This window comes from Artemia sp. Qi Xiang Cuo, chromosome 21 (assembly GCF_049724085.1).
Source record: "Artemia sp. Qi Xiang Cuo chromosome 21, ASM4972408v1, whole genome shotgun sequence".
In the NCBI taxonomy this organism is placed as follows: Eukaryota; Metazoa; Arthropoda; class Branchiopoda; order Anostraca; family Artemiidae; genus Artemia; species Artemia sp. Qi Xiang Cuo.
Window position 1 is genome coordinate 1,651,390 of NC_142814.1, and position 144,179 is coordinate 1,795,568.

Here is a 144,179-nt window from a genome sequence, read left to right on the forward strand (position 1 = left end):
AAGAAAAATATACGAATATAGAAGTTAGTTACGTAAGTTAATTTGTAAAGACATCCATTTATCAAAAGAAAAGTAAAACTTTTGTACAAATAAAAGCTGCATTAACTAAAAAACGATCAGAAATTAAATAAAAAAAGTTTTTTAAACTGAAAGTAAGGAGCGACGTTAAAACTTAAAACGAACAGAAATTATTCCGTATATGAAAGAGGCTGTCCCCTCCTCAACGCCTCACTCTTTATGGTAAAGTTTGACTCTGTCTCACAACTTTATTTTTTAAAACAGTAAAAAACTTTAGCGTAAAGAGCAAGGCATTGAGGAGGGGACAGCCCCTTTCATATACGGAATAATTTCTGTTCGTTTTAAGTTTTAATGTCGCTCCTTACTTTCAGTTTAAAAAAATTGTTTTTTTATATTTAATATCAACTAAGCTCACTCCCACCCCTAAGAAAATCCGACTACATTACTCTACTTGTCCAGCTGAACCTGAATCAAACGAAACCACAGTACCATAACAGAAAGGAATTCAGAAAGGTTAATAAATCAAAGCTTAAAGAAACAGTTAGCCAAGTGGATTGGAGATACTTGCAGACGGAAGAGACATGTGACCAGAAATATGAACTATTCCAAGACATCATGATTCGCAGGGCCGAAAACTCAACCAAAACGAAGAAAAGCTGTCAGCCGCGAACACTACCACATATTAACTCTCAGCTGAGGGACATTGAGAGCCAAAAATTTACAAAAATCAGAAAACTGGAATCTCTAAACTTGGACACACAAAGAGCTAAGATGCAGTACAACAGAGGCAGAAGCAAACTCCGTGATGCAACAAGATACGCTGAAAGAGACCATGAAAAAAAGACAGCAAGTGAAGCAAAAACAGCCCCTAAAAAGTTCTGGAAATACATCAACTCCACGCTGACATCGAGGAGACAAATATCAACCCTGGTCAATAAAGATGGATCAACGCCCACAACACTGTCAAAAAAGGCAAATGCCTTCAACTTCTTCTTCAGCTCAGTTTTTAAACCAAAAAAAGAAGACCCAGATGTCACAAAAGAGAGACAAACCCCTGAAATGACGCTCACAAAAGAGGAAGTAATAAACCAACTTAAGAAACTTCAGACAGACAAGTCAAAAGACCCAGATGGAATTTAGGCAGTATGGCTAAATGAATGTGCTGAGTACATTGTTGAGCCACTGCTAGAGACTTTCCATACTTCTATAGTCGAAGGGCACCTGCCAAAAACTTGGCATGAAGCGATTGTTGTGCCCATCCATAAGAAAGAGGAAAGAGTAAATGCGGAAAATAACAGACCAGTATGTCTCATGTAACTGGTCTGTAAACTAATGGAAGGGTATATCGGAGACCGCATACTGCACCATGTCTTAGGAAACGAACCGATAAACCCAGGTCAGAACATGTTCCCTCCAAACAGAAGTTGTACCACGCAACTATTTATATTCATATATACTAAATAGTCTGTGAAGCAATAATTTTTGTCCGTTTTACGTTTCAACTGCGCTCTTTATTTCCCTCGAAAAAACTTTATTTATTTAAATTAATCTTTGTTCGTTTTTTATGAAAATTTAGTGCAGAAACAACGCTGCCATGATCTTTTTATTTATACGGAATAATGTATGTTGGTTTTAAGTTTTAATGTCACTTCTTAGTTTCAGTTGAAAACTTATTTTTAATATAATTTCCAATTATCACCGATCTAGCGGAGATAAGACAGCTCTAAAAATACTGCAAAAAATCTTGACAGCTAAGACAAACTTTCAGTCTATAACATAATGTTCATTATCCATACTCCACAAAACAATATATTTGTTTCAGGAACCTTTGTTTTTCGATGAGCAAAAAGCTGTTTTTACTCGGCCGACTTCACCTGAAAAAGCCATAATGAAGACAGGGCTTTATAAATCACCTACTGACTAGCAGAAACTAGAAGGCTACTGTAACAAAAGAAAGCTGTTTAAGGCCTCATTTAAAAGTTTATTTTATGCTTAATCGCTTTTTATAAATTTGACTTGATAGTACATTCCCACAAAGTGCACTTTCGGTTGTTTCCCCGGCTTGTTTAAACGAAACAAGTGCCTTTTCCAATGAAATGATCTGGAGGGGGAGCATATGTGAGGGAGTCTTATGAATCTTTAGTTAAGGGCTTTTGACCATAATTATTGCAATGGTACCATTTTATGCTTCCAAACTCTTCGATTAAAGAAGTGGTACCAAAAGTGTAGTTTTTCGTGATATATTGCACATTTTGATGGTAAAATTGATAAAAAGCACATAGATATGAGCAGTAGGTTTAAAATATGTCTTCCCGGGATATGCCTTAAAAAATGAGTGCATCACGCTTACAGAAGTAGTGGATTATCAGAAAGGTAAGCATAAGGACTTTAATTGTGTAACTTATTAAGGGGGACTAGAGGAGGAAGTTGCAGGAGACGTTCTTGCAAACCTCCAGTTAAGGGTTTTGGACCAAAATTATTACAATGATACCGTTTTATGCTTCCAAAATTTTCCACTTAAGAAGTGGCACCAAAATTGTTGTTTTCAGTGCTATATGTCACTTACGAATAGTAGAGTTGATAAAAAGCACGTAGATATGAGGAAAAGTTTTCAAATCAGCCATTAAACATCACTTTAAAAAGTTCTAGTAGCCCACTCGCCCTAGCTTTTCCACTTGAGACATGGCACCGAAAGTGTCAATTTTAGTGCTATTTGAAACTTGCAGATGGTGGAATTTATAGGAAAAACGTAAATGTGAGCAATATTTTTTATATGAGCTATCAAAAATCTATTTAAGATGTTCTAGTAGCCCGCTAGCCCCATTCCTCGAGAAAGGGCATAAAAAGTGCCTTTTTTCGTGCCATATGGCACTTGCACACGGCGGACATTATTTAAACCAAGTACATATGAGAAATAGCTTTTGAATAAGCTCTTAAGCATCTCTCTATGATGTTCCAGTAACCCGCTAGATCTGGAATAAAGAAGAAAAAATGACCGTTTTAACATTTTTTAACTTTTAGTTAATATGAACTGTGGTTCGGTCTCTACTCTGTTGTAGCTAATGTTTCAACCATGACAAAGAGTTCATTGCGAACTTTCCTCAGAAACTAGTTAACATTAAAATCTGTAAAATCTAATACATGGTAGGATTTTTATAAACCTAGTAAATAGAAGCAATCGCTTATAATTGAGCCATTAAACATCTATCTAAGACGGTGTGGTAGCCTGCTAATGTTTCAATAGCTTATTGATGAGCAGATGATTTAAGAAACTTACTAAGGGGGCTTGGAGGGCAGTGTACGGAAGGAGTTCTTGTGAACCTCCAGTTAAGCGTTCTGGAACATAAATATTACAATGATGCCTGTTTTGTACCTCAGAGCTTTTCCACTTAAGAAGTGGCAGCATAAGTTTTGTCTTCAGTGCTATTTCTCACTTACGAATTTAAATTGAAAAAAAGCACGTACATAAGAGCAATAGCTTTCAAATGAGTCATTAAACATCGCTTTTATAAGTTCTGCTAGCCCAATAGCCCCACACTGTATAGAAATTGTTTGAGATTCAACAAAAATTGTTTGTTATGTTTATAAAGAACAAAATTAGAATTTTAAAAACTTAAATTGAATATTGGAGATCTTTTTAGAATTCCATGGTCATTATTGAAGCAGACCTACAGTAGACACTTCAGTAAGAAATATCTTCCAATCAGGAAAACAGTGACACACGGACCTGAAATGAAGATAAAATAAAATCGAGGCACAAATAAAAGAAAGACTTTTCCCCTTTTTCTACCTTCTGAGCTGAACGGTTGCAATAATAATGCCACGAAATCCGTTTTTTCTGAATACCTTTGACTATCTCGTAAGATCTCATCAAATGTTTTGTTTGCTGCCTCATCAAATATGTGTGTTACAAAATTGAAACCTTGGAAAATAGATCTTCTGCTTAGATGAAGTACAACAAAAGTGTTTTCAGCTTTACAACTTTGCTCAATTCCAATTTATAAGGTTTTAAAGATATGCAAATACATTTCCTAAATTTTGAAGAAACAAAACATTGATATGGCTTAAAATTCTACTCAAATAACACGAATTGCATTTTCGGAACTAAACCTTGAGAAAAAGAAGCTAATAAGCGAAAATTAAGGTAAAATGTTGTTTCGTCAAAATTTCTATAAGTATAGACCAGCCATGTAGGTGAATTTAAGGACCCTCTAGGGGGACAAGGAGTGGAAGTAGGTACTTCAAAATACCTTCCCGGGACATACTTTGGTACTTCTGTACTATCTGGAACACATACGCTATATTATATAGGGAAGATGTGGGTTTCTTTTAATAGAGAAATAGATTGTAAAGCGTGGTTTGTTATTGGGTTTACAATATTTAAACTATTGTTTTTTGGGGTTTAAGGGGAAAAAAAACACCTAGGCTTGGTTAGGCATTAAATATATGCTACGCTCTATCCCCCCTCCTAATGTGTAAATATATAGCCGAAATTTGTTTCTAAACTACTATAATTTTCATCCTATTTTGTTCTACTTCATTAGAATCAAACAAACTTCACTTTTCGCGTGTGTTTCATATAGTACATAAATACCCATACTTTAGCCTGTAGACCCATCCCTGAAAGTTTAATTTTCCTAACCAAACCCCTTTCCAAGATAGTCGAAAATAGCTAAAGTATAATTGGTACCGCTTTATTAGATGTAAGCCATGCAAGATAGATAATAAAAAAAAACTAGTCAAACATGTTCTTTCAACGGAGAATTGGATTGCAAACAGAAGTTTCAAACTGCGTTTACAATATTTAAACTTTAGTTTTTGGGGTTTAGGGAAAAAAAAGTACCTAGGTCAGCTTACGTATTTAACATATGCTACGCTTTACCCCCGTCCTCCCTAATGTGAAAATATATAACCAAATTTTGTTTCTAAACTATTATATTTTTATTCTATTTTGTTTTATTTCATTCGCATTAACCAAACTTTACTTCTTGCATGGTTTACAGCTAATAGAACAGAACCGTAGAATTATACGGAACTTTTTTTATTTATAAAAATATACTATCTTAAACATTTTCTGAAACATAAGACACAAGTTATCAATATTAATAAACTAAACTGAATACTTACCATCACAATCAGACTGTCTTCTCTCTCTGATCTCTCAGAATCAGAATGTCTTCTCTCTCTGATCTGAATGCCCCCTTGGCAAAATCGTCACTTCGTCGTTTAAAGGTCTTAACATTATATCTACTTCGATATTATACGTTTGTATATAGTTGAAGGAGGTGATTTTTTTTTTATCAAATTGATCTAAAATTAGGTCTTGGGAGGAGGTTTAGTTGCCCTCCAATCTTTAAGGTCTCTTAAAAAGGGGACTAGAACAAAAAAACAACAAACAGAAACGCATCCATGATCAGTCTTCTGACAAAAACATACAATTCCACATTTGTGCAGATAGGAGATCATAACCACAGCAATAACATTATTTGAGACGCTGAATCTGAAGGTATGATTTACATTAAGATTTATTGACTTTTTTGGGGGTGTTTCTTCCTTTTTCGAAAATCAGGCCCCCTGTTTTCAAAATCCCTTAAACCATCAAAATCACTTTATCTTCTGAGGCTTGGAGCCTTTGGTGGGTAGATTTTAAACGTACTGAAATTTATATATTTGCAATCTGCACAAAAACCTAATTCTGATTAATTTTTTTTTTAATTCCATTTTTGGGTTTCGGTTAAAATTGAGCTGAATCACTCCTTAATTACAGTTTAACACTATGAACTGTTTGATAAAATCTATTCGGCAAACGTCCAATTTTTTAATTAATCCTATAGCAAACTGGAGTTCTTGAAGCACGATTCATGTTATTAAAGTGTAGTATTTCTGAGTCCAGTTGAAATGTGCACTATTTTAGGAAATTCTCTTTTTGGGGAAAGCGTTTGGTTCATTTATGTGTAAGTAAAGAACTGAGATACCCTTACAGGCTTCTTTTCTTCGATATATTTGCTTACTCGGTTGTTCATTGTAAGCAGCAAATTTATGGTAAATCCATGGAAGAACTTTTTTTTAACAGTTTTTGGGTCTCATTAAAAAAATACATTCATCGTAAAAACATAAGTTGTTCCTACAAAAGGATTTTCGTTATTAATTAGAAAAAATTGAATTCAGAAAGCAATATATTTTCCCCATTAGTACTGTTAAGATTAGGGTAGCATCTTAAGAAATTTTCTACATACAGAAACTCACAAAAAATGTATTTAAAAAAAGCGATTGTAAAAGTTAAAAGATAATTTTTGTTAATAAATTTCTGCGTGTTCATTTTGCAGACAAGAAAGCTCAACTTATTTCAAAGTAAAAATATATTTCCTTATTTGTATAATTATCTTTTTATACTCAAAATTCAATTAGCATTCCCCTTTTTCTGCTCTAATTCAAATATTTGAATTGAACTTATACTGAATATAATACTTTCAGTGGTCCTATAGTCAAATTTAAAATGACATTCAAGAAACTTCAAACTACTGTTGAAGTTCAAACAGTGCAGCTTTTCCACTTGAGGCACGACACCAAAAGTGCCGTTTATAATGCCATTTGATTTTGATGATGGTGGAATTTATATGAAAGACGCATATATGTGCAATATCTTCTATGAGCTATGAGTTATATGAGTTATAAAAGATCTGTCAACGGTGTTCTGGAAGCCTGCTAGTGCCACCCTTTGAGAAATAGCACAAAAAGTGCCATTTTAGCGCCATATGGCGCTTGCAGACGGCAAAATTGATGAAAAGCACGTAGATATGAGAAATAGCTTTTGAATGGGCCATTAAGAATTTCTCTACGATGTTCTGGTAGCCCGCTAGACCTGTTAAAAAAAAGGGAGACAAATCCGTGCTACCGATGCAAAACAAGTGATTTTCCTTGTTGTTCAGGAAGAGGGACTGTAAATTCCTTGTAAAAGGTTTTGGCCATGTTGATTCCAATGGTAGACTTTTCATTTTGATCTGACGCCATTTTCGAGTGGTTTGAGGCTTTTTTTTAAATCAACATAAATTTCTTTTCGCAATAAACTTTTTCTTTTAAGACGAACCGAAACAATAGTTACTTTTCCTGAGTCAGTGACAAATGGAAATTTTTTTTCACTCGGCAGTTTTTTTTTCAAAAATCGATTTTTTAACTTTTTATTACTATGGACTTTGGTTACTCATTACTAGGTTGCAGCTACCGCTACAACCGTGATACCTTGCTGGGACATGCTTTAAAAAATTAGCCTCGAAAATGACTAAAAAAAAACCAACAGTGGATACCAATACGGATATTCTCGATACGATAAATGCGTTACCAATACGCCTGACACCAATACGTACGATATCGATACGCCCGACACCACATATAACCCTTCCCCTGGGACTATGGAGGGCTATATCTTCATCAAAACCATATATATTGGACCTTTCAACTATGTTAAACAAAATGGCTATCTCAAAATTTTTATGGGACTAGTTTGGGGACAGGGGCGTGTAGGGAGGGGGCACTATTTGCCCTCCAATCTTTTTGGTCACTCAAAAAGGGCACTTGCAAATTTAATTCCCTTTTTAATGAGCTATTACACACCTTTCTATGATGCTCTGGCCACCCGCTAGCCCTGTTAGAAAAAAAAGAAAGAAAAAAAGGGGAGACAGATCAGTGCTAACCATGCAAAAAAGTCAATATCCTTGGTGTTCAATGTGGGAGACTGTAATTATCCTACAAAAGGTTTTGGACAATTCTGATTACAATAGTGCACTTTTTATTTCCATTTGACGCCATTTTCAAGAAGTTTCAGGCTCTTTTTTGAAATCACAATAAATTTATTTTTGTACTAAACTTTTACTTCTTAGAATATCCGAAACAATAGTTACCAATCCTGATTCAGTGTCAGATGGCAATTTTTTCTCACTAGACTTTGAAAACATGTTTTTGAACTTTTGATTACTATGGGCTGTGATTAGCTCTTTACTAGGTTGCAGCTGCCGCTGCAACCATGACTACAAATTTAGTTTCAAATTATCATTTCTAGCCAATCAAGAGAGCTTATGTGGGCAAAACTTTCATTGTGTAATTCCTATTTTTTACTGTCACAAGATAATGGATGAGATGAGCAAAATAATTGCCTTAGTGGGTGCTCCACTATTATGTCAGGTGTTGCATATATGCCTAAAATGAAAAAAAAAACAATTAATGAGAAAAAAAAAATTCAGTTTACAAATGTAAACATAAATCATGATAATAGTGGAACTTGACACATTCTGATTGGCTGTAATTGAAAATCTTATACATTTAGCTCTAGAGTCTAAAAACTCAATGTCTAGCCAAGTGCTTTGTCTATCATGTATAGCTAAGCGCCACATTTAACTTGTGAACAGTCATTGCCTAGACATTGAATTCTGGCTAGACATATATCTAGAGATGAGATTCTAGCTTGACACTTTTCTGAACACTGCTTTACAACAATTATTTGCTATGTATATTTCCTTTCTTTCTCCTATTTGTTCTTGAATATGATTTAGTCAATTAATGTATAATTTAATTGAATATCCGATAAAATTCTATTTTAGCTCCTTTTGTCTATCTTCGAAAGGGGTTTGGTTAGGAAAATGAAACTTTCAGGGATGGGTCTAAAGGCTAAAGTATGTCCAGGGAAGTTATTTTTAAGTACATACCTCAACTCCTTCTACCCTCGCAAAAAAAATGTCCAAGGGGAAATCTTATGTGGAGTATTTTTCTGGGTTATTTTCGAGGGGGGCAGGGAATTGCCACACTGGGGTAAACTCTTTTGTCTCTTGTCTCTCTTCTACTCCAAATTGTCATGTTTTTCATTGTTTGTTCATTTTCCCCTTATTCTTTGTTTTATTTTAATTGCGTCTATTGGTGGACATAAAATTTACTTTCATCTTCATTTAACCTGGGATTGAAGCTCAGCTTTCTGTTGTCTGTATTTGAGAATTTTATATTTGTCTTTATTTTGTTTTAATAAAAAATCGTGAATTTAGACAAAAACGTGAATTTACACATATAATTGTTTGCATACATAATTTTTTTTTTTCTTTCAGGGATCTAAGAACTAAAATGTCGAGAGGATTAAAGGAAACAAATACTTATCTACTATGTGGTAACAAATTTCATTGACCAAAAATATACGGTTTTATGGCAAAGACTACAACAACACCTATGACCCTGATAAAATAACGAAGCACTTGAACAACCGTCACAGTAACTATCAATTTATATATTTATATAAATTCACTATTGCTTCCAAACTAATGACGAATTAGATCGAAAAATGGAATTTTCGCTCCACTAGTAGGGATGCATATTTATTTACTAAACTAACAAGATTCAGCCAATCAGAGAGCTACAATCCTTGTACGTACAAGACCACACCTCTTTCAAGAACAATCAGAGATGTTTCTAAGCCTAATGGATACAGACGGGAGTTTACAACATTGCCAGATAAGAGCGAGTCTAACGGGACATTATCATTGACATCTATTTCTAAGTCAATCAATGGACTTAGAAAAACTGAGGGGAAAATGCACATGCGCACTGAATACAAACGGGAAAATGTTATTGATCCACTAACGGAACAAGATCGCTGTGAATATAAGGAAGAATTTTTGCTATAGTTGCTATTTCGAGAAAGATGAAAATCTGACACGGAATTCTAATGTATCATGAGGAGAATTAAGAAACAATATGGCTTCTCTACTTTAGTGTCAGAGATACATTCTGGAATTAAAATTCTTTCGAAGCCTTAATAGTGTAACTAGGAACACTTAAGATAATTTTTCAGAAATTCAAACGAGATCAAGACAGATTGAATATATTGAACGCAGGAATGGTTTCCTGGGAATTTTATGTGACAGCGCAGGGATGCCAAAACAAAGGAACATTCAGAAATTACGTTTAGGGGATTATTTGGGCGAACAAATTAATCGATATTTTAGGGATTATTTAGGCGAAACAAATTAATCGACATTTTTGAGGATGATTTGGGGTGAAGCTCTGTGGTCGCTATAATTCACAAGTTCCAATTTTCATTATAGAGGCTCCACTAAGACTTATAAATGTGTAAGAAAAAAGTTATCAGAACGTGGTTCTCGATCATGTTCTGTAAAATACACAAGAAGCATTTGAAATGTTTTAAGGTCCCCTACCCTAACCTCGAAGGCCCCCCACCCCCCAGCTTTTTGCCCAACACCCCCTATTTTTTATACTTTTTTTGAATTTTTTTTAATTTTTTCATTTTTTAACATATTTTTTCAACTTTTTTTAAATCTCTTAGAATAACATAAAACATACTTAAAACATAAAAATTCACGTTTAATATTTTCCAACCTAGCAAAGGAAGCAAGAAACAACAGATATTCACAAAAGTAAAATCAAGAACCAGCATAAGTAAAAATAACAAATCATAAGTTTCAAACAACACACACACGACATAAGAAGAAACCTAGTAAAGGAAGCAAGAAACAAAAGAATTTCCCAAAAGTAAAATAATGAACCAGCATAAGTAAAAATACCAAATCATAAGTTTCCAAACAACACACAGACGAAATGAGAAGAAACCTAGAAAAGAACGCACGAAACTTAAGACAACTAAAATCATGAACCAGGATAAGTAAAATTACCAAATCATAAGTTTCCAACAACAAACAGACGTAATGAGAAGAAACCTAGCACAGGAAGCAAGAAACGAAGACTTTTACTCAAGTAAAATCAAGAATCAGCATAAGTAAAAATAGCAAATCCAAAAGTTTTCAACAAAACACAGACGACATGAGAAAAAACCTAGCAGAGAAAGCAAGAAACAGCAGACTTTCACACAAGTGAAATCTTGAACCATCATAAATAAAAATACCAAATCATAAGTTTCCAACAACACACAGACGACATTAGAAGAAACCTAGAACAGGAATCAAGAAACAGCATACTTTCACACAAATAGAATCTTGAACCATCATAAATAAAAATACCAAATCATAAGTTTCCAACAACACACACATGACATGAGAAGAAACCTAGCAAAGGAAGCAAGAAACAACAGACTTTCACTCAAGTAAAATCATGAACCAGCACAATTAAAAATACCACATCTAAAGTTTCCAACAACACACACACGACTTGATAAGAAACATAGTACAGGAAGCAAGAAACGAAGACTTTCACACAAGTAAAATCATGAACCGGCATATTTAAAAATATCAAATCATAAGTTTCCAACAACACAAAGACGAAGTGAGAAGAAACATCGCACAGAAAGCAAGAAACGAAGACTTTCACACAAGTAAAATCATGAACCAGCATAAGTAAAAATATTAAATCATAAGTTTCCAACAACACACTTACACGACACGAGAAGAAACCTAGCAAAGGAAGCAAGAAACAACAGACATTCACACAAGTAAAATCATGAACCGGCACAAGTAAAAATACCAAATCATAAGTTTCCAACAACACACACACGACATGAGAAGAAACATAGAAGAGGAAGCAAGAAAAAACAGATTTTCACACAAGTAAAATCACGAACCAGCATGAGTAAAAACACCAATTCATAAGTTTCCAACAACACATACACGACATGAGAAGAAACCTAGCAAAGGGAGCAAGAAAAAACAGACATTCACACAAGTAAAATCATGAACCAGCATAAGTAAAAATACCAGATCATAAGTTTCCAACAACACACACACGACATGAGAAGAAATATAGCACAGGAAGCAAGAAACAGCAGACTTTCACACAAATAAAATCTTGAATTATCATAAATAAAAATACCGAGATGCTTCGTTTTAGGAGTAGAGATGCTTTGAAAATATGGCATCTTACGACGTAATTAGCAATAGAATTACCTTTGTTAAACCTAACAAATACTAGGTTAGTTATGTAGTTTCACAAGCAAAGGGAAGGAGAATATATATAAATATATAATTATAGTACTTGAAGAAAGAAATGGAAAAAAACGAGAAAAGTAACCTTATAAGTAAGAAAACAAATGTGGAAGCTTAGCAAAAGTTGCCGAAGGAAGCAAAAAAAAGGGTTGTTACCCAGCTGGTCCTAGAGGTCCTAGAGGTCTAGAGGTCCTAGTGAAGCCCTGTGGACTGCCAAATCGCTTGGGACCAAACGCAGAAGAGGAGAGAACCTGCCGGAAGCGCCGTATTGGTACCTGCCGGTTAATTAGCCTTAAATTGCAGGGAATCCAGGCAGGTCTGTGTAACCCTTGCTCCCGGTGATCGACGTACGCTCGAGCATTCATTCCTTGTACATCTGACAAAAATACTGTCAGTAAATGGCTGGTGACCCTTGTCCCAGATGCAAAAAGAACGTAACACGAGCTCAGGGCGGACTCCAATGCCATGCCTGCACGAAATGGTTTCACTTTCCCTGTGTATCAGGCACGTACAGCAAAGAAGCCAGAAAAATCGTCTGGAAAGTGGCAATGTAATCGATGCAAGGAAGCTGCCAACACACCCAAAACAGAAGCAGTGGGAACACCGAACAGCCAAAAACAACAAAACCTAGAGAAAGTCAAAAGCCAGAGGAGAAAACTGCAACGCCCCGTCTTCGGACCAAACCCCGCCTCCAGTCAACGACGAACCCCTGATTATCAGGGAAAGTAGGCCCGCAAGTTCGAGGAACTCTCAATGCACCTTCCTACGGCCTCTGCCCCAAATGCTACTCCTAACGGAACTGAGTCACACAGCGAAACTTGCAACTATTGTCATACCCAGGCCGAAGCCAGTACATCCTTTTGCTGTTTTCTGCAATGTGCTCCGCTATCACCTCCTGCCGCGGGATCCACTCCGATATTGTCCTGGCGATAAAACTTTCCATGACCCACAGTTAAGCCTCTTCAGATACGAGTGTTCGTCTGCTCCAAGCAGAAAATGACTCAACTGCAACTGCAAGTCAGACTCCTAACGGATTGCAGAATACCTGAACAACTGAAATCAAAATCCATTCCCAGGCGATCAAGCACTGTACTCCCGTGTAGCACAACATGGAACCACAGACTCTAGACCAAAATACACCCAGCCCAGCGCCTTCCGCAAACACTACCGTTGGAAACCCTCCTACGAGCAGAAAAAGAAAAACAGCTGCGAGAAGCAAAGCGATTCAATCTAGTTATATCAGGGGGTCCCAGAGTCTGAAACTCCAGACGCACAGATAGCTCTTGGCCTTTGCCGAACCAACGATTTGGGAGCTACTCCTGGAAACGGGGGATATAGTGGAGACTAGGCGCCTTGGAAGACCAAGCGACGTAACGGCAGACCGAGAAACTACTCGTCAAGCTCAGAGAAGACACTTCAACCTTTGTGAAACGAAATAACATCCTGGAAAAACGCTCGGAACCTGAGAACCTGCTGATGACGCCTTCACCCGCCACCGAAAAAAAAAATCTACATAGGCCCTGATCTCACCCCACTACAGCTCCAGTCTCAGGCCGAGAAAAGAAGGCTCAAGAGAGCCAAAAGCTCTGCCTCCATAACCGGAATGAGGAGGCCTCCTCAGGTCAAGGGCAACAATAGCAACAAAAGACCATACCAACTCGACCTCCTAAAACTCAGCAAAGCAACCCTTTTGACCTCCCAAGAGTCATACTTGTTAACATGATCACTCTGCAACAAAATCACAGGAACTTAGCGTTCGACTGAAATGTGAGAGGGTTGAGGTATGCTGTGTCACAGAAACTTGGTCCGCTACCCCATCGACTGCTAGTATTCCAGGCTATGACCTTTACACAAAAAATCGCAAGGATAAAGATGGCAACGTTATAACACATGGCGGTGGAGTGGGTCTTTACATAAATGCAGATATCGAACACGAAGTTTGACATTCGCTGAACACACAGATACCTATGAGCTGCTCTACGGTGAAAATCAAACTAAGTACTGCCAAGAGCGATTTCGTCAATAACTTTCGGAGTCCTCTATTTTCCACCGCGAGCCGCTTACCGCAAAACCTAATCAACCACCTCCAAAGAGTCTATCGACGATATTCGATGCATGTATCCTAATAGCGGTATAGTATTGCTTGGCGAAAACTTTAATGATCTGGACAGGCGCTGGATCAGTCGTCTCTTGATCTGAAGCAGGTAGTAAAAATTCTTACTACGGAAAAGTCAACTATCGACCTCATCTTCACAGATGTGGGAGAATTCTACCACGATCCCGAATCGAGCCCCAGCCTCGGAAGGAGCGCACATTTCTCTGTACTGTGGAAACCCAAAGGAACCAAGCCAGCGGCAGCTGCAAGGAAACATTCGTCTGCGCACGACCTCTGACTACACCAGGAAGAATTCTCTAAATGGTGCATGTTCGTAAATAAAAACTGGTACCAACTGTACAGATTATCTGACGTTAACCAGATGGTTGGACTCTTAAATTCCGAGATAACCAGCGCTTACCACTCATGCTTCCCAGAGAAACGTGTCAAACGCTCTTCTACGGACAAACCATGGGTCACACAAGAGATCAAGAAACTCATCAGGAAGCGTAATAAACTGCACGCCTCAGGCAACAGAGAGCGCTGGAAAAAAATGAGGAACACCGTGGTGTACGAATGTAGGAAAGCTGAGAAAGCATATGGGGAAAAGCTCTCTAAAACAGTAAACTCCGACTCCCGCTCTTTCCACAAGACAGTTAGAGATTTAATAAGCCCCCAGCGCCCGACGACCTTTCACATACAAAAAAGATAAAGGTGAACAGGTCACTGCAAATGATCTCAATGAGTGGTTTGCCAAAATCTGCAGATCCAACCCTCCAGCCGAAACGAGTGCATTCAACGCCAAGATATCTGAGATTCCAGTCGTTCTGCCTATTGAAGTGTGCGGGGTCCTAGAAAAGATTCCTGCCCATGGAAAGCCACTCACCCAGCGGATCCACCACCAATTTTGTTCAAAGAAAACGCTCCTTACTACTCAAAGGCCTATAGCTTCTGCTCGTCAACCAGTCACTGATAACAGGGACGTTTCCTGAGCCGCTCAAGGAGGCAGTCGTAATCCCTGTTCCCAAAGTCACAAACCCCAAAGAACTTGAGACCTCCGATGATCTCGCTCACGCCGCTACTCTCGAAAGTATTCAAAAACTTTCATAAACAGATAGCTAGGAGGAACTCAGCGAAGTAATAGACTCCAGCAGTATGGCTTCCAAAGAGGGTGCAGTACAAGTCACTACCTTATCCAGATCGTCGAGACCTCCTAGAGGTATACTAGAAGTTGACGACGTTGGCAAGCCTCCTTCAAAGGGGACGTCAGGAAAGCGTTCCACGTCGTCTAGCCATGAGGAGATTCTACAGTCCATGACCAATTTTCACGAACCACCAGAAGATAGTAGAAAGCTTCCTTTCAAAACAGGAAGCAAAAAACAAAGTACAAGAGCGAACTGTCAGACTCTACAGACCTTACATGTGGAATTCCTCGAGGAACAAAAATAGGTCCGACCCTTTTCCTGTTGCTTTGCAACACGATAGCTAAATAACAGAGACAGAGCGAAGTTCGCAGACGACCTAACAATGATGCTGCTACAAAGACTGTGTGAAATCCTTAACCTAGAAGAAATGGTCGTGAAGCTCGGATGGGACTACCTAGAGAGAAAACTCAGCATCAACAGGACCAAGTCGGCAATAATGAGAATTTCCTTCTTAAAGCACAGCGTACCGGCCTTGCCTGACGTCGGCATACCGGCAGTTCCAAATGAAGATCTGGGTGTTATCTTCAATGATAAACTGACTTGGGAGGACCATACGTCGCTTGCTGTCCCAGGCTATGCCTCTGCTTAGGTCACTGACAAAGCTACGTCGCTTTCAACTCAGCAAAAATGCCCTGGTCACCTACTATAGGAGCCACATGCGACCGATCCTAGAATATGCCTGCCTGTCTGGCATCCTGGTCACAAAAGAGCAGAGCAATAAGCTCGAAACAATTCAAAAGAGAGTATTGCATGCTTCAGAGACAGCCAATTGCCCTATCAGGAATGTCTGGCGAAGCTAGAACTCACAACACTTGAACAAAGAAGACACGAGCTCCTCATGAGCTTTGGCCAGTCCATCTTGACTTCCCCCAAACACCGCGACCTTCTCCCACCTGATATCAGACAGATATCGACAAGACCCGCCACACAAACCAACTACAACCAAGCAATCCAAGTGCCATGAAACGCTACAAAAATTCATTCCGACAATACTTCACTGAAAATTACAACAAATAGTTTTCATAACTTTTTTGTAAATGCGACTATTTATCCGTTTTGTGATATTTCGTATTAAATTATCTATCTATAAGTAAAAAATACCAAATCATAAGTTTCCAACAACACACACACGACATGGGAAGAAACCTAGCAAAGACAGCAAGAAAAAACAAACTTTCACACAAGTAAAATCATGATTCAGCACAAGTAAAAATACCAAATCATAAGTTTCTAACAACATACACACGACCCCTTCCCCTGGGAACTGTGGGGGATTAAGTCATCGTAAAAGACATATTTATTAGATTTTCGACTATGCTAAACAAAATGGCTATCTCGAAATTTTAATTGGGTGACTTTGGGAAAAAAAATAGCGTGGGAGGGGGCATAGTTGCCCTCCATTTTTTTTTTCACTTAAAAAAGGCACTAGAACTTTTAATTTCTGTTCCACTGAGTCCTCTTACGATATTCTAGGACCACTGGGTCAATACGATTACCCCTGGGGGAAAAAAAAAAACAAATAAACACGCACCCGTGATCTTTCTTCTGGCAAAAAATGCAAAATTCCACATTTTTGTAGATAGGAGCTTGAAACCTCTACAGTAGGGTTCTCTGATACACTGAATATGTTGCTGTGAATTTCATTAAGGTGCTATAATTTTTAGGGGGTCTTTCCCCCTCTGCTCGAAAATCAGCCAAATTTTCTCAGGCGCGTAACTTTTGATAGGTAATATTAAACTTGATGAAACTTATATATTTGAAATCAAAATTAAAATCTGATTCTTTTGATGTATCTATTGGTATCAAAGTTCCATTTTTTAGAGTTTCGGTTACCATTGAGCCGGGTCGCTCCTTACTTACAGTTCGTTACCATGAACTGTTTGATGAAACCCAAATCGAGCAGAAATTACAATAAACAACCGAGTCAAACTCAAAACGAGCAGAAATTAACATAAGTTGGGCGCAAAACCCCTATGCCTTCCCAAGGCTAGAACATAATTTGCACTTTACTGAAAAAATACAAATTAATGTTAATTATCAGTTTAATATACACATAATGATATTTAGTAATCAAAATGTTAATATTATTTGATTGATTAAAGTTATAAAAGTAAAAACATTTAAATTTTTTTCAGTAAAGTGCAAATTATGTTCTGGCCTTGGGAAGGCATAGGGGTTTTGAGCCCTACTCGTGTTAACTTCTGCTTGTTTTCAGTTTGACTCAGTTATTTGTTGTAATTTCTGTTCGTTTTGGGTTTCATTTATTTATCGATGCTGATTTGTGGTAGTTTCACGCTTGGTACTTTGATTTTATTTTTTCTCATTTTTTTTTTAAGGAGTTCTTTAATGGAGTTCTTTGAAAAACCTATATTGTGGAAAAAGTTTTTTTTAATTAATAACCAATAAGGTGAATATGATACTGCAGTTGGGGCATCCTCTCTTTTTTTTTGCTTAAAAAGCGAACACAGACGACATGAGAAGAAACCTAGGACAGAAAGCAAGAAACAGCAGACTTTCACACAAATAAAATCATGAACCAGCACAAGTAAAAATAGCAAATCATAAGTTTCCAACCACACACACAACATGAGAAGAAACCTAGCAAGGGAAGCAAGAAACAACAGACTTTCACAGAAGTAAAATCATGGACCAGCATAAGTAAAAATACCAAATTATAAGTTTCCAAGAACACACACACAACATGAGAAGAAACCTAGCAAGGCAAGCAAGAAACAATAGACTTTCACACAATTAAAATCATGAACCAGCACAATTAAAAATAGCAACTCATAAGTTTCCAACCACACACACAACATGAGAAGAAACCTAGCAAGGGAAGCACGAAACAACAGACTTTCACAGAAGTAAAATCATGGACCAGCATAAGTAAAAATACCAAATTATAAGTTTCCAAGAACACACACACAACATGAGAAGAAACCTAGCAAGGCAAGCAAGAAACAATAGACTTTCACACAATTAAAATCATGAACCAGCACAAGTAAAAATAGCAAATCATAAGTTTCCAACCACACACACAACATGAGAAGAAACCTAGCAAGGGAAGCACGAAACAACAGACTTTCACAGAAGTAAAATCATGGACCAGCATAAGTAAAAATACCAAATTATAAGTTTCCAAGAACACACACACAACATGAGAAGAAACCTAGCAAGGCAAGCAAGAAACAATAGACTTTCACACAATTAAAATCATGAACCAGCACAAGTAAAAATAGCAAATCATAAGTTTTCAACAACACACACACAACATGAGAAGAAACCTAGCAAAGGAAGCACAGTAAAAATTCAGCTTAATCCATATCGCAGACTGGTACATCCCAGGTTGCCACTGAAGGAGCTGAAACGGAACTCGAATTTTATCCAATATGCGGTCACACTCCGCTTGGAAGATATCCTTATCAATCTTATCCCAACATTTAAGATGAAAAATTTTGACTTTCTTTTACCAAGTTCAGAAGAATGAATACCACTTCTGGGAATCGAGAGGGACAGTGGAATATGATCATTATATTCACCTTCCAGACCGACTTCAACCATTAGATCTGAATTGGGAGGATGGAGAAATACCGCATGGTCAAGGTTAGACGTACTTTCAGAAAAGGAGATAAACGTATTATTTTTGTTTTTCAGACTGACCGTGTAGCCGGTGGGCAAAATAGAAAGAAAAGTTTCATTTCTTACACTTGTATTCTGGAGTAAGTCACAATTAAAGTCTCCAATAAGCATACCCTTTCTATTCATCTTTTTTATCTTTTTTAACAATTTGACTACTTTTATGCGAGCAATAGCAAATTTTCTTTCAGAAGCTACATCTCTGTAATTTGATGGAAGATCGAGATTAACTATAACAAGATCATCAACTGTTATGGCAAGATAGCAATCACACATTTCAAGCAGTCCTGATTGGCAAGTTGTCAAGACGGCTAGACCGCCGCTTGGCTTTCCTTTTGCTTTAAGTCTTCTAGCTGGGGATAAATGTACTGTTACACTAGAAGAAAGGCACAAAAGCTGAGAGTTCATATCTGTCAAAAAGTGCTCCTGTAAACAAATCACGTTGTAAGATTCACATAGTTTCTCCAAATCTGGTAGTTTATCCAGAACCCCACCATTAATATTCCACGACATAACGGAGAGAAGTCTTTCAGTGGTCATTCCAAGGAGTGGGATCTGTTCTGCTCTGAGCTTTATTTCCAATTTTCTGGGCAGGATACTGAATAGCATGAGTGGCATGAAACTTTGCATACAACACAACGTTTTTTCTGCGTGCACGGCTGCTCCTTAGTACTTTTATGGTCATTACTTGCGCACTGAGAATATATTTCGGCATTAGGGCAATTGGCCGCTATATGGCCTATAAGTTGGCATTTGTAGCAACGGCGTGGTAAGAAGTGGAATTTATCAACACATAAATGTTCATAACCGTTCTTCGAGGGATCATTCCCGCTTGTTTACAAAACGTCTCTTGACTGTACGTAAAGTCTGAATGTCTGGGAATTACTTATCTGCTCAACTGTTTTCCACGCTGAGATCAAATAAATTACATATGCCTCTCCAAACTCCTCTGGAACAAATTGCACAATTTTAGAAAACTTCTTCGGTTTTACACTGGTTTCTAGTGAAATATTTCCTATTGTCATAGGATTTGCAATCTTTTCAGCCGAGTCCTTTGACTTGACCATTGCTTTCCATTCGTCTTTATTTCTCTTCAACTCAACTATATCATCACTTAGCTTTCCACATGTTGACAGAATAAAGTCCTTACGGGCATCTGGCGTTTCAAGGGACTTGGGAGGGTTTTTCACTACGACTGAGTAGGGCAAAGGAGTAGAAGGCTGCTTCAAAGTCCACTGGGGTCGGCCACTGCATCGGCCCACTGGGGTAATGTGAGGGGAGTGGGGTAATGTAAATACGTTTGAGGATAAAAGGTGGTATGACAAATACAATTCTCTGATAAAAAAAGAAAAGAACTTAAATTTTACACACCGAATGAAACAAAAATTCAAATGGTAGGAATTCCTGGAAAAAAGATCAATTCCTTCAATATACTATGCCTTCAATCATTAAGTATTAAACATTATTACAGTATGTCCAAAACCAAAAATAGCAACAAAAACACAAATTTAAACTCATGTTTCACCTTTCCAAACAATTCTCCTTCTTTCAAAACCCAAAATCCAACTGAGCGTTCTGTTAAAGAACTTCGAGTATAATTCTTGGCTAATTTTGTCAAGATTGTCTTTACCCCGAATCATGTAAATGTAAGAATCTTATAGCATTTGGAATGCTGTATTCGAAATTGTTTAATCTAAATGCAGGAAAATGATACTTTTGTGAACATATAAAGAACCGTCTATACTTAAACTGTATCTGTCTGGTTTTTATGCAAAGTAACACAGGAGACGAAAATTAACGAACAAGAGAGTAGTGAAAAATTATGGTATGTAAAGAATTGTTTGCTAGGGATAGTCACTAGGGGTGACACCGTGGTTGAGCAATTTCGGGGATTCGGGGAACCAAATTTTTTTTTCGGGGAGACACATAGATTTTCGGGGAAATCCCCCCAAATCCGGGGATAGTTGAAGCCGTGGGTTGCAAGGCCGTACCCAGGATTTTTTTCGCAGGGGGTTTTACTCAAAGATGTTTTTTCGGGGGGGGGGGGGTTTACACAAAATAACCTCAAAAAACGCATTTTTTGTTACGTTTTTACGAGTCAAAAAAAATTTCGGGAGGGGTTCAAATCCCCTTAACCCCTTCTCTGGGTACGGCCTTGGGTGGTTACTCAGGTTAACTCAATTGGCTTAAAAGAACGTATATGACGTATCAGCAGGGTTTGCAAACTGGACATATTTTATGTTCAAGCGACATAGTCCTGTGTGCCGGGTCGCAATAGTGCAAATAAGGGACACATTATGCTGAAAAATGACATAAAACAAAATATTTACCTACTGGATATATATTTTTGTAAGAAAAATGGGTACTGTTGCATAATGATGACACTTTATATACTGCTAAAGAAGTCAAGTTTGGTTAATGCTAATGAAATAAAATAGGATGTTTCTATAATAGTTTATAAACAAATTTTGGCCATATATTTACACATTAGGGGGGTGGGGTAAAGCATAGTATATTTTGAGTATTTAACCTAACCTAGGTGCCTTTTCCTCCCTTAAACCCCAAAAAACAATCGTTTAATATTGTAACTCATTGAGAAACCACGGCTTTCAGTCATTTATGTATAGCGGTCTCTTGGGAATAGCGTGCTTGACGGGTTTTTCGTGACTGGTTTCCTTGCACAATATATAAATATGTCCGCATTATGCACCAGTACCGAAAAATTTGACTTTTCACCAAAGTAGTTCTAAACTACTTATCTAGCACTAAATATACTTAACTACTTACTTTCAACTAATTTTTTACATTTTATACTATATTTTTCGGAGTTGCTTGCGCTATCCTGGAGACAACTATCTGCAAATACTCTTGAAATTTTGCAAGTTTGTATTCTTTCATCTATAAACGATTTTATTCCCCCTTGCTTTAGTGCTACAGTAAAGATAACAGGCCAGCAGGCACCTTTTTCGTTAACACTCGCTTCTGGGTTCCGATAGTCATGCAAAAACATCGATATATTTCTCAAGTATTGCCAACTAAAAATGTAAAGTTAACGAAATGACTAATTTCGATTCTTTATGATCTGGAATCAAAACGAAAGTCAAGCACCTGGGGATAAATTCGTCAGTTTGAAAATTTGTAAGGGAAGAGCGACCTGGTCACAATGTATTTTTTCTGACCATTTTTTTTTTCTCACCAAGAAACTTCGTGTAGAAATGAGTGCTCCAACAAGCTTTGAAAGGAGCTCATTCGATTGACAATTGAAAGTTCTAGTGCCTCTTTTAAGGATCAAAAGTAATTGTAGTGCAACCACCCTAACTACGCCCATCATTTCCCGAAACACATTCAATCCAAATTTTAAAATACCATTTTGTTCAGCATAGTTGAAAGGTCCAGTAATTATGTTTTTGTAGGTGACACCTCCCCCCAAAGTCCTCAGGTCAAGAGCTATTAGTTATACTAGTTGCCCACTATTAACATATAAGGTTTTTACTGAAAGGTGTGACTGGAAAACTTCAGACTGGATTGAAAATTAGAAGTTCTAGTGCGTTTTTTAAGATTCATAAGTGTTTGGAAGGCAACTAGCCATCCCCTCTTGTCCTCTTTTCCCCAAATGCATCTGATAGAAATTTTGAAATAGGCATTTGCTAAAAAAAAAAGCTCTAAGATCATATAACAAGGCCTTTGGGGTTGACACACCGGGGCAGCTATCCCGCCTCCCTTCTGAAGCTCTCGTTTTCCCAAACGCATCTGGTCAAAATTGTAAGGTAGCCATTTTATTCAAAATAGTCCAAAGAACATATATGAGTCCAAAAACAAATGTTGCAGATGAAATTTTCTATAATAATTAAAAATCAAAACGACTTTAAATCATAGGCAGCGCAATAGCACTGCTGAAGTAAAGAGCGATGTAGACACAATGTATTACTTACTCAAACGTCACTTGACTCCTGAATTGTACCCTATGACATACGCAAGAAGTGCTCTGATTGATAAAAGACTACTAAAGAAAGTGAAAATATTAACCTTTATGCCGACCATACCTGTGAAGAGGAATTCTCGTTGGAAGATGTCTTAACTCCTAAAACTTTTTTTTTTACTGTTTAAATGTTTTTATGAATTTAGTGCTTTCACACTAATTCATTCTCTATGGATGTATTAAATGCTTTTTTTCGTTTACATTATATTTGATGTTGATTGGCCCTTTGAAAGAGGTTTACAAAGTGTCTTTTGGTCAATTACAGAAGTCACAAGAAAAGAACTAGTTTTTGAGAGATCAAGATCGGTATATTACACACAATTGACACATATTTGAATACTCAGGAGCAAAGCCGTACACAGGATTTTTTTTTTTCGGAAGGGGTTTTATTCAAAGATTTTTCCTCGGGGGGGGGGTACATAAAAAAAGAAAAGAATAAGAAAAAGTTAATGTTTGAGAAGATCGATCAAGTGAATAGATTCACTTACACGAGAAATGTTATTAGTAAAGATGGTAGATGTAGTGAAGACACAAAAGTAGAATAACCACGGTGATGGGTTTTATAACGCACCTAAAAAAAAGTTTAAAAGAATAAGGGTATAAGTTTTCATACTAAGATTAGAATATTGGAAGCCATGATAATGACAGTGGTCAATTATTGCTCTGAAATTTGGGCATTTTAAATGGTTGAGGAAGATATGTTTAATGTTTTCCAGATGAAGAGTCTGTGGATAGTTTTTGGTACTCACATGACTAACTGTCTATCAAACGATAAGCTGGAAATATAGTTTAATCCTAGGGCTATCATGAAAAAAAAGGCTACGATGTCTAGATTAAATGCCATGTTTGAAGTATGATAGATTGCGAAATGAACAGCTGGAACAATAAGCTGGAAATATAGTTTAATCCTTCGGCTATGATGAAAAAAAGGGCTAAGATGGATAGATTAAATGCCATGGATGAAGTATGATAGATTGCGAAATGAACAGCTGGAACAATAAGCTGGAAATGTGGTTTAATCCTTGGGCTATCATGAAAAAAGGGCTAAGATGGCTAGATTAAATGCCATGGATGAAGTATGATGGTTTGCGAAATGAACAGCTGGAAATATGGTTTAATCTTTGGGCTATGATGAAAAAAAGGGCTAAGATGGCTAGACGAAATGCCATGGATGAAGTATGATAGATTGCGAAATATTTTATTTTCAAATAATTCATATGCGACCAAACGGAAAAATTGACACCCCCCCCCCTATAGGGAGAGAAAAAGTCAAAAGAAAGGGCTTGAAGGACATTAAAACTTCATGGGAGAGGGAATGAAGATTTGAATAAATGGGGGGGGGGGAGGAGCATACACTGCTGTTTTGGCCTCTCAAGCAGCATGTTTCTGCAGTGAATTGTTATTAGTAGTATATATATTTATTTGTTTATTTTAGATATCTTTCATAGTGGATCATGTCAATCCTTTCATCTCAGTGGCACAAATACCGCACTATTTTGACTCATGTACCTGCACGATCCATTAGAATTCAACCAAGGCCTGCAGGAAAAACCAATGGATTTCATCCCAGAAAATTAATTCAAGAAATGCCTGTTTCTCCTGAGAAGAACCAAGTTTTGAAACCTTTCCTTTTTACTGTTGGGGTTAGTTTTCTTCTCTTTTCTGGCAAGAATTATGTAGGTTACCAAGGGTATACTTGAAAGGTGCTTCATGGTATTATTCTAGGAAGAGTTCAAAGAATAGTCAAATAACACGATTTTAGGTCTAGAAACAGGTCTAAAAACAAAACAATTTAGGTCAAATGATTTCATCCCAAAAAATTAATTCAAGAAAAGCCTGTTTCTCCTGAGAAAAACCGAGCTTTGAAACCCATTCCTCTTTACTGTTTGAGTAAATTTTCTTTCTTTTTTTTTTTTTTTTTGCCGCAATTATGTAGGCCTAGGGTTAAAAACGGCAAATTTCGAAGAGGCTTCATGGTGTTACTTCAGGGAGAGTGCCTAAAATCGTCAAAAAGTACGATTTAGGCTTAACTTTTCCTGGGGTTACGGTGAGCTGGCCTTAGAGGGAATACCCCTTCACTCCTATTATTTTTATGCAGGTATTTAAACTTTGAGCCGCACTAGCCGAGTGGTTAGCACGCTATACTTGAAATCCTTAGTACAGGGGTTCGATAAAACAAAAAATCGCGAAGAAAGGAAGAAAACGAGGACAATTAACAGCCAGTGGAAAAATTGAAAAATTATGCAAATATTTCGGTCAAGACCTCCGCTTGAACGTCCTCAGTGCAGAATGAAACTGATAAAAATATAAAAAACAAACCTTAAAATAAAAACACCAAACTAAAATTGGACGACCCTTTCCTAGTAACGGTGAAAGGTTAACTGAATAAAAAACAAGTTTAAATGGCATTTCAAAATTTCATTTTGCGTAAAGCACTCTTAAAGGCTAATCGCTTTCCAGTTTGACTATTATCGGAGACTATTCGATTGCACAATATAACTTTGTGGATGTATGTAAAAACGATCATAATTAATAATTTTGTCATAAATGGGACTTAAAAAAATTTCTCCAGTGTCCCTATTGAGAGCTACCTTTTGATGAATGTGCTTTTTAATTTCAACTGCATCCCTGAAAACCTGCGTGAGACCCTTAACGGGGGCAACAATGGAGGTTTCGTCAAACAAAATGAAATGGTGTGGACTTTTCCATTTCAAAAGGTTGTCAACACTTTTTCGCCCCCTTATGCAAACGCAAACTTCATACATAAGAAATTCAGTTCACCTTGTTGAAAAATTAAAAGACATTGAAATAAAAAAAACACACAATTTTGGCCAGTTTCGATGCCATTTCCATGGATACGTCTTGCGACATTAAAAAATGTGAACTAGCTCTTCAAAGGAAATTAGAAGATAATATTGATCAAATAGACTACAAAAGACTGGATATAGAAACTATTATGCGTTTCGTTCGTCTTTGCAATAGTTCCTCCTCATATTTCCGATATAAAAATCAATTTTTCACCCAAATGAGGGGTTCACCCATGGGCACAAGTCTCACCATTTTTGGCAACTTTTTATATGGAATTCGTTGAAATCTCTGCTCTGGAAAAATTTCCAATGAAACACCGGTTCTGGGGTCGGTTTGTGGATGATGTTATTTCTGTGTGGGAGCATGGAGGGGAGTCAATTAACTCCTTAACTCATCTAAACACTTTGGACTCTAACCTTCAGTTCACTTTAGAACTAGAACATAACCACAAACTTCCTTTCCTAGATGTTTTAATTTTCAATAAGTCTCCTGGCCTTGAATTTTCTATTTATAGAAAGCCTACACATAACGATAGGTATTTGTATTTTTCCTCCAACCACTCTCCCTGCATAAAAAGAGGAGTTGTTATTTCTTTGGTTGACCGAGTAATAAGAATATGCTCAGAGCCTCACATAGACTCAGAATTGAACTATATTAAGGACATTTTATTTTGCAATGGTTACCCTATAAAATTACTTGAGACCATTATAGACAAAAGACGAAAAAAGGCTGAAAAGGATGCATCAAATCCACAAACCCCAACAGATACCGTCCCATTGGTGGATGATAAGAAACTTTTCACTGTTCTACCCTACATTCCCAAATTGAGTGACAAACTGAAAAGAATACTTAAAAAACATAAACTTAATGTTGCCTTTAAGAATTCAAATATTACACAGAACTTCTTTGACAACGGCAAAGATAAAACCAGCCCCATTCTGGGTAGTGGTGTTTATAGAATTCCTTGTTCTTATGGCTGCTTTTATGTTGTTAGAACCTATCAGCAATTGGGGGAGAGGTTATCTGAACATAAGTCCTCAATCGACAAGGCCATGAGGTTACGCCAAAGGCCTGAGGTTTTTGATTCCGCTTTGGCGCGACATGTGTACGAGAGTCCACACCATTTCATTTTGTTTGACGTCTCACGCAGGTTTTCAGGGAGGCAGTTGAAATTAAAAAGCACATTCATCAAAAGGTAGCTCTCAATAGGAACACTGGAGAAATTTTTCTAAGTCCCATTTATGACAAAATTATTAATTCTGATCGTTTTTACATACATCCACAAAGTTATATTGTGCAATCGAATAGAGTCTCCGATAATAGTCAAACTGGAAAGCGACTAGCCTTTAAGAGTGCTTTACGCAAAATGAAATTTTGAAATGCCATTTAGACTTGTGTTTTTTATTCAGTTACCCTTTCACCGTTACTAGGAAAGGGTCGTCCAATTTTAGTTTGGTATTTTTATTTTAAGCCTTGGTTTTTATATTTTTATTAGTTTTATTATGCACTGAGGACGGTCAAGCGGAGGTCTTGACCGAAATATTTGCATAAATTTTCAATTTTTTCACTGGCTGTTAATTGTCCTCGTTTTCTTCCTTTCTTCGGGAGTTTTTGTTTTATCATGATTAGCCAGTGTGGTCTCAGAAATTATTTACAGGGGTTCGAGTCCTGGTGTCACTGATTATTTGGTTTGGAACGGGAGTGAATGGTATGAATATGCTCAGCCAGAGTTGATCCAGCTCTAAATAGGTACCTGGAGAAATCTGGTGGACCAATCCTGAAGAAGCGTTTCTTTCGCAAATTGATCAATATAATTTGTCAGTCAAGTCTCATCCGCGGGCCAAGCTTTCCCAGCATTAGTCGGGATTTGTTTCTACTTGTTGTGTCTTTGTTTTGTTCGTGTCAGAAGAATTAGTGTCTAGTTTTTTTTTCTTTTTTGCTCCATTTGTTTTTTCATTTATGGGTATTAGATGCATTTATTCATTCATCCGGCCGAAGAAAAGAATCAGAAGATCGTTATCTGTGCTGCGCAGACCATTGGTCAGCATGCAAAAAAGTTGTAAGTTTTTATTTAAACTGGTACAATGTTTAATTGAACAATTTAACTTTGTTTAATTGGTCTGATTGTTTAGTTTTTAATTCAAACAACAGATATCCCTGATGATTTTTTTTCTGATTTAAAATAACTAATGAGCAATTCGTTTAAATAAAAATAAAAACCCTAAAAATAGGTCTAAAAATAAATATTAGGTGTAATTTTGTTATTTAGATACAATGTTTAGGTACAATGTTTAATTGAACAATTTAACTTTGTATAATTGGTCTAATGGTTTAGTATTTAATCCAACTGTCAGATATCCTTGGCGATTTTTTTCTCTTTTTTTTCTGATTTAAAATAACTAATGAGCAATTCGTTTAAATAAAAAACAAAAATCCTAAAAATAGGTCTAAAAATAAATATTAGGCTTAATTTTTTTTTATTTAGACCTAATTATTTTAAACCAAAAAAATAATTCATGAAATGCCATTTTCTCCTGAAAAGAACTGAGTTTTGAAGCCTTTTGATTGTTAGCGTAAGTTCTATTTTATTTTTCGCAAAAACTATATATCGTTAGTAAGGGCAAATTCTAAAGGGCTTTAATGGTTTTATTCCAAGGGTAGTGTCTAAAACTGTCAAAATTTACGATTTCAGACCTGATTTTTTCTGAGGATCCTCTGAACTGAGCTTGGGGAATACTCTTTCTGCTTGTAACCTTTTGTGCTGACATTTAAACCAGTGAAGAGGTCAATGTTGTTTAATTTTTAATGGAAACGTCAGATATTCATGGTGATCGGTAGCTGCACCTTGTGGATCATTCAAGTATTTCTGTCGATGTTGGTGCACTTGTCCAGGCGGTGCTTCCATCCTTTTCGACCATTTTGAGAAAATCTGGAGACCCGTTTATGAGCCTTTTTTTGCTGCGTTTTTTGCTTCGCCCTTTTGCTCTTTGAGTTTCGTGTATGAACGAATTTCAGATGGGGCTAGATGGATGTGGCAATAAGGTAGATATGACAGTTATTCCCTCGGACATTCTCTCAGAAGCTTTTTTTGCAACGCGTGAAGAGTGCACTAGGACGTATTTGTGATGGTATAAGACCCCACGATGGAGTTTTCCGGGACACTTTTTACCTGATTCTGCGCTCGCGTTCCTTCTAATTTCTACATGATTGGCTTCCGTGACAGTTTATCGACCTTTTAAAAAGTCTACAAGTACAACTCGTTTAGAGTTCTACGAAACAGCTGAAACGACCCTGTTGACAAAATATTCGTGTATTTTTTGCATGCCCCTTGTAGTAGTTATATCTTTACAATTTAAAATAGAAATCCCCATAAAATATTTCATTTTGAATTCCACAGGAAAAAAACTAGTTTTTTCAACTAATTTTTTGAAAATACTCTGGTCAGAAATGTTAATTATTTAAATTTGAAACAAATTAACACTGTGTCTGGTAGTAGGCAAAGCCTTGATGTATATTACTCGAGTCAATACAGCTGTCCCAGTACAATAATTTACTACAATAACTTCATTATTATCTTATTTTTTTTATTACTTATATTTTAAATAATTATAATATAATATAAATTTTTAATTTAATAATTAAAAAAATATTTTATAATAATTTTGAAATTATTGCTATAATAATTTTAAAAGCAGGCCAATGGATATCCTCAGACAGATATCAGATAAAACTGTTACTAAGAATATAGAATAAGAGTAAGAATATAACTGTTACTCAAGGTGCTAGATCTCTCTACACCAGTAAGCCAGAAATGAATCCCTTGGTCGCGAAGGCGTACTTTAAACCCACCAAAGAAATTCTGGTTCAGGAGTTTGGTGGATAGCTTATGCGCTTTCGCGCCTAGCAAGGAAGATTCTTTTTAAACAGTGTTCAAAAATCTACCAATTGGTTGGTTTTGCCAAAGCATTTGAGCTGTATGCATTAGCTTTGGTATAGGATTTTCAAACTAACTTCTTGCCAATTCAATTTTCTGCTTCGCGAACATGGTAAAAGTGGAAAATTAAAACAAATAAGAAACAGGATCATTCCGAAATTTTGACTTTTATTCAATGGCGTGACTATAGTGTGACATGTGGCACACTATCGGGTATCGGGCATAAAGATAAGCTGACCCTTCAATCAACCCTCCAGAGTCATCAATTTTAATGATTAACTTCCTTGAACCCTTCCCTGTTTTTTGTCAGTTAGTACGCACTCACCCTATCCCACTGAAATGTTGGTTAGTGCTCAGTGATGTGAATTAACGAAAAGACAGGTTTTCCACTTTGTTGTGTGTTCCACTTTTTAATTCAAGTACCAAAAAAGGTATTTTTCGGTGAAATTACCAAAAAAAGGAATTTTTTGAAATCTAGGAGAGTATCCCCGCTCATCCGGCCATTTTTCTCTGGGATTAGCTACCTTGATTTGAGAAGTCTTTCACATCCATGCTTAGTGAAAAATATGTTTTATTTAACCTAGTCTTTGGACAGTATTGACGACTGCCGACTAGTTATGGCTTTTTTTTAGATATCAAGAAATAAGGTGTGATGACTCCTTTTGGTTTATTTAAGCCAGCGCATAAATTGAATCATAAATAGCCGTTGTTCGTGTTAGTTCTTGTTTTATTTTGAAAAATCGAAGATCGAACATCGACGAACATCGAGACGGACATCTTCTCCATAAGACGAATAAATAGCAGTTAAACTTAGTAAATAACCTGTTAATTAAGGACAACATAACCTGTTAATTATGGACGTGTGCGTATTTAATGGCTCTTATGGGTGTGGACCTTATGCGTTATATTTTCCATGTCCCTTTGATTTAGTTTTATCTGTATCTGATTCGTATATGATTAAGATGTGATTTATTAGTAGTAAATAAGTCTTAACATGGTTATAACTTTTTTTGTATTCTAAAGGGTAAGTTGTAATGACTCGATAATTAACACACTCACTCTTATCACCTTTCTTATGCAGTGGTTTAATAAGGGTTTTCCTAAAATCACTAGGTACTTCCCCTTTTTCAAAAATCATTTTCAAAATCTTCAGTAACTTAATTCTAACCTCAGAGCCACCATTTTTAAGAAACTCATTTACCACAGTATTAGCACCTGGGGCCTTATTATTATTTTTTTTTTATCGTTTTAGTATTGTCGCTAATTTTTCCTTGCAAAACAAACCTTCTTTCACATCCTAGGTATCTACAAACTTTTTCATTTTCCTCTATATCTTTTCCTACAACTCTAAATCGGTTTAGCACATTTTCATAATGTTCCGACCATCTCTCTTGAACTCTTTCCTTATCACTAATTGTGGCCGTTCCTATCTTTAACTGGGACAAGTCCGGATTGACTACTCCCTCTCAGTTTCTTAACATGCCATTACAATATTTTACTATTATGCCGTCTAGCTGCATCTTCCAGATCCTCGGCAATTTTATCTATGGCCTCCGCTTCACATCTCCTTAGTTTATATTTTAATGCTTTCTCCGCTTTCTTTGCATTCCTTTTGTTTTCATATGATCTATCACTGAGATAGAGGCCCTTCTTTTCTCTATTAAACATAAAGCCTTTTTACTAATATTCCTTGCTGCGTTCCTAATTTCTTCCCCAAGACACCATCAGCAACTTCACAAATTGTTTTCCTAAATTTATTCCATCTTTCTTCTTCATTGTCAAATTTAAACTCAACAGTTTAGTATCCAACTGTTCCTGGAAAATTTATCTCAAATTTTCCTCCTGGAGTCTACCAACATCTTAACTTCGCGGGAGGTAGTTACCCTTCCAAAATTTCAGCTTTAAATTAACCCTAGACACTACTAGATGGTGATCTCTACTTTAAACATCAATAACAGCACTCCTATACTCCCTAGTATCTTGTATTGATCCTGCCTGTCTTCGGTTTACAATAACATAATAAATAAGGTTTGCTGTTTTATCATCACATGAATGCCACGTTTACCTATGGGCAATTTTATGACCAAACACTGTATTAGTTGTAACTAGATTGTTATACCTAAGAAATTGGAGCAGTCTGTAACCATTATTTTTTTCTTTCCTAAACCAAATTTACCTAGGCTGGGATACCATCTATACCTACTTCTAACGGCCCGGGCGTTAAAATTTCCTAATAAAAACACCATATTTCCACCTGGGACCCTGTCTGTTTGCTCCTGTAACTATAAGTAAGAGTATTGACAATCAGTTTTTTCCTGTTGCTTCACATCCCTTTGGAACCGACGAGAGGGTTATCGTGACAAAGAAATTTTTGATTCCTTCAAGCGAGAAGTTTCGCAAACCTTGTAAAAAAAAAGAAAGGTAAAAAATCTAATGAAATATCGACGTTGTGAAGAATGTTAAAAAAGCCTGAATAGGCCCCTCGAATCTTCTCCAATGACACCACTCCTCAAATGACCTGCTCTAAGCGGTAGGGGGCGAATTTTCTGTCTTGTTGGGTCCTGGTTTTACGTTTGTTTTCGATTTTTTTTTTTCTCGAAGGCAACGAGTTTTACGCAGTGATATCCCTCTCCTGTTTCCTCAAACTACGCCCATTTGTTCAACCCGTCATAAAACATCATATTTTCAGGTATGCTCAACAAGTTATATTGGAGCAACTCTTTGGCAGTATGAAGATTTGAGGAGTTCGGGAAAACTCTTTTTCCAGGCCAAAAGAGAATGGCTTGCTGAATTGATAGAACGCCAAAAAAGGGTATATTTGATTCTTTCTTGTAATTGTTTTACAACTTTTGAGCTATATATCTTCACCTAATTCTGCAATATGGTTTTTAAATTTACAGAAATGCTACTGCTGTTTGAAGAAATTCGTATGCATATAATGATAGGCACTTACACAAGCATACGTGACCATCACTCCGAGAAATGCGAAGGTCCAAGGATTATGAAGCATTGGTTAAAAAAAGTTATTTGCGAAGTTTTTGTCGGTGTTTGAAGTTTGAGATTTCCTGATGACAGGATTACTGAAAACCCTTTCCCTTCTCTCTGCGTGTTTGTCGGATCACGGTTGAATTTCAGTCTAGCTCTGGGCTCAAAGCTGATATCTATACGAAATTAAAAAAGTAACTGTTTAAAATTCCATAAAAAGAAAAAAAAATCAAGAATTTGAATTACAAAATCAACTTTTCCATTGTTGCTTCTGGATATTCGGAAGAGTTACAAAATTGTGATTTCAGGTTTGTGGTTTCAGATTTCAGGTTCAATGTGTTGCCAAGTTCGGCATAAAATGGTTCCTAAGACGTCTACTTTCGGAGCTAGGATAGTTTCGTTTTTTTTTTCTATCGCATACTTTTTAGTATGCTACGAAAGGTAGGGTTTTTTCTCTGAAGTCTGCTTAAATTTAGGAGTAGATTTCAGTGGTGTTAATTCACCAAAATGTAGGGGAGAGGGAGATGTAAAGTATTTTTCAAAATCGATGGGATCCGTTTTTAATATTTTTGTTTTCATTTTTTCAATGAAAATCTCCTCATTTGACGTACCTGACAGATTTGACATCTGTTTCACCATTCCCTGATAAAAAAAAAAGTGTCGAACATTATTAGACCTTTTCTAAGCTTCAAAACACCGATCAGAAGAATAAAAAAAGACTGTGAAAACCGTAGTGCTCCTGATCCAAATAGTTACATTTTATTCCATTTTTGGAGTACTTTACATATACTTGAACATTATGTAATAATCACAGCAATTACTTAAATATACAGTGTATAGTATGCATTATTATCAACTTAACTGGGGCTCCCTCACCTGGGATCATAAATGCAGGTGGAGGAGGAAGAAGGTCCCTTGAATGTACACTCAGTAGGTGTATCCAAAGTCCCATGGGTTACAAACCTTCTCCCAGTAATAGGTTAAATTGCATGGTGATCCAGAACACCGTCATGTCAGGATCCTCTATAGGAGGACAACGAATATTATTAGACCTATTCTAAGCTTAAAACACCGATCAGAAGAATAAAGAAAGACTGTGAAAACTGTAGTGCTCCTGATCCAAATAGTTACATTTTATTCCATTTTTGGAGTACTTTACATATACTTGAACATTATGTAATAATCACAGCAATTAATTAAACATACAGTTTATAGTATGCATTATTATCAACTTAACTGGGGCTCCCTCACCTGGGGTCATAAGTGCAGGCGGAGGAGGAAGAAGGTCCCTCGAATGTACACTCAGTAGGTTATCCAAAGTCCCATGAGTTACAAAACCTCTCCCAGTAATGGGTTAAATTGCATGGTGATCCAGAACACCGTCGTGGCAGGATCCTCTATAGGAGGACAACTGCGGCAGGGCGTAAGATCTAGATATTTGGACAACGGCCTCTGCGAAGGGCTGCCTCGACCCTTTCGGGGTACATGAAAGACTGGGGATCTTGTGGTCAATTCTAATCCCACTTGAGGAGTGGTACCCTTTGAGAAAAATATAGCCTAGTAAACGACACAGCATTCGCACAGGATTCTGTTCAATGGATAATTCTTCTGGGCTTTGTATGTTTTGAAGGGCGCCTTCGAGCTGAAAAATCCCTTCCTAGCTAATTTATCTACTATGTGCTGCCTCCCCGTAGTAGCATAATATTTGTAGGCATGAATATATAATGAGTCGGAGGTAATAGGCTTGAGATTGTCTGTGCAGGATTTCGACTCTTGTTGATAGAAGAGCATTGCCAAGTGCTGAAAACCATATTGTGACCAAGATGGGCCCAGGATTTCACAAAGCCTCCATTCATGGAGGTCCCAGGGACTTCTGGCTGTCCGGTTCTAAGCCGGCATAAGCACTTCGGTGTAGACTTGCGAAGATATGTGATCCCCGTCCTGCACTGGTATCCGGGATCATTGCTTTTCCTGAGGCCAAAATAATTTCAATAATTTAAAGAACATTAAAATTGGAACTTGGAATGTTACAACATTAAAAAATAACCACCGTATCAACATTTTGACTGACGAATTCATACGATTCGAACTGGACTTATGCCATTCCAAAAACTAACAAACAAGTATGTGTCCAATAGGAGAGTCATGCATACTGCCGCTATTTACCCGTGCCCCAGCCATTTAAACATTTGCCTCTCAATTACTTGGCCTGTCTGTATTGGCTTTTCTCTGTCTACAATTAGCCATGTCTTGATGCAACCTATGCAACCTACTGTAAAAAACTTGATAACTTCAATTCAAAAATTTGACCCGAAAATTTGAAAAACTTGTGAAAAAATTGAAATTTTCGATGAATGTGGGGCTGAGCTTAGGCAACGAATAGGTTGTATATGAAAGATAAAGATGTCTTTAAACGATTGTTTGCCTGTTATTTCAAGCATATTAATGGTCCTATGTCAATTCTAAATTCTTGGTCAACCTTCTTAAGACCATAAGGGGGGCGTGCCTTGTTTGCCTCTCATTACAGGCAATCTAACGGTCTTGTGTCAATTTTAAATTCTTGGTCAACATGCCTAAGACTCTAGGCCGGCATACATTTCCAAAAACTAATAAACAAGTATGTGTCCAATAAGAGAGTCATGCATACTCCCGCCATTTACCCGTGCCTCAGCCATTTAAACATTGCCTCTCAATTACTTGGACTATCTGTATTGGCTTTTCTCTGTCTACAATTAGTCATGTCTTTATGCAACCTTCTGCAAAATACTTGATAACTTCAATTCAAAATCAACGGAATTTTAGAAAAATAATTTTTGAAGTTGCTGAAGGTGTCGTAGGGAAGAAAGCTAGGACTACAGCTAAGAATATTAGTAAAAAAGCTTTATGTTTAATAGAAAGGAGAAAGTACTTGTACAAGAATTAGGCTATCTGAGTGATAGATAATATGAAAACGAAAGGGATGTAAAGAGAGTTGAGAAAGCATTGAAATATTAACTAATGAGGTGCGAAGTGGAGACCATGAGTAAAATCGCTAAAGATCTTCAAGATGGAGGCAGACGGCATAATAGTAAAATATAGTACTAGCATGTTAATAAAGCGAGTGGGGATAGTCAATCCGGACTTAGCCCAGTTAAAGATAGGAATGGGGTCGCAATTAGCGATAAGGAAAAAACTAAAGAGAGACGGGCCGAACATTTTGAGAATTTGCTTACCGAGATAGAGTTGCAGGAAAAGATATAGAGGAAAATGAAAAAGTTTGTGGTACCTTGGATGTGAGGGAAGATTTGTTTCGCGAGGAAGAATTAACGACAGCACTAAAAGGATTAAAAAATAATGAAGCTCCGGGTGCTGATAGGGTAGTAAATGAGTTTCTTAAATATGGTGGCTCTGACGTTAGCAACAAGTTACTGAAGATTATGAATATGATTTTTGAAAAAGGGGAAATACCAAATAATTTTAGGAAAACCTTAATTAAGCCACTTTATGAGATAGTCGATAAAAGTGAGTGTGGTAATTATCTAGGCATGTGTCTGGTCTCTGTAGGTAGCAAATTACTTAGTAACATGATACTTTTTAGACTGAGAGATGCCGTAGACAAAGTTTTAAGAGAAGAACAGCGTGTTTTTTACAAAAGGTAGAGGATGCGTTGACCAAATTTGCACTCTTAGGTTAATAATTGAGAACTGCCTGAGTTGTCAAACACCTTTGGTCCTTAGTTTTATAGATTATGAGCAAGCGTTCGATTCTGTGGATAGAAGGGCTTTAGTAAAGGTTTTATTCTTGTAGGGTATACCAGAAAAATACATTAAAGTGATTAGTGCTATTTACGAGAATAACACTGCAGCAGTTAAGATACGAAATAACGTTAGCAGTTGATTTTGCACTAAATGAAAAGTTAAACAGGGCTGTGTTCTATCCCCCTTCAAATGGATTATATGGATGGATTTTGTCTTAAGGAACACACGAAGGGCACTGGGAGACCACAGAATCAAATGGGGAGGAAAAATTCTCCTTGACTTAGATTTTGCTGATGATTTAAGCATCCTAGAGTAAAGTGTGAGCAAAATGAATGAATTTTTAGATTTTTTGCAAGTTCAGGGTGCTAGAATAGGTTTAAAAATTAATGTTAAGAAGACTAGGTGACTAAGGCTAGGAATAAGTGAAGATGAAAAGGTGACGTTAGGTAATGAAAAGATTGATCAAGTGGGCAGCTTCACTTACCTTGGTAGTATTATTAGTAAGGACGGTGGGAGCAGTGAAGATGTTAAAAGTGAATAGCCAAGGCTCAGGGTGCCTTCAAAGTTTTTTCACAATTGAAAAAAGTTTGGAAGAGTAGGAAGATAAGTCTGCAAACCAAGATTAGAATATTGGAATCTATAGTGATGACAGTGGTCAAATATGGCTCTGAAGCATAGGCGCTTCGAAAAGCGGATGAAGATTTGCTAGATGTGTTCCAGGGAAGTTGCTTAAGGATTGTTCTAGGTACCCGGATGACTGACCGTATTTCAAACAATAGGCTATACGGAAAATGTAGTTCAATACCGCTCTCTAGGAGTATAATTTAAGAAAGGTTTAGATGGCTAGGGCACGCTGTGCGGATGAAGGATGACAGATTGCCGAAGATATTTCTTTTTGACCAACCGTCTAGGGGTAAACGGAAAGTAGGTCACCCTCGTTTGGGGCGGGAGGACGTCATAAAGAAAGATTTAAAGGAAATGAGAACTTTGTGGGAGGGTGTAAAGAGAGAGGCTTTGAGTAGGTTGGGATGGAAGAGGAGCGTATGTAGCTCTGTTGGCCTCAGTCAGCTGGGTATTGCGGTGAGTTGTTATTATTAGTAGTAGTAGTAGTAGTAGTAGTTTTGTCGGTGTGGTTTTTGCTTTAGAATTAAGGTGTTATCTTGTTCTTTATATTTGGACTTCATTTTTCTATGGATGAGGAGAGGGGATATAATTAAAATGAATTGATTGAAAATTTCCATAAGTTTTGACCTTCTAGAGGGCTCAAACAATTCTGACCGTCATCCCCCCCCCAACATACCCTGAAAATTTCAGCTTAATACCCTAAGCCCGTCCTGAGATATTGCATTTACGTCCTTTCACAACCTGCATGCTCATTTTGTTTTTCAACATCTCCCTCAACATTCCCCGAAAGTTTCAAGTTGATATCCTTAGCCGCTTCTGCGATATTGTAGATATACTCCTTTGACAACCTAGATGTACGTAGTATCTTTTAATTTAGTTTGACAACCCCTCAACATTTCCTGAAAGTTCAAAGTTTATGTCCTCACCTGTTTTGTAGATATTGCAGATACGCTATTTTGGCCGACTGGTGCACGTAGTGTCTTCTGATTTAGTTCAATATCCCCCTTAATTTTCTTTGAAATTTTCAAATTATTACCCTTATCCGTTCCTGAGAGTAGAGATGCCATAATATCTCCTACTGGGGCTCCTTATATGGGCATAGAACCACGTGGTTTATGGACTTTGTCAGTGAGAATTTGAAAAACAGGAATTTTGTCACATTTATGGATGGTTTTATGGATTTTGTCAGTGAGAATGAAAAAACAGGAACTTTCTCACTGAGAAAACCATAAACCACGTGGTGCTGTCACGAGTCAGAACATCTGTGCTGTCAACCTCAATTCACCTATCGTGAATCAATAATTCCCCTTAGAAACAACAAATTAATTTTCCCTTTCTTGACAGATCAATCAATCAATGACATCATCTGTCAGACTTTAAAAATTTTCGCCTAGAAACATTTCTCCAGGAATAGATCCAAAATCATTAATGTCTTTGCCTCGGGAACAGTTCTACTGGTCGAACTCCAAAGGATATTAATAACCCAAGGCCATGGAAACAATTAGGCAAGAAACATCTTAACGATGAATTGTTTTAGCGCGCGAGAAGGTTTCATATTAATTTGAAATGCGTTAGCACAGAGATGCCAATAACAAAGGAACACGTTGAATTTGCGTTTAGGGATTATTTGGGCGAAACCGTTTTAGACAGGTTATGGAACTATTTCGGCGAAACAGATAGAGACATTTTAAAAGAAGATTTTTGAAGAGATTTTAGAAGAGAATTTAAAGGTGAAACTCTGTGGTCGTTATAATACACAAGTTTCATTTGAACAGTGTTGTGAGGTCCTCTAACCCAACCCCAAAGGGTTCCAATCCTCCTACCCCAACCCCGAAAGCAAAGGTATTCAACTGTCCAGGTGTATCGAGAAGTAAAAATTGAGACAGCCAAACAAAAGATCAAGGAGCGTTATCAAAATGATGAGCTTTATAGAGAAGCAACAATTGAGCAGGCTAGACAAAAGAGCAAGGAACGGTATGATAATGATGAAGATTACCGAAAAAAACATAAGAAAAAAGTTGCTACCAGAATAATGGGTAGATACTGGGGTGACAAAAGCTATAATGAAAAAAATTAAATTCTCTGCGAGGTTGTACCGAAGAACGCATAAGGACAAAGGGAAAAATTACATTCAGAAATACAAACCCCAAAGGGTTCCAATCCCCCTACCCCAACCCCGAAGGAAGCCCCCGCTACTCAAAGGTCCCCCAAGCTCCCAAAGGGCCCCCGGATCCCCAAAAGCCCTCCCCGGGCCCCCAAAGGTCCTCCCCCGGTCCTCAAAGGTCCCCCAGGCTCCTAAAGGGTCCCCGGACCCCCAAAGGCCCTCCCCGGGCCCCCAAAGGCCCTCCCCCAGCCCCCAAAGGTCCCCCAAGCTCCCAAAGGGCCATCGGCGCCCCCAAAGGCCCACCCAGACCCCCAAAGGCCATCCCCGGGCCCCCCAAAGGCCCATCGAGCTTCCAAAGGACCAACGGGGTCCCAAAGGCCCTCCCCCGGTCCCCAAATGTCCCCCTGGCCCCCCACAGCCCCCCCCCCCGGACCCCAAAGGCCCTCCCTGTGCCCCAAACGCCCTCCCTGTGCTCCAAAGGCCCTCCCCCGGCCCCCAAAGGTCCCCCGGACCCGAGAAGCGCCGCCCGGATGCGCCGTGGGCCAGGAAAGCGCCGCAGGATGCACCGCAGGGATGCGCCATGGGTCAGGAAAGTGCCGCAGGGGATGCGCCACAGGGATGCGCCGCAAAAAAAAGTAAACTAAAAAGTAAAAATTTCAAAATGTTATCCCCCAAACGCCCTCTTCGAACCCCCAAAGGCCCTCCCCTGGTCCTCAAAGGTCCCCCGGGCTCCTAAAGGGCCAACCGGCCCCCAAGGGTCCCCCGGACCCCCAAAGGTCCTCCCCCGGTCCCCAAAGGTCCAACTGGGCTTCCAAAGGCCCTCCCCGGTCCCCAAAGGCCCCCTGGGCTCCCAAAAGACCACTCAATCCTCAAGGGCCCCCGGATCCCCAAACGCCCTCCCTGGGCCCCAAAGGTCCTCCCCCGATCCCCATACATGCACACAAAAACTTACACACACACACACACACAAAACTCACACACACACACACACACAAAAACTTACACATGCACACGAAAACTTACAAGCAGACAAAAACTTACATGCACACAAAAACTTACACACACACAAAACTTACACACACACACACACACACGAAAACTCACACACACACGCAAAAAATTACACACACAAAAAAAATTACACACACACACACACACACACACACACAAAACTTACACATGAACACAAAAAAAAAACTCACACACACACACACACAAAAACTTACACACACACACACACACACACACAAAACGAACACACACACACACACAAAAAAATACACACACAAGAAAAAAAAAAACAACAAAAAAAAATACACACACACACACACACACACACACAAACTAATAAACACACACACACAAACAAAAAACTAGCAAAAAAAAAAAATAAAAAACACACAAACACAAACAAACTTACAGACACACACACAAAAAACTTACATAAAAAAACAACAGAAGACACACACAAAAAATTACACACACACACACACACAAAAACTAAGACAAACACGAACATAAAAAAAATCACACAAAAACAAAAAAAAAAGCACAAAAATACACACACACAAAAAAATACAAACACGCAACCAAAATTACACAAACCCAAACAAAAGTACACACACACACACACAATAAAAAATTAACGCAAACGCAACAACAAAAACACACACAAATACCAAAAAATACACACACACACACAAAAACTTACACACACACACACACACACACACACAAACTAACACATGCACACGAAAACTTACATGCACTCAAAAACTTACATGCACACAAAAACTTACACACACACACACACAAAAAAATTACACAAACACACACACGAAAAATCACACACACACACGCCAAAACTTACACACACACACATACAAAAACTAACACATAAACACAAGAAAAAAAAACACACACACACTCACAAAAACTAGCACACACACACACACCCACAAAAAACTTACACACACACCCAATAAAACTTACACACACACTAAAAAACTTACAAACAAAAAATAAAAAACACAAAACAACAAAAACTAAAACTTACAATAGCAATATAAATATTACAAGCACACAAAAACTAAAAAGAACACACAAAATGACACACTCACACAAACACACACAAAACATACACACACACACACGCCAACACACACACACACATTCCACAACTTACACACACACAAAAACTTACACACACACACACACACACACACACGAAAACTGACACAATAACACAAAAAAAAACACACACACACGCACAAAAACTTGCACACACACACTCACAAAAATAACACACACACACACACGAAAAATAAAACACACACGCCAAAACTAACACACACAAAAACTTACACATGCACACGAAAACTAACACACACACACACGAAAACATACACACACACTCCAAAACTTACACACACACACACACAAACTAACACACACACACACACACAAAAACTTACACAAGCACACGAAAAATGAAATGCACACAAAAACTTACATTCACAAAAAAACTAAAACACACACACACACACAAAACTTACACACACACACACACACACACGAAAACTCACACACACACACACACACAAAAACTTACACAAACACAAAAACTTACACACACACACACACACATACACAAAAACCTACACATGAACACAAGAAAAACTCACACACACACGCAAAAAAAATAACACACACACACAAAAAAACACACAAAACTTACACACACACACACTAAAAATAACACACACATAAAAAAACTAACACACACAAAAACAAAAACACACACACACATACACACACACACACACAGAAATACACACACAAAAAAATAAAACCCACAAAAACATACACACACACACACACACACACACACACAAAATAAAAAACAACAACACAAATAATATATAAAACCTATAAATATTAGACTATAAATATATTTCACACTCACACAAAATATAACCCACACTCTCATTAAATTTAATGCACAAAAATACTTACATGCACACAAAAACTTACACACCCACACAAAATTACACACACGCACACAAAATTACACACACACACAAAAAATAACACACACACACAAAAACTAACACACACACAAAAAAACTAACAGTTACACAAAAACTTACATTCACTCAAAAACTGACACACACACAAAAACTTACACACACGCACAAAAACTTAAACACACACACAAAAACTAACACACACACACAAAAACTTACACACACACACGCAAAAACATACACACAAAAACAAACACATACACACACACACACACACACACACACAAAAACTTACACATGCACACGAAAACTTACATGCACACAAAAACTATACACACACACACGAAAACTTACACACACACGTCAAAACATACACACACACACTAGACACACAAAAACTTACACACACACACACACAAAAACTGACACACACACTCAAAAACTTACACACACACACACAAAAACTTACACACACGCGCTAAAACTTACACTCACACACAAAAACTTACACACACACACACAAAAACTTACACACACGCACAAAAACTTACACACACACACACACACACACAAAAAATTACACATACACAAACAAATACACACACACACACACACACACACTTGAACATTCACTAGATCAATTAAAATAAAAAACACAATTACACACACACACACACACACACGACCACATATAAACACACAAGTACAAGAAAACAAACACAAAATATATGACACACAAAAACTTACACACACACACAGACACACACACACAAAAAAACTTACACCCACACGCAAAAACTAACATGCACACAAAAACTTACACCCACACACAAAAACTTACATGCACACAAAAACTTACATGCACACAAACACAAACACACACACACACAAAAATTACACACACACACACACACACACAAAAACTTACACATGAACACAAAAAAAAAACTCACACACACACACACGCCAAAACTTACACACACACACATACCAAAACTTACACACACACACACAAAAACTTACACACACACACACACACACACAAAAACTTACACAATCAAACGAAAACTAAAATGCACACAAAAACTAAAATGCACAAAAAAAAATACACACACACACACACACAAAAAATACACAAACACACACACGAAAAATCACACACACACACGCCAAAACTTACACACACACACACACACAAAAACTTACATATGAACACAAGAAAAAAATACACACACACACGCACAAAAACTTACACACACACACACACACAAAACAAACACACACAAACACAAAAACAAACACACACACGCCAAAAATAAAAAAAACACAAACACAAACACAAACACACACACAAAAACTAACACAAGAACACTAAAACTAACAATACCACAAAAACTAACATTAAAACAAAAACTTACAAACACACACACACACACACAAAAATAACACACACAAACACACAAAAAAAAAAACACACACGCAAAAACTAACACACACACAAACAAACAAAAACACACACACACACACACACACAAAAACTTACACATGAACAGAAAAAAACTCACACACACACGCACAAAAACTCACACACACACACACTCACAAAACTTACACACACACACACACGAAAGCTTACAAACGCCAAAACTTACACACACAAAAACTTAAACATGCACACGAAAACTTACACACACACACACGAAAGCTTACACACACACACCAAAACTTACACACACACACACACACACACACACACACACACACACACAAAAACATACACAAGAACACGAAAACTAACATGCACACAAAAACTAACATGCACACAAAAACTTACACACACACACACACACAAACTTACACACACACACACACACACTAAAACTCACACACACACACACACACCAAAACTTACACACACACAAAAAATTACACACACACACACATACACATAAACTAACACAAGAACACAAGAAAAACTCACACACACACCCACAAAAACTTACACACACACACACACACACACATAACTTACACACACACACACACGAAAACTTACACACACACACCAAAACTTACACACACAAAAACTTACACACACACACACATACACACACACACAAACAAACACACACACACAAAAACTTACACACACAAACTTACACACACACACACACACACACACACAAACTTACACAAACACACAAAAACTTATATCACACACGCAATAGACTTAGACACACAAAAACTTACACACACACACAAAAACTTACACCCACACGCAAAAACTTACATGCACACAAAAACTTACATGCACTCAAACACACACACACACACAAAGACTTACACACACGCACAAAAACTTACACACACACACAAAAACTTACACACACACACAAAACTTACACACACACACACAAAAACTTACATGCACACAAAAACTTACATGCACTCAAAAACTTACACACACACAAAAACTTACACACACTCACAAAAACTTACACGCACACACAAAAACTTACACACACACACACGAAAACTGACACACACACACGACAAAACTTACACACACACAAACACACACAAACACACACAAACACACACACAAAAAATTACACATGCACACAAAAACTTACAAGCACACAAAAACTTATACACACACACACTAAAACTTACAAACACACGTCAAAAAATACACACACAAAGCTAACACACACAAAAACTTACACACACACACACACAAAAACAAACACACACACTCAAAAACATACACACACACACACAAAAACTTACACACACGCGCGAAAACAGACACGCACACACAAAAACTTACACACACACACACAAAAACTTACACACACGCACAAAAACTTACACACAAACACACACACACACAAAAACTTACACACACACAAAAACTTACACACACACACACACACACACACTTACACATGCACACGAAAACTAACATGCACACAAAAACTTACACACACACACACACACACGAAAACTTACACACACACACTTAAAAACTTACACACACAAAAGCTTAGACACACACAAACTTACACACACACACACACACACACACACACACACAAAAACTTACACACACACGCAAAAACTTACATTCACACAAAAACTTACACACACACGCAAAAACTAACATGCACACAAAAACTAACAAGCACACACAAATTAACACACAGAAAAAAACAAAAACTAAAACTTACACACACACACACACAAAAACAAAATCTAAGTGTTAGAGTGATAATATTGTTAATGGCTTGTTAGCTCAGTTGGTTAGAGCGTCATGCTAATAACGCGAAGGTCGAGGGTTCGATCCCCTCACGAGCCATAGTTTTGACCTTCGTATGGTAACTCCATAAGTTATTTTTGGTTAATTTAGACGAGGTTCTGAATTTTCTTAAAGAAGAGAAAAAAGTTAGCTCAATTCTGAACTTTACCAAAGAAACTGAATTACAATATGAATATGATCAGGAATTGTTTACAAGTCAGGTTGGCCGAGTGGTTAAGGCGCTAGACTCAAGATCTGGTCCCCATACGGGGTCGTGGGTTCGAACCCCACACCAGACAATTTTTTTATTATGTAATTTTTTTTATTTAACCATGTCTTGTGATTTAACTAAATAACTTCTGTAAAATAATTTATTCAGAACCTAAATTGTTATGGTATTTAATAGATTAAATAAAAAAAAACTAGAAAAGTGCAAAATGTTCAAATTCTATTCTGAATTTTCTTAAAGAAGAGAAAAAAGTTAGCTCACTTCTGAACTTTAAAACTGAAACTGAATTACAATATTAATAGGATCAAGAATTGTTTACACGTCGGGTTGGCCGATTGGTTAAGGCGCTAGACTTAGGATCTGGTCCCCATATGGGGTCGTGGGTTAGAGTCCCACACCTGACAATTTTTTTCTTATTCTAAATCTTTGGAAACAGCCTCTATTTCTGACCGTTTAAGTTTTGATGTTATTGTTGTCAGTCAAAAGCTATGACCTTGAGAAAAGAGCTTGAGAAAATTGCCTGATTATCGAAAAATGGGAAACATCCTCCAAAAGTCGACAGGAATGCACCACTCCAGCGCTCTGTCGGATATGTTGAATAAAATATGCAACGTCGACATAGCTTTATTTCATTTTTAAAGGTTAATTTAGACGAGTTTCTGAATCTTCTTAAAGAAGAGAAAAAAGTTAACTCAATTCTGAACTTTACCAATGAAACTAAATTAAAATATGAATATGATCAAGAATTGCTTACAAGTCAGGTTGGCCGAGTGGTTAAGGCGCTAGACTTAAGATCTGGTCCCCATATGGGGTCGTGGGTTCGAGTCCCACACCTGACATTTTTTTTCATATTCTAAATCTTTAGAAACAGCCTCTATTTCTGACCGTTTAAGTTTTGATGTTAGTGTTGTCAGTCAAAAGCTATGACCTTGAGAAAAGAGCTTGAGAAAATCGCCGTGATTATCGAAAAATGGGGAAACATCCTCCAAATGTCGACAGGAATGTCACCCTCCAGCGCATTTGTCGGATATGTTGAATAAAATATGCAAAGTCGACATACCTTTATTTCATTTTTAAGGTCAATTTAGACGAGGTTACGTGAATGAAAATGAAAAAAGCTCACACTTCAGTTCTTAATTTCTCAAAGACAAAAAACATTCAAAGTTCTCTTCTAATTTTTCCAAGAAAATAAAAAGGTTCTACTTCAGTTCTGTTTTTTCTCAAAAAGATGAAAAATTTAAAGTTCTATTCTAATTTTAAATTAAATTTTAGCTCCTTTGTCTTATTGATTTACCCCTCAAATTTTTAAATTAGAAAATGAGGGACTCGTTCTATTATTAAAGACAATCGTTCAAGCTCGTTCATCTAACCTCCAAAACAATAGGTTAGGTTAGGTATAAATAAATATTAATAAATAAATAGAAATATTTCTACATGTTTAAGTTAGGTTAGGTTAACTTATCATGAGCGCTCATGTTAAGTTAACCTAACCTTTTCCGGCGAGTTAGGTTAGGTTAGGCTAGATTAAGTTAGGTTAAGTTAGGTTAGGTTAGCCCACGTACGCTTCACTTAGGTTAGCTTAGGTTAGGTGAGAGACAGGCAAAAGTTAGGTGTATGATTAGGTTAGGTTAGATTAGAGTTAGGTTAGGTTAGGTTAGGCTAGGTTAGCCTACGTACGCGCGCGTACGTAGGCTAACCTAGCCTAACCTAACTTAACCTAACGTAACTTAATCTAACCTAACCTAACCTAATCATACACCTAACTTTTGCCTGTCTCTCACCTAACCTAAGCTAACCTAAGTGAAGCGTACGTGGGCTAACCTAACCTAACTTAACCTAACTTAAACTAGCCTAACCTAACCTAACTCGCCGGAAAAGGTTAGGTTAACTTAACATGCGCGCTTAGGATAAGTTAACCTAACCTAACTTAAACATGTAGAAATGTTTCTATTTATTTATTAATATTTATTTATACCTAACCTAACCTATTGTTTTGGAGGTTAGATGAACGAGTTTGAACGATTGTCTTTAATAATAGAACGAGTCCCTCATTTTCTAATTAAAAAATTTGAGGGGTAAATCCATAAGACAAAGGAGCTAAAATTTAATTTAAAATTAGAATAGAACCTAAAATTTTTCATCTCTTTGAGAAAAAAACAGAACTAAAGCAGAACCTTTTTATTTTCTTGGAAAAATTAGAAGAGAACTTTGAATGTTTTATGTCTTTGAGAAATTAAGAGCTGAAGTGTGAGCTTTTTTCATTTTCATTCACGTAACCTTGTCTAAATTAACCTTAAAAATGAAATAAAGGTATGTCGACTTTGCATATTTTATTCAACATATCCGACAAATGCGCTGGAGGGTGGCAGTCCTGTCGACTTTTGGAGGATGTTTCCCCATTTTTCGATAATCATGGCGATTTTCTCAAGCTCTTTTCTCAAGGTCATAGCTTTTGGCTGACAACACTAACATAAAAACTTAAACGGTCAGAAATATTGGCTGTTTCCATAGATTTAGAATAAGAAAAAAATGTCAGGTGTGGGACTCGAACCCACGACCCCACATGGGCACCAGATCTTAAGTCTAGCGCCTTAACCACTCGGCCAACCTGACTTGTAAGCAATTCTTGATCATATTCATATTGTAATTTAGTTTCATTGGTAAAGTTCAGAATTGAGTTAACTTTTTCTCTTCTTTAAGAAAATTCAGAAACTCGTCTAATTTAACCTTTAAAAATGAAATAAAGCTATGTCGACTGTGCATATTTTATTCAACATATCCGACAGAGCGCTGCAGTGGTGCATTTCTGTCGACTTTTGGAGGATGTTTCCCCATTCTTCGATAATCAGGTAATTTTCTCAAGCTCTTTTCTCAAAGTCATAGCTTTTGACTGACAACACTAACATCAAAACTTAAACGGTCAGAAATAGAGGCCGTTTCCAAAGAATTAGAATAAGAAAAATATTGTCAGGTGTGGGACTCGAACCCACGACCTCATATGGAGAACAGATCCTAAGTCTATCGCCTGAGCCACTCGGACAACCCGACTTATAAACACTTCTTGATCATATTAAGGTTGTCCTACTATTTAAGTGCCCAATTTCAGAATTAAGCTAACTTTTTTCTCTTCTTTAAGAAAATTCAGAAGAGAATTTGAACATTTTGCACTTTTCTAGTTTTTTTTATTTAATCTATTAAAGACCCTAACAATTTAGGTTCTGCATAAATCCTTTTACAGAAGTTATTTAGTGAAATCACAAGACATGGTGAAAGAAAAAAAAGTACATAAGAAAAAAATTGTCAGGTGTGGGTTTCGAACCCACGACCCCGTATGGGGACCAGATCTTGAGTCTAGCGCCTTAACCACTCGGCCAACCTGACTTGTAAGCAATTCCTGATCATATTCATATTGTAATTCAGTTTCTTTGGTAAAGTTCAGAATTGAGCTAACTTTTTTCTCTTCTTTAAGAAAATTCAGAACCTCGTCTAAATTAACCAAAAATAACTTATGGAGTTACCATACGAAGGTCAAAACTATGGCTCGTGAGGGGATCGAACCCTCGACCTTCGCGTTATTAGCATGACGCTCTAACCAACTGAGCTAACAAGCCATTAAGAATATTATCACTCTAACACTTAGATTTTGTTTTCGTGTGTGTGTGTGTGTGTGTAATTGTTTGTGTGTGTGTGTGTGTAAGTGTTTGTGTGCATGTGAGTTTGTGTGTTATTTTAAGTTTTTGAGTGTGTGTGTAAGTTTTTTTGTGTGTGTGTGTGTGTGTGTGTGTGTAAGTTTTTGTGTGTGTAAGATTTTGTGTGTGTTATTTTTGTAGTGTATTTGTGTAAGTTTTAGTGTGTGTGTGTGTGTGTGTAAGTTTTTGTGTGAATGTAAGTTTTAGTGTGAATGTGTAAGTGTGTGTGTGTGTGTGTGTGTGTGTAAGTTTGTGTGTCTGTGTAAGTTTTTGTGTGTGTGTGCGTGTATGTGTGTAAGTTTTTGTGAGTGTGTGTTAGTTTTTGTGTGTGTGTGTGTGTAAGTTTTTGTGTGTGAGTTTCAGTTTTCGCGCGTGTGTGTCAGTTTTTGTGTGTGTGTGTGTAAGTTTTTGCGTGTGTGTGTTAGTTTTTGTGTGTGTGTGTGTTAGTTTTTGTGTGTCTAAGCTTTTGTGTGTGTATGTTTTGACGTGTGTGTGTAAGTTTTCGTGTGTGTGTGTGTAAGTTTTTGTGTGCTTGTAAGTTTTCGTGTGCATGTGTAAGTTTTTGTGTATGTGTGTGTGTGTGTGTGAGTTTTTGTGTGTGTGTGTAAGTTTTGGCGTGTGTGTGTGTGTAAGTTTTCGTGTGTGTGTGTGTGTTAGTTTTTTTGTGTGTGTGTAAGTTTTTGTGCGTGTGTGTAAGTTTTTGTGTGTGTGTTAGTTTTTGTGTGCATGTAAGTTTTTGTGTGCATGTAAGTTTTTGTGTGTGGGTGTAAGTTTTTGTGTGTGTGTGTAAGTTTTTGTGTGTGTGTGTAAGTTTTTGTGTGTGTGTGTAAGTTTTTGTGTGTGTGTAAGATATTGAGTGCATGTAAGTTTTTGTGTGAATGTAAGATTTTGCGTGTGTGTGTAAGTTTTTTTGTTTGTGTGTAAGTTTTTGTTTCTCTTAGCTTTTGAGTGTTGATATTAGTTTTTTGTGTGTTTGTGTAAGTTTGTGTGTGTGTGTGTGTGTGTGTGTGTAAGTTTTTGTGTTTGTTAGTTTTGTGTGTGTGTGTGTTTAAGTTTTTGTGTGTGTATATGTGTGTGTGTGTGTGTAAGTTTTTGTGTGTGTAAGTTTTGGTATGTGTGTGTAAGTTTTCGTGTGTGTGTGTGTGTATGTTATGTGTGTATGTGTGTGTGTGTGTAAGTTTTTGTGCGTGTGTGTGTGAGTTTTTCTTGTGTTCATGTGTAAGTTTTTGTGTATGTGTGTCTGTGTGTAAGTTTTTGTGTTTGTGTAAGTTTTTGTGTGTGTGTGTGTGTGTGTAGTTTTCGTGTGTGTGTGTGTGTGTGTAAGTTTTGTGTGTGTGTGTGTGTGTAATTTTTTGTGTGCTTGTAAGTTTTTGTGTGCTTGTTAGTTTTCGTGTGCATGTGTAAGTTTTTGTGTGTGTGTGTGTGTGTGTGTAAGTTTGTGTGTGTGTGTGTGTAAGTTTTGACGTGTGTGTTTAAGTTTTAATGTGTGTGTGTGTAAGTTTTGGTGTGAATGTGTATGTTTTTGTGTGTGTAAGTTTTGGCGTGTGTGTGTTAGTTTTCGTGTGTGTGTGTGTGTAAGTTTTGTGAGTGTGTGTGTGTGCAAGTTTTTGTGCGTGTGTGTGTGAGTTTTTTTGTGTTCATGTGTAAGTTTTTGTGTGTGTGTGTGTGTGTGTGTGTGTGTGTATGTTTTTGTGTTTGTGTTAGTTTTGGGGTGTGTGTGTGTGTTTTCGTGTGTTTGTGTGTGTTATTTTTGTGTGTGTGTGTGTGTGTGTGTGTGTAAGTTTTTTTGTGAATGTAATTTTTTGTGTGCATGTAAGATTTCGTGTGCTTGTGTAAGTTTTTTGTGTGTGTGTGTGTGTGTGTAAGTTTTGGCGTGTGTGTGTAAATTTTAGTGTTTTTGTGTGTTAGTTTTGTGTGTGTGTGTGCAAGTTTTTGTGAGTGTGTGTGTGATTTTTTTTCTTGTTTTAATGTGTTTTTTTGTGTGTTTGTGTGTGTTTTAGTTTTTGATTGTGTGTGTGTGTTTTTTCGTGTGTTTGTTTGTGTAAGTTTTGTGTGTGTGTGTGTGTGTGTGTAAGTTTTTGTGTGCCTGTAAGTTTTTTTGTTCTTGTACGTTTTCGTGTTCTTGTGTATGTTTTTGTGTGTGTGTGTGTGTGTGTTTGTTTTTGTGTGTGTGTGTGTAAGTTTTGGTTTGTGTGTGTTTGTAAGTTTTTGAGTGTGTGTGTAAGTTTTCTTGTGTGTGTGTGTGTCAGTTTTTGTGTGTGTATGTAAGTTTTTGTACGTGTGTGTAAGTTTTTGTGTGTGTGTAAGTTTTTGTGTGCATGTAAGTTTTTGTGTGAATGTAAGTTTTTGAGTGTGGGTCTAAGTTTTTGTGTGTGTGTGTGTGTAAGTTTTTGTGTGTCTTAGCTTTTGTGTGTGGATGTAAGTTTTTGTGTGTGTGTGTGTAAGTTTGTGTGTGTGTGTGTGTGTGTGTGTGTATTTTTTTGTGTGTGTAATTTTTTTTTTTGTGTGTGTTTTTTTATAAGTTTGTGTGTGTGTGTGTGTAAGTTTTAGTGTGTGTTAGTTTTGTATTGTGTGTGTGAGTTTTCTTGTGTGTGTGTGTGTTAGTTTTGTGTGTGTGTGTGTGTGTGTGTGTGTGTGAGTGTTTGTGTGAGTGTGTGTGTGAGTTTTTTTTTTTGTGATCATGTGTAAGTTTTTGTGTGTGTGTGTGTGTGTGTGTGTGTAAGTTTTTGCGTGTGTGTGTAAGTTTTGGTGTGTGTGTGTGTGTGTGTATTATTTGTGTGTGTTTGTGTGTGTGTGTTTTTGTTTTTTTGGTTTTTAGTTTTTGTGTTCATGTTTGTTTTCTTGTGCTTTTGTTAGTTTTTTTGTGTGTGTGTGTGTGTGTAAGTTTTTGTGTGTGTGTGTTTAAGTTTTGGAGTGTGTGTGTAAGTTTTCGTGTGTGTGTGTGTAAGTTTTCGTGTGTGTGTGTATGTTTTTGTGTGTGTGTGTGTAAGTTTTTGTGTGTGTGTAAGTTTTTGTGTGCATGCATGGGGATCGGGGGAGGACCTTTGGGGCCCAGGGAGGGCATTTGGGGATCCGGGGGCCATTGAGGATTGAGTGGTCTTTTGGGCGCCCAGGGGGCCTTTGGGGACGGGGGGTGGGCCTTTGGAAGCCCAGTTGGCCGTTGGGGGACGGGGGGTGGCCCTTGGGGGGGCGGGGGGACCCTTGGGGGCCGGTTGGCCCTTTGGGAGCCCGGGGGACCTTTGAGGACCCGGGGAGGGCCTTTGGGGGTTCGAAGAGGGCGTTGGGGTGATAACATTTCGAAATTTTTACTTTTTAGTTTACTTTTTTTTTGCGGCGCATCCCTGTGGCGCATCCCCTGCGGCGCTTTCCTGACCCACGGCGCATCCCTGCGGCACATCCTGCGGCGCTTTCCTGGCCCACGGCGCATCCCGGCGGCGCTTCTCTGGTCCGAGGGACCTTTGGGGGCCGGGGGAGGGCCTTTGGAGCACAGGGAGGGCGTTTAGGGCACAGGGAGGGCCTTTGGGGTCCGGGGGGGGCAGTTGGGGGCCAGGGGGACATTTGGGGACCGGTGGAGGGCCTTTGGGACCCCGTTGGTCCTTTGGGAGCTCGATGGGCCTTTGTGGGGCCCGGGGATGGCCTTTAGGGGTCTGGGTGGGCCTTTGGGGGCGCCGGTGGCCCTTTGGGAGCTTGGGGGACCTTTGGGGGCTGGGGGAGGGCCTTTGGGGGCCCGGGGAGGGCCTTTGGGGGTCCGGGGACCATTTAGGAGCCAGGGGGACCTTTGAGGACCGGGGGAGGACCTTTGGGGGCCCGGGGAGGGCGTTTGGGGATCCGGGGGCCCTTTGGGAGCTTGGGGGACCTTTGAGTAGCGGGGGCTTCCTTCGGGGTGGGGGTCGGGGGACTGGAACCCTTTGGGGTTTGTATTTCTGAATGTTATTTTTCCCTTTGTCCTTATGCGTTCTTCGGTACAACCTCGCAGAGAATTTAATTTTTTCATTATAGCTTTTGTCACCCCAGTATCTACCCATTATTCTGGTAGCAACTTTTTTCTTATGTTTTTTCGGTAATCTTCATCATTATCATACCGTTCCTTGCTCTTTTGTCTAGCCTGCTCAATTGTTGCTTCTCTATAAAGCTCATCATTTTGATAACGCTCCTTGATCTTTTGTTTGGCTGTCTCAATTTTTACTTCTCGATACACCTGGACGGTTGAATACCTTTGCTTTCGGGGTTGGGGTAGGAGGATTGGAACCCTTTGGGGTTGGGTTAGAGGACCTCACAACACTGTTCAAATGAAACTTGTGTATTATAACGACCACAGAGTTTCACCTTTAAATTCTCTTCTAAAATCTCTTCAAAAATCTTCTTTTAAAATGTCTCTATCTGTTTCGCCGAAATAGTTCCATAACCTGTCTAAAACGGTTTCGCCCAAATAATCTCTAAACGCAAATTCAACGTGTTCCTTTGTTATTGGCATCTCTGTGCTAACGCATTTCAAATTAATATGAAACCTTCTCGCGCGCTAAAACAATTCATCGCTAAGATGTTTCTTGCCTAATTGTTTCCATGGCCGTTGGTTATTAATATCCTTTGGAGTTCGACCAGTAGAACTGTTCCCGAGGCAAAGACATTAATGATTTTGGATCTATTCCTGGAGAAATGTTTCTAGGCGAAAATTTTTAAAGTCTGACAGATGATGTCATTGATTGATTGATCTGTCAAGAAAGGGAAAATTAATTTGTTGTTTCTAAGGGGAATTATTGATTCACGATAGGTGAATTGAGGTCGACAGCACAGGTGTTCTGACTCGTGATAGCATCACGTGGTTTATGGTTTTCTCAGTGAGAAAGTTCCTGTTTTTTCAAATTCTCACTGACAAAACCATAAAAACATACAAAAATGTGACAAACTTCCTGTTTTTTCATTCTCACTGACAAAATCCATAAAACCATCCATAAATGTGACAAAATTCCTGTTTTTCAAATTCTCACTGACAAAGTCAATAAACCACGTGGTTCTATGCCCATATAAGGAGCCCCAGTAGGAGATATTATGGCATCTCTACTCCTGAGATACTGCAGATACACTCTTTTGGCAGCCAGGGTGCAGATAGTACCATTTGATTTAGTTCAGCACTCCTTGAAAGTTTCAATTTGATGCACTTAGTGTTCTAGAGACATCGTAAATACGCCCTTTTGACAATCTGGATGCACATTGTATCTTTTGGATTAGTTCAAATATATTGAAAATTTCAACTTAATATCCTTGGCTGTTTGTAAGACATTGCAGATACGTCCTTTTGAAAACATGGATATACGTAGTGTCTTTTGATTTAGTTCAACATCTTCCTCAACATACCCTGAAAGTTTCAACTTAATACCCTTAGCTGTTCCTGGGATATTGCAGATACACCCTTTTGAAAACCTGACAACATATAATGTCTTATGATTTGGTCCAACACCCTCTTAAACATTGACTGTAAGTCTCAACGTACTATCCTTAGCTGTTCAAGGGGTATTGCAGATACGCCCTCTTGACAATCTAGAAGCACATAGCGTCTTTTGCATCAGTTCAATATCCCCCCTCAATATTCCCTGAAAGTTTTAACATATTACCCGTAACCATTTCTGAGATATTGCAGATATGCCGTTTTGACAACCTGCATGCACATTTTATCTTATGATTTAGTTTAACATTCCCCTGAACATTCCCTGAAAGCCTTACCTTAATATCCTTAAAATTTTGGACACCCAGGACCCCTCTCTCCCTATAATAAAACTTGTATTTATGCAATGGGCTTGCATAATTTCCAGTGCCTGCCACAGGGGCTGTGGTCAGTCATGTCATCAATGAAGGCACAGTTGTCGGACCTTCCGATTTTTTAGAACAAGTGGCTATTTCGAATCTTGGTATGATGTCTTAGGGGTTGATAGGGGAGGGGGGTAGGCAACTAAAATGGGAATGGGAAGGGAGCTGGCTACTATTCCATGTGAAGTGACCAAAAAACAATAAAAAAAAAACACTGAAGCCAAATCACTCTTTGCTAATCCCTCTGGAGGCAAGAGCACCATTTGCGCTATGCTGAAAATAAAATATATTTGAAGCTTTTTTTTTGTTTATAACGTTAATAAACCCAAAATTGCTGATACTTCTAGGAATGAATATCATTATATATTACTATGATATTCAATGAATAAATTATTATAATATATTATATATATAATCATTATAATATTCGATAAATATATAATGATGTTCAATAAATGAATATCACTACTTTCATTTACTCTTTTTAGTAATCTTGGTTATTATTATAATTTTGTTTCTGTTTTTGTTATATTTATTATTATAATTTTGTTTCGTTATAACAAGTAAAAGCACACTGCCCGAAAGATTTTTTTTTTTCAATGAATCCCAAATGACACACTTGCCTTAGACGTGCGGCGTTATCCCCGCTACTATTTGTAGTAATTTATATTCGTTTTAAGCTTGACTTGACTGTTAATTGTAATTTCTATTCGTTTGAAGTTTTAATTATGATTTTACTTTATTTCTGCTCGTCTTTGGTTTAATACACATCTCTAATTTGCTTAAAAAAACTTCAGTTTAAGAAAAGTTTTATTAAATAAATACGTATAGGGACAAATACGCCCATGGGCGCCCATAAGGGGGAGCAGGGGGGGGGTCTTGCCCCTCCCCCCTGGATGAATGATGCTGCCTTATTTTTATATTTTTGTTCTGAGATTTCTATTATATAGCATTAAAAGTAGTAATTAGACGAAGTTTGCCCCCCCCCCTGGAATTCAGCTTATGGGCGCCCATGAATACGCCACCGTGGGGCGGTTGTTCTTGGTAACTGATAGGCTGCGTAAATGGCTTTTCGATAGTTCTGGATTAGGTATCTCAGAATAATCGTTAAAAAAAGGTACTAGAATTTTAAATTTCCTTTCGATTACGCCCTCTCCTGATATTCTATGACCACTGGCTCTACAACACCACCCATGGAATGAAAAAAGAAAAAAAAACAAGAACAAAATAAAAAAGCAAAATAAATAAAAAAGCCTATCTTTTTAGGGAAAACACGAAGCTTTGTATTTTTTAAGATTAGAGCTTCGAACCTCTGCTCTAGTGTTCTCAGACATGCTATCTTTCATCATTTTCATCGCTTTTTAATTTTCCTCAAGATCACGTCCCCTTTGTCTCTTCTTGTTTTTTTAAACTTACCCACGTTTTCTTATTTTATTACCTTTGGCGTGTATTTTGAAAATCAATAAATTTTGCATAATATAGTAAATATTTGATATTAAATATTTTAGATATTATATAAAAATATTAAGATTTTGTATAAAATGTTTAAATATTCCCGTAAAATTATCCTCTATGTCTCAGTTGTTAGAGTTTCAGTTTCCATCGACTTCATATTTACCATTTATTACCATTTATTACCATGGACAGTATGATGTTTTTGCAACGCCAAAAAGCCGCGCCTGGAAAAAGATAAATTTATATACGCTATCCACCATTTTCCCAGCATTTAATGACGGCACTAATCTAACACCATATGTTTGATAAACATTGCCTATCAAATAAAATAAAACATACGCGGGGTTGCCACCAGTAACAAGAAATAAATACTGAGAAATCCCCAAATATATAAAATAATCCCGTGAATTAAGAACTCGTTTTTGTCTCTCAGATACAGAAAAGGTATCTAATCTTTGAACCTTTCAAAACTGTTGTGGGCTGTCTAAACTGCATCAAAAAATTGCTGAATTTGGTCATAAATTATTAAAACTGACAACCCTGAACAAATAATATTTGGTTGTATAATCTATTGAATAGAAGCTAACCTGAGATAAGAGACAAATTTTTTTTGTCCTACACCGAAATTTTGCCCTGCATCCAAAATTTTATTTAATATAGTTTCCTGTTTAGTGTATTTTTATACACATTAATACATATTAAATTGTGTTCTTTTTCCAAATAGCTTTCTATTTTTTAAATTAGTGGGCATTTTGCTACAGGGAAAGGGAATAATCATCTCGTCTTTTATTCGATTTATGGGGATTAATTATTCTAAAAATTATTTTAGGGACGTTTCAGAGAAGCAGTACATCAATGGTGGAACAACGTACCTGCCAATGAAAGGGTATTTTATCCCATTTTATTTTTGAATGCCGTTGTATTTTTGGCATGGAAAGTGAAGAGATGGCATATTCCTATGACTGAGTGGTTTTGTGCAAATCCTGTAGGGAGTAAGTAAGCCTCCTATCTTGAACACGCCCCTTCAATTCTTACTCTACAATTTTGTTGTTGGTGGTGAAGTGGAAAAGCCCCAACCCCCTCTCCATAGAGGAACTTAGGAGTGTCTGAAAGATGTTGTAAGCAGAAATCCAAAACACAATCCAGCGAAATATCCAACGTTATTGTCCGAAAGCTAATGTGCTGCTTCTTCTGCAAACAGTTACAGACACATTGATTGGTCTATTTTGGTTAGAGTTAAAACGCATAATAAATGGTGTGTTCATGTCTAACCTTGCGAAATAATAAATAAATTGTAAATTTACCCACTTGACAGTATATGCCAACTATTATTGAGAAACAGTTACAAAATACGTGAAACCAACAAAATTACTGAACTTTTGCCTATATGCTAGGGCTATATAGCCTATAGACAATAGAGGTGGCAGGGGGGGGGGGGGTCTGGAAAATGATGGACTATAAACTACTCTGATAATAAAAAGAAAACAAGTCTTCTGTATTTAGCGAAATAAAAACTTTGTTTTTAAGTATTTAGTTCATAAGAGGGCATTAAGAAGACTGTTAATGAGAGAGCAATAGGTATCTTTTATTTATGTATTATTGTTATTATTGATACTGTGGTATTTTTGTTATTATTATTATAATTTTTATTATGTTATTGATATATTCGCTTCTTTTTTTCAGAGATTCTTTCCCCCTTTATTAATATTTAGATTTTATTAAAAGCCTCAATTACGATTGAGGGAACGATGCGATAGAGGATTTTCAAATACTTTCCTGTTGTATTTTGTCAGAAAAATAAACTATAAGTCATAAGTTAATCAAATAGTTTCTTTTCTTCGAAAATCCAGTACAAAATCCTGCACTCATTGGTTAGCTAAATTTCTTAGATTATTTAACCAATTATCCTAGTCCGAATGAAAAATCCAACAACTCATCCAGGATAAAACAAAAGAGCAGAGCTTTTGGACACGCTCCTACACTCAAGTGGCATCGATAAATTGATTAGTTTACTTCGCTTTATCTGGTAAGAGCAGCCTAATCCATAAATTTCCATTTTAGCAAGCATTTTTGTGAAAAGGTACCATAGTACAAAATGAATATTCTAGTGAAAGATCATAAAATAAAACAATAAAGCTTATGGCTTGAGAGTCATCAATGAATTCCGTATAATACTAGGGGGATCTATAAATTGATTATTTTACTTCGCTGTATTTGGCAAGAGCAGCCTATTCCATAAATTTCCATTTTAGCAAGCATTTTTGTGAGAAGGCAATTGCACCATGGTATATAATTAAATATTGTAGTGAAAGATCATAAAATAAACAATAAAGCTTAAACTTGAGTACGATCTATAAATTCCGTATAACGTTAGGTTGTATTTCAAGCGGTGGCCGGCGTTTACCCCCCCCCCCCGGAAACTATCTCCTCCCCCCGTGGAAAATACCCCCGCGGAAAATATCCCCCGCGGAAAATACCCCCCCTCGGTAAATACCCCCTCCCCTCGTGGAAAATAACTACTATTTCTACTACTACTAACAACTCACCGCATCACCAAGCCGCCTGAGGCTAACACAGCTACGCACGCTCCTCCTCCATCCCAATCTATTCAAAGCTTCCCTCTTTACACCCTCCAAGGAAGTTCCCATTTCCCTTAAATCTTTCTTTATGACGTCCTCCCACCCCAGACCAGGACGACCTGCTTTCTGTTTAGCCCTAGACGGTTGGCCGAAAAGAACAATCTTCGGTAATCGGTCATCCTTCATCCGTACAACGTGCCCTAGCCACCTCAACCTTTCTTTCATTGTAGCCCTAGAGAGCGGTATTGAACCACATTTTTCGTATAACCTGTTGTTAGAAATACGGTCAGTCAGCCAGGTACCCAGAACAATCCTTAAAAAATTTCTCTGGAAAACATCTAGCAAATCTTCATTTGCATTTCGGAGCGTCCATGCTACAGAGCCATATTCGACCACTGCCATCCCTGTAGCTTCTAATATTCTAATCTTGGTTTGCAGATTTATCTTTCTATTCTTCCAAACTTTTTTTAACTGTGAAAAAACACCCTGAGCCTTGGCTACTTTACTTTTAACATCTTCACTGCTCCCACCATCCTTACTAATAATACTACCAAGGTAAGTGAAGCTGCAATCTTTTCATTACCCAACGTCACTTTTTCATCTTCACTTATTCCTAGCCTTAGAGACTTAGTCTCCTTGACATTAATATTCAAACCTATTCTAGCTCCCTGAACTCGCAAAACCTCTAAAACTACATTCATTTGCTCAAACTTTCATCTAGGATGCTTAAATCATCAACATAATCTAAGTCCAGGAGACTTTTTCCTCCCCATTTGATTCCGTGGTCTCCCATTGCCTTTCCTGTGTTCCTTAAAACAAAGTCCATCAAAATAATCCATATAAAGGAGGATAGAACACAACCCTGCTTAACTCCTGATTTAATACAAAACCAGCTGCTAACCTCATTTCCGACCTTAACCCCAGCAGTGTTATTCTCTTACATAGCACTAATCACTTTAATGTATTTCTCTGGTATACAATGCAAGGATAAAACCTTTACTTAAGCTTTTCTATCAATAGAATCGAACGCTTGCTCATAATATATAAAAGTGAGGACCAAAGCTGTTTGACAAATGAGGCACTTCTCAATTATTAACCTAAGAGTGAAAATTTGGTCGACATAGCCTCTACCTTTTCTAAAACAGCACTGTTCTTCTCTTAAAACTTTGTCTACGGTATCTCTCAGTCTAAAAAGTATCATATTACTAAGTAATTTACTACCTACAGAAACCAGACTAATGCCTCGATAATTACCACACTCACTTTTATCACCTTTCTTATAAAGTGGCTTAATTAAGGTTTTCCGAAAATCGTTTGGTATTCCCCTTTTTCAGAAATCATATTCATAATCTTCAGTAACTTATATCTAACCCCAGAGCCAACATATTTAAGAAACTCATTTACCACACTATCAGCACCTGGAGCCTTATTATTTTCTAATCATTTTAGTACTGTCGCTAATCCTTCCTCATAAAACAAGTCTTCTTTCACATCCAAGTTATCACAAACTTTTTCATTTTACTCTATATCCTTTTCTGCAACTCTATCTCGGTTAAGCAAATTCTCAAAATGTTCGGCCCATCTCTCTTTAGTTTTTTCCTTATCGCTAATTGCGGCTCCATTCCTATCTTTATTTGGACCAAATCCGGATTGCCTACTCCCTCTCATTTTATTAACATACCAGTACAATATTTTATTATTATGCCGTCTAGCTGCATCTTCCAGATCCTCGGCAATTTTATCCATGGCCTCCACTTCACACCTCCTTAGTTCATATTTTAATGCTTTCTCCATTTTCTTTACATTCATTTTGTTTTCATGTGATCTATCACTCAGATAATTCTTGTACAAGTACTTTCTCCTTTCTATTAAACATAAAGCTTTTTTACTAATATTCTTAGCTGTAGTCCTAGCTTTCTTCCCTACGACACCTTCAGCAACTTCAAAAATTATTTTTCTAAAATTATTCCAACCATCTTCCTAATTATCAAATTTTAAAATCTTCACTTTAGTATCCAACTGTTCCTGGAAAGTTTCTCTCAAATTCTGATCCTGGAGTCTACCAACATCACAACTTCCCGGGAGGTAGTTACCCTTCCGATGTTTCAGCTTTAAATCAACCCTAGACAATACTAGATGGTGATCTTTACTTTTAACATCAATAACGGCACTCCTATATACCCTATTCTCTTGTATTGATACTGCCAGTCTTCGGTTTACTATTACATAATCAATAAGGTTTGCTGTCTTTCTATCACGTGAATACCATGTTAACTTATGAGCTATTTTATGACTAAACACCGTTTTGGTTATAACTAGATTGTTATACCTACAAAATTGCAAAAGTCTGTATCCATTACTGTTTTCTTTTCCTACACCAAATTTACCTAGCCTTGGATACCATGTATCCCTATTTCTACCACTTGGGTATTAAAATCTCCCAGTAAAAACATCATATTTCTACCTGGGACCCTGTCTATTTGCTCCAGTAACTGTAAGCAAAATTCATCTGAGTCACTAGTATCTCCGTCAGCCGGTTCTACATGGGCCTATACTACTATAACTGATACACTGAACTTTTTAGTCATAAAATGAGCAATTAGTGTTCTATTATTAACACCTTCCCAGCCTAAACAAGACTTAGCAGTTTCTTTATTCATCAAGAGCCCTACTCCCTGTCTATGTACCCCATCCTTCCTGCCTGAGTGAACAAATTCTATATCAATAAATTTCATGCTTCCTACCCCTGAGATATGAGTTTTTGAAAATCCTAATAAATCCAGTGAGTCATTTTTTAACGTCGTAACATTCCATTTTTCATGTTCTTTAAATCATTGAAATTATTTTTGCCTCAGGAAAAGCAATAATCCCGGGTACCAGTGCAGGACGGGGATCACATATCTTCTCAAGTCTACGCCGAAGTGCTTAAGCCGGCTTAGAACCGGACAGCAAGAAGTCCCTGGAACCTTCATGAATGGAGGCTTTGTGAAAATCCTGGGCCCATGTTGGTCACAACATGGTTTTCAGCACTTGACGATGCTCTTCTATCAACAAGAGTCAAAATCCTGCACAGACAGTCTCAAGCCTATTGGAAAATATGGAAAATAAGGCTTTCAAAATTTGAGAATTTTATTTGAGTTTGATTCTTTTAATTTTCGTAGGGGGAAGGAATTTTGTTACTTGTGTATTATGCGCCACTCGGTCAAGTTTACGCTGTTTAACATTCGAGAACATACCGGTTTTTTGGTTAGTTTAGTTACTTTAGAAATAAATTTGGGCTATAGATTTGCACATTAGGGGGGGGGGGGGGGAAAGTATAGCGGGTCTGTATGCAAGTTGTGTTTGGTACAATTATTCTGCATATTAGATAGATAGATAAATAAGTGTATTTTAAAGCCAAATATACGGCCATGAACACAGTAAAACAATATAAATGAAAGGCATAAATAACATAAACTTTGATCAGCGATCATTATAAAACACTTCTGTAATTTGTTAGTGGCCATATATCTAGAAAGAATTGTTTTCTGACTTCAAACTATCCAAATACTTATCCCCCCCCCCCCTCCTTATGTGCAAATATATAGCCCAAATTATATATTTCCCGTATATTCTGTCACTTGTCTTTGTCTTGTCTCGCGTTAAGCTGAAAAAAAATAACGAAGAAACTGCTTTTGTTCTTGAGTTTTACACAGCGTAAACTTGAGTGAGTTGCCTATAATACACAAGTAACAAAAATCCTTCCCCCTACAGAAATTAAAAAAATAAGACTCAAATAGAATTTTTAAACTTGGAAAGCCTTCTTTTCCGCGGGGGGGGGGGGGGGTTGTTCTCGTGGCGGTATTTTTCTGTTGGGGGGGGGGGGGTAAACGCCAAGAACCATGTCAAGCTTATATTCAGGTTTAGACCTCCAGTGCCATCTATAAATGCTATAGAACACTACCTTATAACGTTAGATTGCGTAATTTGACTATTTTACTTCGCTTTATCTGACAAGAGTAGTCTCTTCCATGAAGTTTGATTTTATCAAGCATTTTGTATAGAAGGCAAATGCACCGTAGTACAAGATCATAAAACAAAATAATAAAGCTTAGACTTGGCTGCCATCTATAAATGCCGTATTGGGCTAGGTAATAACGCTAAAACTTGGATTGCTGTATTCCTATGAGACGGAGATTAGAAAAAAAATTATATGAATGCTTTCTAAATGCCGTATATCCCCCATACCTTTAAATGGAAAGAAGGACCTATTTTACGAAGCTGCTTGCCGGAATTTCCGAGAAGAAGACAATAACTGCAGATACACCCTTTCGACAGCCTGGGTGTTGATAGTGTCTTTAGTTCAACACTTTCTGAAAGTTTCAATTCGATCCACTTGGCTATTCCAGAAATATGGTAGATAAGCCCTTTTGATGTTATATACCGTTAGCAGGCATTGTCAAGGAGAATACAGTAACGCTATGATGCAAAAGCATGCTCAATCGAAATGTAACCAAACCCTAAGTGGACTGTGGTTATCGTATAGGCATAATGATCTCATTATTATTACTCTCCCAGGACTTTCCTATTCCTTCTAAATGGAAAGCCACTAAAAAGAACTTCAAAAAATTTGCTTCCCTTTAAAATAGCAATTTAAATATTCTCCTCAGAAATTCTTCTGCGAATTCTAAGCTGTTTTAAGAATCCAAATGATAAATCTTTTTTGGCGTTTTCAAAGCGCATATTTTAACAAAAAACCTATTCCATAAATCTTCATTTTAGCCAGCGTTTTTTAGAACAAGGGAAATTTTAGAACAATGCTGCTCGAATACAAAATTAGATATTCTAGCGAATTAACGAAAAGATAAAACAAATACTGACGTGTATACTATCTATAAATAAAGTGTTTTCCATGTGTTTTGTATGGCAAGAATAGAAAATTCCATGAATCTTCATTTCAGCCAGTGTTTTTAAGAACAAGGCAATAGTGCTCAAATGCAAACTTGGACGTTCCAGCAAAACGAAAATAAAATTAAAAATTTTGACGTGTTTATAGGCGCTATCTACAAACGCAATATTTTTCGTTCTGTGAATCTTGTAAGAATAGTTCATCCCACGAATCCTCATTTTAGCTAACGTTTTGAGAAGAAGGCAACAACGTTAGAACGCAAATAGTCCGAAGTAACTGATGTCAAATGCAAAATATTTGAAAATTGTAAGTTGGCTAAAAAAGCAAACAATGAAAGCCGAAATTGATTTCATTGTAATCTCTGCAGCAACTTTCACCGCTTTTACTAGTGTATTTCAACGACAGGAGTCGTTAATTCATGTGGTACACTTTGAGCTGACACAAAAAAGCAAACAATGAAAGCCGAAATTTTTTTCATTGTAAGCACTGCTGCAACTTTCACCGCTGTTGCTGGTGTATTTCAACGACAGGAGCCGTTAATTATGTGGTACACTTTGACACGGTTATGCACAGTTCTTTTGGGGCAGATTGTGCCGGCTGATGATATCAATCTCTCGATCCTCGGTGAGTTTGAAGACTTAGATAGTACTGCATATGTTTACCTACAGCAACCCTTGTGTAATGAAAGGGTCCTGGCTGCCCTGGATTCTTCGAAAGTTATTCTGAAAGACAGGAATTTTTTTTCTGAGAATCAAGAAGCATATCAAAGCTGCTGTACAGTACCTGCTGACAAAATGCCCTGTGAAAAACGAGTTTTTCCGAAGCCTTTCCTGTCTGAGCCCTCCCAGTCCAGATTGCCAAAGAGCGAGTTGCAGGGATATCCTCCACATCGCGATAGAACTTCCATTTGAGCCGGACATCCAGCAAATCCAGGGAGAATGGTTGTTATTACAGTCAGATCCCGTGCCGCCACCCACGGAGAGTACTCGAATCGACAGTTATTGGCAAAGGGTCCTGGAACTGAAGACATCATCTCGTGAAACCAAATATCAGGCCTTAGGTATGATCGTCTGGGCAGCTCGGTCGCTCTGTCATGGTAGTGCAGACGCATAGAGAGGATTTTCTCGGTTAGCTCTGCTGATGACTAGCCTTCAAGCTCGTACAGAAGAGCAGACACTGAATGCTAAGGCTTTTATTGTGGATGTGCTCTGCAACTATGAGAACAGACCAGAGCGTGTGCTGATTAAAAAGAAGCTACTTTGTCTGGCTAGATAAGCTAGAACCAGCTATGAACTATACCTTATTGAGCGAAGACAGGAAGAATCAGAGAGAGAAGCTTGAAGCTGAGAAGAAAGATGCTGAACAAGAAATCCAGGAGATGGCGCAGAAGAAGCAGAAAATAGCGGACCTACAGTCAGACATTGTGCGAAAAAAAGAGATGGTTAAGCAGAAGAAGGGAATAGGCGATACCCTTCTGAGAGAGACAGGGGAACGGTTGAAGAAAGCTGTGGAAGAGAAGCACTTCCTGAACATTGGTCTTGCTCAAAGTATGCTGGAAGCAGCATTAAAACTCGCTCCAAAGAAAGGCGAAGAGCAGATGATACTGAATCGGTTGAAGTACTTATTCTGAAGAGGAAATCCGAACTAATTGATCGCCTTTCGAAAAAGTCAAAGAAGTGATGACGGCTATCCAGTGATTGCTTATACCTAGTTGTGGCGGACGCTTGTTTTTCAATAGCTGAATTTTTGTCTTTACCGAAGTTCAGTTTTCGTTCCTAGTACCATAATCGAAGTCGTACATTTATCGAAGCTATCTTTTTGTATAACTAAATTAAATCAATGTAAGAAAAAAAGTATTTCAGCCTTTCTGTCCGTAACTTCTCGGGCTCTCATAGGCCAGTGACGATCCTGCGGTTGTAATGGAGTTCCTTGTAATCCATCTGCCTATGCTCTGACGGCTTATGAGTAGTCACTTTTTGTCACTTTTTTGGTGTCCTCAAGTAACTAAAGTCACTTTTTTCGGGCGCCTCGTCGCGGCCGACCCCTGCGCCTGTGAGTTCAAGCAAATTCAGCGCCCCATTTTGCATACAAGTCCAGTGGACACTGTCCATTACGCGTCCACCCAAAATCAATCTGATCTTTCATCTCTTAGTTCTATGACTATATACCTTAGTTCTGCCCTAGGAATGACGTATGGACGGATGGATGATAGACTTATCTATCAACATGAGAAGTGACATGATTTTTATACCATCTTAAAAAGGACTTATGCCAGATTTTGCCTCTCACCCGACTATCTGTCTTGGCTTTTTCTACAACTAAATCATGGCTTCGTGCCTGCGACTATTTGATTTTAATTAAAAATCTTTTTTTTTCTTAATTAGAAAATCAACTTAAGCAATTTAAAATGTTTTTTTCATTTTCTTTTTCTTCTTGAAGTTGGGCCTTAATTTTTATCTACAAATTATAGTTTTTCGAAAGTTATATTGGAATACTGGTAATATAAGGGTACATTTTTATCTTTAAATTCATATTTAATACAAAGATAATAATAAGAAAATAGTAATAATATCCTTTCTTGCTCTAGAAGCCCATGGGTCATGGCAGTGCAAAATGAAAAATTTAATTCTAATTAAATCACGCTAAATAAACAAAACACTTCGTAATTTACAAAAAAAAATTCTATGCTCCAGCCGGAGGAATCCTCTTAATCTTTCAACGCTTTTTAAAATACTCATCTCTTACTACACTCGGCAGCCATCTTTCATCAGTCTCCATGCATTTCTTTTCGTAGCTCACTCAATTTATCACGCTCACCCATCATATGACCCTCAGCTTCATCCATATCTCCACACAGGGGGTAAACGTAAAGGCTGTCCTACGCTTGCCTTCTATCTGAATATGTTTTCCTTGCCCCTAGTCGTGAATTATTCGCCGTCATTACAGTAATGTACTTTAACCCCTCCTTCCTTAAATTCACCTTAAAAAAATCAAGGCGGTGAAGTCGGTTATAAGTTATAACCGACTCCGACTCTAGGCATGTTCATTGTACCGACCCTAGCTCCGACTCCATTCAACAAAACTTCACTGAAAATCCGACACCACAACTCCGATTTTATAGCACTGTAAAAAAAATTGATCTTTCACGCCATATGGGTTACTCCCCACGACCTTATTCCATTGCATTGCAATGCAATTAAAGCTATCAGTATTTTTTTTTTCCAAGAATTACTTTAAGTCAAAATCCGAAGAAAACTTGGGGAAATATTCACAGGATGAGTAGGCTAATCGACTTTAAGATGGTAGGCCTACTGGGGACAGAATTCTGCTTTATTTACGCTCTCTTACATTTTAAAGCACCTGAAACGACGAGTATGCAACAGTTTTGGATCAAACGCAGTCATTAAATTCTAGATGGCGTTAATGAGTTTTTTTTTGACATTATCGTCTCTTAAGTTTCTTACACTCTTTGGACAGTCATTGGATGACTTATCTATGTGCAGCAAGATCAAAATGTATTCACATTAATTGAGTTCTGCTGCTTGCCCTTATCTGTTCCAAGACTTCGAGACAATTCCCACTCAATTATCATATGAACTTATCTCTGTTCAGTTTCTTTGAAGCAGGGTTTACGGTATGGTTTTAATATTGCCTATGGTTTTTTTGGAGGATTATTTTTGGGAAACGGTTTTTGAAACCAAATTGTTGATGCACAGTTCAAGTTTTTCAAAAAACATTTATTTTGAGTAATTGTTTTCAAATGTAAATATATTGTTACAAAATTGCCGCTATATTACAAATAAATTGAAATTCAGGTAAATATCAGAATCTGATTTATTTTCTTAATCATAAAATTTACATTATGATACCAGTCAAAATATAGACCGGTTCTTTATATGACCAAGTATAGACAGGGTTCACACTTATATTTGATGCTTATATATTTTTGTTTATTTATGTTAGTTTGGCCTTTATTCATTCACGTAAATTGAGTTCTCTTTTGCAGGAGCTGTTTGTTGGCCTTTATTTCTTTCAACTTTTAGCCATTATTCACTACTCCACCTAGGTCTCAATATGTATGGTCTTCGTACTTTTACTTACCGTAAGTATACTTAGTGTTTGCTATATTAAATTCGTATATTTATGTGTTTCTTAAATTATGGAGTCTCAGCTCCTAATTTAGCTTAAGTTTTCACATTATTAAGCACCCTTTCAAATGTAATAAACTCTTTGCGGTAATAAACTCTAAGCAAAGTGTGACCCATTTAAAATTTACTGAAACCGTAAAGAAATTACGTTTCTTTTACCAAATTTACCGAAACTCTAAAGAAATGACGTTTTGATACACATCTAATATCTGTATTTAAAGGATCTTTTCATGGGGATTTCAGAATTCATCCAAATTAAAGCTACCTTACAAGAATTACTAGTATGATATTCCCTGTTTTATTCAATTTGAGAACTAGTTAAACTCTAGACTGAACAGAAGCAACTCAATTATATACTTGAATAGCATATTTGTGTTTTTACTTTTTCTCTTCGTTCTGCTTTTAATTTAGATTTTCTTCTAGTTCTTCGGTATTTCTTGTTGTGTTCTTTAAGTCTGTATAATTATAGTTCTTTCGTTTTTTCTTCCTTTCACTGGCGATGTTTTGTTGCTTTAGCTAAAATCAGAATAGGTTTTTCTATGTCAGTGTCCAAACGGCAGAAAAAGAAACGGCTCCGACCTAGCCGGAATTTTTGAAAACGGACATCATGAACGCTGATCGACTTATCTAATTTTCCTTTAAAGGAAATTGCCACTCTTCACTACATCGTAGCCACACAATCGCCAGTTTTCCTTCGAAAAAAATCAAAAAAGTTGATGAGAAAAGTTTGAATTTTGGTTCATTTTTTCATGAAAATAGTTACGATGGCGAAGAAGATCGGGCGCTTATGTGTCAAATCTGTGCCTAAAAGTAGAAGAAATTATATTGAAAATCTTTGCCTGTATTTTCATAATTCTGCGTAGATTTGGTTAATCGGCGCTGATTTCACCCATGCCTGTCCAGTTCTTTAATAGCGTTGCTTTTATTTTATTTCTGCTTTGAAATTAACTGATCTATTTTCTCGTTTCCTGTTTTCTAAGTTTTCATTATGTTTTGTCAGTTCCACTTTAGATATTTTATTATTCTGAAGAATTAAGTCACTTAAATGCAATGGCACTTGGATTTTTGTAGAAAAAAATTGGATTCTTCGAAAAAGAATTTTGTTTTTGTAGAATTTTTGGTCTTTGATTTTGCACAATTATGTTAGTCATTATTAATAATTTTTGTTATATCGGTAAATATCTCATCAGGGGATTGATGCTCTGCTTGGCAGTAAGGGGTCAAGGGATGGATCCCCGCTGCCACAAGGTTGGGTGGCAGGCTTGCTTCATGTCCTTGTAAACAGACCCAGCAACTAAGACGTCGATTCGACGCCCTGTGCGCCACCAATGCCTCAGTAGGATCTTCTTCCCTTATCTTTTAGTAAACTTTTTTTTTCATACTGCCTGTTAGCACATAAAGGGGAATTAAAGGAAATTGTAGTAGATAAATAAAAGTAAATCAACAAACTAAAAAGGGAAACTAGGGGAATTAACTAAAAAAAAGTCACAGCAGCAATCATCAATTTTGATAAATCAGTACCAAGTAAATGAATGTATACAAAATCCAAAAAGGGAACTGGAGGAATTGGCAATAAATAAAAAAAAAGTACATAAACAAAGTAAAAAAGGGAAATTAGAGGAAGTAACAAAAATAAAATTCAAATCAAATAAGTCGCTGTGGCATTCATCCATTTTAACAAATCACTAAATAAAGTAAATGAATGTAGACATTAAGGCAATCATTAAATGAGGTGAAAGAAAGGGGGGCTGGAGGAATTAGTAGTAAATGAAAATAGGATATAAACAAAGTAAAAAAGTGAAATTAGAGGAAACTAGAGGAATTAACAAAACAAAATTAAAATTGAATTAGTCGCAGTAGCATTCGCCAATTTTAACAAATCAATAAATAAAGAAAATGGATGTAGACAATAAAGCAATCATTAAATATGGTGAAAGAAAAGGGGACTGGAAGAATTAGTAGTAAGTAAAAAAAAGTACATAAACAAAGTAAAAAAGGGAAATTAGAGGAATTAACAAAAAAATAAAATAAAACAAGTCGCAATAGCATTCATCAATTTTGACAAATCAATAAACAAAGTAAATGAATGTAAATGTTAAGGCCATCATTAAATCTGGTCAAAGAAAATGGAATTGGAGGAATTAGCAGTAAATAAAAAAAAGTACATAAACAAAGTAAAAAGAGAAACTAGTGGAATTAAAAAAAAAATAAAAAAAAATAAGTCGCAGAAGCATTCATCAATTTTGATAAATCAATAAATAAGGTAAACAAATGTAGACATAAGAAATCATTAAATGTAGTGAAAGAAAGGGGTATTGGAGGAATTGGCAGTAAATAAATTAAAGTACATAAACAAAGCAAAAAAGGGAAATTGGAGGAATGAACGAAAAAAGTAACAGTAGCGGTCATTGAGATTGATTTTGATAAATCAGTAAATAAATAACAAGAGTAAACGTAAATAAGTTGATAAATAAAGTAAATGGATATAGACTCAACGCAATCATAAAAGGTGTGAATAAATAAATAAAAGTTTATAACAATATAAATTAACAATGTTAAAATACTATCTTTAAACTTTGTTAATGAAATTTTGCTAGTTCCTCTCTAAGTCATATTTGTCAAATGAACTCACAAATTTGCCTACAACTGTCAAGTTCTTACGAAATTTGTATCGTTCAACTAATCGTAAGATTATTTTTTTAAATAGCATGGTTCCCAATTTAGGATTTCTTACTCTCTCTACAAGATAAATACGTAGAAACTTATTTTGGGAGGGCCCAAAATTCTAAAGCTAAGCACAAAATTAAGAAAAAATACATAAAAACTTGAGCTTTGCGACCATAATAGGGAACTGTAGAAATCAGGAGGTATCTCTTTTTGAGTGAGGCCTAAGGGTTGAAACAAAGGGTAAAAATCCTCTAATGGTTTTGATATTGATAGTTTAATCAATGTTTCAGTTGGTGAGTATTTTTTTACATGAATAGGTAGCAAGTCCATTGGCCGATCTTCCATCAGCTGGGATCCAACCCTGGGCTCCATGTTGCAAAGTAGAGATCGATCCACTGCACCACCACAGGATATTTTTTCATAAAACACTTTTAAATGTGCCCAAAACCTGTATATTTATGACCAGAAACCAAGGCCATATCCGGCAGGGGGGGGGGTAGCTGGTTTGAGCCCCCCTCCCGCCGAATTTTTTGTCCGAGTGGTCAAAAAAAGTAGCAAAAATGCAAACAAAAAGTAAAAAGTGACAAACATATAACCATATTTTTAATTCTTTTTGTAAAGTTTCTTTTGTCCCCCCCCCCACCCCTGATACGCCCTTGCCAGAAACACTTCTAAGATAAAACATCCCTCGAGTAATCTTCATATTTTCACTCCTTTTCTGGTCGTTGTCAGTCACCCCGGATTGCTCCAATAAATGGATTTTTCTTCTTTTATTTTCAGCTGCTGTGCATTCACTGGGTCAAGAACAGTTTCTAGGTCTTTATATATCTGGTGGTGTGGTAGCCTCATTTATGTCTCATCTGTATAAAGTAGCTACTAATCCAAAGGTTCTCAGTTTAGGAGCTGTAAGTCCGTTTTTTTTTTTTTTTTTTTTTTTTTTTTTTTTTTTTTTTTTTTTTTTTTTTTTTAATAACAAGCAGGTATGTTAATTTCAGTGAGCACAGTATCCGAATGAATTAACTTTTATCAATCAGTCTAAATTAATTAATATTAATCGTTTGATAAAATATTAATTTAATAACCTAACTGTTTCTCAATTATAAATTAACTACTAACCAGAAAGTTCTCCCTTTACGAGATTTAATATTAAAAGCTAACGAAAACTAAATTTCAATATTTATGTTTCAGTCAAATTACAGACCGAAATTAAAGCTTCAAAAGAACAGGAAATAAAAAAAAAATCCTAAATTCCTAGTAATTCCTGTATATTCTTGCATAAAAAAGAGCCTCTCTTGATCCCCAATTCAATCAATTTACTTAATAAAATCCCTTTCAATTGAAGTAAATACCAATTAAAATATATAAAACATATTTACTGAAATTGGATTTTTAAAATCCTAGAAGGTAGTTAAATTTTCAAATTGGCTTTCAATATATTTAAATGATATTGCTCACGCTGGGAAGGTTCTTTTTCCATATTTTTTTTTTTGCATTTTAGTGTTTGTTTTCTTGATTTATCGTGCTATTATCTGAAAATATTCCTGTTACTTTTTGTTACTCTTCAGCTATGTTTTTCGTCGCCTGAAACAAGTTTTTCCAAAAATAACAATTTTGTTGAAATTTAGTTGCAAACGCTATCTTGTGAAAAAAAAATTCTCTTTCGAAGGGTCTAATTGACGTTGCTGTGAGACGTCTCTAACTACCTGTATTTTGCAGTTCTCCTTGTCCGAATTTCATATTTTTCGATTTCTTTAAAGCGGTTTTTCCGTTTTGGCAGAAGTCGCTGATTTGCTGAACAAAAGTTCGTTACGTGGTCAGAAAGTTGGTTACATGGTCAGACTTATGTGTGCCCCAAAATCGTAATCAAATAATAAACTACATAATGCAAGACATACTGAAGAAGGATTCACCGTCCAGAGTATAACAAGAAAGTATTTTGAGCAGGGATTTTTTGGGGGGAGGGGGGGGGGGGTAAAAAAAAAGTTCAAAAGCGCATCAAAAAATTTTTTATACTCATTTTCTTGTGTATGATTCGGACAAACATTTCGGGGAAGGGGGTTCAGATCCCCTAGCTCTCTCCCTTGGATACTTTTAAATCAATCCCTTGGATTGATTTTAGCTTAGTGCCATTTTCAAAGGTGAAGTTACTACAGTTTAAACAAGGACTATGCCAAAGGGTTTTTCTATAAAACTTCGTTTGCGGATACTACTCCTTCTGTAGTACGAGTACTAATTGCGCCAGAGAGTAATGGCCTCCTTAGCCTAAGGAGGCCATTACTAAATTTGCCAGCAGTGAATGTTATGTAAAGGCTTCTGCATTCACTACCTTCTATTACAGTAGTTGATTTGCCAATAGTAAAAATAAAAGACGTAGAATTACTTTACTCTTTCATGCAAGGCCGTATCCAGAGGGTTTAGGGGGTTTAACCCCCCCCCCCTTGAAATGTTTGTCTGGCTCGTAAAAACGAAACAAAAATGCATTTAACCAAATTTTTGATGCGTTTTTTGAAGTCTTTTTGTAACCCCTCCCCCCTCCGAGAAAAATCCTGGATACGGCCATGGTTTTATGCCAACAGTAGGTGTAGCATTTGTTAAAAGTCTTCTTAGAAGTTGTAACAAAACTGAGGTACCTAGTACTTCAGCTGAAATCATAGCTTGTCCCGATGTAGCCTCTACCTCCGAAGGTTAAAACCTTAAATTCTATGGAGGTTGTTGCTAAGTGACTACCCACTATCTTGTATGTCTTCTTGACGATCTGATGAAACATCTCGAGAAGGAAGAGTCATATGCAGAAATCCTTCTCAGCGATATAGTAAAGGCGTTTGACAGCATCCAACACCTGATAGCTATTAACCGAGCTAAAGAAATGGGTGCTCGACAGTTTCTTGTGAGAATGGTTGCAAGCTTCCAGCACAAACGAAACCAATGTGTTTCACTCACGCAGGATGAAGCATCTGAATCCCAAGAAATATGGTGCGGAGCGCCCCAAGGGACAAAATTAGGACCACTGATCTTTTTGGTTGTTTTTAACCATGTCCTACCACATATACAAAGTCGCTGCAAGTTTGCTGACGACCTGTCAAGCATATCATTCCGCACCTTAGCAAGCCCAGCAGAGGAAATCACCACCTCATCAATATTTTCCCAGCTAAAGCATAATCTTGAAGATATAATGCTTACAGTTAGTGAAACCAAGAGCCATATTCTACGTGTTAGCTTTTTTAAATATGCAATTCCTTCCCAAAAAGACACTGAAGTTACAACTAAAGATGAAATAAACATTCTAGGAGTAATTTTCAAAAGAAACCTGAAATGGGATCCACATATACAGTCTATCCTCCAAAAGGCTTCCCTATACCTAAAATCCATTGCTTGCCTAACGCGGTTCAATATCCAAATTTCCATTATGCGCAGTCTATACTGTGTGTATGTCCGATGGCAAACCGAGTATGCTTGTCCCGTTTGACACCCAGGTCTAACGGCTATCCAAACCGAAAAGCTTGAAAATATTCAGAAGCGGGCGTGCCAAACAATGCTTGGGGCAAATTATACATCCTATGAGGACAGCCTGCAGAAACTGAGGCTTCAGAAACTATCTGAAAGGTGCCACGATCTCACGATGCGTTTCGGAAAAAAATGTCTAAGCTCTGATGTCCATCGCAAAATATTACCGGATTTCCAGGAATCACAGATCAATCGGCCAAAAACACGTAGAGGAGCCCTCACTTCGTCGTGCCAACTCCTTTGACCCCCACCCCAAATGGCATCAAAAAGGTACCTATCATCGTTTGTTCCATACTTCGTGAACCACTATAATGAGGAACTAGTTGAAAAGGAAAAGTTGTGAAAAAGTTTATTTATTTTTATATTTATTTATCTGATCTCATGTGTTATATTTTCTTGTTGTTTGACGTCCGCTGCTAGCTATAAGCTATTATGGAAATAAAGAGTTATTATTATTCTTATCTTTTGTTACATTTTATTGTAAAACTCCCTGTTAATTGTCGAAATTAAACTTGTCTATCAGATTAAATACGTTTTGCCGAAAGTCGCATTTCTAATTCATGCTAAGCCAATTCCCTTTTGCCATATCATACCTATGTTGCAGAATTTTCAAGCGATTTTGCCGGAATTAATATTCATTCTGTTTCATCTCAGGAATAGCTTACCTTAGGCTAATAAAAATAAGCCCAACGATATAAGCGATTTTTCTTTGAAACAAAAACCAACGCTCTAGCTATAGCCAATTCTGAGATAAAAATTTCTAAATTTTCAAACGCGTTTATCTCCCGTTTTTGGAAAAACAGCTTTGGCAAAACCCCTTTCAGGCGACGATTTGTTGATCCAGCACATTCAGCACTGCTTTCCATTGGCTTGAGTTGAAATTGTATCGTAACTGATTGTATAGATAAACTTCACTTACTTTACTTTCCAATTACAGTTAGACTTTAAAAACTTAATCCAAAGAAGCCCATACCAGACTTAAAATAGGGTGCTAAGTTTTCTTAAAACTTAGAATTCTTAGGGTTCTAATTAATTCCAGTTAGAGTTCTAAGTTATGTTTCTACGCTTAAATCAGCTTTCTGTTGGTTTTTAAATCGGCTTTCAAGTTTTAAAGAGCTAATTAAAAGCTGGTGTAGTCTATAAAGCTTTGCTTTTATAAGTCAGCTCCATGAGATACATAGTAAAATTTAATTTGCTTCTAAATCAACATTTTGATTTGTAATGTTTCGCTTTGGTGGCTTCGTCGAATTAACTCTATGAACTTGGAAGAAATTTTTGAATTGAATCTTGAAACTTTAGATTCACGAATTTTATGTTCGACCTTGCCGAATTGGCTTAAACTTCAAAACTTACATTCGTGTCGGTTTGTTCATATTCTTATGAAACTTCATATCTCATGTTTGTATGCCACGAAAACATGGCTTATCTGGATATTTTTTGCATCTCCACTTGCTGGACCCTTTGGCCCTGGCAGAAAACACGTGGCAACTCGGGCCTTTAGCTCTCGTGATCTTGTTTGGCCTTTGTAACTAATTTTAAGAAAAATATAAACAGCAAATAGGGAAGAAAAGACGTTAATGGCCTTAGATCTAGGATCAGGGGCGCCAATTAAGAGGGAGATCAATTGCCCTCCTAGATTTTGGAAATACTTTTTCTCGGCATTTTCATTGAAATAATCGGAAAAAAGTAAAATTGTTTCCTACACTAAATATATAAAAATACCTTTTTTGTGTCTTCATCAAAAAGAAAAATTCTTTGCCCCTTCCCTACATTTTTGTGAATTAACACCCCTGTCTGGGGCCTTTCTACAGTTCCACATTATTGGTTTGTTATTTCATAGTACTAAACCATCTCAAATATTAGTTTATTTGGAACCTATACTATTCCCCAGTTGACTCTACAGTTTTATGATTAAAAAAATGTTTAATTTATGGTTGTTAACTTTGATCGTTTTTTTTTTATTTTCAGTCAGGTGCTATTTTGTCCATTTTTGCGTTCATATGTTGCCAGATGCCTAATTCGAAGTTGGAGCTTGTATTTTTACCTGGATTTAGCTTCACTGCACAAACTGTAAGTCTGAATAACTCTCCTCTCTACCTCTCCTCAACTACCTCTGAATAACTACCTCTCCTCAAGGTAGAATAACTACCTTAGTTCCTCGTAGGGGTGGGGGGTGGGGGCTAAAAACGTCAGAAAGGGTGTATTTTACAAGACTAATTTTCTGTTTTTTTATGGTAGGTTTCTCTTAGATCATGACAGAGAATAACCGACTCCTTCCTCCCCGCTGTATCCAAATATGGCTGAAACCAATTTTTTGTGTAACAGTTTTTCGTACTCGGATAATTTAGCTACCCTTTTCTAATGTCAAGGCCTTTAATTATTTATATTGTATAATATAATTATTTTATTAGTTCTTATCATTTAATCATCAAATGTCTGTCTGTTTCGTCTGTTCAGTTATTCGTCTTGGGAATATTGAAGCTAGAATTTGTTGCAAGTAATCCTATAGCCACCTGCTGCAATATATATATATATATATATATATATATATATATATATATATATATATATATATATATATATATATATATATATATATAAATTCAATTTTGTGCATAAATCGGAAACATGATGTCATCATGATAAAATGCATTTGAATAAATAGTATTGCATAAATATTTTCATGTCATCGAGCTATCATATTTTCGTGTATTTTAGTACCGACAGAAGGCCCGGAGCACCAGGGTTCAATCCCCGCTGCAGCAAGGTTGGGTGACAAGCTAGTTACTTGTCCCTGTCTAAACACCCAGCAACTGAAACGTCGAATCGACACCCTATGCGCCAGCAATCGCTCAGGAGGATCTTTATCCTTTTTTTAGAAGTCCCGACCCAGAGAAGGGAGGCTAGGCTCTTTTGCTAGTATAAAATGGGGGGGGTGAGAACTTTCGGTTTTCTACCATGGTAATTCCAATGGTGACCATATCATTTAGCTCCGGAGTCATTTTGAGGGGTTACCTTTTTTTATAAAATTCTATAGATCTGTTTTCGCAATATACTTTTTAACTCGTGGTTGCCTGATCACGAATTTAGCTTAGAAGACTCCCAAGGGTTATGGTGCTTTTATACTTTTCAAAGTACTTAATAGCCCTAGTATTTGTTCGCGCTTGTATAATGCTTGTGCACCCCCCACCCCCCATTTACTAGCACTTTTACCATTTTGGCTTAGTTTTATATTATTTTTATTTATTATTTATTGATTTTATGGAGTATTCAGAGCCTAAATAAATATCTTCTATAAGCATGCGAAGTGTATTTTTGGTTTAATACCTTGGCATAAGTAATACTAGAATTGCAGTTAAACATAATTTATCTGACCGTTTTGTGATTGTTCTGGAACGACTCTGTCGATTCGTCGCTGGACCGCAAGCATGGCCATTATCAAGCTCTTAGCTAGCGTCTTTGATTTAATCATTTATTCATTTTCTGTATTTATTTTCTTTTCTTTTTGTTTTTCTTTTTGTGGTTCTTTTTTATATACCACTACGTGACATTCTATTTGTATTTGCGCTTCACCTCAAACGAGGCATCATCATAACTCTTGGGGGTCAAAAACAAGTAGAATACTCTTACTATCATTAAATGATAAACCGCTTTTAGTATATTCAGTACTAAAAATCAAGTTCGTGATAAATAAAGCTAGTGGTCTTATGTGACCACTAGCGGAGGAGTTGTCGTTTCTAACCACTAGCGGAGGAGTGGTCGTATGTGACCACTAGCGGAGGAGCGGTCGTATGTGACCACTATAAGAGGAGGAGAGGGAATATTTGTTGCACAGGCAAAACACTCATAAAATAAATTACCAGAATTTATAAATTACCAGGTACTTTAATTCTGAAGCTTTCTGTAAATACTTCTAAAACGTGTAACAATCGAATGGTCAAGACATCGACCCTGAGTTGAAACTAGCAAATGCGAATTGTACACCAGAGTCGAATCCTCTACGCACGTCCAAAAAGCACCCTCGAATTAATCAAAAAAACTTTTGCACAAAATAAGTTTATCAAAGAAAAGTAAAGAGCTCCGTTAAACCAAAAATGAGCAGAAATAAACTCAAATAGACTTCCATGCGTAAAACTACCACAAATCACCATCAATAAATAAATGAAACCCAAAACGAACAGAAATTGAAATAAATTACCGAGTCAAACTCAAAACGAGCAAAAATTAACATCAGATAGGCTGATAACCTCGACGTCTTCTCAAGAGTAAAACACAGTTTGTACTTTACTGAAAAAAATTACCATGGATTGTCAGTTTAATATATATATATTGATAATTATTCTTTAAAGTTGTAAGAATTCTTTTTTTAATAAAGTCAAAAAAGTGAAAACATTTAAAATGTATTTTGTTTTCAGTAAAGTGCAAATTATGTTCTCGTTTTGCTTTTCTTTTCTCGCTTGTCTTTACTTTTCTTATTTTTCTCGCTCTTTACTTTTCTTTGAAAAATCTATCATGTGGGAAAGGTTTTAATTAATTTCTGTTCGTTTTTTATTGACATAGTAATTTTCAAGCAAAAAAATAAGATTTTATATCTTTTCGGTTTTTCTAACAGTTCATGGTAACGAACTGTAAGTAAGAAGCGACCTGGCTCAATAGTAACCGAAACTCTAAAAACAGATTTTTGATACCAAAAGATACATCAAAATAATCAGATTTCTATGCTGATTTCAAATATATAAGTTTCATTAAGTTTAGTTTTACCTATTAAAAGTTACGAACCTGAGAAAATTTGCCTTATTTTCAAAAAAAGAGGGAAATATCCCCTAAAAATCATATAATCTTAATGAAAATCATACCATCAGATTCAGCGTATCAGAGAATCCTGCTGTAAAGGTTTCAAGCTCCTATCTGCGAAAATGTGGAATTTATATTTTTTGCCAGAAGAAAGATCACGAATGCGTGTTTGTTTGTTTTGTTTGATGTTTTTTTTTTTTTTTTACAGGGGTGATCGTATCGACCCAGTGTTCCTAGAATATCGTGAGACCGCTCATTCAAACGGAAAGTAACAGTTCTAGTGCCCTATTTAAGTGACAAAAAAATGGGAGGGTAACTAGGCCCCCTCCCACGCTCATTTTTTTCCAAAGTCACCGGATCAAAATTTTGAGATAGCCATATTGTTCAGCATAGTCGAAATATCTGATAACTTCGTCTTTGATGATGACTTAATCCCCCACAGTCCCAGGGGGAAGGGCTGCAAGCTATGAACTTTGCTCATAATTTATATCTAGCATTGGTTATTGGGAAGTATACAGACGTTTTCAGGGGGGATTTTTTCTGGTGAGGGGGGATTGGTGGAGGGTGTAAGTCGGAGGATATTTTCATGAAGGAAGGGAATTTTCCATAAAGGGTGCGCCGAATTTCCCAGCAATATTTAAAAAACGATCAGAGTTTAAATAAAACTAACAAGTTTTTTCAACTGAAAGTAAGGAGCAACATCAAAACTTAAAACGAACAGAAATTATTACGTATATGAGGGGGTTCGTCCCCTCGTCAATACCTCGCTCTTTACACTAAAGTTTTTTTTATTACTTTCAAAAGAGCTATTTATTCTAATTTGACGGCCTTTGGGATTCAAAGATCATTTTTGAAGAGTTGGAACAAAATTCGAACTTTAGCGTAAAGAGCGAGGTATTGACGAGGGGCGAACCCCCTCATATACGTAGTAATTTCTTTTCGTTTTAAGTTTTAATGTTGCTCCTCACTTTCAGTTGAAAATACTTGTTTTCCTATTTAATTTCTATAAGAATCGATATTTTGATTACTATTTATATGTTGGAGAAGGTGTTTCAACAATTTATAATCCTGACCCAAATAATATTGTTTAATTTAATTTTATACCTCCTCAAGTTGACCTGAAAATTAAAACTTAATGTCATTCCCAAAAAATTCTATCTATGCTCTTTGACAATCTGGATATACTTGCACTCTATTGATTTATTTAAATTGTAAGATCAGAAGTGGTAATAGTAATAGCTCCGAAAGTTTCAACTTAATATTCCCAGTCGTTTTCGATATATTTCTGAAGTGTCTTATTGGCAACTGAACATACTGAGCATTTTGATTTGGTTTTAAAGCATGATGCGCCAATTGCATAATTGTAGGGGTTCGACATACTCAATATCCCTAGAGATACAGTTACTGGACCCTTCTGCTCTTCTGAATAAAATGGATGTCTCAGAATTTTGACTGGATGTGTTTGGAAAATTAACGGGCATGGAGAAGGGCTGCTTGCCCTCCAATCTGTTTTTACTCTTACAAAGGGCACTAGAACTTTTAATATCCAATTGAATTAGCTCCTTAAAAGTTTTGATGATATGTTTTAGCTATTATAGAGCGGCGCTGCCCTTGATATTGCTTATATGCCCTTTTGGAAACCTGCATGGGTATAGTTTTTTCGTTTAATTGAAACTTCCCTTAAACGTTCCCTAAAAGTTTCACCTTAATCCCCTTTGCGTCATGAGTTACAGTAACTGTAGTGGTAGTATCAATGCTATACACATAGTGCATTCTGGCTAGTTCAAAATCCGCCACAACTTACCCTTAAAGACCTAACTTAATGATGAAAGCTTTTCTTGCGATATTGGTTTTTCAACTTTAAGAAAATCTGCATGCTTATATTTTGTTTTGATTTAGTTTAACATCCGCCTAAATATTCCTTAAGAGCTTCACCTTAATACTCTTAGCTTACGTTGGAGCAATAGTTATTGTAGCATTAGTAGCAGTATGCGCATAGCACCTTTGGTTTTTTCAACATCCCCTTCAACACACGCTGAAAGTTTCAGCTTAATAAGCGTGCCTGAAGTATTTCTGATACGTCCCCTTGACAACCTGCATGGGCACAGTCTGTTTCAATTTAGTTCCATACAGTTTCAATATTTCCCAAAAATTTTTGCCTTAATGCCCTTAGTTTTAGTAGCAGCAGTTATAGTAGTAGTACCAGTAGAATTAATATTAGTAGCCCTAGCTTTCAACTTCCCCCTCAAAATACCTTGAAAGTTTCACCTTCATACTTTTAAGCATGCTTGTAATAGTAGTCTCAGTAGTAGTAGGCCTACTGGTATTACTGTTAGCAGTATTAATAGTAATAGTGTTAGTGCTAGTAGCAGCAGTAATATTTACTTAATGGCTTTTGGTCAGTTGAACATTTCTCTCATCAAGTCAAGAAGTTTCAAGTTAATACAATTAGCCACGTTGCTGATATGTCCTTTTGATAACCTGTATGTTCATATACTTCTTGAGATTTTCCTCCCAATGTTCTTAGCCTTAAAGTAGTTGCAACTGAAGTAGTAGTTGAAGTAGTAGTAGTAGTAAATGTAGCAGTAATAGTAGTACTAGTAGTAACGTGCACACATTGCCTTTTGGTCAGTTGATCTTCTCCTTTAAGCATTCTCTAAAAGTTCCAACTTAATACACGATTTAATTCTTGTGCTACGTTCTTTTGACAATGTACATGCACATAGCGTTTTTTGATTTAGTCCAAAATTTCCCTCGATACTGTAAATGGAGCAGTGTAGTAGTCGTAATAGTATTGGTAGGAGCAGTAGGGGTGGTACTTGTAGTAGTAGTGGTAGCATATCAAACATTGCCCTTTTGATCATCTCCCTTATCATTTCCTGAAAGTTTCTAAATGTAGCAGTGATAGTAGTAGTTTGTGTAGTAGTAGTAGTAGTAGTAATAGCAGTAGTAGTAGTAGTAGATAGTGATAGTAGTAGTAGTGTTAGTAGTAGCGTGCAGATATTGCCTTTTGGTCAGATTAAATAAAAAAAATAAGTTTTTTTAACTGCAAGTAAGGAGCGACATTAAAACTTAAAACGAACAGAAATTAGCCCGTATATGAAAATGGATGTCCCCTCCTCAAGGCGCCGCTCTTTTCGCTCAAATTTGAATCTTTTTCACAACTCTCCTTTATAAAACAATAAAAAAACTTAACGCAAAGAGCGGGACATTGAGCAGGGGACAGCCCCTTTCATATACGGAATAAGTTCTGTTCGTTTTAAGTTTTAATGTTGCTCCTTACATTAAGTTAAAAAACTTGTTTTTTATTTGATTTCTGAAAGTTTTTGAATTAATGCAGGTTTTTCATTTGGCTCGCCTTACATGAATAATTGAACGAAATTTACATATTAATTTCACTTTTTTTAACTAATAATAACCTTATAATAACCTAAGTTTGATTTTTGTTCCAGTTGTTTAAGAATGACTCCTAAATCACAAAGGCTGTTTAATTAGAGTAACAATGTCTTTTAAAAGTTAAAAAAGAAACTTTAGTGTAAGAGCGAGCTATTGAGGAGAGGCAACCCATCTCATATACTTAATATTTTCTGTTCCTGTTGAGTTTTAATTTTGCTTCTCACTTTCAGTAAAAAAAAAACTTGTTTTTTATTTAATTACTGATCGTTTTTTTAAAAATATACGGAAATCCAGCTCCCCCTCCATGGAAGATTCCCTTCCCCCACGAGAAATTATCTCCATGGAAAGATTCTCCCACGTAACTTAAATTAGCGATATTTGCGGAACTAATTTTGTAAGGCATAGTAACAAAACGGCCAAAGAGATCGAAACTATCTTTATGAAAATGAAAATCACAAGTTGAGCAATTCTGAAATCACTGAAATGAATGGAAAAAAAATATCTTGTATACGTAATAATTTATGTTCGTTTTAAATTTTAATGTTATTCCTTACTTTCAGTTGGAAAAATCTTGTTTTTTTATTTAATGACAGCCACAAGGCGAAGACATACAATATCTCTGGTTTACTATCACATGAAAATCATAGTTATGAAGTTTCTTAAGATAAAATTAAATGCTAGGATTGGCCGGAAAATAACACAAACAAGTTATTACTGTTATCGGCCATTATTTAACAAAATTTGAACTTTAGAGTTAAGAGTGAGGTATTGACGAGGAGGGGAACTTCCTCATATAGGTAATATGAGAGGGTTCGCCCCCTCGTCAATACCTCGCTCTTTACGCTAAAGTTCAAATTTTAAATCATATCTATAAGAATGACCTTTGAATCACAAAGGCCGTTTAATTAGAATAAACAGCTCTTTTGAAATTACTAAAAAAAACTTTAGCGTAAAGAGCGAGGTGTTGAGGAGGGGAGGAACCCCCTCATATACGTAATAACTTCTGCTCGTTTTAAGTTTTAATGTTACTCCTTACTTTCAGTTGAAAAAAAACTTGTTTTTTTATTTAGTTTCTGATTGTTTTTTTAAATAATGCTGGGAAATCCTTCATGAAAATTCTCTTCCCCCGTGAAAAATGCTTCCATGGAAAAATCTTCCAACGTAACCCAATCTCCCGACCCCCCCCCCCCCGCCATCAGAAAAAAATCCTCTCCTAAAAACGTCTGTATACTTACCAATAACTAATACTATATATAAACAATGGGCAAAGCTCATAACTTGCAGCCCATCCCCCGAGAACTATGGGAGACTAAGTCGTTCTCATAGTCATAGTTATTAAATTTTTCAACTATGCTGGACAAATTGTCTAACTCAAAATTGTGATCCGGTGACTTTGGAAAAAAAGAGCGTATGGGGGGCCTAGCTGCCCTCCAATTTTTTTGGTCACTTAAAAGGCATTAGAACTTTTAATTTAGTTTGAATGAGCCCTCTCACGAAATTCTAGGACCACCGGGTCGATACGATGACCCCTGGGAAAAAACAACAAAAAAAAACAATTAAACACACATCCGTGATCTTTCTTCTGGACAAAAATACAAAATTCCACATTTGTGTATATAGGAGCTTGAAACCTCTGCAGTAGGGTCCTCTGTTACGCTGAATCTGATGGTGTGATTTTCATTACGATTCTATGACTGTTAGGGGGTGTTTCACCCTTTTTCGAAAAATAGGGCACATTTTCTCACGCTCGTAACTTTTGATGGGTCTGATGGGTGGACAGAACTTGATGAAACGTATATATTTAAAATCAGCATAAAAATCCAATTCTTTTGATGTATCTATGTGTATCAAAATTCCGTTTTTTAGAGTTTTGGTTACTATTGAGCCGGGTCGCTCCTTACTTACAGTTCGTTGCAACGAACTGTTTGATGATCTTCTCCTTTAAGCATTCTCTAAAAGTTCTAGCTTAATACCCAAATTAATTCTTGAGATTCACTCTTTTGACAATGTGCATGCACATAGCGTCTTTCGATTTAGTCCAAATTTTCCCTCAATTTTTTAAATGGAGTAGTGTGGTAGTAGTAGTAGTATTGGTAACAGTAGTAATGGTGGGAATTGTAGTAGTAGTAGTGCTAGCATGCAAATTTTGCCTTTTTGATCATCTCCCTGATCATTTACTGAAATTTCCAAATTAATATACTCATTCATTGCTGAGTTGCGACCTTTTGACAATTTGAATATATATAGCTTGTTTTGATTTAGTTCAACACTCCCCTCATCATTCTCCAAAAGGCTCACATGAATGCCCTTCGTCGTTGTGGAAAGTAAAATTGAAACATGTGTATCTTTCTAAATCAGAGGTAACGCAATAGCATTGCCTATAGTAAGGCCATAAGGCCTCAATGTTTTGTTGTTTTGTTTTTTTTCCAGAGGCACTTCATATGGAAGGGAGGGTCGTATCACCTTCAGGGGGGGGGCTCACTTTGTTGGAATCGGAAGTTTTAGTTCCCCTTTTTTAGAGTCAAAAGTGATAGTAAGGCAACTATCCCCCCCCGCCCTTTTGCCCCAAATGTATCCGATAAAAACTCCGGGGTCAACACAAAGCCCCAGGGCTCGGGGGTAAGTGTTGTAGGTTATGCCCTGGGGGGATATATGGTTTTTATGGAAGGGATGATCGTGTAAACCTCAGAGGGGGTTCATTTGATTGTAAATCGGAATTTCTAGTGCCCTTTTTAAGAGTCAAAAGTGATCAGAGGGTAAATAGTTCCCCCAATATCCTTTTTTCTCCAAATGCATCCGATTACAATTTTTAGATAGCCATTTTTTTCAAAATAGTTTAAAGTTTAAATAACAAAAACTCCAGGTCGTTACAACCCCCCAGAGCCCGGGGGCAAGTGTTTTGAGTTATGCCCAGGGGGTATACAAGGTTTGGTGTATAAACTTACATGTGGTTCATTTAATTGGGAGTTTAAAATTCTGGTTATATTTTTAAGAGTCAAAAGTGATTGGAGGGCATCTACCCCCCCCCCCCAAAGAAAAACACATACCCTCTTTTCCCCAAATGTATCCGATAAAATTTTGAGATAGGCATTTTGTTTGAAATAGTCCAACGATCAGATAACAAAAACTTCGGGGTCTACATAACTCCCTCCCAGATCCCGGGGGAAGGGTTTTAACTTATGCCTTGGGGGCTTATAAGGTTGTCATGGAAGAGGTGGTCGTTTAATGACTAGAAATTGAAAGTTCTAGGTCCCTTTTTAAGAGTCAAGAGTGATCCGAGTCAAAATTATTCCGCCCCCCCCCCACAAGCTGTCTTTTCCCCAAATGTGTCAGATCGAATTTTTGATATAGTCATTTTGTTCAAAATAGACCAAAGATCATATAATAAAAATCCGGGGCTCACACAACCCGCAGAACCTGGGAGCAAGTGTTGTAAATTATGCACAGGGAGCAAATAAGACTTTTATGGAAGGCATGGTCGAATAAACTTCGGAGGGAGCTCATTCAATTATAGATTGGAATTTTTAGTGCACTTTTTAAGAGTAAAAAAAGTGATCGGGGGCAACTATCCTCCCCCAAGGCCCTTTTTCCCAAATGTATCTGATCAAAATTTTGAGATAGCCATTTTATTTGAAATAGTCTAACGATAGATAACAGCAATATTGGGGTCAGCATCTCCCCAGAGCTCGGGGGCAGGGTTGCAACTTATGCCCCGGGGCATATAAGGTTTATATGGAAGAGTTGGTCGTATAAACTTCATTGCCTATAGTAAAGGCCCTATTGCTCCAAGGTTTTATTACTTTTTTTCCCAGAGGCACTTCATGTGGAAGGGATGGTCGTATAAAATTTGGAGGGGGATCATTCGATAGGAAATTGGAAGTTTTAAGTCTTAGTGCCCTTTATAAGAGTCAAAAGGAATCGAAGGGCAGCTAGCCCCCATGCCCTTTTTTCCCCCAAATGCATCCAATAAAAATTTTGAGATACCTTTTTTGTTAAAAATAGTTCAAAGTTCAGATAGCAAAACTCCGAGGTCGACACATACTCCCCAGTGCTCGGGGGCAAGTATGTAAGTTATCCCATGGGGCATATAGGAATTTCTTTTGTATTTATTACAACATTGAAAATAAACATTAAAATTACAGTAAAATTAAATTTTCAACTGATGATCTTTCAGCAATTAATATCATTATCAAACAAATATGCAGTTTAATATTAATTGTTCTGTCCAAGACTGTTCGAGACAAATATTGTTTCACTACAGACAAGAGTTTGATACTGCCCCCTTCCCTAACTGTAAAAGTTTAAAGCCTACTGCGTTATTGGCGCTTCACTGAACACGAATTATACTACAAATATTTTTTTCCCAGGTATTACAGCATTGAAAATAAAAATTACAGTGAAATAAAATTTTGAAATGACCAGCTTTCAACAATTAATATCACTACATCAAGTTTTCAGTTTGATTTTATTAGTTCTTTCCAAGACTGTTCAAGATGCATATAGTTTTCAGTGAAGTGCCAATGACGCTGTAGGTTTTAGACTTTTACAGTTAGGGAAGGAGGCAGTATCCAAACTCTTGTTTATATTGATTTTTGGTTGGTTTAAGCTTAATTGCATATTAAATTTAAGTTTTACTTGTTTTAAGATTTATTTATTCATTTATATTCGTACCTTTTGTATGTTTTTTGTTATCATTGTTTATTTAATTTCTTTTCGTTTTGGGTTTCAATTATTCTTTAATAGTAATTTCTGGTCGTTTTGAGTTTGAGCTATTGTAGGCTCTTATTTAATCTGAATTTAAGTTTAATATTGCCTTTAATTTTCTTTGAAAAGCTACTTTTTCAGAAAGTTTTTTTTTAATGAAATCTATATGTCACAATGTAAACATACACAATATACACAATTTATATGTAAACAATGAACGAATTGCTTAACTTACAGCCTGAGGACTCTGGGGCGGTTGACAGCCCCAAAGGCATAATTACTGGGCCTTTCAACAATACTGAACAAAGTAGCCGTCTTAAAATTTTAATCGGATGTGTTTTAGGAAATATAGCCCTGGAGAGGGGGCTGATTGCCCTCCACTCATTTGGACTCTTAAAAAAGGCACTTGAACTTCCGAATTCCAATCAATTTAGCCGCATTTGATCAGAAGCTTGTACAACCACCCGTTTTGCAAAAACCTTATACACCCCGGGGCTTAACTTACAACCCTTGCGTTAAGCTTTGGGGGGTTGTGTCCACCCTGAAGATATTATTGTTTGTTCTTTGGACGATTGTGAACAGAATGGCTACCTCACAATTTTGATCGGATGCGGTTGGGGGAAAGAGGGTGTCAGGAGGGGCGGAACTATTTGCCCTCCGCTACGTTTGATTCTTAAAAGGGAACTAGAACTTTACATCTCAAATCAAATACGCCTTCTCTAAAGTTCACACGACCACCCCTTCCATAAAAACCCTATGTGCCCCCAGAGCATAACTTACAACCCTTGCTCCCCAGATTATGGGAGGTTGCGTCTACCCTGAAGGCATTGTTATGTTATTTTGGACTATTTTTTTGAACAAATGGCTATCTCAAAACTTCAATTGGATGCATTTGGGGAAAATATGGCATGGGGGGGGGGCTAGTTGCCGTCCGATCACTTTGACTCTTAAAAAGGGCCCTAAAACTTCTTATTTTCAATCCAAAACCCCCTCCGAAATTTATACGACCACCCTTTTCATAAAAACAGTGTATGTCCTTAGGGCATAATTTACAACCCTTGCCCTGAGGGCTGTTGGGTTGTTGTCATCCTGAAAAGCATAATTACTGGACCTTTCAACTACGCTACAAAGTGCCCTGGTCTAAAAAGAAAAAAAATAAATAATGCATTGTGCCCACATCGCTCTTTACTTAAGCAACGCTATTGCGCTGCCTTTGATTTGCAATATGACTATGTATTATCCGAATCGATAAGACTCGATCTGACACTGAAAATCAAGTTCACGATAAATATAGCTAGTGGCCGTTATATTATAAAGGGCTATATTAAGGGCTATATAATCGAAAGGTCAAAACTATGAAAGCTGAAAGTAGCAAATTCGAATGTATACCCGAGTCGAATGCTTTACACATGTCCAAAAGTGCTTCCGAAGCTCCCTGGATTCAATTAAAAAATTATTGATTAGACTATAGATGTGTTCCCTGCTCACTCCTTTTTTGAATTCAAACTGCGAATTCGAGGAAGAAGAATAATATTTACTTTTCTAATTACTCTATCAGTTTACATAAGATGCGGTAATCGAGGGGAAAGAACCACATTCAGAGGAATCTTTACCCTTAGTTAGAACAGGCACCACAATACCGGCGCAAAACGAGTCGGGAACTAGGCTCGAATTTAAAGTTACCTGATTTAAATTTCTCATCGCATCAACAAAACTCTACCTCCTTACTTTAGAAGAATACCATATAACAATTGACACCACAAGTGTTTTTTTAAGCTGTAAAATTGTAGAGCATATTTAGGTGGAGACGGGCGTTTTCCCCCGGAAAATTCCCCATCACCTTTGGAAAATTCCCTCCGCAGAAAATTCCCCCATACGCAAAATTAAGGAGTCATGGAGAAAGTACAAAATATGTGCCTCAAAACATGCATCAGAAGTTCTAAGGGGTAACAAAACGACGAGGTATCAAAAATGGTTCTAGGACGAGGACTGGTTGATCACCAATCACTTTCGACTTTAAACATAGGACTATAACTCTCAAATTCCGATCAAATGAGAATACTTCGAAGTTTATACGACCACGAGGGGAAGATTGAAGATAAGGAGGGGGCAGCCCGCCTCCTATACGGAATAAATTTTGCTAGTTTTAGGTTTTAATGTTACTCTTTATTTTTATAATAACGATGCAGACCAGACATATGCCTTGAAATCAAGAGGAATTATTTATTAATTTTTACCTCTACCTCTCCTTCCTTAGAACTACTTCTGTATTTATCTGAAAGCTCAATGAGAGTGAGGAAGTTTTTGCATTAAAATGTACCATTTGAGGGAGCCGCCTCTCCCTAACTGCAAAATGATCAGAGAACCCTACTGTAGAGGTTTCAAGCTCTCATCTACAAATATTTGGAATTTTATATTTTTCTTTTCTGAAAAGATCGCAGATGTGTATTGTTTTTTTGTTTTTTTGTTTTTAAGGAATAATCGTATCGAACCAAGGGTCTAACTCGATTGGGAGAGGGCTCATTTGAACGAAAATTAAAAGCTTAAGTGTCATTTTAAGCAACCAAAACAGATTGGATTGCAATTAGCCCCATTCCCATGTCCATTTTTTCCCGAAAGACATCCGAACGAAATTTCAAAATATCCATTTGTTTCATCATAATTTAAAGGTCTAATAAATATGCTGAAGGAAGGCTGATTGAACATCGATAACTTTTGACTCTTAAAAGAGGGACTAGAACTTTCTATTTCCAATCAAATGAGCCTCCTCTAACATTTATATGACTGTCCCTTCCATATGAAGTGTGTCTGATAAAAAAATTAGTAAATAATAATAAATTGAAGGATTAGTGGATATACTAAACAGTTTGGTACTTTATATGGTACTGTGGTACTTTATATGGTACTATGGTACTTATTATGTTACTTTAGGCGGCCCTAGAGCATTACCTACTGATCTGGTTTATTTCGTTTGCACTTTTGCTCAGAAATGTGGTGAACTGATGGTTTTTTTTTTTATTTCGTTTCTGAAAAATGCTTGTTAAGTTTCATTGAAATATCAGGTGTCTGGTCACTTTGTTACCCCTTAGAATATCTGATTTACATTTCGAGATATCCACTTTGTACTACCCACTGTTGTAATTTTCCGTGGGAGGGGGAATTATCCGGGGGCGGGGTGGGCTTAGCACCATTCTTGGTACTGACGCTACAAAACCTATGCCATCTGAAGTAGACCATGTGAGCCAATACCATTTGTATCTAGCTGTGGTTCATATAACGAACTAGACCAAAGAAAAAAAATAGTAGTATTCAGTTTACAGCACAATTCCTAATCGGGGTCACAGACCTTATAGCAAGAAATTTATCAAATCAACTATTCTGTTCATATCCCGAGTGGCCATAATTACTAATCTTTTAATTTTATTTAACCCACTCCCTCCAAAATAGTCAAGTTCAAGTGTTTTCGAAAGTGAGGAAAATTTATTATAACAAAGAAACAACAACTACAGATTAATGGTCATCCCGAGAAGTATAAAACTTGTTCGAGGTGGTGGCAAAATATTCATTAGAACATCATAGGCAGCGCAATAGAGCAATGGGGGCAAAACAACATCCAGTTTACAACACAGTTCCTAATGGGCATCACAGACCTAATTGGCAGAACAAACATTTTCATCAAGAGTACTATTTGATTCATAATTTCTGAGAGGCCTAATTAATTACTTACTAATTACTAATAATACCGTAAATTACCAATTTATTGTATTATTTGTTTGTTTAATTTTCGCAAATCGAATATTTGATTCACTTTTTAGTGAATTAATTCACTTTGTGGTTTAATTCACAAATCGAATAATTCTATTTGAATTAATTTGAATTTGTTTGAATTAATTGAATCAATTAATTTATTAATTTGGTTGCAGATTTTATCAGGTGAAGAATAGCCAACTGTAGAATGTTGTACCTACTTGCCTTTACTAGGGAGTTGATAAGTAAACAGACCGTTACTAGTTACAACTTTTGATTTCACATGCAGCGCTAAGGTCATTACCAACTGATTGGCTAATCTTTTCTACTAAATCAAACTTATGTTTCTGAAGCATCCTGCGCTAAGTGGACAGACATATATAATGTGTTGAATTGATGTAGAATGAATGTCGCTGGTGAGGCTTGAGAAAGGTCTTTCTAGCACAACCCACGACTGGTGCACTAAAACGTCGAAAGAGTAGAATTTCAAAGTGAATTTAGAAGGCGACTGGGGTGCCAAAAAATGAACTTCTGAAGGATCAATTACTAAAATATAATATAACAACACCGATCCAATAAATAAATAAATAATAATAATAATAATAAAACAAAAATAAACATGGGTTATGTTTATTATTAATATTTTTTTTTTGTTTCAGGCGTTAATGGGAGCTATTGGATTAGACGTTGCGGGTATACTTTTCCGGTGGAAGTTGTTTGATCATGCTGCTCATTTAGGTGGTTTTTTATTTGGAATGTAAGTTTTTCTTTTTAATCTTTCAATAAAAGTGAATTCTAACTGGAATTCATACTTATGCATTTCTGGTCTATATGCCGGGGGCATATAGACCGTTACCACTAAGGCCATAACGCTGAGAGCGTGTAGGCCATCATTGCTGCTTAAGCCTTGTTCTGTGTAGACTGTTGTCTCTTTAGGTAGCTCTCTTTTTGGATTGTAAGCTATTTTTTTACTCTGTCTATCGCTTTCTTAAGTACGAAAGACTTTTCATTACTAACCGTTGACCGCGAAAAAAAGTTTTCTTTGTTGACAAAGTTAGAAATATTTGATTGTGTAATAATGCTGCTTACATAGATGGAGTTGAGGGCTAATGCGTCGAGTCGTTGCCAGGGAATTAGTGAAATATTTTATTGGAATTCATAAAAGTTGACACGTTCCCTGAGTCATTTATTATTTCATTTGCTGTTTTTACGTAAATAGAAAAATGGCCCGCTGTGGGCCAAAAATCGGTTTCCACTGCATCACCCACGACTCTTAAAGCAGATATATCCCTAGCCATAGCTCCATACCCACACAACTTCCCGCCCACCGTCTCGCACGTCCCTGCACTCCTCACCAGTCAAAATTATAAGTCATTTTTAATTTTTATAAAAGTTCAAATTGTCTTTCTAGAGGTTTGATGGGCTAAATTGCAATATGAACCTCTAAATCAAACAGTTCGTAGTAACGAACTGTAAGTAAGGAGCGACCCGGCTCAATGGTAACCGAAACTCTACAAAGCGGGATTTTGATACCAGTAGATACATCAAAAGAATTAGATTTTAATTCTGATTTCAAATATATAAGCTTCATTAAGTTTAAGCTTAACCATCAAAAGTTACGTGCCTGAGAAAATTTGGCTGATTTTCGAAAAAAGGGGGAAAGACCCCATAAAAGTTATAGAACCTTAATGAAAATCACACAATCATATTCAGCGTATCAGAGAACCCTACTGTAGAGGTTTCAAGCTCCTATCTACAAAAATGTGGAATTTTCCATTTTTTTCCAGAAGAAAGATCATGGATGCGTGTTTATTTGTTTGTTTGTTTTTTGTTTTTTTTTTGTTGTTTTTCTCAGGGGTAATAGCATAGATCCAGGGGTCCTAGAATATAGTGAGAGGGCTCGTTCGAGCGGAAATTAAAAGTTCTAGTGCCCTTTTTAAGTGACCAACAAAAATGGAGGGCAACTAGGCCCCCTGCCACGCTCATTTTTTCCCCAAAGTCACCCGATCAAAATTTAGAGATAGTCGTTTTGTTCAGCATGGTCAAAAATATAATAAATATGTCTTTTAGAATGACTTGATCCCCCAAAGTCCCCAGGGGGAGGGCTGAAAGTTATGAACTTTACTCAATGTTAACATATAGTATTGGTTATTGGGAAGTATACAGACTTTTTCAGAGGAGATTTTTTCTGGTAGGTGGGGGAAGGAGAGGGTCGGGGGCTATATGGAAGGATCTTTCCATGAAGGAAGTTTTCATGGGGGAAGGGACATTGCTATGAAGGGGGCGCCGGATTTCCCAGCATTATTAAAGAAAAAGATCAGGAATTAAATAAAAAAAAACAAGTTTTTCAACTGATCAACTGATTGTGCTTAAGAGGTCATTTTTGAAGTACTGGAAAAAAAATTCGAACTATAGTTTAAAGAGCAGGGTATTGACTAGGGGGCGAACCCCCTAATATACGTGTTAAAATTTTATGAATATAGAAGGTCGTTACGTAAGTTAATTCTAAGTTAAGTATATTTATTACTAATAAAAACGTTCTTAAATAAAATTAAACAAGTTTCGAGAAAGCCATTTAACCAAATATAATATTCAAAATTTGTTTTAATTATTCATATACGGTGAGACAAAATCAAAACCTTTATTAATTCAAAAACGTTCAGAAATTAAATAAAAAAAACAAGTTTTTTTAACTGAAAGTAAGGAGAGACATTAAAACTTAAAACGAACAGAAACTATTCCGTATATGAAAGGGGCTGTCCCCTCCTCAACGCCTCGCTCTTTACGCTAAAGTTTGACTTTCTCACAACTCTATTTTTCTAAACAATAAAAAAACTTTAGCGTAAAGAGCGAGGCGTTGAGGAGGGGACAGCCCCCTTCATATACGGAATAATTTCTGTTCGTTTTAAGTTTTAATGTCGCTCCTTACTTTCAGTTTAAAAAACTTGTTTTTTTTATTTAATTATTTATATAGAGCATCCCGGCTGGGGTTGGGAGAACAAGTAAGCTCCTCGGCCATGTCCCTACATATACCCGTCTCATAACTCCTTGCTCATACAACTCCCCATCCCCCAACCCACCATCTCGCAGGCCCCTGCACTCCTCATCAGTCAAAATTATAAGTAATTTCTAATTTGCAAACAAATTTAAAAAAAAGCTTCAAAGGCCTTTAAGGCTGTAATTACAATGTGAACCTCTAAATTATCTTCGTAGAGCATCCAGAACATGAGGGAAAAACGGGAGGGGAAAACAGGGCTTGCTCCTCTTCCTTATCCCTCATCCAGAACATCAGGGAGCTCCTCATCCAGAACATCAGGGAGGGGACAACAGGGCTTGCTCCTCTTCCTTATCCCTCATCCAGAACATCAGGGAGCTCCTCATCCAGAACATCAGGGAGGGGAAAACAGGGCTTGCTCCTCTTCCTTATACCTCATCAAGAACAACAGGGAGCTACTCATCCAGAACATAAGGGAGGGGAAACCAGGGCTGGCTCCTCTTCCTTATCCCTCATCCAGAACAACAGCGAGCTCCTCATCCAGAACATCAGGGAGGGGTAAACAGTGCTTGCTCCTCTTCCTTATCCCTCATCAAGAACATCAGGGAGCTCCTCATACAGAACATCTGGGAGGGGAAAACAGGGCTTGCTCCTCTTCCTTATCCATCATCCAGAACATCAGGGAGCTCCTCATCCAGAACATCAGGGCGGGGAAAACAGGGCTTGCTCCTCTTCCTTATCCCTCATCCAGAACATCAGGGAGCTCCTCATCCAGAACATCAGGGAGGGAAAACAGGGCTTGCTCCTCTTCCTTATCCCTCATCCAGAACATCAGGGAGCTCCTCATCCAGAACATCAGGGAGGGGAAAACAGGGCTTGCTCCTCTTCATTATCCCTCATCCATAACAACAGCGAGCTCCTCATCCAGAAAATCAGGGAGGGGTAAACAGGGCTTGCTCCTGTTACTTCTCCCTCCTCAAGAACTTAAGGGCGAACCTCATACCTAACATCAGGGAGGGGACCACAGGGCTGGCTCCTCTTCCTTATCCCTCATGTGTGAAGGTCTTGCTATTTAGAGTGTACTCTGGAACTGATTATCTCAAGTAAAGCATTCAAATTATATCCAAGCCAAACCTTATTTTATAACTCTGGGTATTATATTGAAATACCCAGGGACTGTCTAGACACGTATATCATGAGGAAGCTTGCTAAAGTTGAAATAGTTCATATAAAGGTCCCCGCATTGCAACTTCTCATCAGTCAAAGTAAGATTAATTTCTATTTTGTATCAAAATCTGAATTGTTGCTGTTGGGGTTTCACCCCTGTTTCTTTTCTTTTCAGATAAATGACCTGTTTTCTTTTCCGTCATTACCTTTGCTTAGGTTTGCCTACAGGATAGTTTTCAATGACAAGTTAAAGTCTCGTTGCTTAGCTATAGTAGTTTTGCAATAAGCAAGCATTCAAGCTAAATTCTATTTATGTCTTCCTGACCTAGGCCATTGAAAGATAATATTATTCAAAAGAAGCCAGGGATTTGCACTTTGATTTAGTGGATTGGTCAGAGCCAATCTAAAGTCCACCCCTACAGAAAGTGCTTTTGTACAGAAGCGTGTTTTAGTTAGTAGTCTACTTTGAGACCCCGTTTAGGGATTCTGTATTGAGAAGTTGTGGATGTGTGTTTTTGTGACCTTTTGGAAGAATACAAGTTAGCTATTTTCTATAGCCTTGTGAGATTATTTTTCCTGGAACCCAGGAAGGGTAGGAAAAAGAGTTTGCGAAAAGTACCGGCACTAGTATATCGACAGGGGTGCCATTTACCCTCCAAAGAGACAGTTAGAGATATTAGGGGTGACCCAGGTGGTGGTACCCTTGGCCTCGAAAGTTAGCTGTTTGATCACGTTACCATACCCTAGATCAGGGTATACCGTAATAAGGGTGTTAACATACTCTATAGATACGGTACAGTAGTGGTGACCACGAGACATTCCATTACAATATTTGGCGCTAGCGAGGCTTTCCCCTTCAAATAAGTGGTGTAGCACCATTTCCGCGCCAATATCTGGTGGCAACCGTTGTTACCAGCACAATATTGCCTTATTAGTTCTTGAGGCTAAAATTGCACTATAAACCTCCAAAAACAAGACAAAGTATCTAGCCTATTGTACGTAGTCACAACTATCTTCCAATTTCCATCATAGTTATTTATGTCACCTAGATTGTCAAAATAGAATAAATGGGTTATCTATATGATCATTGCTATGAAAATCATAATTAAGGTTTATGCACTTGAAATTTTTTTTTAAATTCAGATTGATTATTTGCAGCCATTTTTTTTTTTTTTTTTTTTTTTTGGCAACTCGATTTTTTTTTTTTTTTTTTTGCGAGTTCAGATTTTATGTACTTACATTTTGATGCGATTTTGCAAAGCAACCACAAAGCGAAATTCTGTCTGAATACAGGGAATCGTAATCGCAAGGGTCTGCGAGTGAAAACTTAAAGCTATTTATAAAAACCTAACAAATTTCGGTTTCTAGTGCTTTGTACAGTAATTTATCATTCATTTTGTCTGTTATACTGTCATATTATTTATAAAATTATAATTATTGTTTATATTGTTTTTGTAGTATAAATACTTAATGGTTGGCCTCTTCAAAAGGGAACATGTAAATAAAACAATTCTTACTGCATAATATGCACAAAATTCATAGTCAAAAAATTTCTGGGTTGCTACCACTTTTATTCACACTTTGTTTCTTTTTTTTATAAAAGTGTTTTCGTTTGTTCATTTACCTGGTTTGTTTGCATTTTATATATTAGTGGCAAGCGCCATCTAAATTTTCGTGTCATCAAGACAGTGCTCCTAAGGAAAATTCTAAGTATTTTATTTGAAAGCTAGAGACTGTACAATAGATCAAACATTTATGGAATGTTATAGATAGCTCCTTTCCAAGTAAATATGTCGATTTGTAAAATTGGTAAACTTGCTAACATGAAAATATCGATGGTATTTTATCGCCAATTATATAGATGGTATCGCCAAAAATTAAAATACGAATGCACGCATAACATTTTTTTTTAAATGTCACTAAAAGGGGAAACAACCCAGAAAATCTTTTGACTATAAATTTGTGCATATTATGAAGTAAATATTGTTTTATTAATAATTTTTCCTTGTGACCCTTGCGAGGATAGGCTGGGTATAAAAGGTTGGAGATGTTCCGGTGTTGTGAGATGATTTGGGGTGTTGTGGGCTCAGTGGCGTCAGGGTGGACCCTTCACGAGTTGGCCTAATCAGAACCGTGATTGCAAACGGTGCTGCAGGGTGACCTTGAGGAGGGGTGCCCGTAAAGGAAATTGTACACTTTTAGAGGACCAGCACTGCACAGAATTCCGGTTAGTGTATAATTCTTCTGGATTTTTTTTTTTTTTTTTTTTTTTTTTTGGTTGACTTTTTGGACTGGAAAACCTGTTAAATTACCTATTATGGGCTGCTCTGCCATTGTAGCATAATATTTGTACAGGAATACATAATAAGTCAGAGGTATTAGACTTGAGATTCCTTGTGCAGGACGTCACCTTTTATGGATAGACTATCTATATTTCGGACAACATTAGGCAAGAAATTTTAGCAATACAATTTCAAAAAAAGTTGTTTGGAAGGTCAGGAATGACTTCTTGGATTGAATTGATACAATGTCGGGGATGTTAGGGGTCGACTTGACTTAAATTTTGGCTTGAGGGGCTGGGGCTGTGGTAAATAGGAAAAAATCATATACGAATCTAGATCATCAAAGTAATCTATCTCTAATATATCAGGTATGGGTTGAGAGGGGGGTGGATCAGTTTGAAACTTACAGATTATCGGGGGGATAGAGGACTTCAAATTTGTATTTAGGGGGGAGACTAATTGTTATCTCTCGATCCACTTAAAAGTTTTTGCGCTTCAAACTCCCAGTTGACTTAAAATGTATTCATGACTAACCACCGAGGTAACCTGAAAGACACTTCGTCTTCTACGTTCATCAAAATAGCACGGAAAATTATTTGCCTTTATTTGTGCTTATTTTTTGTTTAATGTAGCTCTTTACTTTTCTTCGAAAAACTTTTTGAGGAAAAAGTTTTTAAAAACTTCAGAAACACATTTCCATCAACAAAAGACATTTTGACAAACTTTATTCTTGGGCTTAGGACCAAATATTCCAACTATAAGTGTTGGAACACAAAAATAGTCTAACAAATTATTAATAACCATTGACAGATGCTCAATATTTCCAAAAATATTGTCAACTATAGATTTTGAGCTTTCTGTTGCTCACCAACATATATTAATAGCAAAGCCAAAACTTAACACCTTATTAAAAAATAACTTGCCTTAATTTTTTGTCATTTACATTTAAATTAATATTAAACTCTCCACAGTCAAAACACGCTGTTCTTGAAGTTTTCAACGTTCCCAAAAACTCATCCAGCACCGCTATAAACTCATCAGCATTATCTGATGGTGATCTATAGATTGTGGACAAGTGTGTTCCTTCCCCCCAGAAATCCCACCCAACCTTTTACCCTAGAAAAATTTTACCCATATATGAATTTACCAGGCAAAGAGAAAATAAGACAAATAAAAGAGTGAAGAAAAAAAGGGATTCTGGAATATGCTACCTATATTCTGAAAACATGACGAAAATACGATATAGGATCAAACTGTTCGTGGTAACAACTGTAAGTAAGGACCGACTAGTGTTAATAGTAACCAAAACTGTAAGGAAAACATAATACCTACTAATACATGAAACGAATTGACTATTTATGTTGATTCCAAATATGTAAAGCTAATTAAAATTAATTTTACTCATAAAACGCCACGACCCTGAGAAAATTTGCCTGATCTTTGTGCCATCTTATGGAACCAAGCTACAATTTTGCCTCATGGAGGATTAAGTTGCCTTCGATTAAAAATTCTGAGATATCAAATCGATTTAAAGTTATTAAACAACTATATATTGAGTTTCCCAGTTGCGGAGGAAGCAATGCTGCACGGTTGTGAATTTGTACCTGAAAAGTAGCCCATACAAGTAAAGGTACTTCAAGCCGGAAAACCTACTGATGCACGCCTAGTATCCATTGTAGAATCCATTAGTAGAATCTATTACCCCCCCCCCCTCCCGAACATTGGGGCTATTGCCGCCTCTGATTGGTTCAAGTCCAAGTCAATGGGAAGTAATTACTCAGATTTCGTAGTCCCAGCCTATTGTCTCTGTACAATATCATCATAAGGCAACTCTTTTACAGCTGTCACTTCTTTCATATTTTCGAATTATTTTCTTTAACCCTGTTATGACAACTCAACCCCCAAAACACGAAAAAAGAATTGAAATACATTCTGCCTGTATTTTGGAATATAAGTAGAACATTCCAAAATTCCTTCTTGTCTTCATTATTTCATTTTGTCATACTTTCTCTTTGGCTGCTCAATTTCGCATGTCGGAAAAATTTTCTGCGAGGGGTTTTCCACTAGAGGTGGGATTTTATGTGGGAAATTTCCAAGGGTATTTTCCCCGAATTTCCCCGAGGAAAATTTCCTGGGGTAATGTTTCCGGGAGAATACGCCTAGTACCTTATAGATTACTGTAACCAGTAACTTTATCATTTAGATTACTTACATCAAGATTCTTAAATTAAAATATAATTTTATAATTAACCACCAAATCTAGACCCGCAAATTGCGAGATCTTCGACAAAACAGCGCATTCTTCAATTTATTTACCTCTTCGGATCCTGATTAGAGAGCTAGTAATCTTAAGGAAGTATAGTTAGTATAAGGCGAAGTATAACTAGTATAATTAGTACAGTTAGTATGACTATATAGTTAGTATAATGCATTTTATGACGTAGGTTCCCTAATTGTCACTGTTCGTCATTTAATTGACTAAAACTAAATTTCGTTTTGCAACTTGACGAAAAAACGTTTCGAATGTGTAATTAAGAAAATACTTTATTGCAAATTCAATATCGAGCCTTCAAAATTGAATCTTTCCTTCATTTCTACCAGTGTTTTTATACTGGTGTGTATTATGTTGAAAATTAAGTTCTTTCTTCGATTCCCAACAATCCTGAATATCTCAGTTACAAGTACCAAAAGTAAAACATGTAGGTTAATTATTTCTGACAAATTTAGTATCACCTTTCAAGGAAAAAATCTCATCAAAGCCCTGGATCTCCCACTGAAAGGAATAAATCTATTGAATTGGAAGCACTGACTTGGAGTCACATAGACTAGTCTTTATAAAACTAGTCTCTGACGGTCGAGTTGAATTTCACTTCACAGCGGGGTTTCACATCCCCCTACGAATAAACATCTTCATACGGGGTTCGCTTCAGTTCGCTTATTTTACGGATCAGGTTTTTTTATTGTTTTTTCCCAGCAGTCAGAGGCGTAGTCAGGGTTTTCAGCACCCGGGGACAATGTCGATTTTTTATTGTCTCCCCAACATCACAACCACAAGACAAGAAGACCATAATATTGGCAAAAAAACTCAGTTTTGCACCTTGTCCCCTAACTTTACCACCCAGCATCCAAATTAAAAAAAAAAAAAAAAATAAAGGCTATCTGCTCGGGAACTGGCAAGAATAAATTCTTAATATCCTTTTTAGTATTATTAGTCCAAGGAGTCGTTTTTTAAAGAAATTTGTTTGGAAGACTTCAAAATAATTTAGATTTTAGCCAGCTGGAATTACAATAGCGATATCTCTTGGTCAATCTTCTTGACATAGTTTACCCTCCTTTTTAAAACTTGGCTAAAGAACAAGAATTATAGCTCAGCATCGATGCAAATATGTTCTAATAGAAGAAGTAGAAGTGAAAAAAATGACATATAAAAAGCTCAATTAAACAATTGGAATATGCTCCATCATCCCTTCATGTATAAATTGTTCACACAAAGACTTTGGCAGATAATGCATTTTACCTGGCTTTAAAACAATGGTTTCATCGTATTCGTTTATAATTTCACCAATGTATTCCAGGACTTTAATTTGAATGTAAGGACTTTTTGGAGGATGTTGATTCTGAGTCAGATCCAAACCTGTACCGTCACCAATAGATTTCAGATCCTGAGACAACGTCTTGCTGTATTTGTTAAACCACAGAATATACAAAAAAGTAGAAATAACAACGGAGATTTTACAAATAACCGTCTAAACAAATGTTTTTACTTTTATAACTTTACTAAATCAAATAATATTAACATTTTGATTACTAAATATCAGTATATGTGTATTAAACTGACAATGCACATCCATTTTTATTTTTTCAGTAAAGAGCAAATTTTGGTTCTGGCCTTGGGAAGGCATAGAGGTTTTGAGCCCAACTTATGTTAATTTCTGCTCGTTTTGAGTTTGACTCGGTTATTTATTGTAATTTCTGTTCGTTTTGTTTATCATTTATTTATCGATGCTGATTTGTGTTAGTTTCACGATTCTTAGATTATTTGGCTTTATTTTTGCTTATTTTTTGCTCAATGACGCTCTTTACTTTTCTCTGCAAAACTAATTTTGTAGAAAAAGTTTTTTTATTTAGTCTCTGCTCTTTTTTTATTGATTTAACCTTTTCAAGGAAAAAGAAAATAACAGTTTAAATCTTATCGTTTTTTTAGAGCTTATTGTGTGTCCTGCAATTTGTATGCTGGAGAAACTTTTTTAGCAATTTTTAACATTATACACACTTTTAAAAATCTGGACACAAATAGTATTTTTTAATTTATTTTCATACCTCCTCTAGTTGACCTGAAATGGAAAACTTGATACCATTCGCAAAAAAATCTGTTTACTTTCTTTGATAGCTTGGATACACTTTCGCTATTTTGATTTGTTTAAATTTTAAGAGCAGAAGTAGCCCCGAAAGTTTGAATTTAATACCCTCAGTCGTTCTTGGGATGCTGCTGAGACGCCTTATTGGGAATTAGCATTATCACAGTGCATTTTGATTTAATCTTAAGGCAACATTCAGTTTTTAAACATAATGGGCAAATGGGAGGGTGGGAGTAGAAGGGGGATTAGTTGCCCTCAAATCACTTTCGACTATTAAAAAGGGCATCAGCCATTTCTATTTTCAGTCGAATGAGTCCTTTTCGAAGTTCTCACGACAACTCCTTCGATACGAAGTGCCCTGGTCTAAACAAAAACAAAAAATAATACATTACACCCACATCGATCTTTACTATAAAAATGTCAAGCCTTCCAATCACTTTCGACTATTAAAAAGGGCACTAGGCCTTTAGATTTCCAATCGAATGAGCCCTTTTGGAAACGACAACGCAACACCTTATATGCCGCCAGGGCATAAATTACAACCCTTACCCTAAGGTTTGTAAGGGTGGTTGTTATCGTGTATGACCGAATTCCCAGAGCTCTCGACTATGACAAAAAATATGGTAATGCATAAATTTTGACTGGATGTGTTTGGGGAAATGGTGGGCGTGAGAGGGGCGGTAGTCACTCTCCAATCACTTTCGATTAATAAAAATGGCCCTAACCCTTTCAATTTCCAATCAAATGAGCCCTTTTGAAGTTTCTACGACAAAATTTTCAATAAAAACCTTATATGCCCCAAGGGCATAACTTACATCCCTTGCCCTGAGTGCTGGGGGGGGGGGTGTCATTCTCAAAGACCTAATTTCCAGAACTTTCAACTACGATGAACAAAATGGCTATCTGTAAATTTTGATTGGATGTGTTCGGAGGAATGGTGGGCGTGAGAGGGGGGTAAGTTACCCTCCAATCTTTTTCGACTATTACGAAGGGCACTAGCCCTCTCAATTTCCAATTGTATGAGCTCCTTTTGAATATTTACGACAACTCTATCTATAAAAACCTTATATGCCTCCAGGGCAGAACTTACAACCTTTGCCCTTGGGGCTCTGGGGGGTTTGTCATCCTTAAATACATAATTTCCAGAACTTTCAACTATGTTGAACAACATGGCTATCTCTAAACGTGGATTGAATGTTTTTCATGAAACGGTGGGCGTAAGAGGGGGGTTAATTACTCTCCACTCACTTTCGACTATTAAAAAGGGTGATTTCAATTTCAAATCAAATGAGCCGTTTTGAAATTTCTATAGCAACTTTATATATAAACTTTATATGCCCCCAGGGCATAACTTACAACCCTTTCACTGAGAGCTCTGAGGGAGTTATCATCCTAAAAGACCTAATTTCAAAAAATTTCAACTACGTTGAACAAAATGGATATCTCAAAATTTTTATTGGATGTGTTTTGGAAAATGGTTGGCGTGAGAGGGGCGTTAGTCACTCTCCAATCACTTTCAACTATTAAAAAAGGCGCTAGCCCTTTCAATTTCCAACTGAATGAGGCCTTTTGAAGTTTCTACGCTTTCAACAAAAACCTTATATGCCCCCAGGGCATAACTTACAACCCTTACCCTGATTATTTTGTGGAGGGGGGAGGGGTTGTCATCCTTAAAGTAATTTCCAAAACTTTTAACTACGCTGAATAAAATGGCTATCTAAAATACTGATTGGATGTGTTTGGGGAAAAGATGGGCGTGAGAGAGGGGGCAAGTTGCCCTCAAATAACTTTCGACTATTAAAAAGGGCACTAGCCCTTTGACTTTCCAATCGAGTGAGCCCTTTTTCAATTTTCTACGACAAAGATTTCAATAAAACCTTATAAGCCCCCAGGGCATAAACTTATAACCCTTGCCCTGAAGACTCTGGGGGGAGTGTCCTGCTCAAAGATATAATTTCCTGAACTTTGAACTGCGTGGCACAAAATGGCTATCTCAAAATCTTTATTGGATTTGTTGGGGGAAATGTTGGGCGTGGAAGGGGTGTTAGTTGCTTTTCAATCACTTTCGACTATGAAAAAGGGCACTAGCTATTTCAATTTTCAATTAAATGAGCCGTTTTTGTAGTTTCTACGACAACGCGTAATATAAAAACCTTATATGCCCTCTTGGCATAGTTTTCAACCCTTGCCCTGAGGGCTTTGGGGGGGGGGGGTTGTCAGCCTCAAAGGCCTAATTCCCAAAACTTAATACTACGTTGAATAAAATGGCTATCTCAAAGTTCTGATTAGATGTGTTTGGGGAAAAGGTGGGCGTGAGAGGCGGGTTAGTTGCCCTCTAATCACTTTCGGCTGTTAAAAAGGGCACTAGGCCTTTGAATTTTTAATCGAATAAGCCTTTTTTGAAGTTTCTACGACAACGCCTTCTATAAAAACCTTATATGCCCCCAGAGCATAACATACAACCTTTGCCCTAAGGGCTGTGGGGGACTGTACTCCTCAAAAACATAAATTATATCTGAAAATCAACTACGCTGAACAAAGCCATTAAAAAAAGGCACAAGCCTTATTAAAAAAAGGCACAAGCCACTCCCATTCCCAATTGAATGAGCCATTTTCGAAGTTTCTACGTCAACTTCTTCTATACAAACTGCCCTGCTCTAAAGGAAAAAATTAAAAAATAATACATTGTGCCAACATCGTTCTTATGTGCCCCCAGGGCATAACTTACAAACCTTGCCCTGAGGGTTGTGGGGGAGTGTCCTCCTCTTTACTTAGTCTCCGTTTCTTGTCTCGTTCTCGAGTGTCCCTGTTCTTTACTTAAGCAGCACGATCGCGCTGCCTATGATTTTTACAACAACTTTCTGTTTAAACCTTATATGCCCCCAGGGCATAACTTACAACCCTTACACTGAGGGCTCTGAGGGAGTTATCTTCCTAAAAGACCTAATTTCCAGAACGTTCGACTACGTTGAACAAAATGAATATCTCAAAATTCTGATTGTGTTTTGGAAAAGGGTGGGCGTGAGAGGAGCGTTAGTCGCTATCCAATCACTTTCAACTATTAGAAAAGGCACTATTCCTTCCAATTTCAAATTGAATGAGCCCCCTTGAAGTTTCTACGACAACGCTTTCAATGAAAACTTTTTAGTCCCCATTTCTTGTCTCGTTCTCGAGTGTCCCTGTTCTTTGCTTAAGCAGCGCAATCGCGCTGCCTATGAGTTATACAACAACTTTTCTATATAAACCTTATATGCCCCCAGGGCATAACTTACAACCCTTGCACTGAGGGCTCTGAGGGGGTTATCATCCTAAAGACCTAATTTCCAGAACATTCAACTACTTTGAACAAAATGGATATCTCAAAATTTTGATTGGATGTGTTTTGGAAAAGGATGGGCGTGAAAGTAGCGATAGTCGCTATCCAATCACTTTCAACTATTGAAAAAGGCACTAGCCCTTTCAATTTCCAATTGAATGACCCCTTTTGAAGTTTCCACGACAACACTTTCAATGAGAACCTTATATGCCCCCGCGGCATAACTTACAACCCCTGCACTGATGGCTCTGAGGGGGTTATTAACCTAAAAAACCTAATTTCCAGAACTTTCAACTAAGTTGAACAAAATTGATATCTCAAAATTTTTATTGGATGTGTTTGGGAAAATGGTGGGCGTGAGAGGGGCGTTAGTCGCTATCCAATCACTTTCAACTATTAAAAAAGGCACTAGCCCTTTCAATTTCCAATTGAATGAGCCCTTTTGAAGTTTCTATGACAACGCTTTCAATAAAAACTGTATATGCCCCCAGGGCATAACTTACAACCCTTGCCCTGAGGAAATCAATAAGAATTCCAAATAGGGATAGGTCCTTTTGTTAGACAGTGAAACGAAAATATAAAACAAAGACTCTAAATATTTCGATGACACAGTCGGTCATCATCAATAGTAGAGTTACTAACTCAGTTAGTAACTCTACTATTGATGATGACCGACTGTGTCATCGAAATATTTAGAGTCTTTGTTTTATATTTTCGTTTCACTGTCTAATAAAAGGACCTATCCCTATTTGGAATTCTTATTGATCTCGTCATAGAAAAGGCAGTGTGGTCATGGAAAATAATAGTATTGCCCTGAGGGCTGTGGGTGGAGGGGTTGTCATCCTTAAAGACATAATTTCCGAAACTTTCAACTACGTTGAATAAAATGGCTATCTAAAATATAGATTGGATGTGTTTGGGGAAACTGTGGGAGTGAAAGGGGGGTTAGTTGCCCTCAAATCACTTTCGACTATTAAAAAGGGCTCTAGCCCTTTGAATTTCAAATCGAACGAGCCCTTTTTCAAGTGTCTACGACAAAGATTTCTATAAAAACCTTAAATCCCCCAGGGCATAATTTATTACCCTTGCCCTGAGGGTTGTGGGGGACTGTCCTCCTCAAAAACATATTTTCTATCTGGAAATCAACTACGCTGAACAAAATGGTTATCTCAAAATTTTTATTGGATGTGTTTGCGGGAATGATGGGTGGGGGGGGGCTAGTTAATTCTGATTCTGAATATGTATGCTTTATTAATTTTAACTCAACCCATCAAAAGCTACGAGACAAATATTAATTACTGTAATGGAAACTCTGACGTCATTGTGTAAGTGTTCCCGTGATAATGTTTCTATTTGGTTCCTGGATACAGTCTACTTCTAGGCTAATTGGAATATAAGGGAATATTAGCTTCACTCTATTTGATTTCTACTATCAGACTGTTATTTATCTGATGTGCACTCTATCTGATATTCGACTAAACTGTACTGATTTATAATTAGAATAGACTTTAGTGTGGTTCGTCATTGAGTAACAGTAAGAGGGGACCAGAATGATCAATATTAGCTATCCCAAAAGGATGTATTGCCTTATCTGTTTGTTCTGATGTGTGCTTATATTCTATGTAAAGAAGCATAACAGTTTTCATACACTGGCTTGCTTTACATCTGCATGGCTCGAAGTCTGATATGGGGGAAGAAGACTTTCCCGTTTGACTGGAAGGTGTCAGTAATAATCCCAGTATTTAAAAAGGAGGACAAATGTGACAGCCGCAACTACCGAGGGATATCACCTATGGATTTGGTTACCAAAGTATTTGCGATGATTTTGCTTAAGAGGTTCGAGGAAGCAAGGGATGAGCGGACACGTGAAAATCAATGCGGATATCGGAAAGAGGAGAGGGTGCACTGACCAGGTCTTCACTCTTCACCTTATTCTCCAACAGTGCGAACGCTACAAACTCCCTATAATTAACATGCTCATTGATTTTGTGGCTGCTCTCGACTCGAAACCTTCGACGCAAAAACCTTTGGCGAATCATGTTGGAAGATGGTATGCCGGTTGAATTCATAGAGCTGTTGAAGGCCTACTACAAGCATTGCAAATCGACAGTAAGAGTGCTGGAGGAAGAAACTGAGCCCTTTAATGTTGAAAGTGCTGTAAAACAGAATTGTATATTGTCCCCTGTTTTGTTTAACTACTCTATAGACTAGATTCTAGAGAGTGTACTCTCGAGTTTTGATGGTGTTATTATGGGATTTGGCATTAAATTGCTTGACCTGAACTAAGCTCGCGATACCAAAACTCTCGTCGCTGACCCAGAAACAGTCCAAGTAATTTTAAATGAAGTACCACATTTATCTCGGCTACTGGATATGAAGGTCTACACGGCTAAAACTTGGGCCTAAACATACAGTCGGATTATCAGCTTATGCTTTATGGACAAGAATTGGAAAAAATCGACAGCTTCACCTATCTTGGCTCAATAAGCTTCACCCTCGTGGAGGCTGTGACCTTGACGTATAGGACAGAATCAACAAAGCCCATGCCATCTTCTCACAACTCCACCGCCATTTGTGGATCCGGTGGGAGATCAGCACGAAGACAAAAATTCCTGTCTATAAAGTGGCTGTTAGATCTATTCTCTTCTGTGCAGTCGAAAATTGGCCACTGAAGGCGCTTCATCTCCATGATTTTGAAGTCTTTGACCACCGCTGTCTACGAAAAATCCTGAGGATTCGATACTCCGACAGAATCTCAAATATTAATGTGTGCAACCGCTGCTGTAACATCGAATCTAAGTAGATAATTTCGGAGACCACGCTGACTTTCCATGAGGATAAAATAAAAGTTCAAAATAGGGATAAAATCCTTTTTAATAGACAGTGTATAATAAATTTCACAAAAAATACCAGATATTTCGGTCATATATACAGTGACCGTCATCAGTAGTAAACTACTGATGATGGTCACTGTATATGTGACCGAAATATCTGGTATTTTTTGTGAAATTTATTATACACTGTCTATTAAAAAGGATTTTATCCCCATTTTGAATTTTTATTTTATCGAACCTAAGTATTGGTGGAAAACTGCCAAAAACGACATTGACCCCATTGGCGGATTTCGAAAATTCGGCAGAAAGTGGGAGAGCTGCTGGCTCCGGTTTGCTAAAGAGCTGGGACAAGATCGCGACAAATGGCATTCAATCATACGTAGTCTTCTAGATGTCGGGTGAGGTGTCCGCGTCTGGTCCCGCAACAAGTACAAGTAAGTAAGTAAGTACATGGCTCGAAAGTAGTCATAGTTTAAAATTCAAATTTGAACTTTCTTCTGACGCATCTCGTGCCAAAAAAAGTTCAGAATTTGAACTTTTTCTAGCACCATTATTCAAATGAAGGTCATATCTGTAAGGAAAGGAGGCCCTTTTAAGACCTTTTCCCGTGCCTGCATTTCTATGATTATCGGTTTCTCTTACCGAATTTCTTAAGCCTTATGCAGGTTACACATCTCAGCTGGGTAACAACTCTTTTTTTTCGCTTCCTTCAGAGACTTATGCTAACCTTCCACATTTTTTCTTACTTATAAGGCTACTCTTCTCTTTTTTTCCCCCATCCCTCTCCTCAAGTGCTTTAATTACAGATTTTTTATATATTTGTCTTCCCTTTCCTTGTGATGCTACACAACCAACCTAGTATTCGGGTTAGCAGTAATTCTATTGCTTATTACGTCATAAAATGTCATATTTTCGAAGCGTCTCTACTCCTAAAATACTCGGAAACGGCAGTTTCTAACCTTAAGTTGTTTGGACCACAATTTATGTCTTACCTTTGCTAAATTGTAGCAGTTTTATCCTTGAACGATAAGTCTATAGCCTGTACCTGTAGTAAGGCTGAATAAGAATCTTGTTTGCTATTATTATGCCTAAAATTCTCCTGTTTCTTCCAACGTTTCTACTGCCAGTAAGATTTTTCTTTACGTACTGTCTTTTATTTTATTCTTTTAATTTGTGACGCAAATCCTTTATTATTTAGTGATATACGGCACTACTGCATTGCATTTATTACTAACACTAATAAAACTACTAATAATATACTTACTTCTACTTGCTAAATACTAGATACTGTAATTTTTTTCATTTTACAATTTTTGATTGAGACTTTTTTTCCTTTTTGTCTATTTGCAACAGCCAAATTTCAAGCAAAGCTACTCGAAGTTTTGCTAATTCGAGTGCTGCTAGAAACGAAGTCTATTTGCTTTCCCCTTCTGATAAAGTCATTTCGTTTTGTTTTTTTCTACTTTGCAACCTTATTTAGTCTTCTCGACCCAGTTTTCCAGCAATTCCACCAGCTGTAGTAAAGTGAGGTTATAGTTGCCACTTAGCTGTTACCAGCTGGTATATCGTAGGTTTTGGTTGACATCCCATCGCTGCCACCAGCTGTAGTAAAGTGAGGTTGTATTTGCCTACCCAGCTGTCACCAGCTGGTATAATATAAGTTTGGGTAGGTACCTTTTTACGCCCTTTATAGGGGTAGGGGTATAATTACGGTTCTAGGGCAAGTTAACTTTGGTAGCGTGCCTTAAGCTTTGGCCTGACTAATTTGGCGTTCCGACTTGGATTAATCGAGAGACTAAAATAACATTATAGAGAGGTTTGATATAGTACAATAACTTTTATTATGCATTAAGGGAGACAATGGTACAGCACTCGGCTTATAGGCATAATCATAAAATACAAATAATAGCTAAATTATGTACATTTACAATTTCCAAAACGATCCAAAATTCCAGAGGTCTATATAAAATAGTTTAGAAAGACAACAACCTCCGTTATTGCAAAACTGGCAATTATATTTTTTATGACTCGACCACACGTCCTGTTTTAAAACAGATAAGTGGTATTACAAATTTCCCGTGTCTTCACCGCCATTCCGTCAGCTCTTAGTTTGGTGGTCAATTTCCAAAACTTTTTATCTAGAACCCACTTATAATATGCGTTGTTGCATTTTAAATGCTTTTGTTAAGATCAATTTATTAAAACCTAAAATGTCAGCTTAATACACTTTTACCAGCAACCTGTTTAGTTCGACTTTCATATCTTTCCTACTTAAGTTTATTCTTTCGTACTAGTGAAAACATTATAAAAAATCATTTTCTTATGGAAATAAACAAGATTTAAATCACTCGTCGAGCAGTATGAACTTAACAGATAATAAAACTAATTTTAAAATTTTCAGGTATTTTTCTAGCTTTAATTAAAGATTATAATTATTGCTCAGACACCATATATATTTTGGCAGTTTACATAAGAACTATTGATTCTGAACTGAAAACTAAAATAAAATTTTTTTTATGGAAATACGCATAATCCCGCGTCGGGTAGTTAGGACCTAACAAAAAATAAAACTAATTTTCAAATTTAAGGTATTTTTCTAGTTTGAATTAAAAGATTCAAATTATTGCTCGGATACCATAAATATTTTTGCAGTTTATATAATAACTTTAGTGATCCTGAACTGAGAACAAAAACAAATAGAAATTTCTTGTCAAACAGTTCGTAGTCGTATCTTCTCAACATATTGTAAACAGTAACCTTTTCAATGTGATTATGTGTAACTTATTTTTCATAAATCTCCGATGGTACAATGGTAAGCATACTCGTGGTTAGGATAGCTGGCATTCATGAAGATTGGCAATAAAAATGCAGTTTTTAGTAGAATTTAAATAAAAAAGTTATTAATTTAATTAAATTTAGTTTTTTAATTTAAAAGGCACTAGAACTTTTAATTTCCGTTTGAATGAGCCCTCTTGCGACATTCTAGTGCCACTGGTCGATACGATCACCCCTGAAAAAAACGCATCTGTGATCTTTCCTCTTTCTTTATTGGGACAAGCCTATGGCTTCCTCCTTTATTGAATAAAATAAAATAAAAACATACAAAATTCCAAATTTTGCAGATAGGAGATTGAAACCTCTATAGTAATGTTCTCTGATACTTTGAATCTGATTGTTTGATTTTCGTAAAGATTCTATGACTTTTTTTTTTTATTCTCCTTTTCTCGAAAATAAGGCAAATTTTCTCAGGCTTGCAACTTTTGATGGATAAGACTAAACTTGATGAAACTTATATAATTAAAATCAGCATAAAAATTCGATTGTAGTGATCAAGGTGTGCCCAGGGGTGCAGCAAGCTGCCATTCAACTGGAAATCTCAGGGACTTTTTGCCGTACGGTTCTAAGCTGGCTTAGCGCTTTGTGTAGACTTGAGAAGATTCATTACTCCCTGATCTGGACTGATGGGACATATTGCTTTTCCTGAGGCCATAACAGCTTCAGTGATTTAAGCAATATGAAAATTGCAACTTTAACGTTACAACGTTAAAAACAACTATCGTATTGGCATTGTGACTATTGAACTCAAACGTTTTAAACTGAATTTAGAAACTCATGTCCGGGCTTTCAGAAACTCATGTCCGGGGGATGTTAGGTGATATGGAATTTATTTGCTCAGGCCGAAAGGATGGGGTGAATAAGCAGGGAGTAAGGCTCATAATGAAAAAGGAAGCTTCTAAGCCTTTCTTAGGTTGAGAAGGTATTAATAATAGAATTCTTAGTTGCTCATTTTACAACTAAAAACTTTAAGTATTAGTCATAGCAGTATACGCCCCTATAGAACCGGTTACTGGAGATATTAGAGACTCGGATGAATTTTACTTCAGTTGCAGAAGCAAACAGACAGGATGCCAGGTAGGAATATGGTATTTTTACCAGGGAATTTTGATCCCCTAGTCAGTAGAAATAAGAATAGATGGTATCCTATTCTAGATAAATTTGGTATAGGAAAGGAAAATAGCAACGGCTGTAGACTGCTGCAATTTCGTAGGTATAATAATATAGTTATAACTGTACAGTATTCGGTCATTAAATGACTAATATGATGTTCATATTATATTAAGACAGCTAATCTTATTGATCGTGTTATTGTAAATGTAAGACTGTCAGGAATGATACAAGACACTAGGGTATACAGAAGTTATCTTACTGATGTAAAAAGTAGAGGTCACCATCTAGCCATCTAGTAGTGTCTAAAGTCTATTTAAAACTTAACTGCCTTCCGAGAAGTTGACGTTGGTTGACTCCAAGATGAGAAATTGAGAGAAACTTTCCAGAAACAGTTGAGTATGAAACGGGTTAGTCTCAAATTTGACAATGTAGAAAATGGATGGAATAATTTTGGGAAAACAGTTTATGAAGATGCGGATGGGCTCAGTTACAAACACGGCTAGTAAATCGTGATTAGGAAATTAGTGAAAATGCTGTAGGTCTAGCAGAGAAAAGGAGGGATTTGTAAAAAAAAAAGTATTTGAGTGATAGATCATTGGATGTTACAAGGGATTTAAATAAAATGGAGAAGACACTAAAATATAAATTAAGAAGGTGTGAAGTGGAAGCCATGGTTAAAATTGCCTGAGATCTGAAAGATGTAGCCAGACAGCCTAATAAGGCTGTCTTAATTAAGAACACTTAGTGTTCTAAATTAAGAACACTTGTTAAGTATTCTATTCGCATGTTAAAAAATTAAGAGGGAGAAGGCAATCTTGGCAGTTGAAGATAGGAACGGAGCCAATGATAAGTAAAATGTTAAGGGGCATTAACATATTGGTGGAACATTTTGAAAATATGTTAAACCGCGATAAAATTACAGGGAATGATGTAGATAAGAACAAAAAAAAAATGCGTGACGATTCCGAGGTAAAGGAAGATTTATTTTGCGAGAAAGACTTAGAGACAGCACTAAATGGATTTTAATAAGATGCGGTCCCAGGTATTGAATTTTAAAATATCGGGGTTTTGAAGCAAGAATTAAATTTCTGAAGTTTATAAACATGATATTTTGAAAGGGGGATGCATCTATCGCTTTTAGGAATAATTTTTGTTAAACCCTTTTAAAATAAAGGTGATAAGAGTGAGTGTTGTAGGTAGCAAACTACTTAATATGATGATATTTATAAGTTTTAATAGAGGAACATTGTAGTTTTAGGAAAAGTGTTAATCAAACAGTTCGTGGTAACGAACTGTAAGTAAGGAGCGACCCGGCTCAATAGTAACCAAAACTCTAAAAACCAGAATTTGACACCCAGATACATCAATAGAATCCAATTTTTATGCTGATTTGAAATAAATAAGTTTCATTAAGTTTAGTTTTACCCATCAAAAGTTACGCGCCTGAGAATATTTGCCTTATTTTTTAAAAAAGAGGAAAACACCCCCAAAAAGTCACAGAACTTTAATGAAAATCACACCATCGGGTTCAGCGTACCAGAAAACCCTATTGCGGAAGTTTCAAGCTCCTATTTGCAAAAATGTGGAATTTTGTATTTTTTTTCAGAAGGAAGATCACGGATGCTTCTTTATTTGTTTTTTTTTTTCTGTTTTTTTTTTTTCCAGGGGTGATTGTATCGATCCAGTAGTCTTAGAATATCGTAAGAGGGCTCATTTGAAGGGGAATTAAAAGTTCTAGTGCCCTCTTTAAGTGACCAAAAAAAATAGAGGGCAACTTGGCCCCCTCCCACGCTCATTTTTTTCCCAAAGTCACCCAATCAAAATTTTGAGGGAGCCATTTTGTCCAGTATACTCAAACATCTAATCAATATGTCTTTGAGGATGACTTAATCTCCAACAGTTCCCGGCGTAAGGGCTGGAAGTTATGAACTTTGCCCATTGTTTACATATAGTATTGGTTGATGGGAAGTATAAAGACGTTTCAGGAGGGATTTTTTTCTAATGGTGGGGGGGATGGAGGAGGAGGTTACGGGTGGGGGATCCTTCCATGGAGGATCTTTCCTTGAGGGCAGGGAAATTTCTATAAAGGAGGCGCTGGATTTCCCAGCATTATTTAAAAAACGATCAGAAATTAAATAAAAAAAAGTTTTTTTCAGCTAAAAGTAAGGAGCAACATTAAAACTTAAAACGAACAGAAATTATAACGTATATCAGATGGTTCGTCCCCTAGTCAATACCTCGCTCTTTACGCTAATTTTTTTGAGTAATTTCAAAAGAGGTATCTAGTCTAATTAACCGGCCTTTGTGGTACAGGGATTTTTGATTTGAACAAAATTCGTACTTTAGCGTAAAGAGCAAGGTAACGGCTAGGGTGCAAACTCCCCAATATACGTAATAAAACATACGAATATAGAAGTTCGTTACGTAAGTTAATTCATAAGTTATGTCGGAACAAAATTTGGAGAAAGCCATTTAGCCAAAAAAGTAAAATTAATATAAAAGTTATATTAAAAGTTTCGTTTTAATTATTCATGTACGGTGAGCCAAAATCGAAGCTGCATTAATTCAAAAACGTTCAGAAATTAAATAAAAAAAAACAAGTTTTTTTTTAACTGAAAGTAAGGAGCGGCATTAAAACTTAAAACGAATAGAAATTATTCCGTAAATGAAAGGGCCCTCCTCAATACCTCACTCTTTACGTTAAAGTTTAGATCTGTCGCACAAATTTATTTTTTAAACAATAAAAAGCTTTAGCGTAAAGAGCAAGGTATTGAGGAGGGGACAGCCCCTTTCATATACGGAATAATTTCTGTTCCTTTTGAGTTTTAATGTCGCTCCAAAACTTGTTTTTTATTTAATTAATAATTAAGAAGTGCCTGGGTCATCAAGCCCCTTTAATCCTCAGTTTTATAGATTATGAGTAAGCTTTCGATTTTGTTGATAGAAGAGTTTTAGCGAAGGTCTTGTCCTTGTACGGTATACCAGGCAATTAGTTACAAAAGATTTTTTTCGGGGGATTGTATTTTTCAGGATTGTATGAAAAAATGATATCAATTTCACTTGTTGTTCGATATTGTCTATCATCCATCCCTCCATCGTAGGATAGGACTGAGGTAGATAGCCGTAGAAAGAAGGGATGATCAAGATTTTTGGTTTGACTCATGACGGACCATGTCGACTGGACTTGTATGCAAAAGGTGGGACTGAATTTGCTTGGACTCACAGACAAACATGTGACCTAAGCCTAAAAGGCTTGCCCACTTAGAGTCTCAGGCGGAATACCGTGTTTTAGGATTGACACGTGATTAGCTCTATATACGAGAATAACACTGCTGCGATTAGGGTTGGAAATGAGGTTAGTAGCGGGTTTCGTATTGAGTCATGAATTAAGCTCGGTTTTGTCTGTTTGCATTTTTATTTTGTCGTATTTTGGCTTTAGCTCTCTGGCATAAATGCAAAAAAAGGAAAAACTTTTTTTTATAATTTTATTTTCAAACGCACCGAAATTTTTATCCGACTAGGTAGTAAATTGAAATTTCTTAGCTAAATATGGAATCATGAGGTGTTCATGACACAAAGTCTTCATTGACTTATATAATATTTCGAAACTACCCAATGCTTTAATTTTTTTCAGTTTTGACAAAAAAAAAATTTGGGGGGTTGTAGAAATGATTTTTTTTTTATTGTGAAGTTCATTTTGGGATAAAAGCGTTTTTAAATATATATTTTTTTTAATATTATTGCCCCTTTTTATTCTTTGATCTATCTTCTACAAGAAACAAAAGAAAATCATCTATTATTTCATCCTAGAGTAGTAAATTTATACTTTAAATTACAATTTCGCTTGTAAAACCTCATCCTAAGACCACGCCTACGTCTATTTCAGTCAACCAAAGTATTACTTGCACGTGATGAATACCTTGCCTGAAAATTGTTAGACAATCGATCCGTCATGATTTTGTCTTTGAGAAATTAATCTCCTAAACAGATGTTAGATAAAAGTTTCAAAAAACTTCAAGCACAAAGAACACCTCTTAAGCTAAAAAGTTTTATAGACTAATTGAGTTTTTTTTAACTTTAATTTTATATAAATCAAATTTCAGTAAGGTCCAATTTAAAAAAAATAATAAAAGTAAAAAAATAATTTATACAAAACTTTTTTATAATGTTTTCTTCCATTTGGCACTAATAATGTTTTTCTTTTAGTTTCTGGTATAAGTACGGTGATGACATATGGTCTAGAAGAGGTCCTATAATTCGTTGGTGGCATGAACTGCGTGAGAATTTTAATAATCGACGAAATTAGTGGCGAATTTTATAGGATTTTGTTTAGAATCCTGATATATTTTACTTTAAAAGGATAAATAATCGTATAAAGTGTAATAAACCCAAGCTACAAGAAAAAAAAGACATTTTAGCCGCGGCTTCAACCACGTCAGACTACGACTAAAAGCATTTTTGCGGTAGTAATGGTAAAAAAGCGTGGTCGCTTTTCACGAAAGTGTACAATTTACGACGCTTTAGTTCGAAGCGGGCCCTAAATTACTTCCCAAGTAATGCTTAATTAACAGCGGTTTAGTTTTCTTTTTGGGTTTGAGTTGATAATTATACCTATTTAGGGCAATGTTTGCCCATATTTTATTATATTTATATAATATTACAGGCAATGGTGCTGAAAGGTAGTTCTATAGTTTGCTAACTGTGTTTAATTAAAAATTTATTGCGAGCATGGTCTGTTAAGCGATTATTAACCTTATACCTCTGGATTGTGACGGTCTGATGGGCCTAGTGCAAAATAAATAGTACAGATTTTTGGCTCAAGTATCTGAACTTTGTATCTTTTTGCGTGCCTTTCAAGACATATCTGTAGGAATGGGTATATCACAAATGGTGGTTACATGTCTGGTATATACGTAAATACTACTAGAGAAGGGATTCCACTTATTATAGGCTTTTAATCCTAAATCTGAGTGTTTTTTCTAAGTTTTCTGGTTTTCAGTAATATGTCATAATATTACTATTCTATAGTAAAGGTACTACAACTACTAACAACCCACTGCAACACTAAGCCGCCTGAGGCTAATGCAGCTACGCACGCTTCTCCATCCCATTTTATTCAGAGCCTTTTTCTTTACGCCCTTCCAAAAAGTTCCAACGTCTTTTAAGTCTTTTGTTGCAGCTCCCTTAAGTCTTTTGTTGCAGCTCCCTTAACTCTTTCGTTAAATCTTTTGTAGCAGCCCCCTTAAGTCTTTCGTTGCAGCTCCCTTAAGTTTTTTGTTTAAGTCTTTCGTTGCAGCTCCCTTAAGTCTTTGGTTTAAGTCTTTTTTTGCAGATCCCTTAAGTCTTTTGTTTAAGTCTTTTTTTTGCAGCTCCCTTAAGTCTTTTTTGCAGCTCCCTTAAGTCTTTTGTTGCATCCCCCCTCATTCGGAGACGACCCTCTTTTCGTTTGGCCCTAGACGGTTGGTCGACAAAGGCTATCTTTGGAAGTAACTCATAGTTCCTTTGCAGAACGTGTCCTAACCATCTCAACTTCTTTTTTTATTACATCCCTAAAAAGTGGGATAGAACCACATTTTGAACAGGTGACTGTTTGAAATACGGTCAGTCAGACAGGTACTCAAAAGAGTCCGTAGACAATTCCTCGGGAAAACATCTAATAAATCCTCCTTCGTCTTTCCGACAGCCCACTTTTTTTAAGCATACTTGACATGATTTTCATTAATATTGAGTAATAATTTAGTCCTGTTTATTATCACAAAATGCACATTGTCTCGTAGTTTTATTTTTCAAAAATAAAAGATTCTTTTTAAAAATATTTACAATAAGCTCAAATAAACCCGTGTTTATTTATAAAATTGTAGTAGAGGCTAATTTTTTTTTTTATAAATTTAATTTAATTTAATATAATTTTATTTTTATAAAATTATAATTTTATTTTTATAAAATTATAATTTTATTTAGGGCACACAGTCATGAATTTGATTCTGGACTGCAGGTTATGTAAAGGGGGAATGTCAAAAATTCAAAAATAATGAACTTCGTGAAAAATATAACAATTATGAGAGGAAGGTCATAAGAATCTCGCTATTTTATTAGGTTGGGGGAGGGTATGAGCTACCCTCCATCCTGTGTACTTACCTCCCTCCTTCTCCCTCTCCCCTTTGTGCGTACCTGTTAAATAGATGATCGTTTATCAAGAAGTTACGTTGGAGTTGGTATTTATTTGTTTTTAGATTTCCATTTCCTTTGATTAGTGTTGATTTGTCATAAAGCTTTGGATTTTGGTGTATATTTAATGAATTATATACTGCGTTGTACCTTTTATAGACTTTATTAGACTGTTCAATACTTCAATAGAGAGAGAAGGTATAAAAATATGTAGTAAAAAAAAATAAGAATAAAATATTATGTTAAAAAGTATAGTTTCTACTAAACTTACTAGCGGGAAACGGCTGTTAACGCTGTGAGAAGCGTGATTGTATTATTTGAAAGCCATTGAATTTCTCTGTAAAAAAAAAAACAAAAAAAAACTAAGTGTCCCTAAAAGAAAGCATACTTTTTTTGTCAGATATTGACAATTAGTTTCTGATAATTAGGTTTTATATGCTTTAGAGATAATTGAATCCAAATTATGTAATCTCACACTATATATTAACGTTATGTTACGTCAAGGAAAAAACTATTCTCGCATAAAGCTTTAAAACTGTATTTAGTTCTCCTCAAAAATTATAAATTGTCGGATACTTGGCAATTATAAATATATTCTTCCTAACCTAAATTGAAACACTAAATTGAGAACGCTACCCACCGAAATTTCTACCCATTGAAAGCACTTCTTACATGTTCCTACATGAAATACTAAATGAAACAAAAATGAAATAAATGAAATACTAAGTTGATAGCACTAAACGTTGAATCAGCTCATTCAGATGGGGTTTCTGTGTCAGTTTTTTTTTCAAAGACAACTGCTAGGAAACATAGGAGCTGCATGTAGCTGCATGTTGTGGAGCTAAAATCGCATTCCTATTTATTTTCACCAGAAGTTTTAAGGCAGCCAGGCTTTGCAGTTTATGGAAGAAGAGACTAAGTGATTTATGGCCATAATGAGTAATGGGAGGCTTTAATGAGTATAGAGGGTCTCTCCTCACAACTACAACAGCAATATTGTCAGCACACGAAAAGAGCTTTGGACCAAGAACATTATCTAGACTTATCTCATGACAGGGAACTGAGAAAAGTAGTGTGCTTAGAACAGCCCCTTGAAGGAGTCCTTGGGGAGTAATAATAAAAAATTCATTTGATAATTTGAATAAGAACTGCCCAAAAATGTGGGGAGATTTAGGATTTGGGAGGGGGATTTGCCCACGTCCCTTTAATGAAACATCAATTGAAATATTGGATAACGATAAAAGTAATTTATTAGACAGGAAACCTCAAGATAGTTACAGAGGAAAAAAACCAACGCCATATTAACGTTATGTTACGTCAAGAAAAAAAAACTATTCTCGCATAAAACTTAAAATTGTGTTTAGCTCTCCTTAAAAATTATAAATTGTCAGATACTTGGCAATTATGAATACATTCTTCCTACCCAATGGAACACAAAACTGACAACGCGAAACGCGGAAAAACAATATCGTTTACGTTAAAAAAAAAGAACAAAGTTATAAATTTGAGGCTAAAAATCTTAACTTTACTATATTACTACTACCACGAACTTATTGCAGCACCAAGCTGCCTGAGGCCAACAGAACTACGCAAACGCCTCCGCCCCAATCTATTCAAACTTTCACTCTTTATGCCCTCCCTTGAAGGTCTTTTCCTTAGAATAGTTCCTTATGACCTCTTCCCACTCTGTTCGGAGATGACCTGCTTTTCGTTTGACCCCATATGGATGGCCTAAAAGTACAATGTATGGCCATCTGTCATCTTTGGTCCGTAAAACGTGGCTTAGCCACCGTGACCTTTCATTCATCAAGTAAAAAAAAAAAAAATTTCGACTGAAAGTAAGGATCAACATTAAAACTTAAAACGAACAGTATTTATTCTGTATATGAGGGGGACTATCCCTTCCTCACCCGTCGCTTTTTATGCTAAAATCTTAAAGTTCTTTAAAAACAAATCTCTTTGAATTCAAAAGCCCTTGTTTTTAAGCAGCATTTAATGTGGGAAGCTGCTCGTAAACCCCCACTATTTGTACTGGATGCCTTCGGGCTACCAGCTATTTCATCTCTCACGTCACACCAGTGCCGTTGGCGGTGTCACTAGAGTCTAGTAACGTGATCAAGCAATTAAAAGGGTGTAAAAGGACCCTCTTGTCGGTTTATTACTGAAGGTACTTCTCGCGAACTCTTTTCCCACCCTGCCTGGGTTCGGGGGAAAATAATCTCACACAGTTGGAGAAAATGACTCACTTTTATTCCTCCAAGTGTGAGCTCCAACGAAACACGCACTCTGAACACTATAACGTAGAGTTTGCAGTCTAGAAACGAACTGTCTAAATAGAATTTGAAAACGGACTAAAAACAAAATCACTATTTTTACACAAGAAACCTGGTGTAGGGGTGGGCCCTAGATTGGCCCTGGCCAATCCTATAAATGAAAGCTCCAAAATCAAAAAAATTTGAATAGCATTAGCTATCAATGGTTAAGTCCAGAAAGACAGAAATAGATTTCAGCCCCAAAGTTTAGTTTTGCAACACCACTGACATACCAAGGGGAATTTAGCCTCTCCTTGGAAATTAGACTATAAGCAAATGTAATTAAGAACAGGAAACGGGATATTTTTCTGAAAAATGTAAAGAGAAAAGGGGTTAAACCCCAACTAGCAGTCTTTCTTAAAGAATTGTGACAAAAAGTTAAAATTTAGCGTAAAGAGTTGAGGAAGGGGTAGTCCTCCCCCCATATACTTAACAATTTACGTTCGTTTTAAGTTTTAATATTGCTCCTTACTTTCAGTCAAAAAAAACTTTTATTTAATTTCTGACGTTTTCAAAATCATGCCAGTAAGATCTCCTTCCCTCCTCTCCGTGAGAAATCCCCTCTCCACCTTCAGAATTCTTCCCCTTAAAAAATGTCCGAATATTTCCCAATAACAAATACTATATGTGAACAATGGTAAAGTGCGTAACTTACAGCCCTTTTCCCAGGGGCTGTATGGGATGTTGTCATCCCCAAAGGCATAGTTATTGTACATGTCAATTATCCTGAATCGAATAGCTATCTCAAAATCCTGATATGACGTCTTTGGGGAAGAGGGACGGTGGAGGGGGCTAGTTAACGTCCAGTTATTTTTGGTCACTTAAAAAGAGTACTAGAACTTTTTAATTGTGTTCAAATAGGACCTCTGTCGATCTTCTAGGACCATTGGTTCAATACGATCACGCCTGGGAAAAACAAGAACGAATAAACAAATAAGCACACACATCTGTGATGTCTCTTCTGTAAAAAAAAAAAAAAAAAAAAAAAAAAAAAAAAAATCTCACATTTTAGTACATAGGTGCTTGAAACCTCTACAGTCGTGTTCTCAGATATTCAAATCCAATTGTTTAATTTTCATTAATTCAATTTATTCAAATGAAAATTACGATTGCTTGACTTTTGGGGGGGAGGTCCTCCCTTTTTGGAAATTCGGCAAATTTTTTCATCCTGGTAGCTTTGATGGGTAACATTGAACTTAATGAATTGGAATATTTGGAATCCGCATAAAAAAAAATTCTTTTGGTGTAGTAAAATTGTTATCAAAAGTCCTTTTTTTAGTTTCGGTTAGTATTGGATCGAGTCGCTCCTTACTTAGGCTACAGTTCGTCACCACAAATTGTTTGGTCATGGCCTATTCCAAAAAAAAATACTCTCGCAAAAGATTAAAAACAGTATTTTCACTCTACTGTAAAATCACAAAATTGTCAGGAATTTGGCTACAACGAATATGTTCCGCCTCCAATGAAGTACGAAAATAAGGCTAAATACAAAATTAAAAAATAAGAAAGTTGAAGCTTTAAGGTATATATTCCACCTGAAACCCGTCATTTTGCGACAATCCTACAGCTGAAACTGGCACCTAGAAGATAAGACGCTCATATCATTGGAATCTTTAATCTCAGGTCTACCGATTCACCGAGCCAGACCTATGATAGTACTTAAACTTTTTATTTGAGAAGGATCTAAATTTGCTTAAAATCAGAAAAAATGTCCTATTTTCAACAGTTTTCAACGCATTTTCCATCTAGAAAACTATGCATACCGAAACTATGCATGACAGGTTTGAACCCCCCCCCCCCCCGAAATTTTTGACCAAGTTGAAAATTAGTAAAACTTTAGTAAAAGTTAGTGAAATTAGTCGAAAACCGAGTCGAAAATTAGTACCCCCCCCCCCCCCGAACAAAAATCCTGGATCCGCTCTTGGCTCTTTGGTATCAAGGAAAAAACGCATTGGCGGATCCAGGGGATGGGCGAGGGGGCACCCCCCCTTAACGTAGTCTAAAATAGTGTAGTTTACTTAACTAACGCAAGTTTGCGCTAATTAAACTTTCTCCTAACGCAAGTTTATCGAATCAACCTATTTTGCGCCTTTCCCCTTAAAACAAATCCTGGACCCGCTCCTGGAAAAACGTTGAAACTGTTGAGCATAAACCTTTAAGCAAACCAATCCGCTGTTATTCAACAGAGGGGGAAATGCCTGAGTTGAGCTGGGCTCTAACAAGAGTGGAGTTTTACCTTGGTAGCTAGATTTCCTTTTAGTTTAAAAACAAAATGGCTTCTTGTTTTGGAATATTCAATTCACTCCCATTTGGGGTCAGAGCTGAAAATGTTCCAAAGATTCAAACAATTTGCCTGGAAGTTTGTGGTTTTACTATAATCAGGCCGTCACTACCAGCTTAAGTGCTCCTCGGGAGCTAAAATTGGAATAGCAGTTCGCTAATTTCGGGACCCAAAGTTATCTAAAGTTGGTTTATCAGCTTGCTGATTCTGTTATTCTATGAAAAAAATAGATGGCATGATAGTTCATCCTTATGTGTAAAGGACTGGACCACGTAACTTTTTCGGCGTCAATTTACAAAGAAAACGACAGGGATTCGAGCTTGTAAAATTTTCTATTTTTCGGCGCCGATTTACAAAAACGGCACCGAGTTTCATCGTGGTCACCAAAAAAAGGAGGGAAACAAAGCGAAACGTGAAACAAGGTCAGCCAGAGATGTCTGTGAGGAAAAACCCAGCTACTGAGCTCCTCACCATGCAGGTGCAGTCATATCCAATGCTATACCGGCCTGATGATCAATCGTACAACTATTGATTACCGCATTTGGCTATTGATGTCCATGATGTTTAGTTTTGAAAATATCACGCAAAGGGCACTGTTTTTGTGTCGCTATCGTTAGCCTACCGGGCTGCTGAAATCGGTGCAAAGAAAAGCTACGTGTATTTGGCCTTTAATGGTAATTAAAGGTAATGTGTTTGGTCTTTAATGGTAATTAAAGGTAATGTGTTTGGCCTTTAATGGTAATTAAAGGTAATGTGTTTGGCCTTTAATGGTAATTAAAGGTAATGTGTTTGGCCTTTAATGGTAATTAAAGGTAATGTGTTTGGAATTTAATGGTAATTAAAGGTAATTTGTTTGGCCTTTAATGGTAATGTGCCCGGCCCTCAAGTCAGCAGTCTAACTAGCAAACTGCTGTCAAGCGTTACTTGCACTTTGAAATAAACTACACCAGGTTTCCTGCTAAAATTGTACCACAAGAGATTAATTTATACCAGGTTTGAACGGGCGTTTAAAAAATTACCGTAACATGAAGAACATTTTCGATAAACTAAAATTTGAAACTCATATCAGAGTCAAAAAGGAGCAAGTATAGCAAAAATGGGCAGGGAAATTTGATTGTACCGAAAAATTTCATTATACTGTGACCTCTAAATTGTACCAAAAACGGTATAATTCTATCATGCTGGCAATGCTGCCTCGGCTTTTTACCAAAAGAGACCCGGTCCGGGTACCCGGCACCTGAATTGAATGAAAAAAAACCAATTTATGACAAAATTTTATTAAAAATGACAAGAAGATTCTTCTCCATACATTGGTAAATTTAAGGATTTTTATACATATTTTAATTTTTCGAGAGATACCGTACTCTAGGAATATTTCTATGGATTTTATTTCATTTGAAAAACCAAATGGAACAAACTCTCTAATTCAGTTGGGGTACGGACCCCCCCCCCCCCAAAAAAAAGTGAAACAAGCGCAGAATCTGCTTAAAACTTAATATATATGTCTTTGGGCCAAGAGGACCCCAATGCACAAAAATAACATTGGTTAATGTCAAGATCGTATCCAGGGGGTAGGAGGTTTGGCCCTCCTCCCAAAAATTTTGTCCGACTTGCAAAGACGTTACAAAAATGAATATAAACAAATTTTTATGCATTTTGAGAATTCTTTACCCCCCTCCCCCCAAAAAAAAATCGTTTACTAACAATCCCCTCCCCCTCCCCCCTGAAAGATATTCTGGGCACGGCCGTGGTTACCATGAAGATGGTCCCTAAAATAGACCGAGAAACTGTCCTTTTTTAATAATTTGAAACTTATTCCTGTAAGCCAATAAGCCAAGGGGACACTAACGTATGAAGATTTGTTTAGGCTGGAATTCAAGTCCCCCAGAAAATCGGTACGGTGTTTTTCTCTAGATAAGTCGAAAAATTCTTTATATTTTTCAAAAAACGCTCTAGGAATTCTCCCAAGACTTTATCTTTTAATCTGACCCAACAGCAGGAACCTTTTAACTACTAAAACCAAGTCCTTTGAAATCGCCAAAGTACCGCAAGGGAAAGAAATTTCAGCTCAGAATAACTTGCTACAATCATATGTATGTATCCTTCAAATATCAACAACTAACAACTTAGAGAAGTTGACTTGGTTATGCTAAATCCTTTTGAATTAGTTTACCATTATGAGACTTCTTACAATGTTATGGCGATTTACTTCAATAGTTAAAAGGTCCACTCCCATAGCGAACCTTGTACTGTTTTTGGTACTATTTAGGGGTCACGGTACAATCAAACTTTTCGTTACACTTTGGTTGGACTTGCTCCTTTTTGACTCAGATAAAGCCATTATATGCAAATGTTTGAAACTGTAAAACGACAGGGTATTTACCCAACACTCAAAAATGTTTCTGGCGTAGTTTGCTGCGGATGGCTCTTGAATATAATATTTTTAATATATATATATATATGTATATATATATATATATATATATATATATATATATATATATATATATATATATATATATATATATATACATTATAATATTTTTAAGGTCCAAACAACTCCAACTCCCTTTTTCCTAAATAGAATTTACTGCCTTTATCGAAAACTTAGCTCTGAAGCACCAATGACAGTGCGAATGAAATCTAATTGATTTGAATAAAAGGAAACTTACAAAGCCATCTATATATTAGGATATTGAGAAAAATCGGGAATTCTGTTTTTAATGAAGAGACCGCCGTTTATGGTTATGCACTTTTGGTAGAAGAAAGTGCCAAAGAAAAAAGAGAAATACGGATAAAACATTGCAAAAAATAAGCTAAAACATACGGCACAAAACAGCTTAACAAGTTCTTGCTTTCGTTTGAAGGCTGTCTTTGGGAATCAACGGATTGTTACTTTCCGAATTTTTACAGTCAAAAGTGTTGTCAAATTTATCGGTACTTAAGTATTAAACGTACTCTTTTATATCCAGTCACGAAATTAGTCTTGAAAAACCCGCCAGACGGGTACATCCAGACAATAGACCACTATAGAGTAATGCACTGCAAAGCGTGGTTTTCATTGTGAGTACGATATTTAAAATGTTGTGTTTTGGGGCTTAAGGGGGGGGGGGGTAAGGTACCTAGCTTGGGTTAGGTTACGTATTTAATATGTGGTATGCTTTGCCTTCACCCCCTAATGTGCAAATATATACCCCAAATTTGTTTCTAAACTATGATATATTCATCTTATTTTATTTCATTAGCATTAACCAAACTTGACTTCTTTAGCAGTGTATAAAAGAGTACGTTTAATACATAAGTACCAATTTAACTCATAAATTTGGCTTGTGTAGTTTCATGGTTAAGGTGGCACTTGTACTTTTTGTGTGGACCGTTATAGTTCCACTTAGCTTATAACCTATTCTATCCAGTATATTTAGGAACAATTATATAAAATACGTTTTTTTATTTTATTCTACGCAAAATAAAACAAAAAAAAAATGAGCGAAAAAATCCGATTTAATTTCTAACAAATCAGGTACTAAATCGGAGAATTGCACTTAACATAATACAGTTACAACTATATTTCTGACTAGAAATTCACCATATTCACCAGTCACAAATACTTATATTTGTTTCTGATGCCCGAACCAAACCGTAGCCTCACCTGTTGATTGAAAAAAGTAGTTGATACATATTTTCCTTGATTTTAACGTCCAAACTAGTACGATAGAAGGCAATCTTGAAGTAACAATTAAATTGATTTGAAAAGCCTACATCAAAACTCATTTGTCCTCAAATATTGTATACATAAATATTTTCTTTGAACACACTGCCTTTTCATTTAAAAATAAAAAAGGAAAATATATTAAAAAGGGTGCAATAAATAATTTTGGTTAATAAATACTTTCTTAGAACACATTACCTTTTCATTTACAAATAAAACAAAAGAAGAAATTGAAAAATGGGTGCAATATATGCCATGTGTTCACGTATATGGACATCCAATTCAATGTTGGCTAATAAATAATTTCTTTTCATTTACAAATAAAACAAATTAAGATATAGAAAAACGGCTGCAATATATACCATATGTCCACATACGTGGACAAACAGTTCAATGTTGATTAATAAACAATTTCTTAGAACACAATACCTTTTTGCTTAGAAATCAAACAAATGAAGATATAGAAAAATGGGTGCAATATATACTATGTGTCCACATACGTTGACAAACAATTCAGTGTTTGTTGATAAACAATTTCTTAGAACACAATGCCTTTTTATTTACGAGTAAAATAAAAGAAAATGCAAATGAAAAAATTCATGCAATTTATCATACACAATAAAGTTTTCTTGACCTGTTTTTAATTATATGTATTTTAACCTAGGGGGCAAAGGATTCTGGAATTGAAGCCGAAATATTCAAACCTTTATTATTCTATAAACGTTTAGTTTTTGTTTTGCCGCTGTCTCATTTGAAGTTTTAAACCCATTATTCTGTATTTTCATTTACTGTATTTATAATTATTATATACTAATTTTATGTCTTTTGATATTTCTCAATGTTTGTTATACAGACAGTAAAACTGTTTTTCTAATCTTCCATTTTTAATAATTTAAAAAAATTGTCTTAAATCTCAACTCTGATTGGTCAATCATGAAAATTATTTTTAAAGTTGAACTTGGCTCAACTTACCAAATTACGTATGGGTGTATGATTGGTGCTGGAGCCGTGTGCAAATTTATTTTATCCAAAGATGCGATTATAAAATAGCTCGAGCATTGGTTATAACTTTTCACATAAATTGTTGAGTATCATAGGTTGAGATCGGTAAAATAGAGTAAGAACAATAAGAGCTATTCAGGGGTAAGAACAAAGGCTGGTATCAAGATAGGAATAAGACAGATAAAATAGTAATTTCATTATAGCAACAGGGTAAACCATTACAGATATTTTTTTTTCTTTACGACATTATTCAAATAGATGTTAATTATATATTCCTATATTGACGACTAAATTCTTTGATGTGGGAGATAAAACTATCCCTTAAGTTTTAGTTACTAGAATGTCATCTCAAATCTACTCAAATAGACAAATGAGCAGGAACTCACTTTTTGAGGTCAAGGACTTCAGGAGGGAGAGGGTAAATTTTTTAAAGGGTTAAAAAGGCGAATTATATGGAAATAAAACGAGTTTGATAAAAACAGTTGTAAAAGTTTCGATTTTTCTAGAGAAGGGACAGGACCATAGGCCATAATTTGTATTTCGGAGGCCCAATACTTCAAAGTGGGGTATTATTTTGAAAAAAAAAACTATAAAAAAGGCGAATTATATAGAACAGACGCAAGAGCCAATTATAAAAGTTTGATGTTTTGGAAAAGGAGCTGGAATCTTAAGGTCTTACTTTTTCGGGGGGCTAGCCTAAGTTTGAAAATACGTGAAAAAACAAACCATATGAACAGATATAAATAGAAACAGTTGTAAATATTTCGGCATTTTTGGGTAGCCAAGTGTTAACTCTATCCTTCTGCGAACCCCTCCTTCTGTGTGTGAGCTTGCTCCCAAATACTATATGGACAAGGACATATTCACAACCGTGATTATTAAGGTTCATACTGAAAGTGTAAAAATTCATTGGTCTCATATTCTCTGCTTATGGTAATGACAATACGGACTCGCTATTCACTCGCTATAACTTTTTCCTACATGGCAAAGGTTTCTTCGGCTTCTTCGTTGAGATCTTAAATTTCGAGAAAAGTTCTGCATCTCCTTGTCGTATGGGTATTGTTTCCTCAATTTTATTCCTGTAAGATTTTTCATGCATAATTTGTCTTGCTGTTTTAGCGACAGGTTCCATTACAGCTACGGAAAAAGGATTCGAGGGGGGTAATGTTGCAGTATCCATGTCAACAGCATTTGAGGATGTTCCGAGGCAACGGGCCAAACTGGCACAACTGCTTGAATTTTGCCCCAGAACTTGATTCCAAATTTGTTTGTCTTCTAATTGAGTTTGTTTCTTGGAATCTTTCCCTGTATAGTATCGGAGCTTTCCACCTGAATCAAGAGACAACATTTTCTTTTCTTTTAGGCATGGCTTGGATCCACCGGTAAATTTAAATTTGCATATCGCAATCTCGTTGGGTGTTTTCGACGGCGGCAAGAAAAGGGAGGTTTTGCGTTTTCGCTTTTTGTTATCGCATGGAGTCTCTACTCTTTCATCTAGCAACTCTTTTTGTGAAACTCCCTCACTAACATTACCATGAAGATGTTGGTACATCATATAAAGAAATTCTTGGGGTAACATATTAGGGGCCCCCAAGCTATTGAAGCATGTCAGCTTTTCCATAGTTTGTAAGAACTCAGAGGGGAAAAGCGGATTATCCTCTTTCGTTGACAGATTAACCGGTTCAGCTCTTTCTTGAATCTTGTTTCGAAGTAATTCAGTCACAGAAGTCACAACCTCATTTTCATCATTATTCTTCACAACTCTAACTATAGCTGATTTGTTTGGTTTGCGCTCCCTTTTTCGGCGTTCTGATTCGTCAAATCGCCTCTCATATTCACCTTCACTACTCTCAGGAGTTGTTATCAAAGTTGGGGTGAATATAGGTGGGGTTTCTTGAGCAATTGCCCGCTTGACATTGAAATATGCAGAAATGGGAATAAGAGGCGGGGGAGGGTATACAGTGCGTTTTTTAATTTGACGATCAAATATTATTTCGTCTTCTTCTACGATGATACATTCAGGCTCAGTTTTTATATGCATTTCGTAATCCATTTCTCCAAAGAATCCTGAAAAAAATCTTAATCAGTTATTTATAATTCATTATTTAATAAGTATAATTAAGAAATCCAAAACCAAATAAACCTCCCAGTTAATACATAAATGCATTAAGTTTATAATTTGCATGTTCCTTGATTAATTAGTCAATTATAATTAATCAAGTAATAATGATTAATTAATTAAGTTTAATGAAGAAATCCAAAACCAAATAAACTTCCCAGTTAATACATAAATATATTAAGTTTATAATTTATTTCTTCCTTGACTAATAAATCAATTATAATAAGTCAAGTAACAATAATTAATTAATAATTGATTAAAGAAATCCAAAATCGAATAAACTTCCCAGTTAACATATAAATATATTAAGTTTATGGTTTGTATGCTCCTTGATTAATTAATAAATTAAATTCCTTAATTAATTATCTATGTATCAATAAAACTCAACCCCCATCTCAACGAAACTAAAAATCTATACAATTCTTTAGATAATAAAAAAGAAAAAACATTAATAAAAAAATTTTAAACGTTTTTGTTCGGACTTGAATTTCAGCTATTTCTTCTCTCTTCTTCTGGATTTTTGGTCAAACTAAAATTTGTCTTAATTAATCAAGCTCTTTACTTAGTGAAACTAAAAATTTTGTAGCTCTTTAAGTAATAAATAAGAAAAAAAAACTAAATTTAGCTAAAACGTTAAATTCGGATTTGAATTTCAGCTAATTTCTTTTCCCTTTATTCTGGATTTCTTGTTTAAAAAAACTGGTATTTTGGTGCCGGCCCGCCACCTCCTGGAATTCAAAATCGCGGAAGTAGCTTGCCAATCATGGTACCTAAGAAAGTCCTTGGCAACAAAAATCGGAAATATAGCCGGCCAACTCTGGCACCTCGAGAAAAGAATAACATAATACGAATCGCGTATTACCTGTGATTACATAGACTATACACAAGGGCATATCCAGGATTTTGTTCGAGGGGGGGGGGTTAAAAATTTGCGGATTAAAACTCTGAAAACCCCTCCCCCTTGATACGGCCTTGGGTATAAGCCTAGAATAGGGACAGTTGAGAAGTAACTATGTTAAGAGAAGTAATTCTTACTTCATAATATGCAGAATAATTGTAATTAATACATTTTGGCATCGATTTCCCTATACTTTACCCCCACCCCTCCTAATGTTCAAATATATAGCCCAAATTGTGTATGTCCTATTTGTTTTTCGTTTCTTGATTTCGTCAGTATACCCCTTCAATTTACGGGTATACTGACTCTTAATAAATGTTGCACAATCTTCTTCTTCTTCCAATTGCAAAAGGAATTTTGTAGAATTTACCGTTATGTACTTGTTTGGTCACATCATCTCTATACATACGACGTAGGTATTTTCGAAAAAAAGGGATTTATCCTTAATGAACTTTTTATTTGTTCGTCATAAAAAGGCAGTTTGGTCTTAGAAAATACTTGCGGGTCTACGGGTTGAAACAAGAGTGACGCATGGCAAAATACCTAGGTAATATGTAATTTGGGCTATGCATTTTCACGTAAGGGGGTGGGGGGGTTAAAGTATGCGTTTTTTCCAAGTATTTGTACTAGACTTTGATACTTAATTTCTTTAGTACCAAAATGGTCACGAACAACACATACTTGTTAGTGAACACATACTATATAGGGGGTTTACTATAGAGAACTATAGTAAACCCCCTATATAGCCTTCTGAGAAAACCCCCTGGGCTATATAGGGGGTTTACTATAGAGAACTATAGTAAACCCCCTATATAGCCTCCTGAGAAAACCCCCTGGTCTTTACGATTAAGGTTTAGCTTGCGTCATACCGGACCAAAAATTTGGAATTCAGTTCAAATTAATATCAATTTAATAAATTAATTGGCGATTATGATTTCGGTGATTTTTCTTTTATAGCTAGAAGGTCTATTATCGGCAACAATTTCTTCACGGTGCTTAGGAAAATGGTCACGAACAAAACATACTTGTTAGTGAAATTTTTCAAGGAAGCATGGGGGAAGAACTTTGTTTTAAGGCAAGGCCTAATAAAGAAAAACTAAAGTGGATAATGTCAGAAATCGTATCATTTCATAAATAGTTTTTTTTTTATTTAAAAAGTGGCACATAGTTTAATTATTTGATTTAATGGTCATTAACTTTATTTAACCTTTAAAATAGGTCAAGAAGAAAAAAGAAAAATGAATTAAGGGCTGTTAGAGCATTCTTATGAAAAAAAAAGTAAACGCGGCTCATAATGAAACCAGGTTCATTAACTGTTGAAAAGGCTATTTGGAATTTAGACAGTTTGTTTTTAAAAAAGGGTGCAAAAAAAAAGAAAATCATTGTGAAAAACATTGCGATACAAATACGAATAATATTTGAATTTTATGAATTATAATTATCAAGATAGAAATAACGTTGAAAGCACATTTTTTAAAGGAATTGTTTTATTTCCTTAAAAAGTATAGTAAATCATTTATATGTCCGTATCTAGAATTGTTGTTTGGGGGGGGGGGGGTTATTTTTGTGGGAGAGGGGATACAAAAAAGCTTTAAAAACACATTTAAAAAAATTTATGCATTTTTGTCACGCTTTTACGAGTTGGACAAACATTTCGCGGGGGGTAGGGTTCAAACTCCTTAACCTGTTGGATTTGGCCTTGATCATTAATGAAATATGAAGTTATATTTGATATCATAACGGTAAATTTTAGAGCATTTTATAAGAATATTAACTTCTTATGAAATGTAAAATTGATTTTGTAATCGTGGGTGAGAAGAGTTACCCCCTCCCCAACCAATTTGCTCAGCTACCATTTCAATGGTTTTTGTAGGACTCTCTACGACCAGCTTGACTTTACGAGGTTTCCCTTCGATTTTTACGGGCCAGGTGGTAAAATCCATCCTAGCTGACATGTTGGCTTGTAAAACCTTTGATTTCTTCTTGAAACTCGAAAACAATAGTCAAAACGTTTGTGTTGAGCTAGTAAGTAGCAATGTGTCCCTCGTGTATTCTTATTTTCTTGGCATCGTTAAATGATAGGTGATGATAGAAAGTGGGGAGAGGTTCATTCAATCGTAAAAAAAAGCACTAGTGCCCTGTCTAAGAGCCAGAACCAATTAAAAAGTGGTCAATATTAATTTTAGCCGCTTTTCCCCCTCCCCATGATCCCTGCACCACAGCATGGGCCGATTCTCGATGCACAACCTTTTCGACCACAGCATAGGCCAGTTCGAGAATTCGGACTGGCTTCATAGATACATCTGAATAAAAATTTGGACATGATTTGCTTGCCATAATAAGTATCCTGCTCACTAGCCTCCCCCCCCCCCAAGTTCACAAGTTTCAGCTCAGTTCACCTCTTTTGACTCCTTATTGCTTAAGATCATCTTGGGAATGGTTGTAAATGACCAAAACACATTAAGTATATATTAAATTAATTTGAAGTAAAATTGATTTAGATCGAAGAGTCAAATGATTTCTCAGTCAGTATAATTTTCCCTCATCATAATTGAAGCTCATGACGCAAGGCCTTAAGGAACAGACCCCCTTTCATAACCTTATCAGTAGAGAATGTTGTGCCCTATCGACTCGTAATCATTCAGGGATAATTTAGGGATATTTGAAGTGCGCAAACCTTGGCTTCAGCCCCTTCGACCCCTATCAATTTCATAAATGTAGACTTTTGGCACAAATTTTGATTATTGAAATTTCAAGGATGATTTGGGAACGGTCTTGGGGGGATCAAACAAATGTTCTGAATCACAAGGTAGCAAAAACGCATTTCACGTTTGCTGGACGATATTTGCATAAAATGATAATTAGAGTTTACTTTAAAGTTTACTTTATAAGTATGGAGATGTTGTTCCTCTTTTGGTATCGAAACCTTTCAGGGGGAGGGGTTCAAACCCCCTAATCTTTCCCTTGAATACGGCCTTGTATATATGATTGGATCATCATTGAAGAGGCATCTGAATGGAAGAATTGAAGGATTTCTTGGCCCGCATAACTTTTGGTTTGTATAATCGCGTATCGAACGTTCAGGATACAACGCTGACGGATCATTTAGAAAGTAATCAGATAACTGCGCAAAATCAAAGCACGGTAAGTGAATATTTCAGACACAATGTTTGATTTCCTTCGAAGTTGATACTCAATAGATTTTGAAGTTACTGGTCCCAAAAATGTGAGCACTCTTGCTTTTTTCGACCCGTGCCTACCCTTGAGGAAGAGCCCTACATTATTTAAGTAACATATTTGGAAGCAGAGTATTCACAGATATATGTTGTAATAATATCCGGTGCGCATAATTTTCCTAGTTATTTTTGTGAACATTAATGATGGCTCTGAGCCATCCCCTAACTGCATAAATATCGACATATTGGACTCCTTTTTGACTCGTGAGTTTTCAGACTCATTTTGACAATAACCTTAAATAATAGTTACAACTTAAATAAGTTGTATTTATACATATGCAGGGCTTCGGGGGGGGGGGGACTACCGACAAAACTTAAAAAAACGCATCAAAAATGGGTTTCTATGTATTTTTATTACGTTTATACGAGTCGAACAAAGATTTTGGTTGGGAGGGGCTTAAATCCCCTATCCCTTGCCCTGAATGCGGCCTTGTATATATGATTGGATCGTTATTAAAGAGGCATTTGAATGGAAGAAGTGAAGGATTTGTTGGTCTATATAAATTTTGGTTTGTATAATTGGTGCATTAAAGGAAGCCCCTTCTCCTCCTCCCAGGGGGGTGGGAACAATTCCCTCCTCCTCTTTTTTCATTAATACTTTGATGCATCACAGCAGGTGACTCATGGTCAATTAGGAACTAATTAGGAAGGATCATTCCAGGAAGGAAGCATAACTGAAGGACCCTTGGACATGAGCCTAATTACCCTCCCCCGTCCCAGCTATATAAGTAAGGACACCACGGTGAAACAAGTATCTAAATTAAAGGGTTAGTATGGCTGTATGGTTTTGGTGTGGTATCGTAAGGGAATGGTTATGGTAATGTTTATGGTAAAGGTTATGGTATTATGGTGTGGTTGTGGTAAGGGCTAGTATGACTGTCTGGTATGATTAGTATGACTAGTATGGTTAGTATGACCTAGTCCATAGCATACTGAGTATTCTTCACGGCTTTTGAACTTCACGATCTAATCTCAGGCATGTATTACAACCGGGGTCGTATTCAGGATTTTTGTTTGGAGGGGGTATATTTATGCATGTGCATTACTTTTATATGGGTCAGACAAACATTTCGGGGGGGCGGGGGGTGAAACCCCCTAACACCTCCCCTGAATACGGCCTTGATTGCGTAAGGGGAAAAACGAAAATAATAATTTTGTAACAATGCCAGTAAAGTGGTCATGTAATGTAAATAACATGTTTTAAGAGTATTTAGTGTTTATTTTTTGCTCTGTCGTCCTCTTTTGGATTTTACGTGTAATTCCCCTGTCGGCTACCACGTTACCCGATTTTGTGGGTAATCGAGAGACTATTAAAACTTAATTAGTGCAATTAAGTCTTATTTAGCCTAAAATGAATCTTATTAGCAAACATTACTGCTCCTAAAGTATACAAAATGCAATTTCAACTAATAAACGAGAGGAAACTAAATTTCAAATTTAGTTTATACATGAAAAGTATATAGCAAATTTGAAGTTTCAAACAACCAAAAATTAGCCTATATAAGGTAATTCTGAAATTTAAAACAAGTAGGAATTTCTGCAAATAAAGAAAATAATTTGAAAATGAACAGGAGATGTAGTGAGCAATGAAGTAAAATCTAAAAGGAAAATAAATCCCCATAAGTAAGTGTAGTGTTGCTGCTTCTCGCATCAAACCCCCCTAAAAGGCTAGAGTGTCATTTACGCTTTAGTAAAATACATATATTAATTAGTTTCTTTTCTGCACAATAGAATGGTTATAAATAAAATGTAAAAGACTAATAAACATGCAAACACACCTTTTCTTCCTTACAAATTAAAGTTGTTGTCCCTTCAATATTAAATACAATATTTATCCGAACCACTCTTCTACTAAATCCAGTTCTAAAGTTAGTCCCATTAGGGAATGGATGCTAGTTCCTCGGTCGCGTCTGTATCGTCTAAATTAAGCCCTAAGAAAATAGAGAAGAGAACCAACTCTCCTAACATGGGGTTTCTAAATCGGGCCATCTCATTTTGCAGAGAGCTTGAAATACGGGAATGGTATTTCTAATGGAGAAATTAACACGTGGTTTCCCGGGAAGAAAATTTGAAGAATTTCTGATGGAAAAATTTAAAGTTTTCGAGAAGTTGAACAAACTACAATGAATTCCACAATTAAAGTTTTAATTAGAAAGCGTAAGCTTTGATTATTTGCAATTAGAGTATTTGGTTGTATGTTAACTTATATAAAGATGCAAGTACAGAAGGGCCGCGGTTTTGCGAAGTAATATGGACCAAAAATACCTCGGATAAACAAAACTCGGATAAAACGGACTCAATAAGTCCAGAAACGAATAAACAATGAAGAAGAAAACGTGTGGTAAAAAGAATTAAACTCGACCAAGCTGTTTGATAAGCGTAAAAACACAACAACGAAAAATGTTACGGACTACATAACACGGACTCAATAAGTAAAGAAGAAAATAAAGACAACCAAGAGGAAACTTGTGGTAAAATGAATTAAACTCGACCAAGCTGTTCTCATTCAGTCTCTGACCAGTTCACATCTTAAAACAAAAAAGTACATTTCATGGATTAATTTTATACTTGTGGATGAACCTAGGCACGGAGCCAATTGATTTTGCGTAAAAAGAAATTCATTAAGCTAAAATCTGATTACACAAGTGACTTGCATGTGATTACGGCTTAAGGATTATTTATGGATTGTGGCTTTGGATTAGTATTCAGCACTATTGTCATCTGAATCGTGCATTGAAATACTTGGACTACTTGCAATTACTTGAAATTATTTGCAAATTACTGGATTAATTGGCCCACTCAAAGATAAGTAATTATTTATTTTCAGTGCTACGCTCATGTCGAAATTCAAGCCTTTTGACATTGTTCTCGCTAGTTTCAAAAGTTACCTCCCTTGACCGGCAATTGCTTTGCAGTCAAAAAGTGGTGCTTAAGGAGTATGGAGATACACAGTGTTTTGCTATGGCGATCATTCTGAGCACCAAGGGGCAGAGTCTTATTTGAAATTACTTTCGGATAACCCTAGTGCTCGCAAAAGAACAGAAAGAGATGTTGGTAAAGCATTTACCGAATAAGATTCGTTTCCGGACATTTATAAATCGTCATCACCTACTTATCTAGCATTAAACCCAGCGAGCGTTATTGCAGAAGACTCACTGGCACCTAGCCTAATCGTGCAAAAAATAGCTTTTACCCAGGATGAATTAAATCGCAAACAAGCGAATCTTACAGCTGAGATTTCCCGTCAATTTAAGGCTAAACTATCAGACCCTGATACAGCAAATGAAGCAATTGATACTATAGTAAAAAAAATTCATGATGCTATTTCCATTGATTACAACCCAAAACTCCAAGAATTAGAGAAGGACTATTTGCAATGGTTAGAAGATTGGAAAGTAGGATTTTGTCATTGGAATCGAAAGTGGATGATTTTGAACCAGAAAAGATGTTGGATTGCTTAGTGATGAATGGAGTAAGGCAGGGGCCTGGAAATGATCTAAAGAAAGAAGGATCGGTTATCATTAAAGACAAGATGCTGGTCCCTGGTTTTGAAGTCAATAATATTGTAAATGTTTATTGATTTAGTTTGAATTACTAACGACCAATCTAAAGTATCTCCAGTGCTAATACGCTTCAAAAATGTGGAATTAGCTCGAGTTGTTTTCAAAGAAAAGACTAAACTAGCAAAGAGTGGAATATTTTTATCAGAATCGCTAACAAAAAAGCGTCGTGAAATTTTTAATGCGGCAAGAGATTGCTTCGATAAATTTAATTTATGGACTGACCACGGGCAAATTTTGGCCAAACCACCTGGTCAATCAATGATACGAAAGATTCGATCATTCGCGGTTTGTGCTTAGATATGCTTTTTTTTTTTTTTTTTTTTTTTTTTTGCATGTATATTTTATGATTTAGTGCCATATGTAAAATTTGTTGTCTTTTTTTACTGGCAAATTAGAAACGCCCCCAGTTGTGGGACGACTTTTTGAACTTGAAAATAACCCGTTAGATGTTGTAAGCATAATTAATAATTCTATTGGGCATTTTAACAGTTATTTGACCACAATGAACCACCCAGTAACAAGTAAATATATTTCCAATGTAAGGAAGGCTGTCAAACGGGATGGATGTTTTTCAGTGCTCCAGTTGAATATTCAGGGTCTTTATTCTTCAATTGACCATCTAAAACAGATTGTTTCTTATGGGCTACCTGACGTTGTTGGTTTAAGCGAGACTTTTTTAGATTCTAAAAATGATATGCTTTTGGATTTGCAAGGTTATAAAATGGAATGACTGAATCTACAAAAGATGGCAGTATAGTCCTTCTAATGAATTTGCTTGCGCCCCCGTACCAAACAGGTTTTTCTGGTAGTCCTATTCTACAGGGGCATTATACAGGTCATTACACTCTTTCAAAGAGGAACGAGTATAACTTGATTGGTGATTAGGGTTTGAATAAAAGGAATAGTTTTTTTTACAATTCATATTAGTAAAGATTGTGTGATGCTATAAGACTGGTTTCGTTTCATGGGTTCATTAATAGAAGGACTAATGTTTTTTGAAAAGGATAATTACTTCTTTAGTTTGCGAGATTTGCTAATTTTTTGCGAAAAGATATTTGCGTAAAGGTATTGCGATGGTTAAGAATGCCTCACGGGTAATTAAAGAATGGGATGCTTGCATCAGCAATACAAAGAATAAGCTCAGATACTTAATAGATTTGACGCTTACAAGAGACATTGCTAGAAAGTATTCAATAGCTTAATTGAAAAGTAACTATAGAATGACATTGTGACTTGACCTAGATTTACCTCGTCGATGTTGTCTGTATAATACAAAAGTAATGTTTGAAAAGTATTGTCAATTTAAAAAGAAATGGCTGACAAGTGTTTTGAGAGATTTTGGTTGCATGGAAGGTTGAGTTGCACGAGAGCTCAGTTAAAGTGGGTCCAGTTACACGGGGGTTTCAGTTTTAAAGGGGTTCAGTTACAAGGGGGTTCAGTTGCACGGGGGTTGAGTTAAATGGGGATTGAGTTCCACGAGAGTAGTGCTTTGTCGTGGTTTAGCTTGTCACAGTTTGAAAAGAGCTTTACGGGGATTGAGAGACTCAGGCGCATAATTCCGTGTGATTTTTCTTCACGTGGTGGTCATTAAAAACGAAAATTGTGTGTTAAATATGTAGTTTTGTATATTTTAAAGGAACTTTAAGGGGTTTGAGAGACTCAGTTGCCTGATTCCGTGTGATTTTTCTTTACTTGGTAGTCATTAAAAATGAAATTTTTGTGTGAAATAAGTATTTTTTGTATATTTTAAAAGGGCTTTAAAGGGTTTGAGAGACTCAGTTACCTAATTCCGTGTGGTTTTCCTCTAATTGGTGGTCGTTAAAAACGAATTTTTTTTGTTAAATCAGTAGTTTTGTTTCTTTTAAAAGAGCTTTCCGAGTATTGAGAGACTCAATTGTCTTCTTCCGTGTGGTTTTTCTTCCGTTAGTGCTGATTTAAAACGAAATTTTGAGTTAAATCATTAGTTTTTGTATATTTTAAAAGAGCTTTAAGGGGTTTCAGAGACTCAGTTGCCTGATTCCGTGTGGTGGTTATACAAGGGTTCAGTTACAAGGGGGTTCAGTTGCACGGGGGTTGAGTTAAATGGGGATTGAGTTCCACGAGAGTACGAGAAAATGACTGAAAAGTGTTTTGAGGGAGATGGGTTGCATGGAGGGTTGAGTTGCATGAGAGTTCAGTTAAAGGGGTTACAGTTACACGGGGGTTTCAGTTATACAGGGTTTCAGTTACAAGGGGGTTCAGTTGCACGTGGGTTGAGTTAAATGGGGATTGAGTTCCACGAGAGTAGTGCTTTGTCGTGGTTTAGCTTGTCACAGTTTTAAAAAGAGCTTTACGGGGATTGAGAGAGTCAGTTGCATAATTCCGTGTGATTTTTCTTTACGTGATGGTCATTAAAAACGAAATTTTTGTGTTAAATAAGTAGTTTTGTATCTTTTAAAAGAGCTTTACGGGGATTGAGAGACTCAGTTGCCTGATACAGTGTGATTTTTAATTACTTGGTAGTAGATAAAAACGAACTTTTTGTTTTAAATTAGTAGTTTTTGTATCTTTTAAAAGAGCTTTACAGGGTTTGAGAGACTCAGTTGCCTAATTCCGTGTGGTTTTCCTTCACTTGGAGGTCATAAAAAACGAAATTTTAGTGTTAAATCAGTAGTTTTTGTATCTTTTAAAAGAGCTTTAATGGGTTTGAGAGACTCAGTTGCCTGATTCCGTGTGGTTTTTCTTTACTTGGTGATCATTTGTTGTATCTTTTAAAAGAGCTTCACAGAGTTTGAGAGACTCAGTTGCCTAATTCCGTGTGGTTTTCCTTTACTTGGTGGTCATTAAAAACGAAATTTTGTGTTAAATAAGTAGTTTTTGTATCTTTTAAAAGAGCTTTACGGGGATTGAGAGACTCAGTTGCCTAATTCCGTGTGATTTTTCTTTACTTAGTGCTCATTAAAAAACGAAATTCTGTGTTAAATAAGTAGTTTTTGTATCTTTTAAAAGAGCTTTACGGGGATTGAGAGACTCAGTTGCCTAATTCCATGTGATTTTACTTTACGTGATGGTCATTAAAAATGAAATTTTTGTGTTAAATAAGTAGTTTTTGTATATTTTAAAAGAGCTTTACTGGGTTTGAGAGACTCAGTTGCCTGATTCCGTGTAGTTTTTTCTTTACTTGGTGGTCATTTGTTGTATCTTTTAAAAGAGCTTTACAGGGTTTGAGAGACTCAGTTGCCGGATTCCGTGTGGTTTTTCTTTACTTGGTGGTCATTAAAAATGATATTTTTGTGTGAAATAAGTAGTTTTTTTATCTTTTAAAAGAGATTTACGGGGTTTGAGAGACTCATTTGCCTAATTCCGTGTGGTTTTCCTTTACTTGGTGGTCATTAAAAACGAAATTTTTGTGTTAAATAAGTAGTTTTTGTATCTTTTAAAAGAGCTTTACGGGGATTGAGAGACTCAGTTGCCGGATTCCGTGTGGTTTTTCTTTACTTGGTGGTCATTAAAAACGAAATTTTTGTGTTAAATCAGTAGTTTTTGTATCTTTTAAAAGAGCTTTAAGGGGTTTGAGAGAATCAGTTGCCGGATTCCGTGTGGTTTTTCTTTACTTGGTGATAATTTGTTGTATCTTTTAAAAGAGCTTTACAGGGTTTGAGAGACTCAGTTGCCTAATTCCGTGTGGTTTTCCTTTACATGGTGGTCATTAAAAACGAAATTTTTGTGTTAAATCAGTAGTTTTTGTATCTTTTACAAGAGCTTTAAGGGGTTTTACCGTGTCACAGTTACATTTTCTTGATTTTTCAAAGTTCATTTTGAATTTCTTTCGTTGAAATGCAAGAGTTGGAATATTTCAGTAGTGTTTGGTTATGGTTTACCTTGTCACAGTTACATTTTCATGATTTTTAACTGTTGATTTTGATTTTCTTTCTCTGAAATGCAAGAGTTGGACTATTTCAGGATTGGTTGTTTTTTGTTTACCTTGTAAAATGTTCTGTTTATTGTTATTTAAATGTACATTTTGTTTTTCATTCTTTTTATTTCTCTTTTATTTATTTTACATTATGTTTTGTTTGTTTTATTCAGTGTCTCAGTAACATTTTATTGATTTTTAAAAGTTCATTTTGAAATTCTTTCACTGAAATGCAAGAGTTGGAATATTTCAGTAGTGTTTGGTTGTGGTTTACCTTGTCACAGTTACATTTTCTTGATTTTTCAAAGTTCATTTTGAATTTCTTTCGTTGAAATGCAAGAGTTGGAATATTTCAGTAGTGTTTGGTTGTGGTTTACCTTGTCACAGTTACATTTTCTTGATTTTTCAAAGTTCATTTTGAATTTCTTTCGTTGAAATGCAAGAGTTGGAATATTTCAGTAGTGTTTGGTTGTGGTTTACCTTGTCACAGTTACATTTTCTTGATTTTTCAAAGTTCATTTTGAATTTCTTTCGTTGAAATGCAAGAGTTGGAATATTTCAGTAGTGTTTGGTTGTGGTTTACCTTGTCACAGTTACATTTTCTTGATTTTTCAAAGTTCATTTTGAATTTCTTTCATTGAAATGCAAGAGTTGGAATATTTCAGTAGTGTTTGGTTGTGGTTTACCTTGTCACAGTTACATTTTCTTGATTTTTCAAAGTTCATTTTGAATTTCTTTCATTGAAATGCAAGAGTTGGAATATTTCAGTAGTGTTTGGTTGTGGTTTACATATTCTTGATTTCTCAAAATTCATTTTGAATTTCTTTCGTTGAAATGCAAGAGTTGGAATATTTCAGTAGTGTTTGGTTGTGGTTTACCTTGTCACAATTACATTTTCTTGATTTTTCAAAGTTCATTTTGAATTTCTTTCGTTGAAATGCAAGAATTCGAATATTTCAGTAGTGCTTGGTTGTGGTTTACCTTGTCACAGTTACATTTTCTTGATTTTTCAAAGTTTATTTTGAATTTCTTTCTTTTAAATGCAAGAGTTGGAATATTTCAGTAGTGTTTGGTTTTGGTTTACCTTGTCACAGTTACATTTTCTTGATTTTTCAAAGTTAATTTGAATTTATTTAGTTGAAATGCAAGAGTTTGAATATTTCAGTAGTGTTTGGTTGTGGTTTACATTGTCACAGTTAAATTTTCATGATTTTTCAAAGTTCATTTTGAATTTCTTTCGTTGAAATGCAAGAGTTGGAATATTTCAGTAGTGTATGGTTGTGGTTTACCTTGTTACAGTTACATTTTCTTTATTTTTCCTATTTATTCTTGTATTTAGTTATCTTAATTGATATTTTTTTAATATTTCAGTGTCACAGTTTGATTTTCTTGATTTTTCAATGTTCATTTTGAATTTTTTTCGTTTAAATGCAAGAGTTGGAATATTTCAGTAGTTTTTGGTTGTGGTTTACCTTGTCACAGTTTCATTTTCATGATTTTTCAAAGTTCATTTTGAATTTCTCTAATTGAAATGCAATAGTTGGAATATTTTAGTGGAGTTTGGTGGTGGTATACCTTGTCACAGTTACATTTTCTTGATTTTTCAATGTTCATTTCGATTTTCTTTCTTTGAAATGCAAGAGTTGGAATATTTAAGTATTTTTTTTTTATGGTTTACCATGTCACAGTTACATTTTCCTGATTTATCAAAGTTTATTTTGAATTTATTACATTTATATGATATAGTTTTAATATTTCATTAGCGTTTTGTTTTGTTTTACCCTTTCACAGTTAAATTTTCATGATTTTTAAAATTTAATTTTGAATTTCTTTCGATGAAATGCAAGAGTTGGAATATTTTAGTAGTGTTTGGTTGTGGTTTACCTTGTCACAGTTACATTTTCTTGATTTTTCAAAGTTCATTTTGAATTTCTTTCGTTGAAATGCAAGAGTTGGAATATTTCATTAGTGTTTGGTTGTGGTTTACCTTGTCACAGTTACATTTTCTTGATTTTTCAAAGTTCATTTTGAATTTCTTTCGTTGAAATGCAAGAGTTGGAATATTTCAGTAGTGTTTGGTTGTGGTTTACCTTGTCACAGTTACATTTTCTTGATTTTTCAAAGTTCATTTTAGGTTCACTTAGAGTGGCGCGCCACTCTAAGTGAACCTAGATTAACCCAACTTTTGGAGTTTTCGTACTGCTCACTTTTTTGCAATGTGTAGGAACCAGCGGGGAATCACCGCTCGTTTGGAAAGGTGCCAAGGAAAGGCATGCAAATAGCATGTAGTTTAAAAACGTGTTTAATCACGTTTCTTGAATGATTCAAAATGAACTTTGAAAAATCAAGAAAATGTAACTGTGACAAGATAAACCACAAGCAAACACTACTGAAATATTCCAACTCTTGCATTTCAACGAAAGAAATTCAAAATGAACTTTGAAAAATCAAGAAAATGTAACTGTGACAAGGTAAACCACAACCAAACACTACTGAAATATTCCAACTCTTGCATTTCAACGAAAGAAATTAAAAATGAACTTTGAAATATATTTAATTTGTATATGAGACAATGTATACAAAACCAATAATATACTGATTAAGTAAATAAATATAAAATAAAAGAAATAAAATATAAAAAAACTTATAAAAATATAGACCAAGGAAAAGTGAAAAGGTAAAACACCACAAAAAACTACTGAAATAGTCCAAATCTTGCATTTCAATGAAAGAAATTCAAAATGAACTTTGAAAAATCAAGAAAATGTAACTGTGACAAGGTAAACCACGACCAAACACTACTGAAATATTCCAACTCTTGCATTTCAACGAAAGAAATTCAAAATGAACTTTGAAAAATCAAGAAAATGTAACTGTGACAAGGTAAACCACAACCAAACACTACTGAAATATTCCAACTCTTGCATTTCAACGAAAGAAATTCAAAATGAACTTTGAAAAATCAAGAAAATGTAACTGTGACAAGGTAAACCACAACCAAACACTACTGAAATATTCCAACTCTTGCATTTCAACGAAAGAAATTCAAAATGAACTTTGAAAAATCAAGAAAATGTAACTGTGACAAGGTAAACCACAACCAAACACTACT

At 36.3% G+C, this 144,179-nt stretch overlaps 2 protein-coding genes and 1 non-coding gene across 3 annotated transcripts; 1 reads left to right on the forward strand and 2 right to left on the reverse strand.

Moving 5' to 3' along the window:
- The first annotated feature begins 24,297 nt into the window (after positions 1 to 24,297).
- On the forward strand, positions 24,298 to 118,206 carry rho-7 (rhomboid family intramembrane serine protease rho-7). The gene is made up of 8 exons (XM_089106534.1): positions 24,298 to 24,506; positions 32,295 to 32,417; positions 57,387 to 57,549; positions 68,031 to 68,126; positions 71,620 to 71,744; positions 76,312 to 76,413; positions 91,644 to 91,741; positions 116,091 to 118,206. Exons 1-8 carry the CDS (start codon positions 24,318 to 24,320, stop codon positions 116,188 to 116,190), a joined length of 996 nt encoding a protein of 331 aa, XP_088962660.1. The 5' UTR covers positions 24,298 to 24,317; the 3' UTR covers positions 116,191 to 118,206.
- On the reverse strand, positions 48,139 to 48,221 carry TRNAL-UAA (transfer RNA leucine (anticodon UAA)). Its single transcript has one exon. It is a non-coding gene; the product is annotated as a tRNA-Leu (tRNA).
- A 7,878-nt stretch (positions 118,207 to 126,084) lies between the features above and the next one.
- LOC148939137 (uncharacterized) lies at positions 126,085 to 135,509 on the reverse strand. The gene is made up of 2 exons (XM_089106537.1): positions 135,388 to 135,509; positions 126,085 to 129,423 (listed from the first exon to the last, which is right to left on the reverse strand). Exon 2 carries the CDS (start codon positions 129,407 to 129,409, stop codon positions 128,321 to 128,323), a length of 1,089 nt encoding a protein of 362 aa, XP_088962663.1. The 5' UTR covers positions 129,410 to 129,423; positions 135,388 to 135,509; the 3' UTR covers positions 126,085 to 128,320.
- Positions 135,510 to 144,179: the final 8,670 nt, after the last annotated feature.

What these genes read in the sequence shown, in the direction of transcription:
- rho-7 (XM_089106534.1), top strand. Translation starts at nt 24,318, where the DNA reads ATGTCAATCCTTTCATCTCAGTGGCACAAATACCGCACTATTTTGACT. An exon ending in AGGTTCTCAGTTTAGGAGCT is followed by an intron (nt 71,745 to 76,311) that starts GTAAGTCCGTTT and finishes TTTTATTTTCAG; the next exon opens with TCAGGTGCTATTTTGTCCAT. An exon ending in TTAGCTTCACTGCACAAACT is followed by an intron (nt 76,414 to 91,643) that starts GTAAGTCTGAAT and finishes TTTTTGTTTCAG; the next exon opens with GCGTTAATGGGAGCTATTGG.
- LOC148939137 (XM_089106537.1), bottom strand. Translation starts at nt 129,409, where the DNA reads ATGGATTACGAAATGCATATAAAAACTGAGCCTGAATGTATCATCGTA.